A 136947-nucleotide genomic window follows, 5' to 3' on the forward strand; every position below is an offset into this window, starting at 1 on the left:
ACATCCGTGTCATCACATGCCACATCACATGCCACAGTGCCCAATGATCACTCCCACCACATCCGTGTCATCACATGCCACAGTGCTCAATGATCACTCCCACCACATCCGTGTCATCACATGCCACATCACATGCCACAGTGCCCAATGATCACTCCCACCACATCCGTGTCATCACATGCCACATCACATGCCACAGTGCCCAATGATCACTCCCACCACATCCGTGTCATCACATGCCACAGTGCTCAATGATCACTCCCACCACATCCGTGTCATCACATGCCACAGTGCCCACGCGCACTACATCCGTATCATCACATGCCATAGTGCACTAAAAAGATGACAGCTTGGTAAACTCATTCACTGTTACTGCATGCAATAAAAACCCAGTCCCAAAGTAGTGTGCAAATAAGCCACAAATACGCCATAATACAGAATTCAGGCATTATGACATAAGCACCCCCATCACGCCTGTGCAATGTTACAATCCAGTCCCTGGTGCACAGTCCACTATCCTGTGCACTGATGATTCTCTGTTCTTCAGCTTCCAATGTTCATTTTCTTAAGCTGGTCTTTGCTGCTGCACCAGGTCATATTGGGATACGCCTCTATTCTGAAAGCAGGGTCTTTCTAACCCTCCGGTGTTCAGCACATGGTTTCCTATCTGGTCATATGTTTGGCAATTTGCTTGGACAGCCATTGTGGGACATAAGGAGGAGCTTGCAGCACCACAAGGATCAAGATTGTTGTCAACTTATAAAAGGTCATTTTGGTTGGATCTATGTTGGGCCAATCCACTTGCATGGAATAGCTTATGTTTCCTCAGGGTTGACGACTGATTAAAGTGCTTACCACATTCCGTGCACTCGTAAGGCTTCTCCCCAGAATGTATCCTCTGATGTATCCTCCGGTTTGACATTTGAGAAAAACGCTTACCACATTCCTTGCACTCATAGGGCTTCTCACCAGAATGTGTCCTCTGATGTATCCTCAGGTTTGGCATCTGATTAAAGCGCTTACCACATTCCTTGCACTCATAAGGCTTTTCCCCAGAATGAGTCCTCTGATGTATCCTCAGGAGTGATGTCCGAGTAAAGTGTTTACCACATTCCGTGCACTCGTACGGCTTTTCTCCAGAGTGGATCATCTGATGTAGGGCCAAACCATACTTACGAGTGAAACTTTTTTTACACTCCACGCACTCAAAGGAATTCTCATCCATCTGAGGGTCTGATGCCAGCATAAAGCACTTGTCATTTTTTGCGTTCTCAAAAAAACCTGTCCCAGAATGCATCTGCTGATGCATCCGCAGAGCAGAGATGCGACTAAATGTTTTCTTGCACTCTGTGCACTCGTAGGGCTTTTCCCGAGAATGAACAGTCTGATGTTGTCTTAGTTGTGACATGTACTTAAAATCTTTGCCACATTCTGTGCACTTGTAGGGTTTCTCTCCAAAATGGATTCTCAAATGCTTGTGAAGATCTAATTTCAGAGTGAAGCTTTTACCACACTCATTACATTGAAATGGTTTCCACTCCCTATGGAATCTTTGATGTCGCCTAAGGTTTGACAAATTAGTAAAGTGCTTACCACAAACTGTGCACTTGTAAGCCTTCTCTCCAGAATGGATTCTCTGATGTTTGTGTAGATGTGGTTTCTGATGGAAGCTTTTCTCGCACTCTGTACACTGGTATAGCTGATCCCCTTTGTGGGATCTCTTGTGTAGGACTAAAGTTTGCCTGCTAGCGAAACACTTGCCACAGATGCTGCATGCAGAAATATTTGCCTTTGTATGTCCCGTCTTCTGTATCATGAGTTCAGAGTGCTGGATATCGGCAGTTTTGATGTCATGGCAATTCTGGTGCTTTAGTGGGCTAGGTATGTGCATTAAGCCTTGACATTGTGCACCGGTGCAGGATATTTGTCTGCATTGTGAAGATGTTGATTGAATTGTAGATTGAATGGGCTGGCCTTGGCCATGTTCTGCAGGATTTCTTGGGCTATCCCATCTTCTGGGACGCATCGGCAGGTCCCCAGTTTCGGGCACTGTTTTACTTACTGTTGGAAGAAGCAGAAATGTCATCATCTCATGTATGCCATCATACAGCTTAAATAATATTCAACTCAATGCGGCATAGAAACAAGAATTTGATTTGCAGACACGCATTAACACAGTGGGCAGTTCTGTCTCTCTGCCCCACAGAACAAGGGTTGTAAGCGTCAGACATCAGAATATTGAGTGGGTATCCTTTCCGGAAGCAGTGTCTCACTCACTTGGAGCAGGTGCCACTCATATGATGTGAGCCCTGAACCTCAGGTCAGTAAGTTGCAGTCTCACAACTCAGGGCACACGGCTAACTTTATGCTATATATAACACACCATTTCGAAGAGCTATTAATTCCAAAATAAGTTCAAATTAAAACTGGGGCCTGCATAGTAAATATCTTTGAGCTACGCTAGACGTTTCCTTACAGATTGCAGGGACATCAATGGAAGCCGGAATGGCTCGTGTCTATGCTGACATTTTCATGTATCTCATTTTTTAGATGTCGCACCATGGCATGGAGCAGACATTTGAAATCACGTAAAGATACTCAGATGAAATTTTTTGGCATTAGGTCAGGACACAGGAAGATGTTAACAGTATTTTCTGATTGTGTAAACAAAGTTTATCATTGATTTTAGCTACACAACTGTACATTTCTTAGATGTTCAAGTGCAAACAGTGAACCAAATACTTACTACCTCAATATGTGTAAAACCCTTACTACAATAACTTACTGCATGCAGGATGTTTTCATGCAAGATCAACGTTTGCAGGATTTCCTTATAGTCAAATATTAAGAAATAAATCAATTGTGTCAGAACCTTTAGAATTTTTAAAACGAGAACAAATAATGGTCATGAAATTTAAAGACAGATTGTGATGAAAAAAATCATACAAAAGCTGTGTCAATAGTAAATTTTTTCGATATACAAGATTTATTAAGAATCAAAATAATTGAAAAGCGCATCAATTTTGTTTTACGTTTTAACCTATTCTAGTTAAAGTCCAAAAGTTAAAATCGATAATACACAAAAACTGGCAGATTATTCCACATGATGATTTGATGCACATTATTTCCAGAACAACCAGCATTTTCTTCCTGGCACAATCAATGTTTGCGTAATATTTTGAGAAAAGCAATATTTTGGGAAAAACAGAATTTTCGAGCAATCCACTGATTTTCAAAAGAACAAAAGTGGAATTTTGTCACATTTGAATTAGCAACATTGGAATACCTCAAGAAAAAGTGATACTCTTTACCCTCCATTTACTGTGGTGAGTATTTGTTTGGGACACTTTTTAACATGCGATTCCAGTAACATAACTGATATGTTGCTTTCGAGGGGATTGGGTCCTCCGACGTATTCCATATCTATGACAGGTAATCACCACAGCTGTGCTGCTTCGGAAACTTTTCCGGCGTCTGCGTCCTGCGTCGATGACGTCGATGCGCCGACGTCGAGGACCTCCTCCGACCTCCGACGTCATCCGATGTGATAAGTAGGACGCACGACGCCTGTAGCCTCAGTTCCGTTTTTTCCGCGAACGTGTTGCTTCGTGTTTCTCGGTTCTAGGCCTCGACTCTTTGGAGTTCTGTTCTTTCTGGTTCTTCGAACCTGTTCGTTTGTGAATTTCCTTCGGCGATGTCTTCCACTTCGTCTTCAACCCCGCGTCCGGGCTTTAAGAAGTGCGGGGAGTGTGGGTCCAAGATGTCGGTGACTGACTCGCACGACGCCTGCCTCTGGTGCCTCGGGGAGGCCCACGACACGGATGACTGTGTCGACTGCCAGTCGCTCACGTCCAAAGCCTTACGCGAACGTAAGAAGAAGTTGTCGGTAGGTCGGGTGTCCAAGCCCCGGAAGTCGAAGTCGGCGGGGCTTTCGACGGATGATTCGAGGGGTGACTCTCCGCGTCATCGTCGGAAGTCTCGTCGGTCTTCTTCTAGGAGTGGGTCTCGCCACTCCTCGGCCTCTTCGAGGCATTCTCGGAAGCGCCGTCACCGGTCGCCTTCCAGGTCCTCTTCCGAGGATTCTGCACGGCACGTCGGTTACCCCACCAGCCGTGCGACGCCGGAAGAATGGGCTTCCTTCGGGAAGAAAATGTTGGCGATTCTTGAGTCGCAGGGTACTCAGCCGTCCGCGCCCCCGAGTGGGGTCGGCCGTGTGAGGTCGAGAGACGCCGCTCGCAAGAGTGGTCGGCACGAGTCACGGGAGCGGTCCCGTTCGGACAAGGAGGCTCGTTCTCGCCGTACCCGTTCCAGGTCCCGGTCCTCGACGCGTTCGAGACCGTGTGCTCCTGTGAAGTCTTCGAGGAAGACATCGACGTCTGAGGCGTCGAGGGCGTCGACAGGCTTTCTCGAGGCTCCGGCTTCGAGGGCCTCGTCGAAGCCGTCGACGATCAGGTCGTCGAGGGACACGCTTGGAGCTCCGGCTTCGAGGGCTGTGTCGACGCCGCCGATACTGGAGGCGCTGCATCTGACGTCGACGCCGATTTCCTCGACGCCGATCCTCTCGGCGCCGTTGCCGGTTTTCTCGGCGTCGGCGCCGATTCGCTCGACGCCATCAACGCCTTTCGTGTCGGAGGTGCCCCGTGTCACGGGTATGCCCCCTAGGAAGGCTCTGGTTAAGAGCAAGCACTCTCGGGTGCCTTTTCGCCACCTGGAATATATTTCGGAGGCGGATGAGGATTCTGATGGCCTGGTTCCTAGTCAGGTGCCGGATGAAATTGTCTCGGGCCATAGTCAGTTTGACGATTTGAGGCAGTCGCTGCATGATGCCAGTGGACTGGACACCTCTCCGGAGGTGGAATTTTGTAGGCCTGAGCCTGGCTCCCATGCCGATTCCTCGTACCGGCGCCTTATGGCTAGGGTGTCTGAGTATCTGGGATGGTCTGCTCCCCCAGGGGAGTTTGTGCAGGATGATCTGACGGTCATCCTTGATGTTGGTCCCCCAACTGACCCGGTACTGCCGTTCCATATGGCTTTGCAGAGAAGGGTGGCGGCGGCTTGGACTGCTCCGGAGAGTCTCCCGGCGGTGGGCAGATCCTTGTCGCGTAAATACCGTCCAGCCAGTAGCGACCCCTGCTACTTGACCAGGCACCCCACTCCGGAGAGTTTGGTGGTGCAGGCGGCCACGGCCCCTGCAAAGCAGGCGTCGTACCCTACCATCCCTCCTGATAGGGACGACAAACGTTTTGATGGCTGGGCGAAGAAAGTGTTTTCTTCTGGTGGTATGGCGCTTCAGGCGGCCAACTCCATTTGTGCCTTGTCACGTTTCGCGCACACTCTGTGGAACTGTGTTGCGTTAGCGGCTGAACATATTCCCGAAGGGGTTGAACGGGAGGGTTTCCTTGCTATGGTCCAGGATGGTAAGGATGCCATGTGTGAGTCCGTTCAGTCGGGTCTGGACTTGGCTGAATGCGTCAGTAGGTCCATGGCGGCGAGCACCGTGATACGCAGGTTTGCGTGGTTGCGGAAGTCGGGGTTTGCTCCTGATGTGCAGTCCCGGCTCCTCAACATGCCCTTTGATGGTGAACACCTTTTTGGCAGCAAGGCTGACGAGAGCCTTGAGAGGTTGCAGACCTCAAAAGCTGCAGCGAAGTCGTTGGGCGCTGCAGTTCGCCAACCTCCGCCTTTTCGTCCTAGGGGACAGCAGTGGAGGGGTGGTTCCTTTCGCTATTACTCATCCTTCAGTAAAGCGAGAGGAGCTGGCAGTCAAAGAGGCCAACGCAGGGGTACCAGAGGTGGACGACAGGGTACCCGTGGTGCCAAGGCCGCTCGGGCAGTTGCCTCTTTGCCCTCGGGTAACGCCGCAGCCGCTCCTACTCAGTCATGAGGCCATGTCCCATGGTTCGCCGGTTGGGGGAAGGCTGGCGCAGCATCTTGTAGAGTGGCAAGCCATTACTTCAGATGTGTGGGTTCTGGAGATCATAGCCCACGGCTACTGTCTTCCCTTTCGGCACAGGCCTCGCGACAATCCACCGGGGAACCTCTCTTTGAAGTGTCCGGATCCGCTCCTTGCGCAGGAAATTCAAGCCCTGCTGGAGAAAGGCGCTATAGAACTGGTGCCTGTAGCGGAGAGGAACAAGGGATGGTATTCCCCTTATTTTTTGATTTCCAAGAAAGACGGGGGATTGAGACCCATCATGGACTTGCGCGGTTTGAACAAACTCCTCAGGAAGGACAAGTTCAAGATGGTTACTCTCTCTCAAGTCCTCCAAGCCCTTCAGCTTCAGGACTGGTTGGTGTCACTCGACCTCAAGGATGCTTACTTCCATGTGCCGATCCATCCCAAGCACAAGAAGTACCTGAGGTTCGCGGTTGGCGACTCGCACTTTCAGTTTCGGGTCCTGCCGTTCGGATTGACCTCCGCCCCGAGGGTTTTCACCAAGCTCATGGTGGTGGTGGCAGCGCATCTCAGGCAAGGGGGGATTCACGTCTACCCCTACCTGGACGATTGGTTGATCAGGGGGAGCTCTCCCGAGCAAGTCCTGGATCATCTGTCCGTCACCTGCCACTCCCTCCACAGGCTGGGCTTCTCCCTCAATTTAAAGAAGTCCCATTTGACGCCAACGCAGAGGCTCCAGTACATCGGAGCAGTGCTCGACACTTCCCTGGGGCAGTGTTTTCCTCCCCAGGTGAGGGCTCTTCACATTCAGCAGATGGTGCACAAGTTTCAGCATGCCCAGACGCTCCCAGCGTTCGGGTTCTTGAGGTTGCTCGGCCTCATGGCATCCTGCATTCTTCTGGTGCCAGAGGCTCGCCTGCGCATGAGATCCTTGCAGTGGGCACTCAAGATGCAATGGTCGCAGTCCTCCGGCAGGATGTCGGACCCGATTCAGGTGCCGCCCTCGGTCGCCCAGGACCTTCTGTGGTGGGCCGTCGAAGGCAACTTGATGAAGGGGGCTCCATTTTGGCTTCCCTGGCCGGAGGTGACGATCGTGACGGATGCATCCCTCACGGGATGGGGAGCTCATGCCAACGAGCTGACAGTCAGCGGTCGTTGGTCTCCGTCGGAGTCCAGACTCCATATCAATCTGTTGGAGCTGAGGGCCGTCAGGCTAGCCCTGAAGGCTTTTCTGCCGACTGTGCGAGGAAGGAATGTCCTGATCCTGACGGACAACACGGTGGCCATGCACTACCTCAACAAAAAGGGGGGGGCAGGGTCACTTCCTCTGTGCAGGGAGGCGATGCAGCTCGAGTTCTGGGCCATCCAGCAGGAAGTTTCGGTCTCGGCAGTTCATCTGGCCGGAGTCGAAAACGTGACGGCGGACGCTCTGAGCAGGCAGAGCGCGATCTCTCACGAGTGGGAGTTGGCTCAGGAGATTCTCCTGGAGATCTTCGCCCTTTGGGGGACCCCTCAAGTGGATCTCTTCGCCTCCAGTGTCAACCGGAAGTGCGAGAGGTTCTGCTCGCGGGAATTTCCTCCAAAAGGAGCCTTAGGAGACGCGTTCGTGGTGGATTGGTCGTTCCCGCTGCTGTACGCGTTTCCTCCAGTCCCCGTCATCCCGCAAGTGCTGCGGAGGTTGCGGAAGTTCGGTTCCCGGATGATCCTCATTGCTCCGGCGTGGGCTCGGAGGACGTGGTACCCGGACCTTCTCGACTTGTACATCTGCCCTCCACGTCGTCTTCCCTACCGAGACGATCTGCTCTCACGGGAGGGGGGTCTGGTTCTCCATCCAGAGGTCAGAACCCTCAACCTTCACGCTTGGCTTCTGAAAGGTTGAGGTATAGGGATTGGGACCTCCCTGAAGACGTGATGGAGGTGTTGCTTTCGGCCCGAAGGCCAGCAACTAAGTCTCTGTACCGTTGCCGTAAGTTCTGCGACTGGTGCAGAGTTCGGAATGTGGATCCTTTTGCATGTGACATCCCCATGGTTCTGTCCTTTTTGCTTTCTTTGGCCCACAGGGGCTTGCAAGTGGGTACCATTAAAGGTTACCTGGCGGCGCTGTCCATCTTTAAGCGCTCGTCTGATGAGTGTTCTTACTTTAAGATCCCTTTAATTTCACAGTTTCTGAAAGGGCTCACTAATGTGTTCCCTCCGTCTCCTTTCCTGGTGCCCGGTTGGGATTTAAACCTTGTTCTTAGGTTTCTTATGGGTGCTCCGTTTGAGCCTTTACATTCTTGCCCTTTGAGGCTGTTAACTCTGAAAACTGTGTTTTTAGTTGCGGTTACTTCCGCTCGCAGAGTGAGTGAGTTACAGGCACTTTCAGTTAAGCCACCCTTCACTGTTTTCCACAAGGACAGGGTTGTCCTTCGTTTTCGTCCTTCTTTTCTTCCGAAGGTAGTGACGGAATTTAATTTGGCCAAGAAGGTTGTTCTTCCGGCATTCTATCCTCCTCCGCATCCTGGTAAGGAAGAGGAGAGGCTCCATAGGCTTGATCCTAGGAGAGCTTTAAGCTTTTATGTTTCACGCATGTCCCGGGTCAGAGTGGACGATCAACTCTTTATTGGTTACGCTGGTAAGCGTTTGGGGCAAGCTGTGACGAAACAGACTTTGTCCCGCTGGATTATTTTGGCCATCTCGGAGTGTTACCGCTTGGCGGGTAAGGACCCACCGGCTGGCTTGCGGGCCCATTCTACCAGGGGGGTGGCTGCATCTACTGCGCTGCAGAGGGGTGTTCCTATTCGCAACATCTGTGATGCAGCCACCTGGGCTTCAGTACATACATTTGTACGGCATTATTCCCTCGATTCCATCAGAGGGCAGGATCTGGCCTTTGGCAAGGCGGTCCTTTGCTCTGCTATTTGATTGGCTATTCTAAATTTTGTTTATAAATTCTTTCCCTCCTCCTTGCTCTGGTACTGCTTTGGGAGTCTGTCATAGATATGGAATACGTCGGAGGACCCAATCCCCTCGAAGAACAAGTTACTTTCTTACCTGGTAACGTTCTTTCGATGGGATGGTCCGACGACGTATTCCATATCGCTCCCGCCCTGCCTTCCCCGCTGCAGAATTTCTTTTGCGATTGCAGCTTACGTTCCGCAAGGCTTTGTGTCTGACTGGCAGTTGACTTATGTCACACGTTCTGGGGGGAAAAACTACAACTGAGGCTACAGGCGTCGTGCGTCCTACTTATCACATCGGATGACGTCGGAGGAGGTCCTCGACGTCGGCGCATCGACGTCATCGACGCAGGACGCAGACGCCGGAAAGGTTTACGAAGCAGCACAGCTGTGGTGATTACCTATCATAGATATGGAATACGTCGTCGGACCATCCCATCGAAAGAACGTTACCAGGTAAGAAAGTAACTTGTTCTTCTTGCTTTATTACAGGAGGTTCACACCATAAAAGCCTTCGAGGAAAAATGCTGTTACATCTAAAGGATTGTGAAAACCAAAATAAATTGGAACTGTAAGGGAATTCACACTGACAATGAGAGAATGTTCTGATGCAAGAAAGCTAGTCCTGATATCCATTAACACTGGCCTGGCATAACTTTAAAGAATCAATTTTGAATTACATGTTTGCAGTTAGAATGGAGAAGAAAGACTCCAAAGCAGTTTTTTACATGCACGCTGGCTTACTGCAGCTTCAGCATGCATATCTAGTCTCGCAAACGTTGCCAAATGTTTATTCTGGCTCTTACTGACCTCACTTAAAACAAGTGTTGATAGGACAGTCTTATTTGAATAATGAACACACATCTCCTGTCTCTTAAAGGTGGCAGGAGTAATGCTGAGAGACTGGGCATGCCAGGCTCCTCATACAAGCACACTGTTCTAATTGGAAGTAATCATTGCATTGGAGTCTATGGGAGTTGTTGTAAAAGATGCTGGGCTACACAAGGTCGGGATTGTCACAGTGTGCTGTGTTGTCTTTACCTGTGTCTTACCCGCAATGCTGCTATTACAGGTTTACCAAACTAAACCCACTGAGATGAGAGTCACAAGAATGATTTCTTCTACCAAGCACAGCTAATAAAACATTGAAAAAACAATAACATCACTAAAACATGCATTCAATAAACCAATACAATGAAAAAATGCATGTATAGATAAAAGCCTCACAGATCAGTTAAAGTGTCTAGTGCATTAGCAATGTTATCATCAAATACTAATTACTATCACAGAATATCACATACAATGTTAGAATGTGATACAACATACGTATTTGTTGTATTTGAAGTTGAATTACAGAATAGTCTCATATGTATCCTTTCTATTGGCCACCATTGGTCTTAGAAACTCCTGCCTTCTTATCCAAGCTCGGCTTAGAAGATGGGACTCTGCAAAACCTATTGTTCTATTTCTAGACAAAAGGCCAACATAAAGAGCAGACCTGCAGGTTCTAGGAAGAGGCATTTAAGATGATTGTAATCCATTTAACACAGGTAGTCTGTCAAAAAGGATAGAACATGAAATGTATTCAATCTTCTGTGGAAAGGGTAGAGTCTAAACGACTGTCTGATGATTGCATTAACCACCTGGACTTCAATGAGGTGATAGGTAGCATCCTCATTCTAATACCAAATACAATGTTTTTGCAGAAAAAGGCTCCACCCTGTCCAGGTCAAATTAAATATTGCTCTTGGCTTTAGGTTGTTAGGTTTCTTATGGGCAGTTTGTCTAATTCACATTTTACAGCCCAAGCGTAGACAGTTTCATATAGTGTCTTTCTAAAGGAAGGGGGAATAAGATTATGTGCCAAATATTTGATGCGTTTCAACCAACTTAAAAAACCTACCCCAATCTGCCCCCTAAAATCCACTATGGCCTGTTTATATTTAAATAGTGGTGAGTGCTCCGTTACCTTATCAAGGACAATTATTTATTAATCTCCACAGAGCTCAAGAACCGCAGATACCCAAGTTCAGGTTTCAGATGAAAGATTGCAGAACTCAATGGTAAAGAAATGAGCGTCTTCAAACTATAATGTTCCTTTATTCAGAGGACCTTCTATTAGCTACACCACAAGCTTTGGCTTCATACGTTGGCAATACTACAGCCTGTGCCTGATACATTCCCAACTTGCGTTTCTACATTGAACATGTCGACCACTGCACTGACTCCATGTCAGAAGCCAGCCTGCATATGTGACAGAATTTGCATTTCTTGGCACTAACCATCGAGCATGTGTGCAATACTTTTTGCATGCATTGTTGCAGTGCAATCAATTAGAGACATTACGTGGCAATTCATTGGGTTTTCACAATCTCACTTTTTCAATATTGGTACAATTACCACCCCTTTCCCACTAGTCAGCAGGAATCATGTTAGATGGATCAGAAAGGAATGCAGATGGCGGGCTCTTCTTGACAGAGGTCCATAGGTGCATCACCTGGGCCAGGGGCTTTGCCATGTTTCCCAGCAAGGAGATCCTCCTAATATCATCAAGAACAAAATGTAGACACGGCACAGAATTAGAGCAGGGCAACTCGTTACAGCATCAGTACTCGAATTATGGCTTACCTGCCCATCAATGGACCAATATGCACATATCGTGCCCGCTCCGAAATACAAGAAAGTGTGAGCTCCCTCCTTTCAGTATCTCCCGAAAATGGTTCAGAGGATTTTTATTGAAGGCCACCAAGGTTGGCACATTTGTTTTTCCTCTCAAAGGCCTCTTTTCTGAGCAATTAATCCTTTATATTATTTTCTCGAGCCTGAAATGTACTCTTGTTTGCAAGGATAATCTACCTTTAAACCCGTCTAAGGGCTTGTTTAGCTCTTTGTCGACCCACATCAATTGCTTTGAATTATTTGGCTAATTCATGGAATACAATGCCCTCCGGTGTGTTCTACTTAGGCTTATATATGTATTTATTTATTGGTCATTTGTTAGGCGCTTATACAGTTAACAACAACTGTTTCAAAGCACCCACAGGGCAACAGGGTGGGGAAAAGGGAAGGCAGACAACGTCCAACAAGATAAATAATCGAATTAATAGTACAAATAAATAATGAAAATAACTGGGAGGGGAGACAAAACTACTATGCCTTCTGAATGTTCAGAACGTGCAAGTGCAGAGGGGAGGAGTTTAAGGGAAAGGTGCTGAGATGCTCAGTGAGAAGTGCTCGGGGTGAAGTACTAACAAGAGAAGAAAGTAAGTGCAACCTCCGCTGGGGCGGGTGAGTCTAGGTAAGTGCAGTAAATAGACAGCGGCTGGGATGAGAGATGTGGTGGGGTCAGGGCCCCGAGGATACATAAGGGCCCTGCACATCAGTCACCTTAACTTGAAAAGTCAGACATAGGTAAGCAGAACACAAGTCACACACACAAACCTGTAATAGGAACTCACCAGTAACAGTATATTTCAATGAACAAAGACATGCAGTACCTCAACTAAAATTCCTAATTTTAGAAGTAAAGAAACCAAGAAAGGGGGAGACATTTTGCAAACCTTACAACAAAGGGAACTACACTGTATTGACAAAAAGACTGTATTATTTCTGAAAGCATCTAATAGAGGGCTTAATATGAGCTGTGAACAGTTAGAGGATTTAAAACATAGGGTCATTTAGTCCAACATTCCATACATTTTGACAATTTTCATTTAAGAATACCATTAAAAATAACACAATGTATTTTGGATCATAAAAGTTTATATCATCTTCAGGCAAAATCATGGGATTGCAAAAGGTATTTTTCATTGTAAAGGCACGAAACATGGATCTGTACAGTGAGAAGCCAGATATCATACTCGGACCCAAGAAAGTCATGGGGCCTCATTATGAGCTCGCGGGTCCGGAATCCGTTGTTTCCATGACGACTGGGACACTGTTTCCGCGACCGCAAGCTGTGGAATCAATGGCTGATTACCGCTTGTCGGTCACGCGCACCAGAACAACGCGGAAACGGTGTAACCGCCGGCACTTAAACACCCACGGACACGGACATACCACCAAAACCAGCAGTGAATAGCCGTAACCGCCTCCGCCTACACAGACAAGGAATCAACGGATGCGGAAACACTGATCGCGAAAACCGGAAAAAGAATGGCGGCCATTACTTAATGAGTATCGTGTGGGATTTACCAGGTAATGGGCGCTATGGAATAAGGAAATCCAAAGGATAAATTAAGCTAAGGGAGCGTGACTGCCGCGCTTCCGTACAGCAGCAGGAGAAGCCCAACCTACACAAGATTGAAAACGCAAGATGTTTTGGAACGAGTGTGTGCTGTCGCTACTTGGCTATATAAAACAGTATCAAATTCAACCCAGATTGCTGCATAATCTTGTTCTTACTGCAAAGGAAATACCAACAAAAGATATAAGATGCCCCTGTAGGGTGGCTTGTTTAATTACACATGTAGGGGTCTTATTTGTTGCCCCTTTAAAATCCCATTTCGAAGCCAACACGTGTTTCGTCCCGCTAGGGTCCTTTACAAGGCTGGGCCTGTGTAATGCAAAAAGTACAATCAATTTCAGAATATCAAAGATTATGGTGCCCCATACGTTCACAAAGCAGGAAATCCCGTATTTGCTGGGAAAAAATTGAAAAGGGGGGGAACGAGGAAAGGGGGAAAGGAATGGACATAGAGGGGGTATGCATGATAGACCATGGTTGGTTAAGGTCAATGATGATGCCATGTATGCAGCGTACATATTTGAAATATTTGAAAACATATTGAAGATAAAGATAATGACATGGCAATGGCCAACGCCAAGTAAACAGTCATTTCCAATGTTTATCCCCCACAGTGCATTTCAATGTTCAATTAGTAATTCAATGCATATGTCAAAGAGCAGGGAAGGAAGAAAAGAGAAAAAATTAAGATAAAAAATAAAAAAGAAGGGAAAAAGAAAAAGGACATCAAAATCAGAACATTGTATTGCCATATAGCTTCTTAAAAGATTGAGTAAATCTTGTGAACCAGTGCGGTATCATCTGAAATGTGCTCTAGCCCCTTCAGGTGCCTGTCACCAAAACCCGGTGGTAGCCACCCCCAAAGCAGTATCTGTGAGTACATGTTGCATCACATTCCACCTCCAAGCGTGCATTCCGTAATCCGTGCACTGTAGTTCCTCTTGTCCACAAACCTAATGCATGCCAGAGCTAATGTGTTCGTGTATTAACCAAAGTTATATAATGTCTTACAAGTTTTTTCGCACTCTAGCTAGGTAATATTGCCCGATTGATATATGGTTGACCAAAACGTTTTTCCATTCAACAAAAACGCATGTTGCGAGCCAGAGGTATTCAGTCCTCTCCCGAAACTTGTTGATTCCCCAAAAAATCTATCGGGAACAAATTAAACCATGGTGTAAAATAATACCGCCAGTTGGGTTCAAATATCGGTTGTTTGTCAGAGCTAATAAGGTTCATATTTACCCAGAGCTCTTAAACTGTTGTAAAAGTCAAATCAAATGCCATTACGATTGGGGTGTCCCATCTCATAACATCCACATCCGTGCGGATCCACAAAATATTATATTACCCTCTGTGAAAAAAAACTTCAATTAGCATCATAGGTCTAGGTCGCTTGAAGTTGTCGGAAAATAAAGGCTGATTAAAGATAAAGTTGACCTGGAACTTACTCAGTGTGAGTCGAATCCGCAGCTTAAATGCCACAGTGCAGAGTGAACGCTGTGCGTAGTCCTTAGAATCAAATGAACTGCTGGTATACACTGCTGTGCATATCCTGTGACTACCTTTAAAGTCACATGATAGCGTTCACTTCATCGCGTAGGCGCGTTCGCGTCATCACGTGACCGTGTCCAAGTCAATTTGCATCTGGCCCATTAACCCAAAAATAGCTAATGCCACCTTTATGTCGCCTAGTTAAGCCATTACTTAAACCACAATCCACTGCCATCCTCACAGAACACAGGCCACATCACCTCCTTCAGTTGGAAAAACCAACCACCACAATGGCATCCCTTATCCCTGCTACAAGACAGCGCAAGCTGAGGTTCAGTGGGGCAGAGCTCACGGTGCTTGTGGAGCACATTGTAATGTTAAAGGACATTTGTACCGCGCACTATCACCACCGGAGTGGTCCCCTGGCGGCTCTGAAAGAGGGAGGGAGAGGTGGGTTAGTGGGTGATCCCCTGGCGGCTCTGAAAGAGGGAGGGAGAGGTGGGTTAGTGGGTGAAGGCTGGAAAAGTGCAAGATTGCAGTGATGTGCTGTTGGCAGCCTCAGCCCGGTGGTTCTGTCGGCTGGGCCTGGGGTGTATGCGGCCGGTAGTCGTCGTGTGCTGATGTGCGAGTCTATGTGTGTTTTTGTTTTGTTGTTGCAGTGTAGTGAAGTTCATGCGGTTTGTTGTGCTGGAGGTTTGTGGTTGTGTTTGGTTTGGAGTTTGAGAGGTGTATGCAGAGAAGGAAATTGTTAGTGGTATTGGTTAGTTGGTATCTCTACCCTGGATTGACCAGTTGGGCTCGTGTAATCATACACGACGGGGTGCTTGCGCACCCTGTGCCTCAGACGGTACGTGCCTGTTTTGCATTCGAGGCCCCTTGAGCATTTAGCTGTCCCCTCCGTCCGCTCCCTCGATAACTTCGCATGCTCCTCACCCCCACCCACATGACCAGCGCACCTGCTAATGTCCATACTTCAGATTGTGTGGTGATTGGTGGTATCTCGTTCGTTCCACAACCCCGTGGTACCGTGTTGTAGCTGTACGGGCGGTGGGGGATGGTAAGGATTGGCTGGGGTTGTTGCCTCCGTCTCCCTGGGTCTCGCAGGTGGACCCCTGTGTCCAGCGTCAGCCCTACTGGTGCTCAGAGTACTTCTGTCGGTTCTAGGGGCTTGTAAATGTCCTTTCCTGTTGAGTCATTTGTCTTGCTGTTGTTTGGGTTTTAGTCTCTGGTGTTGAAGAGCCAGGTTTTTAGTAATTTTCTGAATTTAAGGTGATCTTTGGTGTTCCTTATTACTTTTGGGATGTTGTTCCAGGTTTTCACGGCTAAGTGGTAGAAGGCGGTGCCTCCAAGTTTTTTCTTGATGTAAGATTTTAGTTCCAGTCGGATTTTGTTGGTTGACCTGAGCGGTCTCGTTGGCTTGTAGATTGTTAATTTCTTTTGTAGGAATTCTGCTCCTTGTCCGCAGATTGCCCTGTGCGTTATGCACGTTGTTTTGAAGGTGATACAGTGTTTTACTGGGAGCCAGTGTAGTGTTTTTAGGGCCGCGGTGATGTGGTCTCTTCTGGATAGTTTGAGGAGTAGTCTGGCTGCTGTGTTTTGGATCCGTTGTAGCTTCTTCAGTAGGTATTCTGGTTTTCCGAGGTAGAGGCTGTTTGCATAGTCGATACTTGACATGATGAGGCCGACGATAGTGAGTGTTTTGTTTGTGAAGGAGAGGAAAGGTAGTATTTTTCTTGCCGTGTGGAGGAGGAAGAAGCATTTCTTGACTGTTGCATTTATTTGCGGTTCTAAGGTTAGGGTGTTGTCCATCAGGACTCCCAGATTTTTTACTACCTTAGATGGTGTGGTTCCCATTTCTGTTGGCCACGGGATGGTGGTTTCCTTCTCTTGTCGGCAGTGCAGACATGCTATTCAGCGCAGACCAGCGGCGCAGCACCCAGCAACGCCGTAAGGAGGTCTGGGCAGAAGCAGCACACAGGTGCACTGCCGTGGGGGTGACCACACGCATCATTAAGGACTGCCACAAAAGGTGGGATGACATACGGCTGCGACTGCGGAATCTCATCGCTGCACACCGCCAGCACAGCACTGACACTGGTGGAGGCCCAGCATTGCCATTAAAACTCCAGTCATGGGAGGAGCGGTGCAGCAGTATCCTGCACCTCGAGGGGATACAGGGCGTCAGCGACGCAGAGGTTGGAGTATGCCCACCTGTTGATGCCGGTAATTGCCCACCCAGGGCAGGAGTGACCCAATGCATCCACCAATGGACCTCCTCCCTCCCCCAGCCAGACCAGGAGTGACCCAATGCCTCCACCAATGACCCAGACGACAAGCAACACACGCTCAAGACATGCCCCCTGGACATGCACACAGTGCGTGACTGAGTACAAGCTGAGACACACACACGTGAGTGCATCACCTGGCAAAAGTGTGTGCATGCAAGTGGGCAGAGATTTTTCATTGTGATGCATGTGATGGACCCATCAAATCCCACCACACAACTAACAGCATTTCCTCTATTCCCTCACAGGCACGTCAAGTGACAGCGACACAGCACAACAGGCAACACCACGTCCACCCGCACGTGATCGACGCAGCTGTCCTGACTGGGATGCCGATGAGAGCACCTCCGGGACACAGGCACCTGCATTAGCAACATCTGGCACGGGTGGCCAACCCCGTACAGCCTGCTGCCACACAAGTAGCACCCATCACCATCGTGGCCACCGAAACCATTGAGCATACAGTTTGCACTGAGGAGGATGCTGCATCCTGTGGTAACAGTGCCCCAGTCGTGCAGCCTGAAGATGCTGGACAGAAGGAGGTGGATGACATGGGTGACCTCTCATCCCTCCACAACCTGCAGTTTAGCCCCTCAGAACTACACAGCCCCATGAGGTCACCGACACCCTCAATGGCTGAGTTGAGTGCACACATGCAGCGCATGGAAGAACAGCAGGCCATCCTTGCACAGCTGGTGGAAAGGCAGTTGGAGGAGGCTAGGCTGCAGCGGGAGGACGTGATGCAGCAGCGGGAGGAGGCGAGGCTGCAGCATGAAAGCACTGCCACATCGGTACGTCGCCTGTACAAGGCCATCGGACGTTTCGCCACAACAAATTTGACCTTGTCACACCATGTCAGGGAGGGCAATAGTATAATGTCCTCCATCGCTGAGTCCATGTTGGTGGCCCAGCAGTCATATTTTAGCTGTGTGCCACCACTGGCGTCCACCAGCACCACCCCCTCAAGTTCCATCACAGGCAGCCCACGGAGGCGCTCTAGTCGGCTGGCTGGCCTCTCTGGCAAGGACGCTAATGCACATAAGCACGGCCGGAAATAGTGTCCAGTAGGGATGACTGTCCACAAGACATTTTGGGATCATTGGGTGTATGGGGGTGGGTACGTTTGGGAGGTGGGGGAGGTCCATTATGGGGTTAGTGTGTTGGGGCCTGGTTGGGGGTGGGTACGTTTGGGAGGTGGGAGAGGTCCATTATGGGGTTAGTGTGTTGGGGCCTGGTTGGGGGTGGGTACATTTGGGAGGTGGGGGAGGTCCATTATCGGGTTAGTGTTTTGGGGCCTGGTTGGGGGTGGATACGTTTGGGAGGTGGGGGAGGTCCATTATGGGGTTAGTGTGTTGGGGCCTGGTTGGGGGTGGGCACGGGTGTACAGATTTCCTATTGATACCACCTTATCTCCTGCTTTGTTAATATTAAATCCCTGTTGAGACTGAAGTGACGAGTGGACATCTGTGATTTGATGTACAGTGACTACATTAAATGCATGCAGTGCTGTTCATGTAGAATCTCTCAAAAGAAACTGCGAATGATTGCATCCCGTGCATGTTGTCCATCTTGTACACCCCTGCCAGGGAGTGCAGCCATCCCATCCCCATCGTGATCATCGTCCTCTTCATCATCATCCTCCGGGTCTGGGCGCAGAGGGACGTTCCTGCGCATGCACAGATTGTGCAGCATGGCGCACACGAGCACTATTTTACCCGTCTTCACTGGCTTCTACAGCAATGATCCCCCGGATCTGCTCAAGCAGCGGAACTTCAGTAAACCGAATGTCCTCTCGATCATGCCACGTGTCCGAACATGTACCCTGTTGTAGGCCTCCTCATGCCTGTTCTTTGGCCTCCGTATGGGCGCCATCATCCATGGTGTCAGAGCATATCCTGCATCACCTACATGGAAGGGGACATGTCAGTGTTTGTGGCATCCATGTCTGGATAAGATGCAGTACATTCATGTACCATTAGTGAATCAATCATATGGGGCATTGTGCTGATCTGACAAGTGGGTGAATCCCATTCCTGGGTCATTGTTGTCCATATTGGCGCTTTGACATTGGTCAACGACTTGCTGTGCATTGAATGATGCCCTTATGCTCTTTTGTGGTTGGTAAGTATGGCATTGTACAGTGATATACACACGCGGCACAGTCTGTAAATGGACACTGTGATAACGTGGATTGATGCACAATGTTGGTTATGCACTCATGTGCATTGTTGGGGCACAGGTGCATTGCATGGGTGGGGGGGACTCGCTCCCTCAGGTCGTGTTTGCTTGTGGTGCTACGACATGTCTTGGGTGTGCATCTCCTTTGGCAGGGTTTGTACGGGCACACTGTGGCCATCTGTATTGTGAAGCGTTGCAATGTGTGGGGTGTGGTGACTGCCCATTGCATAGGTCAGGGGGTCATGCATTGGCAGTTGTAGCAACCCAGACACCCAGGTCATTGCCTTGGCCACCCCCCCCTTGCACAGGGGTCATGCATTGGCAGTTGTAGCAACCCAGACACCCAGGTCATTGCCTTGGCCACCCCCCCCTTGCACAGGGGTCATGCATTGGCAGTTGTAGCAACCCAGACACACAGGTCATTGCCTTGGCCACCCCCCCCTTGCACAGGGGTCATGCATTGGCAGTTGTAGCAACCCAGACACACAGGACATTGCCTTGCCCACCCCCCTTTCACAGGGGCCATGCATTGGCAGTTGTACTCACCCGGAAACCATGTGCTCTGTCCAGCGTAGCGTTCCATGTACCATGGCAATGTCGAATTCTGCAGGACCATTGAGTCATGTGTCGATCCCGGGAAACGTGCACAGCAATGGGTTATCACTTGTCCAGCATCACATACCATTGGTACATTTAGTGAGTGGTATTGTTTCCTATTGCAGTACACCAACTCCATTGCACGCGGTATTGTCAGCTCTATGTGGGTGCAGTCTAATGCACCAATGCAATTTGGCATGCCAGCAATGGCATGGAAGGCCATCTTGGAGGCATAACCTGGGCAGGGGTACGGGGAGGGCAATGTGTTCAGACGCATGGCGCAGCAGGGCATCCAGTACCTGGTCGAGTATCCTTGAAAAACAGGGTTGTGACAGCCCGTGCAGCTCACCGACAGTGTGCTGATACGTTTGTTCCAGTTCATAGGAAATGCAGCACCGAGACCACCTTCAGCAGGTGCGGGATTGCCGCCCGAATGGCAATGTGGCTGCAGATGTCGTCCTCAATCATGGTGACGATGGACATGATTGTTGGACAGTCAAACAGGTATGATGCGTGGATCTGCCCTGGGGTCATGTTCCAGGGTGAGGCCCTGATGCGGGGTATTGCAGGCTGCCTGCGGGGTTATGCCGGCTGCACATTTGGTTTTGGTATGGGTGCCGGGTTTGCTATCTGCGCCGCCTCTGCCTCCTCCTCTGCATTAATGCCACTATGTGCGCTGCTGCCTGAAGTTCAATAGCCCCAGGCCCAATGCTGCTACAGCGGCTGCCTGCATGGTTGTGTCTGGAGTTGGCCTGGGTGTGGGTGTGACCCTTTTGTACGCTCCCAGTGGCCTGCTGGATGCAGCTGGGCTCATTTGGTGCACCTGTGGCCTGATTCAGCTCAGCTGCCACTGTTTACTGCCATCTCCGCGGTGGTGTTCACAGGGTGAACACCCGCAATTTTGGTGGTGGTGTTTCTGTGTCCGTGCTACTCGTAATGCGCATTGTTTCGTGTTGCCGCTAACGGTGGTGTCGATGCGCTGTGTCCGCCGACGCATTTTCCGGGTGCGTTGCCTGGGTGGGAGTGGATTCGGGGTGATGGTGAACGTTGCTGGTCCGGTTTTACCAGCAACGTTAAATCCAGACAGGCAGACTTGTAATGAGGCCCATGGTTTTGGTCAAAGACTTCTATTAAAATAAAAGGGGGTGTCGCTGCTCTAGGAGGTGTTTCCCTTCCTAAAACCCAAACTAAAAGGGTCTGTCAATGTCAGAATGTCGAAAGCAAAGCCGTCCAGTGTCCAAAGTACTATTCTGGCCCTCACACTGGTTAATGAAATTAAAGAGTGATGTCATTGGCCTTGAGTGGTTTGTAAATGTTCAAAAAGGAAAACGCGCACACAAAAGTTCCAGAAGGATAACGTTCCTTATTCCAGAGGGTGGTTCCTTCCCCTGGATTTCTCTTCCTTTGTATAGTCAAAGATATCAGTTCCTTGAGTTTCTCTTGATCCACAACGCAACTGGTACACAAAACAACATGGCTCTTTATCTTGTTAGGATGCCTGGTCCACTCTCCCGCCAGGTTTTCACCCCTCTTTTCTTTGGTTTCATACAGCCTTCTGCTAGTCCCGATAGATCCTTCTCAGGACCCCTTTAGGTGGTGTCTTTCCTATACACTCCAGTTTGTCCTTGCCTGGTGTGTTTCCCTACCAAGGCTTTGTTAAATGCACAAATTTGCAACTACCTGGTATACTTTCCTTCCAGGACTTTCGTTAACACACTTGCAACTGTCTGGTACACTGTCCTGCCAGGACTTTCGTTAACACACTTGCCACTGCCTGGTATACTTTCCTGCCAGGACTTTCGTTAACACACTTGCCACTGCCTGGTACACTGTCCTGCCAGGACTTTCGTTAACACACTTGCCACTGCCTGGTACAGTTTCCTGCCAGGACTTACGTTAACACACTTGCAACTGCCTGGTACACTGTCCTGCCAGGGATTTTCTTACATGTGTATTGCATACACTCAAAATCTTGAAAGACTCTTACTTTTCCCCCGTTTTCACATATTAAAATGTTCATTGGCTCCTTCCCTTTCAAGTACTTAATTTGCTTCCTTTACTATTATAAGCCTTTGGCATGTCTGCCAATATGCCCCGCTATCCCTGCTTCCCTTCCGTGGACTCACCGGCTCTTGCTGGTGTACTTCGTTCGTCTCGCGGCAAGCTGGTGATGGCCGTTCAGTGTTTCTTCCCATCTCGCCGCCTTCGTTCCTTAGCTACTCTGCCTCTTGCGGTTCCTGCTGGGCCCCTCTGCTTGGGGCCAGGCTTTGATAAGGCAAACGCTACCGCTCAATACCTACGAATGTCCGGGAGCCCTGTGTCGGCTTCTGGCATTCCCAAAGCCTGTTCTCTCTCGCGTTCAGCTTTACTCTTTGTCCTCTTTGAGCCATGGCCTCCACAGAACTCCTGGTAGCCCCACGGTCTTTCAGTCCTTACCGAGAGAAGCAGTTTCCTCCCACCAGCAGCACACCTCAGTCAGCTTCTTCTGTGGTTTAAATTGTACAGCCACAGTTATGCACAAGAGCGCATCTGGTGTTCTTGGTCTCTTCCGCTCTGCATTAGTGATTAGTGGGCTCTTCTTCCTCGTCCTGTCATTCTTGTTGTTATGGGAATGGAAGTCTATTCTTGATGTTTTACATATAAAGTTTGGGTAAATGTTTCAGTGGTTTTTAAGGGCAGGTTAGCTCTGAATAACTTGCAGGCGCAGGCTGAGAAGATTTCCTGAGTCTTAGAGGGCAAGTCAGATTTTGATGGCTCACATACACATCTTGTTAGAAGGTCTTCTTCAGTTTCCTTCCTAAATGAATGGGGGGAGGTGTAACAATATGCCATTAAGGCATTGGGTACGAATGGGCATACTCAAGAGAGGAAGGGGAATACCATGGGGGTCATTTTGAGGTGGGCGGTAAGGGATACTGGGCACCGGTAAGGAGACCGGCATTCTTCAGGATGCGTTTCCGCCCAAGAATGGATCTCCTGCTGTAACGAGGAGGTCGGAGTGCAAACACCGTTGGGCTGGCACAATGGTTTCAGGAAGTAGAGGAGATGTAGGGTTATTTATTTATTTGTTTCTAACACTCCATAGCCTACGGGCATTCTGTCGTACATCTGCTCGAGGACGTTGCAGAAAGACAACATAAAGGGGACTCTGGATCAACTAACTATTTGAAAAGTAGTGCAGGATTCCAAATTGAGATTTGATGACCCAGTAGGCAGGAGCTAAAACCATCTCCTGGGTGTCGGGCATCACCCAGTAGGCAGGAGCTAAAACCATCTCCTGGGTGTCGGGCATCACCCAGTGGGCAGGAGCTAAAACCATCTCCTGGGTGTCGGGCATCACCCAGTGGGCAGGAGCTAAAACCATCTCCTGGGTATTGGGCATCACCCAGTGGGCAGGAGCTAAAACCGTCTCCTCGGTGTCAGGCATCACCCAGTAGGCAGGAGCTAAAACCATCTCCTGGGTGTCGGGCATCACCCAGTAGGCAAGAGCTACCAAGAGGGAACCAGGAGCCAGTACCCAGTACGCTTTCACATGAGATGCCCACTTTAAACTTTTTATCCTTGATGTATAATTAATTATGTTAAAAGTGTACTAGGTGTGTCCTACTTAGTTCATGCTGCGTTATGCTGGGATTACTGTAGACACTGCATGTGGCAGTGCTGAGGAATCTTTCTGTTTCGGAAAAATAATAAAATACATTTATAAAAAAAAAAAGGATGTCCCACTTCTTTATTAGCCGTCTCAAATACTCACATTTAATGTCACATGTGCATGTTTGTAAGGCACCAGCTGGTTTAGGGAGCCAAAGGCAGCTTCTGGCAGCTGCTGCTTTCTAGCTAAGCAGGCTTTCCTAACCCAAATAGCTCCCAGCCCCCCTCAATTTCGGACCCTGTAGTGTTTCAGCCATTTCCTTAAGCTTAGAAGTCTTTCTTTCCTGGCGCAATTCCACAGGCAGAGTGTTCCAAGCCTGTGCTGCCTGCACTGGGAAGGATCGACTGTTTCCTCTTGTCCTTTTTACTCTGGGGGCCACAAGGCGTTGAGTGGTGCTGGAGTGAAGGGTTGTACTCGGTTTCAAGTAGAGGGGTGACTCTCCATAGAGGTACTCGTGGGTCAATGTGATCATCTTAAGCAACCTCTCGTTGCAACGGGCAGCCAATGGACTTCCTTCCTTGTGGTTGTTATTTGTTCCCTCCTGGGGATGTCGATGACAATTCTAATTTCCTCATTTTGCATAACTTGTAGATTTGTAATACACTCTCTGTTCTTGCGCGGCTGAGCAGCGCGTGGCAGTAATCGAAACGTGGCATGATAATTGCCCTGATGAGAATCTCCCAGTGTTTGCGTGTTACTAACGGTTTACTCTGCGTTAATACTCTCAAATGGTAATGGGATTTCTTTACTGCACCATCCACGTGTGTCACACCTCCAACGGATGCTTCCATGGATACACCTAGGGCCATTAGTTCATCTGACACCTGAATTCGGCAGCCTTCCGCCTTAAAGTTTACATACTCAGGCCCCCATTTTAGCCCTCGATTGAGAAGGTCCATAGATCATCAGTTCTGTTTTCGCGCTGTTTAAGCACATCCAGCTTGCAGTCATCCAGCTCATGATGGATCCATATATGATGGAGAGTTTTTCTGAGTCTTTTGCGTGGTTCCCGCTCAGCTCCATCAACAGCTGGATGTCGTCAGCGTAGTTGTTGAACTGTATGCCATGTGACTTTCTCTGGCCATTGTATAAGACATTCAACGAAGGAGTGATCAGACCAAATGCTTGGGTTAGTGTCGACCTTCTCTATCGTGATGTTCCGTGAGGTCACCCAGTCAAGGATGTTACCCTCCACAGGAACGTGATAAGGCATCAGCTTTGAGGTACCATGAGGCAAGGAGGTAAGCGATCACAAAATTAAGCATAGCAAAAATGTTGTGCCATCTTGTTTGTCGGGCGGTATTACACTGGAGGGAGGTGGGAGGGCTTGTAGGTTGCAGTGATCTGGGTGTACCATTATTCGCTGTTGTGACCCGAGTAAATTCTATGAAAGGTGCTTTGATGGCTAGAAATTTCTTTTCTGGTATTGGATGTATCCTTTCTGCTGGATAAGGTTTTCTGGAAAATGATGCCACAGAAGAAGCATCTACCTCTGCTACATAGGGCAAATGTGGATTTGGACGTTGGAGTACTAGTGCGGTAGTGAAGGCCTGCTTAAGATGCTCATAGTCAGACTGTGCTAGTTCATTCCACATGAATGCAGTCAAAGGTTCAGTCAATTCAGTAAGGGGTGCTACAATAGTTCAGAAGGAGCAAATGCAACTCTTGTGGAAGTTTGGAATCCTAAAAGGATTGCAGTGCCTCCACAGTAGTTGGTTGAGGCCAGTCTAGCACTGCCCTCACCTTGGCAGTACTCATCAGAACTCCCTTGGCGGTGCAGCAAAAGACTAGGAACTCCATGCTGGAAGCATGAAAGGTAGACTTCTCTAGAAAGGTATAGAGAGCATTCTCTTGAATGTGCTGGAGTACCGAACAAACGTGTTTCATGTTTTGTTCTAGGGACAAAGAAAACACAAGAATGACGTCCATGTAAACCACCTATAATGGTTGTTCATAAAGTGTTTGAATGTGGCAGTTGCATGGCAAAGCCCAAAGGATGTTACTTAATAATGTAAGAGGCCATGCTGAGTGCGGAATGCCATTTTCCAATCCTCCCCTTTACGGACCTATACCAGATTAATGTCGGCAAGAAGTGGAAATCAAATCGGGAAGTATCCACATAGAGGTTCTAGAAAGTCTAATCCCAGAGGTAAAGAATATAACAGACATAGATGGAAAAGCTTGGCAAGCAGTGGACATCAAATCAGGAAGTAGCCACATAGATATTATAGAAAGTTAAGATCGCAGACATAGGGCCTCATTAAGAGTCCGGCGGTAGCCGTGCCGGTAAAACCGGCAGGCTGCTGCCAGACTCGTGCATTTTTCCGCCGCCTGGCTCCACGGAACCACTAAGGGATTACGAACCCAGTGTTCCTGGAAGTCAGACACAGGAAAAATGTTAATCCACAGGACTCAATGTGGATGAGGGAATCAGCGGCGCCGTTAATAATGAAGAAAGTTAGGAAGTTTCCACATAGTTTTTGAAATTCTAGAAAGTCTAACCCCTGTCTAATGTTTGATGATATAATGTGTTTAATTAGTAATAAAGTATCTGAACAACCCTATATCGCCACAAGCATGTGTATTGATTTTATTTATTGGTTATTTATAATGTGGCTTTATAGCCAATGGTGTTTCAAAGTGCATCAAGACAAAGGTGGGGGGTGGGGGGGAACAGGGATGAAGATAACAAAACAAAAGCGTTCTCACTAGGCCTTGAGATATTCGGATCGTGCAAGTTTGTAACATAAAATGCATGGGAGATGGGGAGGGGAATGCAGGGCGATGAGTAAGGAACAATGCTTAAAGACGAGAATGGAACATTAAGTGCAAAGTGACCAGTACAAACACAGCACAAGGCTGTAAATGAAGAAACAATTGTAGACGGTGCATAATTTGGAGAAGCCACACTATGTTGCAGGGGGATACATCATGTATGCAGGTACAGTAGGTAAAATGCAACAATGGAAAGCCTTGCCTCGTGGTGCAGGGGGCTACATCAAGTATGAAGGTACAGTAGGTAAAATACAACAATGGAAGCCCTGAGGTGGAAAGGGCTGTGGAAATAAAGCTGTTTTGCTGTGGCGAGTGGATAGGAAAGGGAGCGGAGACTCTCCATCTATCTATCTTCATTCTAAACCCAGAGAAGCCATAGAAGCCCGTGGAAGAGGGTAGAGGTGCGTGTGCCTTTAAACAACTTGGCTGTCAGCTGACCACCCAGCTGACTTCTTAAGGCCGCCTCCGTGACCCTTGCGTCGTGAAGCCCTGAGGTGGAAAGGGCTGTGGAAGTAAAGCTGTTTTGCTGTGGCGAGTGGAAAGGAAAGGGAGCGGAGACTCTCCATCTATCTATCTTCATTCTAAACCCAGAGAAGCCATAGAAGCCCGTGGAAGAGGGTAGAGGTGCGTGTGCCTTTAAACAACTTGGCTGTCAGCTGACCACCCAGCTGACTTCTTAAGGCCGCCTCCGTGACCCTTGCGTCGTGAAGCCCTGAGGTGGAAAGGGCTGTGGAAGTAAAGCTGTTTTGATGTTTGGCGAGTGGTGAGCGGTGACCTATGGCGTTGACCCTGTCCCCTGTTCTGAGGACTCGAGCTCAGAGGCGGCGAGATGGTGTGGCCGTCACAGACGATCCTGCGGTCGTTCAGCGCCCTCCGCGCCCTCAGAAAGTAAGTCATTATCTCACTTGCACTTCTGAGACAGTCGAGTACAATGAAGCACTTTCTCATGCAGAGGAAGCACAGGTCTCTGAATCTACAGCGATTAATACCTCCCATACACTCCCTCTCTGTGACAATGTGTTTGAAACTGGAAGTCATACTGAAGCCATTCACGTACAAGATGGAACTCACGTGGTGTGCGGCGCGGCTGGCGAGTTCTGTGTGCCGGCTGTCGGTGGCCCCCAGTGTGCGACCGCGGCGGGCGCCGTGTCCGGTGCATCCGATGTCTCTGGGCCGTTGTCTTGCAGTGGCGGTGCTCTCGTCCCGGTGTCTGACGCGAGGTGCGCTTGTCTGACCTGTGCTCCTGGGAGTGACGGCTCTGACGGGGCGGGACTCGGAGCGAGGGTGACTTTGAACTCACATGGCCTGAGCGGCTTGCAACGCGAGGTAGTTTATGGTTTTAGAGAAGAGGGCGCAGCTCCCCCTAGAGGTGAGCACCCCTCTGAGTCTGTTGACAATCAACTTAAAGATCGAAACTTTGCTGGAGCACGGAACGCTGCAGCTCGGTTATCGGATTGTTCTCTCTCCAGCCTACCCTGTGAGGACGTGGGGCTCATTGCAAAGGATACAGATGCAGTGATCACTGCAAGTTCCCCTGTGTGTGTAACCACAAACTTGGAAACAGTGGGCTCGCATGAAGGCAATGTGAATGACCTTAGCTACCAACAAAGCATTTTAAACTCAGGTATGCATGGTTGCGACCACAACTCAAAGAATGGCAATCTGAGTGAGTCGGAGGCAAGCCATTTAATGACTGCAAGAAGAGACTCACTCGGGGTTGTGAACAATGTTCTTCAGAACCTAGTGCTCCTGAACAAAGCGTGTTCAAGCAAGTTGTCTAAAGAGCAGAGGTTTCCTGCAGAAATTAAGGCAAAATCAGCCGTAAAACGTAACAACAGTCAGTTGTTGGGGGAAACGTCTGACATTTGGCCAGAATCTTGTTACAAACGATCACCCGTCAGAGGGGGAATCGAGGCATGAGATATCTGACATCCATCTGACCTCCCAAAAAAGACATGCCACCCTTAACTCGAAAACTAATGGAGTCATTGATGAACCTGATTGCAATGAGCACTCCTCACACAAAGATTCTATGGACTCTTCTCTAATGGAACGCCCGTTTCCTAAAATTTGCCGCGACAAGGAGCCCTATAGTGCCAGACCTTCTGAGTTCCATGCAAATTCATCAAGCGAGGTTTTACCGACTGTGTCATCTTCGACGGAACTACAAGCCCTTCTTATGGCTTCCTCGTCGATCTCTTTGGCCCCGTTTATGAAACTTTATGAGAATATACACGAGGCCACCAAGGATCTAACAACCGTTGTAGCAATGATGAATTCCAAATTAATACAACTGGAAAAAACTTGCGATCGCTCTTATGTTGAACAACACGAGTGCTTTAAAAGACTGGATGCGCCGTTTGTCTTGTTAAGCGAGAGCAGGAAAAGTGACTCATCTGACAAAAGACTGTTTGCAGAAGCGGCCCGTGAGACTCTTGCACTTTGTAAACATGACACTAAAAACGCAGGCAGGCAGTTATCTGAAGGGTGTCCCAGTTCCGATGGTAAGCAACCGAGTGCAAAGTGCAAACCTCAAGCTGAACATGAACATAATAGGTCAGTAAAACAACGGCATCTTCCCACTGATGCTATATCCATCCAAGAACCTCACTGTCCTCAGTCGTCAACATCAACGCACTTTACTTCAGTGGAAGCGGACCCAGTACTGGCAACTGCAAAGGTCTTCGAAGCTCCCCGAGATACAGGATGCAAGGTCGCAGAACTTTCATCGAAGACTGGTCCTTGCTCGTCGGTTATTCCGTTTGTATCGAATGTTGCTGACCTGTCTTTTAACACAGCGTTTGAACGGGCTAGATGTGCGGCCAATAGAATTTGTCATGACCCCCAAATGGCTTCATCCTCAGGTGTTGGTTTTCTAACTGAACCAACTTCAGAAGTTTCAATTACTTCCTCCATTGTGGGCCTACCCAATGTTTTTTCCATCTTCACAGGCGGCCCTAATGCCTCGGAGAAACCCGCGACTTTGCCTTCAAAATCAAAATTTGCTGCAACCAGTAAGAAACCGAAGAACCAAAAGGCAAAGAAAAATAATGCTTCAAATGGAGCACGAAAATTCCTGCGTAACATAAAAATGGTACAGGCAGTTCCTACTGACTTGGTTAAGACCTCTACTGCCCCTGCTTCATCTAACATCCATGCCAAAAATCAACAAAAAAGTGCTCTCTCAATTCCGGTCAAACAGACCCAAACAAAGAGTACCATGCTATCTGAGGAGGACGTGACAGAACTTCTGGACCTGTCAACGTATGATGAACCAGATCCTGTAGAGTTAGAAACTGGCTTACCAACAAGCTCTGAGTTGCCCCTCCGCACTGGATCTCTGCCAAATGTGGCCCCGATTCAATGTAAGGAGAAACCTGGACGATCGACGGCCAATATTGTTTTGGATAATCCTGCAATAATGCAACCATGTAATGTGGAGGTCATTGGTAAAAACCCTGCGACTAATCACAAGTCTCATGAAAGATACTGCGAACTGATTGAAGTATGTGATAACACGACCTCATTGTCTCTGCCAGTAGTCAGTCCTGTGATCATGACTATGGACGAGAAGAGAAAACATTGCATAGCCAACGCTCTAGTCGTTAGACCAGGGAGGCCATTGTTAACGTCAGGACAAACTAACAAAATAGTTAAGGAAAACAAGCCCTACAGGACGCAGATGGGAGGCTTGGAGGCTGATGTCCTGGAAAACAATCGAAGAAAGCTGAAAGAGCTGGTGTTTGATAGACGCCCTCAAACCTTAAACGAAAATGCTTCAAAATCAACGCAGAACAAAAGCGTTACATATAAGATGGCAATTGAGAGCCTTGAACCAATCGAGAATTTGATCTTGAATCGAAGAACGGTTCTTCACCTACTCCACCTCGTACCAAGCTTACGTGCAATTTGCTCTAATGACATAAAAGTCGTGAAGTTTCCAGCAGAAGGAACTAATGACAAGGTGGTGCTCCATTTTGCCTCGAATCTTCTAATTACATCAATATTAGAAGAAAATGTAGCATTGTTTTCACTAGGCTTTGACGTCTATAAATTGAACGCGTCTGATGTACCTTGACCAAATTACAATGAAACCTCCAATAACGTAAAGGAGGCACCTCTGAATGTAGTTACAGCACCTATGCCTTCAAAAGATACGGCAACAATGATTTCAGAAGGGTCGTCTCACTCGATTCACACCAGTAATCAAAATCAAAATCATATTCAATTACAGTGCCCGTCAAGGATACCTCAATCGTCAACGAGTGACGTTAGTGTAAAATCTGACGGCCTAAATGCACAAATAAGAATCACAATCAAAAGAAAGGAACCTTCTGACAAAACCATTAAAGAGTCTCATCAATCCTCAACTTCTGCATCTGGAAATCATGAATGGCATTGGCTAGCAGGGGCCTTAAATGCAAAAAATAGCCAATAATGCCAGGACTCGGTAGCTCCCACGGTCTGTTCCTTAGCCTCCTGGAACACTCGAGGGTTCTCACACTTGTTTAACACACTCTGGTTAGACAATCTCCAAATTGTGTGTTTACAAGAAACTTGGCTAAGTGAGTTACCAGTCACCTTGGACTTTGAGTCTGTAATGAATCCGCCCATAAAATCTAAGCTTGGCCACCCTATGTCTGGCCTTTTAACGATGGTGAGAAGAGCATCAGGTTGGCGTGTTATAAATTCCATCAATCATTCTCCCTATATTCAGGAGACTATCATCGAAAGTTTTGGGGGACAGGATTCGGCGCAGGACAAGATCATAATCTTGAATTTGTATTGGAACGATCTACGGGCAGGTAAAATGGAGTTCATTGATCAGATAACAGGTCTAATTGATCTCCGTATGGAATCATTAGACTTGCCAAAGATACTTCTATGTGGTGATCTAAATATCGATCTACTTAAGGAATCAAACTCAGACCAAAACTTAGTAGCACAGTCTTGGTTAACCAAAACGAGGCTACGCAACTTTCAGATGTTGAATGGCAATACCTGCGGCGATATACCATCCGTTCAAACATGGCATCGTGCGGATTCATCCTCAACAATTGACTACATGTTTGTATCCGAAGCTTTGCATCCTAGGATACAATCGTTGACGATTTGTGAAAAAGCAAATAGCGATCACAATATGTTGCTCATGAAATTTGCAACAGTTAGACCTACTCAAAGGTCAAAATGGGCACATAAACTTGAGGTTGAATCAAATAGAGTTTGTTTAAGACTGGAGGAGAGCGAAGTCAAGGGCGTAATGATCCAGTACTGTCAACTGAGTGCTGACCTTGAATATGATCAACTATTGACACAATTCAGAACTGTAAAAGTGGGCTTAAGAAATCTCAATATGGTCCGTGCCCATCACTTCGATCTCGAGATCCTGATTCAAAAACGAAAGATGTGTGCGGCCATTAGGAGAGCTAAGTCCCTTGACACTGACACTCGCAAGTTGGAAACAAAGGCGTTGAAGCAAAAATATAAGAACTGGCTGAAAATGCATAAACACATTCTAGTGCAAAACGACGCGGAACAGATGCTAGCCACCTTAAAGAATAAAAATTCGAGTGACTTCTGGAGACTCATTAATAACTTTCAAGCTCCTCAAACGGCATTGCAGTCGTGCATGGTCTCGGAAGCAGCTTGGGTTGACCACTTCGAAGCCCTCTACAAAGCAGGAGTCCCTGGCATCACTACATTGGAACCAACTTCGAAACCATGGGATTTGACGTTTCCAAGAGAGGAGATTGTGTCTATAATTAACAAGGCAAAAAATTCTAGAGCTACTGGACCGGATGGTCTTACCAACTTCACGATTAAACAGCAGCCTGAGCTATGGGCATCAATATGCGTAACCCTATTTGACAGAATATGTAAAACCCAGAAGACTCCCAAATCCTGGAAATCCGCTGTTATTGTCCCGATATTCAAGAAAGGGGACAGAACATGCCCAAAAAGTTATCGCCCAGTGGCATTACTGGATACTCTGGGGAAAATCTATGCCACAATGTTACAGCAAAAACTGGTGACCTGGGCAATCGAGTCTAATCATATAGATAAAAGACAATCTGGCTTTGTGAAGCAAGTGGGCTGCTCTTTAAACTTGTTACTCCTGAACCTGATGAAAATGGAAGCGATAAAATCTAAATCGAAGGTATATTTGGCCTTTATCGACTTCTCAAGTGCCTTTGACACCATCGACAGGCCTCGCTTGTAGTCAACAGCTGACTTAATGGCAGCAATTCGAGAATTGCACTCCGAAACCTCTATAAAAATCTGGTTGGATCGATCTGGAAATGTAACTACCCCAATTAAAACCTATAAGGGGGTAAAACAAGGCTGTCCCTTAGCTGCCGCAATATTCAGTCTATTCATCTCAGATATTGGGTCGGCAATTGACTCTGTAAGATCATTTTCCCCGAAGATTGATAAGACCCGTCTAACTTGGCTGTTATACGCCGACGATCTCGTTCTTATGGATCTCACACCTGTTGGCCTACAGAGGAAACTGAATGCGGTTGCCCAATATGTTGCATCTAACCACTTGGTGATAAACACAAAAAAATGTGAAATTTTGGTGTTAAAGAACAGCGGAAGACAAAACAAGTTGAGACACCCAAGATGGCACTTGGGTCGAGACGCCATTCAGATAACTCAGAACGTAAAATATCTCGGAATGCTAATAAATTCATCAATCAACGATGGACCATGGATTATTGAAAATAAAAGGAAATGCAAACAACTGGCCAGTCAAGCAGTCATCATACAGAACAAAATTTGGGAAATTTTCACTAAAACCAGTCCTAGCTTTTTACCATCAAAAGGTAATCCCAGTGTTATTATATGGTGCTGAAAACGCCTTGGGTTGCAGTCATGATACATGGTCATCGCTGGAGCACTGTTTTTGGTCTAAAGTTTTGTCTTTGCCAAGGGGAATTCTGACATCTTGTGTGAGGTATGAACTCTCGCTTATCTCGCTACATGCTAGGGTATGCTGGGCCCTAGTAAGTTTGTTTCGGAAATCTCGTCAGCGTGAGCACATACCACAATTTGACATCTTTCATGACCCATCGCCAGCTAATAATAGCATGGTGTCATTATGGTCTAAAAGATGCAAAGAGATCTTGAGTGATCACGGAATCAGCCTAGATATGCTGCATAATGACCCGAATGCTGCCAAATTGAAAGTCTGGCGCGCGGACTGGGAGCAAACTTGCTCACAACGTGCCACAGCCTCCATGATGAAGGATGCCCCGCTTGAAACAAGGCCATTTAACGTGCTACAACGCTATATCGAGATGTTTCCTGACTCACAGGCTCGAAGAGTGTTCATGATGCTGCGTCTGAACGCATTTAAAACTAACGAGCAGTTGGCGTCATGGAGAACAAGCAAAGTCTCAACCTTAACGTGTAGGCTATGCGCTAAAGATAAGGAAACCCTGAAGCATTTGGTGCTATTTTGCACGGTACTTTGCTCAGAAAGGACAATTTACCTGGGGACTTGGGGCCTAAATTACCCCTCCCGTTGTGCCGACGACTGGTGGGCCTATATGTTTCAAGGATGGGACATGAAACTGATATTACCACTAACTCGATTTCTAATGTTAATTGAAAAACGCCTGAATATATTGTCGGCTGATGAGTAACGACGACAGTGCATTGCCTACTCGTTTGATAACTGGGAGGGGTATCTCTAAGGGACTCCTAAAAGATGGCGTATTCTGATTATGTGTTGTGTTTTGTTTGTAATCATTTTAAAGGTTTGTAAGAAACCGATAAAATTAAAATAAAAAAAATAAAAAAGCCTTGCCTCATAGTGCAGGGGGCTACATCAAGTATGAAGGTACAGTAGGTAAAATGCAACAATGGAAAGCCTTGCCTCATGGTGCAGGGGGCTACATCAAGTATGAAGGTACAGTAGGTAAAATGCAACAATGGAAAGCCTTGCCTCATGGTGCAGGGGGCTACATCAAGTATGAAGGTACAGTAGGTAAAATGCAACAATGGAAAGCCTTGCCTCATGGTGTAAGGGGCTACATCAAGTCGGCAGGTACAGCAGGTGAAATGCAACAACGGAAACCCTCACCCTATGGTGCAGGGGTCTACATCATGTATGCAGGTACAGTAGGTAAAATGCAACAACGGAAAGCCTCACCCTATGGTGCAGGGGGCTACATCAAGTATGCAGGTACAGTAGGTAAAATGCAACAATGGAAAGCCTTGCCTCATGGTGCAGGGGGCTACATCAAGTATGAAGGTACAGTAGGTAAAATGCAACAATGGAAAGCCTTGCCTCATGGTGTAAGGGGCTACATCAAGTCGGCAGGTACAGCAGGTGAAATGCAACAACGGAAAGCCTCACCCTATGGTGCAGGGGTCTACATCATGTATGCAGGTACAGTAGGTAAAATGCAACAATGGAAAGCCTTACCTCATGGTGTAGGGGGGCTACATCAAGTATGCAGGTACAAATAGGTAAAAAGGCAACATTGGACTGTTGCACTTCATGGTGAGGGGGGCTACATCAACTATGAAGGTACTAGTAAGTAGGATGCAGCATAGAAGTAAGTGCGAATCCAGCATGATGTGGGGGGTTACATTGGTCAGTTAATCCAGTGGTTGCAGGAAGGTAATCTGCAAAACACTGCACAGGCTGGGGAAAGTCAAACCAGTGGTTATAGCTCACTGCATGGTATGGGGCAACTTCAGAGTGTAAGGACAACCTTGTTCACAGAAGCAGTAGAGGTGAGTGAGTAGCACGAAGAGTGAGATATGGGCATCCAGCCAGAACGGACTCGTTTGAAAGGTCAAGTGGAGTAGGTCGAAGTGGCAAGGACAGGTGAGCCGGGCAAAGGCAGAATGGTGTACAGTGATCAACAGAAAAGTGGTATGACTATCGCATGGCGCAACAGCATTAGTGTGACATGGGTTCAGGTCAAACTGAGAAATACGGGAAGTATTATATATCTAGCATTGTTTTAAACTACCCTGTGGCGTTGCGCCAAGTGCGTGAATGTTACAGGGAGGTACATTCAGGACAGGAGAAGAAGCGGGTGGCAGATTAGGAGCATAATATAGAGAAATAGTCATGTGTGGTAAGGTCGCTGGAGAGGATGTTCTAATGCGGGCTAACAATGGCAGTCAGTGTGGTATTGGGCACATCACGAGTGCCTTGGGCAGCAACGATCTGTTGGCTTGGGACAGTGGTAGGTGCTAGGACGCTAGAGTGGGAGCATCAGAGTTCTGCTCCAGTACTTGGAAGGCAGAGGTAGACAGCGGTGGCAGGGACCAGTAGGACAAACGGGAAACCCCCCAAAGGCTAGATTAGACAGAGCGGGTGAGATGCCGGCTGGCGTCGGGGTCGCGGGCATGTAGCCATGTGGCCAGGCCAATATGAACAAGCCTCTTACGTACAATAGGAGACAGGTAGGCCGGAGTTGCTCCACCGGTGCTACGTAGGTGGCAAAGGTAGCAGCCGAGTCGGCATCCGAGGACACGCTCCTAAAGGCAGGTACTATGGCATGCTGTTGCAGTAAGAAGGGAACCGTGGTAGTCAATGCAGCGCCCTCCAGATCCATCCGCCATAGTTCTAAACATGACCTTCATCTGTAATTTGTGCTTCAAGAAATGAGGCGAATCACATACTCTACAAAGAGAACTGCATCAGCTCAGGAAAGCTTGACATGTGCTTGAATAATGCCATTGTGTTCAGAATGGAATCCTAGATGAGAAGTAAGGGTTGAATGTCGGTGGCCCGTTTCCTACAAATCTCATAATGTGTTAAAAAAAAAAAACAATGTTTGAAAAAGTAGAAAACTAGCAATGCTTTTGCTGGAGGGACGGAGGCCCGAGTCAATAATAAAACACAAAACACTGATCATGGGCACAAGATACCACGAAAAGTGGTCACCAATGAAATCCCCATCATCATGACATCATCTTGTATCTTCACCCTCGTGGTTAATAATGTTCTTGCAGACTTTGGTTAGAACGCCCCTTTTCACCATTGGCTTCAGGTAATGCTTGATCATTATGAACTGGATTGTGCAGGTGCGCCAACTCCGCTCTGAGAGCTTTCTGCCTTCCCCAGGGCACTGGAGCAAGGCTGGTCTAACTGAGGTCAATGGATCAAGCCGGCCGAAACAATGATCCCTTCTTCTTCCACAATGGGAGTCGTCAGTGGTGGGATATGCTCCCCCCCCCTTAAGAGGATGAGACTGGAAACCGAACCGAGCAGCCAAGGTTACCCATAAGTGACGCCTTGCGTGCTGCCGCAGGACGTGAACACTGACGACATGTTATGGGTTGAGACAAAGGGGGTGTTTAGGCTTTAGGTGAGGATAGTGTGCTGGAGTGTCTGGAAAAGTTTCTCCGAAACATGCCGGATCTGGAGGGGGCAGGGGGTAGAAGGGTTAGTTGCTTGGGAATGGATTAATGGCTAGGTTCTTACCCGTTTGTCCTGCAAGCAAGCTAATAAATCCTTTTGCTTAACTATCTTTGAAAACTAAAACAATTATTTTAGACGTTTATAGTATCTATACGATTTAGCAAAACATGAACGACTTATGAAGGATGTATTAGTGGTGACATTTTTCGTTTGAATAAACATTGTCTAGTACCGTAATTAATTAGTATTGTCAGCAGGACAATTGTATTGCATCCGCAACATCCACATAATGTACACCAATTAGCAATTGGATACAAGAGTACTCTATAATTGATGTTGCATATATGGCAAAATACTAAAGTCGTGTTTCCTTAACAATATTACATTCATAGAATTCGTTTGATACAGCATAGAAAAGTCATTATTAATATTAAATATAATATAACAATTTTTTATCCATCATAGTTTTATAAAAATGAGACGGCACTGTGATGAGTCTGGCAGTGTGATCACTACTTCCATGGGGGGTAACCTCCCTGTACTTACATTAAAGGGGCTACCGTATGCAGTGCACCATGTGACGAATCACTGGATACCGTCACTTCTCCATGAGCTGAAGCCCTTTCCCATGAAGCCAAGGAGGTGAGGCTGCTAGCTGATAGTCCCGCTGGGTGTGGTATAATGCAGGAGGATCTCATGGGAAGGGACTCTCCACCCTAGTAAGAAGGACAACCATCAGAACGTCACACCTGTCCCTGTACATACTCTAACCGCTCCTTGCTCTAGTCACCTGTTTGTAGACAGTAGGCCTACGTACGGTTATAAGGCAGACTACCTTAAGGTTCTGGAAAGTACTGAGACGAAGAAGACCATCAAAGACCTAGGTAATCCAAGTACTGGGACGAGTTGTCCTCGCGGAGTGAAAAAGATGAAACCCGTGAAAGAGAAAAGGGACTTAAACAATGGACCCAGACACTGCTGGCAGCAGTGTATAAAAATCGACAATACTAAACACCTTGTCCTGGGCAGCCGCTGAGTATGGCAGGGGTGCTGTGCACCATTTGATGATCAGGAGGTCTGTAGGAGCAGACCGGTGCCCAGCTGCAACGAGAGGAGGAAGGAAAGCAAAAGGCAGCCAGGAACGTCCTTGCACAGCCGGAGGGAAGACAGGATGCAGGAGAAGCCGAACAGAACGCCCGCCATTCCAGGAAGCCCCAGTGACATTTTGAAGCCCTCAACAAGGTAAAGGACAGCACCGGAGACCCAGAGTGGACGCGGGCGGTTTTCCAAGACGCACATGCAGTTGTCCCTAGGCCCCTCAAGAGAGGGTCCCAGGAATGGCTCTTATGACCCCTATGCAAATGTCGACTCGCAGAATGAAGAATGAAAGGTGTAACTCACTCTTTGGCCAGTCACTGACTGCACCAATGTTTCACAGATATGACAAGAGATATTCTCTCAGACAGCTATCCAATTGATGGTCGACCGGCAAAGCCAGGTATCGATGACGTAATTAGCGGCATCATGACATAGCCGCGTTAGCCATGAAGCAAATCCCATCTTAGATTTAGGGTTCGATTACGCATTTTTCCAACCTGCATATACAGTTTAATAAACTATGATCACTTGTGTCTGTCTTTACCGTTGCCACCATGAGTTGCTTACATCACACAGGCTAACTTGCTCACCTACAAATCTACAAGACACTGCAAGCAAGAACAGCTGACCATCCCTCTCCACAGCCAAATCCAGCCAACCACAGTCCTCTAGCACCCGGGCAGCCTAGTTCGTAAAGCAAGCATGATCGCTGTTCTAGATTGTCCCATCAGCAAACAGGTATACTTGGTACCTTACTCACAAGCATGGTTCCTTCTGATGTGCACAAAGCAAGCTTCCTTCTGTTCCTGGCTAATTAAACCTCAGCCTATTCTTTTGCAGGTCCAAGATCAAAATATCATGAAAAGATCAATGTGCCAATAACAAGCTATCAAACCCAGAACGTACAGCAGTTAACATGATGTGTGATTATTTGTGCAAAGGTTGGCTAAGTGGTTGTCCATACTAGAAACATCTGCATATCTTAGATATTTGCATCTACACTGAGTGAAGAGGAGTTCAGCAGCAAAGACACTGGCACCCCCATCTTGGGATCCCAACAGTCTAAGCCACAGTGCGAGACTTTCAGATATGTGGCCTGCTTCCCCGTTACCTCCTCTCAACCCAGACTGCCAGATGCCTAGTCATACAGGGCTTGTAAAAGCCCCTCACATTGGAAAGATCTTATGAACGGTACTAGACATTGCTAGCAAGGATGGGAGGCTTGAAGCTCACTTGACATTTGCAGCAAGTAAACTTGGTCTGCAGCAAATGGCGAATAGGTCACTGCATGGTTGGCCTTTGGGTGGCAACATTGCACCCATAATGTTGACATGCACCATTTGTCACCACAGGAAGAGTGCTTTTCTCTTTGGCCAAGTATGTAAACTAAGGAACTCGCCCTGCTGGGCTAGTGAAACTTAAGCATCTGCAAGGCCCATCATATGATTCAAAGCTGGTTTGCTGTGGAGCTCAAGCAGTGCCTACCAAAGAACCTCAGTGAAGATAATGACAGCACCCTACAATACACGTCCCTGTATTCTGCATCATGTACTCATCCACGTGTCCCTCTGAAGGCATACATCAAGTGACATGGCCTACAGTAATGACTTGTGCATGGTCGAATTCTTCCCTAGATTGTCCCATCGTAATAGTTTACCAATGTGCAATGCCCTCCGAGTCACCTCCCGTCTACTCTTCTCCCCAAATAAAATGTACAGTCTTACACTACAACTCCCAGCACGCGGCTAGGTCAGGTCTATCAGTTGCTACGAAGCCAGCCTCTCTAGACCCCCACCATCCAAGCACTAATCCATTGTGAGGAGTCTGCTGTTCCAAACGCAGGAGAGGAAGGCGATGTTACCCCACATCTGCATTGGGAATGGGGTGGATTGAAGTGCTTTATTGTGGCGCAATCCCATAGGAAAACGCTCTGTGAATCAGGCCCAAAGAGTAGTGAAAGGGAGCCCGCCATCAATTGCATATAATTCTTGCCGTCTTTCAATACATCGAGCTCTATGGGGCGGAAAACTAGCCCCTCTACAATGGCGAAGGAGATGAAGGCAGGAGGCGAGCAGTGGGCAGCCTGCCTTCTGTAGTAAAAAGCAGGTCAAGGGAGTTGCCAATTGAATTGGTGGGCACCAGAGTAGGCAGAAGAGAGCGAGTGGTTAAGGAGAAGAATGTGAAAGTCAGCGTACAGAGCAGCAGAGAGAGAGGGGAGGATAAAGTCACCAGTGCCAATGAAGTGGTGATCGGGAGGGAGAGCGTCAATTAGATGGGAGAGCTGGCCAAAGAATTGACCTACCGCAGCAGGTGGCCGATAGAGGGAGATAATATGCATGGCACAGGGGTCAGTGATTGTGGAAATAGAGAGAATTAGCAGGAGGGATACACCAGCACCCCTGCCAGTGAGGCAGGGAGAGTGGGTGAAGGTGTAGGCAAGGGTTTCATAAGGAAGAATTGCAGGTTTCAGTAAGGGTAATGACTAAATGATGGCATGGTGCAGCCCATTGAATGAAATAGTCACAGAAGCAGGAAGACTAGCCGCGGAAGTATCAGGTGATTGGAATATGGAAATGGAAATAAAGTAGAGATAAACAAAGCGAGATGATGGGAGACAAGGAATGTTTCGGGACCTTTATGTATTGCGAGCAAGGGACAAATGCTGAACAGTCATCAGCCACTGGCATAGAGCAGCACAGGAGGAGGTAACGAAGGAAAAATAGGCGATATTGATGTTGGGGGTACCAATGATTTAGCAGCAAACTAAGCCTGTAGCCCCAGGCAAGGTGGCTTTGATGGAGACATAAGAAAGTGGCAGGAAGATCACGGTAGAGACAAACTTGCTGCACAGCAAAAAATAAAGTAATGTGCAACACAGTGACGAACGAGGCTTGAACATTGCGACACACTACTTTATGGGACACTTGGAATATGTGCACGCTTGCTTGATGTGTCTCAGAAATGGCTGACAACTGCACGGCAGGAGAGAAAAATCCCCAAAGGACATGGGAGGTGGTGTCAATCTTTTATGCAAAAAGTGGTCGCTACATAAGTGGTAACAGCAGCCAGTGACAATGGTTAGCTTACAAAAGGGATGCACAACATGCAGGCGGTGGGCTGAACGTGGCCCTTCAGGACAGTATTTATGGCCCTCCAAGTCACATGAGTTTAATGATGACGTGCTGCCTAGTAAAAGTCAGTCACTATGTCCGTCATGTTCAGGTATGGGAAGACTGGTATATTTTCTGTCATTATTTCATTCGTATAACACAAATAAATGAAAGTGGTAAAAGCCTAGAAAGGCGATGTATCGTTTTATAGTAAACCTGTTATGAATAAAAAGCCCATCTTAAAAGGCATGTTATGTCACTCAAATCTGCACACCGATGCCCCTCCCACCCGCTCATTCCCTTGGACGCCCTCCCCTGGCCTACGAGGAATAAGGAGATCAGGACTTCAATTGGCAGAATCAGAGTTGCAGACTGACCCAAGGAGCAGGTGAAGGTGGTAACCAGCATGGAGCATGATATTATATGGGTCAACACAACCAGTATCCCAACTACATCAGCTAAGGAAGTGCACCAAAAATTCAGGACTATTCAACACATCAGGATAACAGAAGTTAAGATACGTATAAAAGTATAATCCAAAAGCAGGTGAGGCTGTATCCAATTCCAAAACAAAGCATGCAGAGTAACAATGACTATCGAAAGGATGCCCACAATGAGAATGCGGGATGTAAACCCCAAAACAACCAGGTACTTCGCTCCCAAAGACCAACACATAATCATCCCAACGGCAGGCTGGGTAAGGTCCTGGTAGTGCCAGCTTTTCCTGAACGGATTGCAAAGTTTACCCTGAAGGCTAGTGCATTTATCAAAATAGATATTTCAAATGATTTCGAGAACAAGCCCTTAAATAGGGAGATGTGAGGAATCCCAAGAGGTTGTTGCTTCTTTAGATGGGGGACGCCTCTTTCCACGAGTACAGCGAGGTGAGGCCGCTACTCGATATTCCCCCTGGGGGTGGTGCTCAGCCGGAAGAACTCATAGGGAGGGAGAACCCCATTGAGAGTGGAGACCAGCTTGGGAAAACATTACCCTGTTCCCACTCCCACCTACCCTTTAAACCCATTACCTGAGACTCCCATGTGTTACTGCAATACATCCCAGTTAACTACTAGGACAAGGAAGAGAACGCAAGGAATGATCACCAACGCGACTGACAACACGTGTTCTAGCTTTTGCCAGAACGTGATTGGCCCAGCCTCATTCAAAGGCAGAGAGGCAGCGGGAGAAGAACAAGTTACTTACCAACTGTAACGTTCTTTCGACTGGATGTTCCTCTCGCGTATTCCTCATCTATATTTGTTTCTCGCCAGCTTCGCTGTCATGAACCATCGGACGCATCCTTTCTGGACTTCCTGGTCCCTGACCCATAGGGGCTTGCACTCAGCAGTACTCCCAACATGGCAGCCGAACGCGGAATACGGTTTACCAGTTTCTGCGCCGTACGCATTACGTTCTATAAAGCGGACACTCCCCCGAGGCCCTGCGCGTCTCAACGCTGCCGCTTGCCGTGGCTAGACGTGTGCTGCTGTAGTTCACTCGCTTGTTCCTCCTCCTTCATTCCCCCTCCTTTTGTCCTCCTTGCATCCTGGATCTCCGTGCACTCGTCTTCCGTGTGCACTCTTACTGTTTTCCTGGATTCCCTCTGACTTCCCGGACATCGGAACGTTCCCAGGACTCGGAACGCTGAACGCACGCTGGAAACAGAGGACCTGCACTCAGGGTTATACAAGACCCGAACTCTACGAAAGAAAACTCCATCGAAGAACTCCCACAAACAACAAAGACAGGTGAGAAGGGGGGAAACCTGTGACAGATTGAGTCGCCAACAAACTGATACAGATACGGACATGGAGGCTGCAGTTCAAGACCTCATGCGCGGCATACAAGAGCTAACCACAGAAGTTCAGAATCTCAAAGCTGAGAATGCTGCATTAAAACAACTAGTCCTGTCACGTGATTCCGCGACCAAGGAAAGTGTATTGCTGGGCGGAGTAGTGGATAAATATGATGGCTCCTCCAAGAACCTTCGTGGCTTCCTTGATTCATGTTTAGTGCACTTTACCTTTAAGCCCTACTACTTTTCCACCCCCAGGGCAAAGGTGGGCTTTATGATTTTGCATCTCTCCAGGAATGCATTAACCTGGGCTACGCCCTTAGTTAATTCTGGAGATGTCCTCCTGGATGATTATGATGGGTTCGTCCGGGCTCTAAAGACCATGTTTGACCGCCCAGAACAGGTTTACAGTGCCCAAGAACGTCTATTGGATTTCCACCAAGGGTCCAGGATATGCTTATCTATGTAACACGCTTTAAGCAACTGGCCAAGGAAGCAGATTGGTCCCTGGAGGCCTGTTTCACCCTATTCCAGAGAGGACTAAATGAAGAAATAAAGGACGAGCTAGCCAGGGTAGCTCGCCCAGGTTCCTTCCAGGCCCTTATGATTATGGACCTCTCTTTAAAAATAGACTTTCGAATCCAGGAAAGGAAGGCGGAAAAGAAGAAAACAAAGATGCCTTACCAAAAGACCTCTATAGAATCTCCCTCTGAACTCGAGCCCACGCCTGCCCCGACCACAGACCCTGAACCCATGCAATTGGGGGCCTTCCGCGGACCCATATCCCCGCAAGAAAGATTGCGACGGATTCACACCGGGCTGTGTATGTACTGTGCCTCAGATAAACATCTTGTGAGAGAATGTCCTTTGGCCCCTCCACAGAGTTCGGGAAACGCCAGCTCCCGATCCTAGACGGAGCACAGTTACAGGAGAGAGATGTTTGCTCCACATCTATTCCATCCTTGAACTCTCCTGGACAAAACAACCTTGTGATCTTGCAGGCCTTTCTCTCGCCGTCCAAGAAAGAAACTTAACCCATTCTGGCATTAGTGGATTGTGGAGCCATGGGGATTTTTATAGATCAGGATTGGGTCACTACCCACCACATTCCATATGAAACTCAAGACATCATGCAACCAGTAGAGGCCATCGATGGACGAACTCTCTCTTCAGGACCAATCACCCTGCAAATCAAAGAGATCCAGCTCTCGATAAACCATCATCAAGAGATGATCAAGTTTGACATCATAACGTCTGCCCATTATCCCATGGTACTGGGTATGCCCTGGTTACAGAAGCACAACCCATACATCAACTGGGCAGCATAATCCTTGTTTCTTGGCTCCAAACATTGCAAGTCTCACTGCCTATCCCTGGACTCCTCGCCAAGATCCTCTGAAGGAACGCTGACAGACCAGCAAGGCCCACTCACGGTCTCAAATATTATCCAGGTCCCCAGAGCCTATCAGGACTACACTGATGTGTTTTCAACTGCTTTAGTTCAAGCCCTACCCGCTCACAGACCTGAAGACTGCGCTATCGATACTGAACCCTCGGCAGTGATTCCCTTTGGAAGAATGTTCATCCTATCAGAACCAGAGAAAAGGGCCCTCCGAGAATACTTGGATACCAACCTAGAAAATGGCACCATACGACCATCCAACTCCCCAGCGGGAGCTTTGTTGTTTTTCGTTCCCAAGAAAGATACTAAGGAGCTTAGGCCTTGCCTTGATTATCATGGTCTTAATCAATGCACCCTCAAGGACCGCTATCCATTGCCCTTAATCTCGGATATCCTGGAAGCGGTGAGAGGAGCCGTAATCTTCACAAAATTGGATCTCAGAGGTGCCTACCATCTGATCCATATAAAGGAAGGTGACGATTGGAAAACAGCTTTTAGAACACCCTTTGGTCACTTTGAATACCTGGTCATGCCTTTCGGACTCGCCAATGCCCCAGAGGTCTTCCAACGTTTTATGGACCGTGTGTTCTCCGATATGCTGTTCCTCTTCGTCATAGTTTACCTGGATGACCTACTGATATACTCCAAGGACCATCTCAAGCATGAAGAACATGTCAAGGCAGTCTTACAACGGCTACGTGAACAAACTCCTGGCTAAACCCGAGAAATGCCTTTTTCATGTCTCTACTGTTCACTATCTCAGATTTGTCCTTAGTCCAGAAGGAATTGGAATGGACCACTCAAAAGTAAATTCCATACTATCCTGGCCTGTTCCAACTACTGTGAAACAGATTCAATCCTTCCTGGGGCTTGCCAACTTCTACTGGAAATGTATACTTTCCTTTTCAGAGATAGTTCAACCGATCATTACATTGTTGAAGGATACTCCCTTCCTCTGAACCGCAGCCCAAGACGAAGCATTCCAACGTTTGAAGTCAGAATTTACACAAGGCCCCATCTTGGCTCAACCTGACATTCATTGACCTTTCCTAGTGGAGACTGATGCCTCTAACTACGCCATCGGAGCAGTCTTAAAGCAGGAATTCGAGCACAAGTTGGAACACCCCATCGCTTATCTCTCGCGAACCCTAACTACTAGCGAGACCCATTATTCTGTTCTGGAAAAGGAATTGTTGGCCATCCGCCAAGCCTTCACAGAGTGGCGTCATCTACTCCTGGGAGCTAAACATCCTGTTCAGGTCCGTATGGATCATCGGAATCTCCAAGTCCTACAATCCATGGAATGTAGGAATAGTCATCAAGCCCGTTGGGCTTTCTTCTTTGCCCAGTACCAGTTCCAGATCCATCATGTACCTGGAACACAACATAATTGCTGACGCCTTATCCCGACGTCCCGACTATGAAACTCTGGAAGATCGATCCTTCCCAAAGATGTTTGCCCATACAATTTTCGTAGCTCAAGCAATCACTCTCCTGGAAGACATTCGGATTCAAACCCAGTCCTCTGAGATCTAGAAGGAATTTACTGGGAAGAATCGATGGAATCTTAAAACCAAGAACGGTTATTTGTTCAAGGACAATGGCCTGGTCATTCCCACACAAAGACTGCGACAAAGGATTACAAGCCTCTGTCATGATACCCTTAATTCAGGACATTGTGCAATTACCAACACTCTCCCTTTAATACAAAGACAATTTTGGCAGCCAAAAATGAAAGTTGACGTCCAGCAGTACATCCAATCCTGTGCAGTCTGCAATCAAAACAAGCATGATAACAAGAGGCCGGCGGGTCTTCTACTCCAACCAACGCTACCAACAAGGCCCTTGGAATTTATTGCTACAGACTTTATTGTTGAACTACCACCATCCAGGGGATACACAACTATAACCGGTTACCATTGATTTATTCACTCACATGAGTGAATTGTATAATTGTATAAATTACCATCTTCCTGGAACACATATTCCGACTTCATGGACTCCCTTCCAAGATCATATCAGACAGTGGTCCTCAATACGTATCTCAATTCTGTAAACACGTATACCGTATACTAGGAATCCAACGTGCCCTCTCCTCGGGTGATCATCCACAGACCAACAGAGCTACAGAACGTGTGAACCAAACCCTGGAGCAGTATCTTTGTTGTTTCACCGCCAAGGTTCAGGACGATTGGTCTCTTAATACCTGTGGCTGAATTTGCCTACAACAATTCGGATCACTCTGCTGTCAAGACCAGCCCCTTCTTCTGCAGCCAAGGATTCCACCCTTCGGTTCTACCATCCCTTCTCCCACATCCTACACCAGTTCCTACAGTCGAATCCTGGATTGAAACCCTCATCAATGAACACAAGGAAGCCAAAGAACACCTCGAAAGAGCCCGAGCTAACAACAAGCACTATGCGGACTCCAAAAGAAGACCAGGACCTTCCTATGCAGTGGTTGATATGGTCTGGCTATCCTCAAAACTATTGCCTCGACACCTACGACCTAATGCTCCTCAGTACTATGGCCCTTTTTCCATAAAGGAAATCATTAACCCAGTGGCCTTCCGACTCAAATTACCAGACTCCTGGAAGAGGATCCACCCAGTATTTCACACATCTCTAATGAAACCATATGTCCAGACCTCCCAGTCTGCTCCAAGATCTACCCCTGTGGTTGTCGACGACCAGCTAGAATATGAAAGTGTCCTGAATATGTGACTCCAGGTACAGACGTGGTCAGCTACAGTATCTGGTGGAGTGGAAAGGCTATCCACCCAGTGAACACACCTGGGAACCTATCTCAAACCTAAACGCCCCCAGGCTACTTCAAAGGTACCACCTTATACAAACCCGGAGGAACAGGCCTTCGTAGGAGGCATGCTGTCATGAACCATCGAACGCGTCCTTTCTGGACTTCCTGGTCCCCGACCCATAGGGGCTTGCACTCAGCAGTACTCCCAACATGGCCGCCGAATGCAGAATACTGTTTGCCAGTTTCCGCGCCATACGCATTACGTTCTATAAAGCGGACACGCCCCTGCAGGCCTGCGCGTCTCAACGCTACCGCTTGCCGTGGCTAGACGTGTGCTGCCATAGTTCGCTTGTGTTTTTCCTTTGATTTCTGGTTCCCGGTTCCCCTAAATTCCTCCTCCTTCATTCCCCCTCCTTTTGTCCTCCTTGCATCCTGGATCTCCGTGCACTCATCTTCCATGTGCACTCTTACTGTTTTCCTGGATTTCCTCGGACTTCCCGGACATCAGAACGTTCCCAGGACTCGGAACGCTAAACGCACGCTGGAACTCGAGGACCTGCACTCAGAGTTATACAAGACCCGAACTCTACGAAAGAAAACTCCATCGAAGAACTCCCACAAACAACAAAGACAGGTGAGAAGGGGGGAAACCTGTGACATTCGCTGCTTCCAAAAAGAAAAAAAAAAAGAAAACAAAAAAATAAAATCGGCAGAGGGCACTGTGCACAAGGCTGTGGCATAGATGTCCCTCGACGGTCTCTGTGGCGTGTCAACGTCACCAGCAGTAAAAGTAGCTTGTGCCGCGCCCGTTGGCTTCCGTTCTGTTTTTCATATAAACTATTAAACATTCAGTCGTGCCACAGACTGTAATCTCTTTGTGAACGTAAAGTGTAAACCATGTAAATTGTACAGCGGGGAAGGATGGGAGGGGCGATCCAGTCGAAAGAACGTTATAGTTGGGGAGTAGCTTGTTTTTCAATTGGATTGTGTCCTCCCACGTATTCCTCATCTATGATAGACTCCCATAGCAGTGGTAATTTAGGCGGTGGGAGTACTATTTAGTTATATCATAGATATTAAAAAATCAGAGCCCTTTTTGGGTTCAGTCTGTGAAATATCTCCTCTTCTTTGTCCAAATGAGGAGGAGGGTAGAATGTTGGAAGTGTTAGTTTTTGTGACAAGTGAAAGTCAGAAACTACCTTCGGCAAGAAAGAAGGTTTAACTCCAAGTACCACCTTGTCTTTGTGAAAGGTAGTATACAAAGGTTTAGATGAGAGGGCCTGTAACTCACTAACCCTGCGGGCTGATATTAAAGCCACAAGAAAGTGTTAAGAGCCTTAAAGGACAGGAATGTAGAGGATCAACAGGTATACAAGTCAGGAATTTCAACAAAAGATTTAAATCCCAAGCAGGGACATAAAATGGTGCTAGAGGGTACACGTTGGTGAGCCCCTTCAAAAATTGGATAATCAATGGAATTTTGAAATAGGAAACCTCTTCAGAGGAGCGCTTAAAAATGGAAAGCGCTGCCAGGTATCCCTTTATTGTTAAACTCTGGAGCCCCAGATTGGACAGATGCAGCAGAAAAGATAGCACCATAGGAGTGTCACATTGAAAAGGGTCCACATTCTTATCCTTGCACCAGTTACTGAATTTATTCCAACAACACTGGTACAGGGATTTAGTTGCTGGCCTTCTGGCCGAAAGCAAAATCTCCATTACGTCGTCCGGAAGGTCCCAATACTTATATCTCAACCTCTCAGAAACCATGCGTGAAAGTTGAGTGTCTTGACCTCTGGATGGAGCACCTGACCTTCCTCTTGCGAAAGATCCACTCTTTGTGGAAGACGTATTGGAGGGGAGATGGACATGTCCAGAAGGCCCGGGTACCACGTCCTCTTGGCCCAATCCGGGGCAATTAGGATCATGTGCTTCCCGAACTTTCTAAGCCTCCCAATTATGTGAGGAATCACAAGGACGGGAGGAAACGCGTACAGAAGTGGAAACTCCCAGTCCACCACGAACGCATCTCCAAGAGCTCCTCTTCGAGGCAATTCCCTTGAGCAGTACAGTTCTCACTTCTGGTTGGCACTGGTCGCGAACAGATCCACTTTCGGAGTTCCCGAAAGGGTGAAGATCTTTTGAAGGACTTCCTGAGCTAGTTCCCACTCATGGGAGACTGCTCTGCCTACTCAGATCATCCACCACTGTGTTCTGCTCTCCGGCTAAGTGAACTGCCAACAGAGATTCCTTCCTGTATTGCCTCTCTGCACAGTGGTAGTGACCCTACGCTGCCTCTCCTGTTGCGGTAGTACATGGCCACTGTGTTGTCTGTCATAATCAGGACATTCTTTCCCCGTACAGAGGGCAGGAAGGCCTTCAGCGCTAGTCTGACTGCCCTCAGCTCTAAAAGGTTGATGTGCAGTTTGGACTCCAATGGAGACCGGCGACTGCTGATTGTCAGATCGTTGGTGTGGGCTCCCCACCCTGTGAGTGAGGCGTTTGTTACTACTGCTATCTCCGGCCATGGCTGCCAAGATTCCCCTTTGAGGATGTTGTCGTTGCAAGCCCACCTTAGAAGGTCCTGAGCAACTGTGCTCAGAATTTGCAGAAGATTCAACATATTCCCCGAGAATTGGGACCACTGAGTTCTGAGGACCCATTGCAGGGAAAAATACAGGATGCTATGAGACCGAGCAACCTCAGAAAATCGAAGGCCGGCAGATGCTGGGCATTCTGGAACTTTGTTACCATCTGCAGAATGTGATGAGCTCTCACCTTGGGAGGAGAGGCTTTCCCCGAGGAAGTATCCAGGATTGCTCCGATAAACTGGAGTCTTTCGAATGGTACCATATTGGACTTCTTGTAATTGAGGGAGAAGCCCAGTCTGTGTAGGGAGTGGCAGGTGATTAAGAGATGTTCCTGAGCTTGTATGGGGGAACGCGCCCTGGTCAACCAATCGTCCAGGTAGGGATAGACATGAATCACCCCTCTCCTGAGACTCGCTGCTGTACCCAGAGTCTGCATGTTCTGCAGGATCAGGTTTTTGAAATTCTAACTCTGGTGATATATCAATGCCACTGGCAGAGTGAAGGATGTCACAAAGATCTCTCATTCTTGACTCAGGTCAATCAATTCCTCTGGTACATCCCTAGTACCAAACTGAGAAATATCCTCTGAGGCGCTTTCCTCCTTATCTCGGTAAAGGTGTGTATCTTTTTTCTTCCTCTCGAATTTGCCTTGAAGGAATTTTCGAAGACGTCGATGATGACTTCGATAACGGAGTCGAGGTCTCCTTAGGCTTCGAATTAATCGGCGTTGATGAACTGATCAGTGTCGGAGAATCTCTTGACTGTCGAGGAACCCTCAACATTTTAACATCAGGTCGAGAATGCCGAGTCTCCGCCTTACTACTTGTCTTAACCGAAGTAGTTTCTGACCTTCCTGCTTCGTCCGAAGGAGCGACCAGGGTCTGACTCTTACGAGGCTTGTTTGAGGGGGTCGGCCCGCATTCTCAAAGACCTTCATCATGTGCACTCTAAACTCTTCCCCTTTTCTTTTCTAGGGGAATCGGACCTAGGACATCGTATCACCTCGGTAGAGGTATCTGACGAAGGAGAGGGAGACCTAGGTCTCCTCTTCACCTTCTTGGAAGACGAAGAATGTCTCGACCTACTCCTAGTACGAGACCTCTTCGAGTGCTTGTGCCGATCCAAGTCTTTCAACTCACCAGACTTCCTATGCTTCTTAGGAGAGGCCTTCGAAGCTACCCGCCCCACCCCCAATTTACCTTTTAATTCACAAAGAGCTTTCTCCGTCATCGACTGACAGGAGCCGCAGACACCGGTTCGATGGTACGAACCTAAACACCAAAAGGCAGACACGGTGAGGGTCTGTGATCGATATTGTTCCATCGATACACTTTTTAAACCCTGTCTTAGGAGTGGAAGGGGTTGAAGATGATGACATTTCCCTGAGGAAAATACGAAGTGTGCCGTTAGCTCGATTGCAAAGCTATCGGAACAATAGAACTGAAGCAAACGGGCGCGGCACAAGCTAATTATGCTGCCGGTGATGTTGACACGCTACAGAGAACGTCGAGGGACATCGACACCATGACCTCGTGCACAGCGCTCTCGGCTGAGAAATGTTTTTTCTGAAGCAGCGAAGCTGGCATGATATGAATATCATAGATGAGGACTACGTTGGAGGACACAATCCATTCGAATGGCGTCTTCGTTCTTGGTGTGGCACGACCACGAGAGGCTGCAGGAACGCAGACGCTGGCCAGAGAGAGGAGAACAGTGCGTCCCACAGAGAACCACACTCAAAGAAAGCTTGCCAACCACGAAGCAAAGGTGCGAGAGTGCAGGGAGATGGACGCTGAGCAGCGAAAGCAGCATAGAGAGGTCCGGAAGCTGGAAAGCCCAGGAAGTTGCCAAAAGCACTGGGAGACCCGCAAGCAACCAGAGAGGGACGGCTCAGACCGTATAGGTAACAGGGTGGCTGATCTCAAGGTTGGGGAGACACAGAGGGAGCAGGAGGCAAGGGGAAAGAGACATGAGACATTAAACTGTGAGAATAGCCACGTGAAGGGTGTCTGGGACCCATTTAGTAAACAGCGACTTACATAAAATACGATCTCTGCTTATTGCCCCAACATCCACATACCTGGGCAGGAGAGTAAACCAAGGCTGTGGGGAACAGAGAAAGAGAACTGTGAAAACATACAACTGAAGGGGGTCTGTGACCCACACAGGGTGAACAAACTCCTGGGCATCACAAAAGGGAAATGAAACTTTGTGGATGCACGAAAGTATCAAGGATCTTAGCAGGTGAGTGAACCAAGATTGTGGTCAGGAGAAGAAGAGAGCTGGAACGTAATGAAGTGAAGGGGGTCTGATACCCACAAGGGGGACAAAAACCTCAAAGCATAAATATGAAGCTGGCATATTCAAGGGACCCACAACGACCTTGGCAGGTGAGTAAACCAAGGCTGTGGGTAAAAGAGAAGAGCGAGTACCCTACTTAGCAGGAGACTCAAACAAGTAAAGGGTGCTAAGGAAGGAGCAAACGAGTCTCCTCCACAGAAGGCGGATTAACAGAGGTACAGATACAGTGGAAAGACTCTGGAGAAAGGTACCCAAATCCTTGGGTCTTTGTGCAACTTGTACTTGTTTTCATATGCTAGAAAGACTCTGGGGAATCTTTTGCTTTTAGCGGACAAGATCGGGCTGCAGGTTGGCAGTCAAGAGACATTTTCCCCTTGCACATTATACATAGTTTAGCTTGTGCGGGACAGTATCGGTTTTGGACACAGGACGGCGAACTTTACTTTGGCTATACTGATGCAGGCAGTTTATTAGCTAGTTTTGTTGAGGCTGGGAAACCGACCCCTCTTAGAGGTAGGGTTAGATTTTCCTCCAATTCCCCCCCATTTTTGTTGTTAATCAAAGGTCTTTGCCAGCCAACATGACACCCTTGTGTCCGTCTCACACTCCTAGACCCTGCCAGAGTAAAGAAAAACTAATTGTTACGGTAAATCTGTAAATCTGCTTTTCCCATTTCAGATATGATCCTCCCCCAAGTAATGGGGGACATCTTGAAAGATATTAAATACGAGGGAGCAGATGCTAATATGCAGGGGCACATTGGTCACATTCTATGGTGTTTTAAATGCACTGAGAACCGGAGGACTGAAGGCTTAAAAAGACAACAGTCAAGAGTCAAGTTCCTAGGACTCGCAGGATCAAATGATGGAAAAACATGGACCAACTGCACATCTACCGATGCCAGATGGCACCACCTCTGTGCAGAGACAGTGGTGTTATCACAAGCCTTCTCCCCATTCTTTTCCGAGTTGGCTGCACCATTTGTGTGAATTGTTATAGGCAAATGAGTGGAATTGGACATTGGCATATACAGATGTACCGGCAATACTAAACGCAGTCTTTGTTTGATGTGACAGTTATGATTGGATCATACTGTGAATTAGACCTTCAAATGGATCCTGGTGAGACAATGGCTTTAACCCAAGTTGTGGGGGTCTGACATGGCTGGTAACGACTCGCCAGGCCAAGCCTCGAGGGCATCAGCGAAGGCTGGGAGCTGTTACCGGCCATGTCCACCCCCCAACAGCGGGGGTGAAAGAAATTCGCACCCAAGGGTTTATCTGCGGTGCAGATGGTTTATTTTATTTCCTCGGGAGATTGGCTGCGCATGCATGCAGCCAATCTCCCGAGGGGGGGAAAAAAAAAATAATAATTGGTGCAGGTTGCTACCTTAAATGGCAGCAAACCAGAACTTATGTTGGTTGGATCTAGTCAACAACTATCTAATTTAGCCAAGTGATTGGTTTAAAAGCCTCGGTCGATTTAGACACCAATCTTTAATAGAGCTGGGGGTCTCGAAGGTAGAAGAGAATTCTCCCTCAGAGAGTGAGAGACAGAACGCGGCTGGTGGAGGGTAATAGGAAGAGGCAAGGATGGAATATCAGCAGAGGAGTGAGAGCACGGAAGAGGAAAAGCAGTGATGGAGAAGTGAGGTAGTTGGGGAAGGTAATGAGAAGGGAGAAGGAGCATGTGAGGGAAGGGCGTAATAGGTTGGGGGCAAGAGGTGGGACAAGAGGAGAGGAGCACCTGGAGTGGCACGAGCAGCAGAACATGAATATCAGGAGGTGGTAGGGAAAGAGCATCAGTAGGTGACAGGAGGAGAATATGAGGTAAACGTCAGGTGGAGGTAGGAGAGAGAGGCAGGCTAGTAGAGTGGACGGGGAGGAGAGTAGAAAGTGAGTACGAGGATGAGTACAGAGGGTGGGAGGAGAGAGGCAGAGCAGGAGTGAGGTTGGTGTGTGAGAGAAAAGGAGAGTGGAGCAATCTTGTTTAGAATAACAAGGTCCTTTTCAGAACATCCCATGAGGGAGAAAGATAAATAAGGCCAAGGCGTTTAGGCATTACCTTAGACCAGAATTAGCTCTAGGTAGTAGCGTTTGTATTTCTGTTTCTGAAAGTTCTTTTGAAAGTTCTTTTGTGGAATAGGCACGCCTGGGTTAGGGCTGAGGGAGGCCACAGGAAGTTGGAGACTAGATCAAGGTCCTCCATGGGCCACATCCACCCAAGTAGAGTACATTCATTTTAAGACGTCCTGTTGAAACGTATACTCTTTTTTTCTGTGGACTATGGAGGATGCACTCCCTGCTTGCCCAGCTGGGGCTTGTACTTGGGGTTGCACACTTGCATCTGTTGTATTCTGGGGTTGCTGGGAGCTTTAGATTTTCACTTGTGCCGCTTGAGTTTCTTGCATCACTTGGGCAGTGCGTTCGAAGCTCAGCCTGGCACTTACTATTGGCATCAATGAAATCTTTTTCATTCACATCCTCACCTTCCCCATGATGTTCCTCCCTGCTTGTTGTGTATATATTTTTGTTATTAGAGCTGGGGAGTTAGACCTCCCTATTATGCACTGACCTTTCCTCTGCATCCTGCCACTCTGGTTTGAGCTTAAATAAAAACAATACATACCTGGGGTGGCTTTCATTAAAGGGATCTCTGGTTTTGCACTGCTTTGCTGACAGTCTAAGAAGGAAGCCTCATCTACTGTAAAAGTGTTAGAATCCTTGGATGTTGAGGGCTCATGTGGACCCTCTCCATAGGGATTCAATGGTTCAGGTTTGTGTGGATTCTGACCTCGACCATCACCAACCATTTGTTCCAGGACTTGTTTCTCCTCCTCATCAGGATGCAAAGGTTCAAGCTTGATGCTCTCAACTGTACTCGGTCCATAAGGAAACAGTGCTTCAATCTTGCAGTTCCCATCTGGGCTAAAAGGTTCTAGACTAGAGTTCTCATCCGGAGAAACTACTTCTTGTAAGACTTGGTTCTCCACTTCTCCCTTTTCATCAGGACACCATGGCTGATGCTTCAAGCCCACATTTAAGGGCTGTGCATCAGCAGGTGCTGGCTGTAAATACTTGATCACTGGTTGCCTCTGTGTATCAGTGAACACTGATTGCATTACATGGCTCTGTGGTCCCTGCCCATTCTTTATCAGTGGTTGCAACCCCTGGTTGTGCTGTTGGCCTGGTCCATCAGTACATGCTTGGTGAAGACGTAGGATATCAATGCTTGAGGAATCCCTATGAGTGGCTGGAGAAGATTGAGGAAATGCTGAGGAATCTCTGCCCGTTACTGGACCTACCCTTCCTGCACACTTTCTTAGGAAATCGTGTCCCTTTGTTAGCCAGATTTTCTCCAGGATCCCTGCGATCTTTTCAGGCATTTCCTCCACAGTGTTCTGCAAGTGATCCATTTTTGTGTCAACATGTTGCAGTACGGTTAAAAGCATTGTGTTGGGGCCATCCTCGGCAGGGTGATTTGACTGGAGGCCACTTTGATTGTATGAGAGGACACTGGGTGCTGCCCCGGTAGTGAATGTACTTGCAGAAGAGGTGTTTTTCTTGCCTCCTTCATTGTTGTGGGCCAGGTCACAGAAGGTCCTCTTATACATGGTGTCCGACATTGGTTGCTGCCAAAACTCTCAAACTAGTGTCCCTCTACAGACGTGATATGCTAGCCATCCAGGATTCCTAAGACGAAAGCGAAGGTACGACTCTTGCATTTCTGAATATACAGACGGGAGCAGTGGTAGTATTGCGCTCAGTAGATAAGGACAGCAGTTTTCTTTTTTCTTCATGAATCTTTTCTTCTCCCAGTTTAGATGTTTGGATGCCCAAATTGCAGGCCGCTGCAGAGGGATAAAATTAACAACGTCAATACACCTGGCAATGCTAAGTAAAGTTTCAAAAGACACCTCACATCTCTCCGGACCCCTGTGCTGTATGTTCAAACATTATATTAAACAGTGAATAATTGTTTTTAATGCTTTCATTCACATCATTCTTTGCGCACCTGGATGATGCGAAGCCCGCCATGAGGACTTCCCATTTGGTGCGGCCATTAATTGGTGAGGATTTAATAGGAGAGAGAGTAGGGATGAGGAGTCCATAGATCTGGAGAAGGGACAGAGAAGAGGAGATCAGTGAAGATCTGTCTGGAAGTTGTGCTAACATCATAGGTGTCTGCAATAGGTAGGCCAGGGTTAGGGGCAGGATATCTTTTTTATGCTTTTTTTCTTTCAGACTTTGTGAGAGGATCAGTGATAGTATAACAGTTAGAAAAAGCACAACTCACCAGGCAGCCTAGTAGCTGCGGGAAGCAAGAAACAGATTCACTGGGATAGCAATCCAAGCACACAAGCAATTTGTAGGGCACCTACATTCGAATTTGATACAAGGTACCGAGAACACACACAAATGGAAATATCAGTACATCTTTTTTAAAGGACAGAGGAGATGTTGGTAGAAATGAGTGAGAATAAGTAAGGTCTGGAAGGTAGAGCGATGTAGACACACTGTGGTCATACAGTTAGGGAATAGAGTATAGGCAGTCCCAATGCTCAGTCTTTACTCACTGGGAGTCTGTAGGATGCGGAGAGGTGCGGCCCAAGTTAGTCTTGTTGGAGGCAGTCCCCATGGCGGCCACTCCATGATTTTGTGGCCGAGGAGGGAACCCTCTGTTCCCTCCTAGGCCCTTACAGAGTCAGACAGGAGCATTAAACAAGGGCCTTGATGAGGGTGCTGGCTTTTGCCTGCCGGGTATCAGAATTGGGCCTGTTGCAGGTTAATGACCCAATCAGAGAGGAGGAGGCCGAGTGAGCAGGGCAGGCCCTCTGATGCCTGTAAATGCGGTGGCCATGATTGAGATTTGGAAAAAGGCTGCGGTTTCAGAGGAGCACAAGAAGTGCCTTGTGTTGCTGTGGGCACGAAGATTTGTAAATGGACATGAAACGCTGCCACACACAGAACGAGTGAGGGCATATTAATATGGCATTGTGGGGCTGGGGGTGCGCTCGATGGAAACATTTTAAAAAATGTGCGGACCCCACCAATTACCAATTAGGCCTTACCTCACTCCAAGGTTGTGCATAAACTGCTCCAGCAGCCTCGTGTGAAGGGATCAGGCCACAGAGGATCCTCTATGCTTGTTGTTGGCAGGGAAGTGGGTTTAGTCATTTATTTAGGTAGGTAAATCCCACCTTAGCATAGGGCAATATAGGCCTTACATCATTCTGGCATTTGAGTTAATAAAATCCTTGTTTTAACTTTGAATCTGTCGTCTATGTCTTGCTTCATGAAGCCTTCATAAATGGCGTCAGCAACAGGATGCCGCTCAACCAATACAAGTTGGGGAACCCTAAAATTTGAGAAGCCGAGTACCAGAGCATCAGACCCCTCAATAGCCACCAAGAGCTCTATTGGGTTTGAAATTTGTAGCAGTAGAGATGAGATTATTCCCCCCGGTGAAAGAAGACTGATGCTTACTGATTGGATTCCAATTCCACCCCCTGATACTTGCATCAGACTAGCACCCAAACCGTGGGGTCATCTTTGACTCCACTGTCTACTTTACCCCTCACATCTTGGACCTGGCCAAGAAAGCCCACTTCGAGCTTCCCCTCCTTTGACACATTCTCCCTTTCCTCACCTTTCCCCAGATGCTCAAGGTCTCCGGAGCTCTGGTCCTTTCTAGGCTGGACTACTGCCCCTCCCCATCTCCCTCGCTCATCTTCACTGCACTTGCACGCCAATGTCACAAGGCCTGGTAGGACCACGATTGTTTAATTACTGTTTTTTTGCTCCCGTTATTTACTCCCCCGTTTAGCTCTTAGAAACACCATTCTGTTGTATAGGCACCTAACAAATGCTCAATAAATAAACCCGTGCTAGAATGGAGGTTTGGAATTAATGTATTAGCCGGAGTGACCGACCCAGACTTTGGAGGTGCTGTTAAGGTGTTGTGACAAAATCACGGAAAGATCAATACCAAATCCATTAAGGGGATACAATTGCTCAAGGGTGTTGGAGACAGCAATGTTCCTTAAGGTGGAATCTGGAGACAAGAAAACCGGCAGAGGTACTCAAGGCTTCAGAGAGGCAGATGAGACACCCGATGAAAAGTTAGAACCTGAGACACTTCCAGACCTAGCCTTTGCCGAAAGGAACGATCCCTTGTTGGCTGAAACATTTTTACAAGTCCTATCTGAGCCAGAAAATCGTGAGAAAGAGGGACCCTTTTTCTTTTTGTAACATGGTGTTAGGGAGAATTCTCAGAAATGTGCTAATTCCTCTCTACCTTAGAGACCCCCCCCCCATCAACTTTGCTGCATTTTAGGACTATAATTTGTTTACCTGGAGAGAGCAAGACCCTTTTTCCCCCCACTCTCTCATGTATTTTAATGTTTTTTTGAACTCTTTCTTTTGGTTGTGGAGTGTGACAAACTCCATAGGCATCATCTTTTACATTGTGTCGGTTGCCAGACATTTGGTCGAAAAAAATTGGTCGACCAGTCAAATGGTCGAACCAATTTGATCGAAAACCAAATGGTCGAATTTTTTTATTTTAACCCTTTTTTTTATTTTTTTGGGGGGGTCCCCCCCAACCCCCTTTTTTTCTCTAAAAACCCATTTTTTAACTAAACGAAAACCCGAAAAATAAATATATAAATAAAAAAAAAAATTCGACCATTTGGTTTTCGACCAAATTGCGTCGACCAAATTGCAGTCGACCAGTTTTTTTTCGACTAGTTGTCTGGACACCATTGTGTCACACAGCACCTTCAGTGCAGTGGCACAGGGAAGTCTTCCAGACTTCCCAAAGGTTTAATAGGCTACTGTTTCCCAGAGCAGTGAAGTGAAATGAACTTTACTTACTTTTGTAGCTTTCTAGACCCAGCACACACTATCTTACAATAGGGTGCTGGAGGGGTCACTTAGTATCCCCATTGTCTAGTTTGTCATGTAACATTTTTATGTTACCCTTGTCTCGATGAATGGATGGTAGCAGTGGTTTACTTTTAACTACCATGGTGTGCGTTTACCACGGGCTGCGTTCACAGCTACAGTAAAGTACCCAAGGGTGCCATTTTTTGCCATTTCTTTGTGGAAAGGTCCTGCTTGAGATTTACTCTGTGCGCCAAACCAGGCTTGGTCCCTTTGTTCGTTTTGTCTTTGGCGGGATTCAAGAGTGAAGCACGCATCTGGATCCAGGGTGTCTGGCAGGGGCAGGAAGCGAGGGAGGTGCCCGAACCTCCCTGTGCTTAGTCTCCTAGGAGACAGGAATGCACGATTGGCCGGCTGGCAGTCAGACAAAGACAGCCACCCTGCTGGGCAACTGACAGGTAGGCTGGAATGAATGGGAACAAACTGCATAAAAGGCAAAGCCTTTTGGCTTGGAAGGAAGAGTCGACCACTGGACGAAGGAATCTGAAGAAGAACTTGAAGATGCCTGCTACAACTCCTTGCCCGGTGAAGCCCTGCTGCTGTGCTGAAACTCCAAATGTATCAACTAGAGAAGCCCTGCAAGGACGACTTCTGCCCTTGAGTTGGTGGGACCAATCAACACCAAAGTAAGCGACGTGGACATCCCCTCGGAGCTGGTTTAATTCCCACTGCAGTTGCTGCTGGAACCGAAGAGCCAGGGAGAGGAACACCAGGTTGTGTGTGTTGCTTTTAAGTTGGCTAAAACAGCTTACTTACTTACTTCACAAGCCTAACCAGCTTGTGGCCCTACTTGGATTTCTTCTTTTCTACAAAGACTTCTAAAACATTGTGAAAGACTTACCCACCTGTGAAATGGTTAATGTCTGGAAGGCAGACAAGGAGGGGCTGTCTGATAACATCAGGTGTCACGGCAGTAAAAAGACTACAATGGTGAATAACAGGAGGCGGTGCCTGGGTTTTGATGGTCAGATTAAATATCCAGTAGCAGAAGATACTTCATGTGAAGGTCCTTTGGTCTAAAGTGCCTGTTCGTGTTGCTGTTGCCAGGGAACAGCTGATCGAGACAAGGAGATCCGTTACGAGTGAGCTTATTGAAAGTGAAGTTACTGAATGAGTTCCCTTAACGTTATAAATTGAAATTATCCATGTTACCAAGCCCCTGAAGTTCAGAGTCATTACGTGACTGCATTTGGGAGCAGAGGAGCAGAGACGAAGCCCTGCTCATTAATACAAAGGTTGTCATTTGCAACTGTCAAGCTCTCTATAATATTGACAGGAGAAGAATATGTTCTGCCCTTAAAAGGCCTGGAGTGACTGCCAGCGGCCCAAGTCTTAATTAAGGACGCGGCAACGAAGAGTGCTGAACACAGAAACGGAGCGGCTGAAGGGGGCGTGTTCGCCCGCGTAAGAGCTGGGCTATACTGAGCTATTGACACTGATAGTACTTGCTTCAATGCCACCGCGAGGACATCTGCCAGTAATCAGAAGTACTGCAGCCTAACTGAAAGGACATCTGCCTGTAATCGGAGGTACTGCAGTCTAACAGAAAGGACATCTGATGTTGAGAGAGGGAAAGTGCAGCAAAGCTGAAAGAACTTATGCTAATGATTAAAAGCACTGCATGTAAGGAACAGGCTAACGCGCCCAATGATCTAAAGAAAAAGATTGTGTGACTGAACCTAATTCAGTATACAAACCTTGGTAAATATTACAAGGGTCAGCCTGAAACGTGACTGAGGCTGAAGGAACTAAGAAAGTGAATGCTAGTTGGGACCACTTATAAGAAAAGTGTGACTGAATGAAAGAAACTATAAGAAATAGGACATAAGCAGGTCTTGAAGAGGTAAATCTTAAAGAAATTGGTCTTGCCATCCATCTTGAGAAACGCAAAAGAGTGGAAAGCCAGAGACTGCCTTTGAGGTGAAAGACCACATTGAGAAGCAGCCCAGAACCCACTGTTAGAAGATAGACTAGAAGAACCTGGAGAAGGGAGAACGCCTGGGCCCCGGAGGCTTCCCCTATACATGTCGGGATTGGTGAAATCTTTGTTCTTTCAATAAAAGTTACTGTTTTACCACCTTGAAAAAGTGTGTTGGCCTTTCATTCCCACCCAGAAGAATTGACATCCTACCTCTGAGAAGTGCTTCAGCTCACCTAGACTTTTGCCCAATTGACTTTGGCCGAGCCTGGCTCCCTGAATGGCTCTTCTTCCCTCTGACATTGCGTTTGGTCTTCCTTCCAGGAAGGGGTTAACTAACTTTGCATTGGGGGGGGTTCCAAAGTACTTACCTGCTTTGAGAATATTTGTGAGATCTCTTGTTTTGTCCTAATAACCTTTTCCTTTGACATACTCTTAAGTCTGATTCTAAATGTAAACAGTGGTATATTAATGTCCACAGTGTACTAGTTACTAAAGTCACCCGAAGGTGTAGGAAGTGTGTGTGCCATCCCAAAAGGGTACTTACTGGTTTAGAAATATTAAGAGTGCATTTTGGAGTGCATTTGTGCGTTACTATTATATTGCCAACTTCTGAAGAAGGCTTACTCTAACTGACTGTTAAATTAATAATTGTTTAATAAAGAAATCTTGTGTGCAAGAGTTTATTTGAATACTTGTCACCGTGAATCTCTGTGTAACTCCTCTACAGCTCACATTGACTCCTCTTGAGATAAGCCTGGCAGCTCAATCACGCTACCAACCTGTGTAGTACAGACTTATACCAAAGGTTGGGTTCCCAATGCCAGGAGGTCAGGGTTGCTGTAGCGCACCCAAAGGGTACTGCATACAATCTTGCCTAACTCATGGGTCCTCACTATGGGCCTCATTACGACCCAGGCGGTAAGTTACCGCCTGGGCCGTGACTTTACCACCATGGCGTAAACTACGTTTACGCCATGGTGGTTGGCGGACTTACCGCCCCATTCCGAGGTTGGCGGGGCGGTAAGTCCCCAATCCCCATTTACCCTTCCCCATTCCCATTTTTGCCCCATAGGGCATAATGGGAGTGGGGAAGGCGTTAATTACGCCACCGTAAATTACGGTGGCGTAATTAACTCCATGGTCCCTTAGCGCCATGGATTTTAACACCTGCTAAAAGCAGGTGTTAAATCCGCCATGGCGCTAAGGGACCTCGTACTCAGGCGGTAAGGGTCGGCGCTGTTTACGCCGGCGTAAACCCCTTACCGCCTGAGTCGTAATGAGGCCTTTTGACCCTGGTGTTATGGGGTTAACGGCGCAGGTAGAGCCGCCAGCGCCGTTAACTCCATAACGCCTCATTACGAGGTCCACTCGTGGGACCCGCTCAGGACGGCTGGTTTTACCAGACATCCTTAGCGGGTCCCGCGAACAGCCCAGCATGCTAACAACGGGCCCGTCATTACCGGGCCCGTTGTTAGCATGCTCCCCATTCCCATTGAGCCCTATGGAGGCTTGAATGGGGATGTAGCGGGTCCGCAACCTCCTAGGTCGGAATGGCCTGCTATTTCCCCATTCAGGGAACCTGGACCAGAGTTTGGGGGCACCCATGCCCTTATTAAGGGCATGGCTACCTCCAAACTTGTAATAAGGCCCATGGACTTACATATAGGGGAGACACCACTTCAGAGGATTTGCTAAAAACACAGTTGGTTGTCCCTAAAATTCATAAGCAGGTGGTGCTAGAGATAGCACATTCACATCCGACAGGACATTCACATCTTCACATCTGACAGGAGGCTATCTGGGACAGTCGAAAACTCAGGCCCAAATACATGTTTTATTGGTCAGGAATTCACGCCGATATTAAAAACTTTTCAGGCTTGTAAAATCTGCCAGAAGATTAGCACTTGTATACCACCACGCGTTCCCTTGAATCCATTACCGATAATTGAGATCCCGTTCTCCCGGATTGGTATGGACATTGTAGGACTGCTAGAAACTGTCATACTGGGAAATAAATACATTCAGGTAATTGAGGACTATGCAACATGAAATCCAGAGGCTTTTCCCCTAAGAGCCAAAACCACACAACACATTGTGAAAAACCTTCTCCCCTTCTTCCCACCCCCCTCCCGAGTAGGGTTTCCAAGGGAAATATTAACTGACCAGGGCTCTACTTTCATGAGTAAACTGATGGGGAAAGTTAAAACAACTCTTACATATCACTACACTATGAACATCAGTGCATCATCCACAAACAGACGGCCTTGTAGAGAGATTTAATAAAACCCTAACGACCATAGTACAGATGTTGGTGGAGCAGGATGGTAGGAACTGGGATCAAATGATTCTACTGTCTTGGTTTTCAGTTAGGAAAACCCCTCAGGCCTCCAAAAGGATGTTCCCCCTTTGAACTACTTTACAGGCGGCAACCCTAGGACGTCCTGGATATGTTGGGGAAACTTGGGAGAGAGAAAACCCAATTCCACGATCCCAAAGAGCAACTAGGCTAAAAGAACATGTAACAGCCGTTAAATTCTTGGTACAGGCTCACATGGTTAAAGCATAGGAACAACAGAAGATAAAAAGGGGTTCTTTTAGATCCTTTTCTATAGGTCAAAAGTGCTAGTATTGTTACTCACTTCTAAAAATAAGCTTATATCCAAGTGGCATGGACCATAGGAGGTTCTGGAACAAATGGGTCTATGTAATTATAAAATCTCCCAGCCGGGCCGTCGTCTTAAAACCCAAGTCTAACCATATAAATATGTTAAAAGGATGGAAAGAAAATCCTTTAGAGTCCCAGGTCATTATATTAATTAGTAATATTGCTTTCATCTCCCCAGATCTTAGCCATAACCAAAAAATCTGTATGTCCTTATAAGACAGTTTACGGACGTGTTTAGAGAAGAGCCCAGAAGAGTGAAGGATATTCATTGTAAAGACTGGAGGGGGCGTCTGTTCTTCCGCTCTCTATATGGTAGAGGAGAGGCACACTGGACCCCAGCCAAGATTCTCTATTGTGGTAGCAATGGACGAGCAATCAAGGCCTAGCTTCTCGGGAGGTGATGCAGGCTGGTTCTTAAGTACAATGTAGTCCCCGAACCCGCACAAAGGAATGTCCACACACTGTATTACTGAAAACACAGTCTTTATATAATTAATATTCAAAGGTAGGCACACGATCACAATAACGCCCTTTGTACTCGGAAATCAACAATGATAAATATATACAATTCTAAAGTGGTACCACCAATGTTATCAAATCTCATTAAAGTGCATCAACTGCATGGTTAAAATGTCACACAGATCAATAACAAGGAAACCAGCAATAGAGATAGGAAGGAATGCAAGATGGCCGAAACAATAGGCAGAATACTGGCCCCAACCAATAGGCACAGTTGTGTGGAGACCCCCCCCCCCCCTGGGCAACCTGCAAAACAAAGCTATAGCACAAGCCCAGTCCATATACCGTTCAATAGCCCTATTTCCTCCTAGAATGTTTTACCCCCCTAATATACCTGGTGGAGTAGAGTTCTTCGAAGACGAAGACTGATCCTTCTTGAGTGACTCCCTTTCAAGCAGGAGCCACGGATCGTCGAGAGGCTTCGAAGATGGTGAACTTGTCGACGGCGGTGATGAGAAGTTCAAGGGTGCCGAGACCCCGATGTCGATCCAGGCGGTGCTCGTCAGCGACGTCCTGTGAGGATGAGGTGTGCGGGGCACCTCGGCGATGGATTGTTCAGGACCGCAAAGAGCTTCAGAAGAACTGTGGCCCAGCAAGGGCGTCGAGTCAAAGTCTTTGTGGCCTTCAGGTGGCGGGAAACCCACCGGCGGATTCTCCTCCACGCGTTGGTCATCCTCTACTTTATCCGGCGGGACTAAGCGGCCGACGTTGCAGACAAGGGAATCCTTGGAATCAAATGTTCTTAGGCAAAGGAGCGGGCTGCTCCGGTCGTCGGCAGCACGGCGTCAAGTGGTCCCCACGGCTGGGCAACACAACTTCGACGGGCCTCCAGCGGTTACACAAACCTGCGAACCCTGGTCGACGGCAATAGACTTCGATAGCGGCGAAGTCCGGGTGCTTTGCTTCGTTCTCCTCAGCGGTCCAGTCTCGTGTCGGCAGCCTTTCGAGGGTCTGACTTCCAGGGAGCTTCGGCGAAGGTTAGCGGTGCTCGATGGTCCTTCGGAGCACGGGAAGAGGGCGCCTTACCAGGTCCTCTCTCAGATCATCCTTGACGAGTTCGGCAGCTTTCAGATCAGGTCGAAGCAAATGCAACAGCAAGTCTTCGTCTTCCAGCTGGGCGTCGAGGATCAGCAGTTCCAGTTACTCTTCAAGTGTAGACACAGCTGCTGAACAATTTCCAGTGGTGAGAGGTCCCCAGATATACTATCTTGTCTCTCTTCCACATTGCTCGTCACTCAGCAGCCAATCATACATACAGAAGGGCAATTCATGCAGTCAGTCAGCCAATCAGGCACACAGTGCATCCAGGCAATCCTTCTCCCTCTCAGACACTCACAACAAGGAATGTGGATTGGGACGAGTACCCAGCCATTTAACACTACACACTGCATTCAGGCCAGTTTGGGGCAGAGCTGTCTCAGTCTTTGTCTCTCATCCCAGAAACCAGACAGCCACAAAAAGAAGTGCATATTGGTTACACACTCCATTCACCCAGGTCCCACCCACAGGAGGTACCCACAACATACAGTCACTGGGAAGGCTCCAGTCACTCTGGACTGGACTTCACAACAACACCATATATGGAACTTCCACTCAACAGCCAGTCAGGGGGAAGGGACAGAGTCAGGGCTTCCCAGGACTTTGGGAAAACAAGATAATAGGTAATAGAAAGCAAGTGGCCACAGGGGCCATCTTGTTTTCCATCCGGAATCAACTGATTCCAATGGCAGGGCCTGGGGATCCCCAAAATGGAGGATACTCAGCGCACCTGTCAAAGTCAGCATGGGGCTGCCACCAGCCTATACTCTGCGGGCCACCCACAAGTGCCCAAAAACATACACTAGGGGCACAGGGTTGTACCCCCACCCACGGGTGCCGTAAGGGTATCCCACGGGTCTGTTCACCAAACCAAAAGAGAGCTACACCGCCAGAGGTCCCACATGAACTTCTGCGCAGAAAATATGACAGAACACACAATAAAAAGGCAGTAAAGGACAAGGATACGGATGCCCTGTCCCTCCGATGCATTTCCAGTATCACATTCATCACCATAGTCCCGAAAAGATACCATCATCCAGGAAGTTAAGAACATGCTTGAGGCCAACATCATTGAACCTTCAAATAGACCCTGGTCGTCCTCGTGTTGGAGGCAAAACCCGATGGAAGTTGGAGGTTCTGTTTAGACTTTCGAAAGGTGAATGCCATCTCTGCCTTTGACACTTACCCAATGCCACATATTGACACTCTGATTGACCAGCTCCGTAATGCTGTCTACCTTTCAACAATACATCCCGTAAAAGGGTATTGGCAGGTTCTGTTACATGGACCCGATGAACAGAAAACTGCCTTGCTACTCATATAGGACTGTTTCAGTATAAGGTGCTGCTATTCGGCCTACATTGCCGCCAAGACCTGGAACGCTCTCCCTGCAGACAGAGCGAAAAACTCCCTCCCGATCTTTTGTAGGAAACTGAAGACCTCTTTCCTTGCCCATTAATGTGACCCCTGCGAATCCATGTAAATCTACTGCATTGCTACTGTACAAATACCATATTTCCCACTGTAAATAATGTATTCCTTGTTAATATTGCTTTAATTGTATTGTATTATTAGTAACCAAGATATGTCTTGAACAAGCGCCACGATGTCCCCGGGCTGACGTGCGCGCTACAAATCTGAATAAATAAATAAATGGCGCTCCTGCAAAATTCCAGAGATTAACGGATAAAATCTTGAAAATGTACGTAAGAGTTTTGCAGAGCCTATATAGACGACATTGCGATACATAGCAAGACATGGGAAGATCACTTGTACCACCTTTAGACAGTTATGAGTGTTGAGGAAAGCTGGGCAGACCGCGAACCACAGGAAATTTAAACTAGCCCAATCTGTGGTTAAGTATTTGGGTTTTTGTGGATAATGTGAGAGTCCAACCACAGCAGGAGAAAGTTACAGCTGTTCTCCATACCCCCACACCAAAAGCCAAGAAAGATCTGAGGGCCTTTTGGGGTTGATTACTCCTGCCAGTTCATTCCAAATGTATCCAGTAAAACATCTACATTAACTGATAAATTGAAAAATGCCGAGCCCTAAAAGATCACCCCAAAACATCAGACGGCAAGAGGACGAGATCTGTTACACGACCTTGAAACAACCCCTATGCTAGAGCCCTATTTTGAAAGTAGACTTTACCAAGGAGTTTATACTCAAGACCGATGCTTCCTTAATGGAACTGGGAGCCATTTTATCACAAAATCACGACGGATTGGACAGCCTATATTGACCATCAATCAGAAGTTGTTTCCCAGGGTGAAAAACTACTTAGTCATCAAGTTAGAGGCACTGGCAATCAAATGGGCAACGATAGATCTTAAATACTACGTTAGGTTAGCTGTATTTGTTTAGCGCACGTACGCCCGAAGGCATCATGGTGCTGGTGAGGTGAGGAGGAAATTCCAGGTAGTCCAGTTAGAAAAGCCAGGTCTTCAGCTTCCGACAGAAGGCAAAGTGGTCAGTAGTCTCCCGTAGGGGCAAGGGCAGCTCGTTCCAAGCATTTGCAGCAGCAACTGAAAAAGCATGTGCACCCTTTCGGGATAACCTGAAACGGGGCACCACCACCCGCAGGGCTGCTTGAGATCGAAGAGAGCAAGTAGGCAGGTAGCGGGAGAACATGGCTTGCAGAAATTCTGCTTCCATGCCGTAGAAGGCTCTGTGCACTATGCACAGACATAATCTGGTGGGCGACGGGGAGCCAGTGCAGTTGCCTCAACAGTGGTGTCATATGGGCTCCAAACGGCGGGCGAATAATAGATCTTGCCGCTGCGTTTTGGAGCAACTTCAGGCGACCAGTTAGGTAGCTGGGTAGGGCCAGATACAATGAATTACAATAGTCCAGAACACCAAGGACCAGCCGGATGCGGTTTGAGGACTCAACTGTCTCAAAAATGTGCTTCTGTGCAGGGCTCGTGTCCTTTGAAGGCCGACGGCCCTATGCTCAGGAGAGTGTTTGCAGGCAACAGCCTTGTCCTTAGTTCAGATACTCTCTGGCACTTCCCACCTAAGAAGCTTTCTGGCAGAACCTAGCAGGGCACGCTGTGTGCTGGATGGGTACTAGTTCTGGAGCTGCTGGACGGGTACTCTAAATCCAGTATTTCCCACAGTTCCCTGGGAGATTTTTAGGGGCAGGATCTTGCTTCCCTCTTGGCACTCCGGGCCTTCCTTCACTGGTGGAAAATATAAGGTAGACAGTACCTTCAGCTCTGGTTCAAATGAATCCTTCTTACTCCTTTCAAAGTTTTCAAATGATCTGCTAAGTGAGGGGTTCCACCCTCTTTTAAAGCCAAATGGGGCCCAGTGATTGGTGCAGGCTAAGCCTACCTTAATGAACCAATCATGGGTCCCCACCAACAATCTTCTGTTACGCAAGAGGTCAGGACCAGTGTTCTGCAACAGGACAGACAAGGGAGTGACAACATATACCCAAGTCCCACACATCTCCCTGTCTGTTGTAGATCAAAGTGTCTCTCTGGTTAACTGAGCCCCCTTACTCTTGATTTTAAGCGCATGGTTCCCTTGAAGTTTGTGCTGGGAGCGACACCCTGTCACCCACAAACCACATACTTCACCCTTCTGAAAGGGGTCAGCTCTGCAGGGATTTGCCTATGGTAAACTTTGAACCCAGACATGAATTTCACTGCCTTTCACTCAGAGGGGTGGGAATTAGCTTCAAGTTGACACATTGCATACCAAAGGGGTGTTAGCCCCACCTTTGCTGTTGTCTATTCCGGTAACCAAGCCCTTTCAGGCTTGCCATGATTCTCTCTCATTAGTATGCACTGCCACCAGCTGGAGGACATAGGAAAGCAGGTCCATGGGGCCTTTCATATTTAAATTAGGCTGCCCATGCTAGAGGAACATGTACTTGCCCTCTCCTTGAGATGCTTTGAGGTTCCCGGGACGGTCACATTCCAGCTGAATATGACGTGGAAGATGGTGCATGTAGGCCCAGTGTGACACGTTGTGTGGGACACAGATGACTATGTGTGGAATGGACTCACCCAGTCCTCAGAGGTTGGTCTGCCACCATTCCTTTTCATTATAAAAAAAAAACAGAAAAGAAAAAACAAAAAATAAGGCAAGCACACTCTCCCTGTGAGGATGGTTGAATTCCTCGCAGACAGGCTTCATGTGCATCCTCATGACAGGGGTAAGCATGTCCAGATGGAGGTTACCAAGTGTCGAGTCGGTACGAGAGTCAATTGAAAGGGTGGGAGGAGGAAAGAAGATAAATGAGGAATGGTTGCAAATGCAATGAGTGGCACATGCTTCATCGGCCGAATGATGGAGGAGACTGGCAGAGGCATTGCCAGGGGGCTAGGGGGCTCGGGAGCTCCAGATGGGAGGAGAGAGTGGTCAGACCAAGAGAGAGGCGCAGTTAGAGGGTTGGCTCCTGAGATGAGAGCATCCAAGGTGTGTCTGATAACAGTGAGTTGGGCCTGAGGGAAGAATCACATAGGTCGCGGAGAAGTGGGCGTATCCAGAAAGACAAGATGGATATTACAGACCCCAAAGAAAAGGAGACGTTTGGGGGAGGTCAGCCCATTCAGAGAGGAAAGGGAGGCGGATCCGTGGGGCCTATGGATAGTGGTGAGAGGGAGGGAGAGGGTAGGAGAGACACCCATCCTACAGGCAGGGCATTCAGAGGAAGAGTAGGGTGGGGTGGGAATGATGGAGGCAGCGGGGGGGGGAGGCTGGGGGTGGGGGGTGTAGGTGGTGCTGGTCAGGTGGACTGTGGCCTCTGGGCGCAGCTGCATGCACTGCCCCCCAGCCCCCAGAGTGCGGCGCACCTCCCTGCACAGGCAGGAGAGTGACGGGAATCATCATGCAAGGCGCCGCCGATACCCTGGTCCCCGCTGGGGGGGGGGGGCGGAGGCCGCGCTGCTGAGGGAGACACGGGGTAAAGGGGGCTCAGCTTTCCACTGCGGGCGCGCAAGGCTGGCTGCACGGTCAGAGCCGCCCAGCGCTGATACGGGGGGCGGGGAGGGGGGGTGCTAAATACACCTACCGGGCGCATAGAAGCGCTCCCGAGATGAGCAAGCGCCTGAGAGACCCCGGCGTGGAGGGACCTCCTTCCTCCGCGAGCCTCTTCCGGGGCACGCAGTGCGGCGTGCTGCGCGCAAGAGTCACGAGACTTAACGCGGATGCGTGTACACGTCACGCCGCATTAAAGCCATTTCAGAAACTATCGGCAAACTTTTAAACAGACACACAATGCTGTCAGGTCTCGCAGGGACTTTACAAGTGTTCTTGAGAATGAAATCTCCAGCAACCCCCACCTCCGGAGACGCTCATTTCCGGGCTCCAGCCTCCAGGCGCCGGCGGCAGGTGAGTGAGTGCGGCGCCCCCTCGAGGCTCCCGCGGGGAAGACACACGCCTTCCCCGCAGACACTGGGGAAGGGGGGCAGCAGCCTGTAGACACTGGGACAGCAGCTTGTAGACACTGAGGCAGGGGGGCAGCAGCCTGTAGACACTGGGGCAGCAGCCTGTAGACACTGGGGCGGGGGTCAGCAGCCTGTAGACACTGGGACAGCAGCTTGTAGACACTGAGGCAGGGGGGCAGCAGCCTGTAGACACTGGGGCAGCAGCCTGTAGACACTGGGGGGGGGCAGCCTGCACACAGAGGGGCAGCAGCCTGCTGACGGGGCGGGCAGCAGCCTGTAGACACTGGGGCAGGCGGGGGAGCAGCCTGTAGACACTGGGGGGGGCAGCCTGCATGCAGACAGGGGGGACAACCTGCACACTGGGGCAGGGGGGGCAGCAGCCTGTAGACACTGGGACAGCAGCTTGTAGACACTGGGGCAGGGGGGGCAGCAGCCTGTAGACACTGGGACAGCAGCCTGTAGACACTGAGGCAGGGGGGCAGCAGCCTCTAGACACTGGGACAGCAGCCTGCAGACACTGGGGCAGGGGGGTCAGCAGCCTGTAGACACTGGGACAGCAGCCTGTAGACACTGGGGCAGGGGTGCAGCAGTCTGTAGACACTGGGGCAGCAGCCTGCAGACACTGGGGAAGGGGGGCAGCAGCCTGTAGACACTGAGGCAGGGGGTCAGCAGCCTGCAGACACTGGGGCAGCAGCCTGTAGACACTGAGGCAGGGGGTCAGCAGCCTGCAGACACTGGGGCAGCAGCCTGTAGACACTGAGGCAGGGGGTCAGCAGCCTGCAGACACTGGGGCAGCAGCCTGTAGACACTGGGGCGGGGGTCAGCAGCCTGTAGACACTGGGACAGCAGCTTGTAGACACTGAGGCAGGGGGGCAGCAGCCTGTAGACACTGGGGCAGCAGCCTGTAGACACTGGGGGGGGGCAGCCTGCACACAGAGGGGCAGCAGCCTGCTGACGGGGCGGGCAGCAGCCTGTAGACACTGGGGCAGGCGGGGGAGCAGCCTGTAGACACTGGGGGGGGCAGCCTGCATGCAGACAGGGGGGACAACCTGCACACTGGGGCAGGGGGGGCAGCAGCCTGTAGACACTGGGACAGCAGCTTGTAGACACTGGGGCAGGGGGGGCAGCAGCCTGTAGACACTGGGACAGCAGCCTGTAGACACTGAGGCAGGGGGGCAGCAGCCTCTAGACACTGGGACAGCAGCCTGCAGACACTGGGGCAGGGGGGTCAGCAGCCTGTAGACACTGGGACAGCAGCCTGTAGACACTGGGGCAGGGGTGCAGCAGTCTGTAGACACTGGGGCAGCAGCCTGCAGACACTGGGGAAGGGGGGCAGCAGCCTGTAGACACTGAGGCAGGGGGTCAGCAGCCTGCAGACACTGGGGCAGCAGCCTGTAGACACTGAGGCAGGGGGTCAGCAGCCTGCAGACACTGGGGCAGCAGCCTGTAGACACTGAGGCAGGGGGTCAGCAGCCTGCAGACACTGGGACAGCAGCCTGTAGACACTGAGGCAGGGGGTCAGCAGCCTGCAGACACGGGGGCAGCAGCCTGTAGACACTGAGGCAGGGGGTCAGCAGCCTGCAGACACTGGGGCAGCAGCCTGTAGACACTGAGGCAGGGGGTCAGCAGCCTGCAGACACTGGGGCAGCAGCCTGTAGACACTGAGGCAGGGGGTCAGCAGCCTGCAGACACTGGGACAGCAGCCTGTAGACACTGAGGCAGGGGGTCAGCAGCCTGCAGACACGGGGGCAGCAGCCTGTAGACACTGAGGCAGGGGGTCAGCAGCCTGCAGACACTGGGGCAGCAGCCTGTAGACACTGGGGCAGGGGGGGCCGCAGCCTGCAGACACTGGGGCAGCAGCCTGCAGACACTGGGGCAGGGGGGTCAGCAGCCTGCAGACACTGGGGCAGGGGGGTCAGCAGCCTGCAGACACGGGGGAAGGGGGCCAGCAGCCTGCAGACACGGGGGAAGGGGGTCAGCAGCCTGCAGACACGGGGGAAGAAGGGCAGCAGCCTGCAGACACGGGGGAAGGGGGTCAGCAGCCTGCAGACACGGGGGAAGGGGGGCAGCAGCCTGCAGACACGGGGGAAGGGGGGCAGCAGCCTGCAGACACGGGGGAAGGGGGTCAGCAGCCTGCAGACACTGGGGAAGGGGGGCAGCAGCCTGCAGACACTGAGGCAGGGGGTCAGCAGCCTGCAGACACTGGGGCAGCAGCCTGCAGACACTGGGGCGGGACGGTCAGCAGCCTGCAGACACGGGGGAAGGGGGTCAGCAGCCTGCAGACACGGGGGAAGGGGGGCAGCAGCCTGCAGACACTGGGGCGGGGGGGCAGCCTGCAGACACTGGGGCAGGGGGGCAGCAGCCTGCAGACACTGGGGAAGGGGGGCAGCAGCCTGCAGACACTGGGGCAGGGGGGGCAGCCTGCAGACACTGGGGCAGGGGGGCAGCAGCCTGCAGACACTGGGGAAGGGGGTCAGCAGCCTGCAGACACTGGGGGGCAGCGGGGGAGCAGCCTGCAGAAACTGGGGCAGGGGGGCAGCAGCCTGCAGACACTGGGGTAGGGGGGTCAGCAGCCTGCAGACACTGGGGCAGCAGCCTGCAGACACTGGGGAAGGGGGGCAGCAGCCTGCAGACACTGGGGCAGGGGGGTCAGCAGCCTGCAGACACTGGGGCAGCAGCCTACAGATACTGAGGCGGCAGCCTGCAGACACGGGGGGGGGGGCAGCAGCCTGCAGACACGGGGGAAGGGGGGCAGCAGCCTGCAGACACGGGGGAAGAGGGGGAGCAGCCTGCAGACACGGGGGCGGGGGGGGCAGCCTGCAGACACTGGGGAAGGGGGGCAGCAGCCTGCAGACACTGGGGAAGGGGGGCAGCAGCCTGCAGACACTGGGGCAGGGGGGTCAGCAGCCTGCAGACACTGGGGCAGCAGCCTGCAGACACTGGGGCAGGGGGGTCAGCAGCCTGCAGACACTGGGGAAGGGGGGCAGCAGCCTGCAGACACTGGGGCAGGGGGGTCAGCAGCCTGCAGACACTGGGGCAGCAGCCTGCAGACACTGGGGCAGGGGGGTCAGCAGCCTGCAGACACTGGGGCAGCAGCCTGCAGACACGGGGGAAGGGGGGCAGCAGCCTGCAGACACGGGGGAAGGGGGGGAGCAGCCTGCAGACACTGGGGCAGCGGGGGAGCAGCCTGCAGACACTGGGGCAGGGGGGGCAGCCTGCAGACACTGGGGCAGGGGGGCAGCAGCCTGCAGACACTGGGGAAGGGGGGCAGCAGCCTGCAGACACTGAGGCAGGGGGGTCAGCAGCCTGCAGACACTGGGGCAGCAGCCTGCAGACACTGGGGCAGGGGGGGTCAGCAGCCTGCAGACACTGGGGAAGGGGGTCAGCAGCCTGCAGACACTGGGGCAGGGGGGTCAGCAGCCTGCAGACACTGGGGCAGCAGCCTGCAGACACTGGGGCAGGGGGGGTCAGCAGCCTGCAGACACTGGGGCAGCAGCCTGCAGACACGGGGGAAGGGGGGCAGCAGCCTGCAGACACTGGGGCAGCAGCCTGCAGACACTGGGGAAGGGGGGCAGCAGCCTGCAGACACGGGGGAAGGGGGGCAGCAGCCTGCAGACACGGGGGAAGGGGGGCAGCAGCCTGCAGACACGGGGGAAGGGGGGCAGCAGCCTGCAGACACGGGGGAAGGGGGGCAGCAGCCTGCAGACACGGGGGAAGGGGGGCAGCAGCCTGCAGACACGGGGGAAGGGGGGGCAAGCAGCCTGCAGACACGGGGGAAGGGGGGCAGCAGCCTGCAGACACTGGGGCAGGGGGGTCAGCAGCCTGCAGACACTGGGGCAGCAGCCTGCAGACACTGGGGCAGGGGGGTCAGCAGCCTGCAGACACTGGGGCAGCAGCCTGCAGACACGGGGGAAGGGGGGCAGCAGCCTGCAGACACGGGGGAAGGGGGGCAGCAGCCTGCAGACACGGGGGAAGGGGGGCAGCAGCCTGCAGACACAGGGGGGGCAGCGGGGGAGCAGCCTGCAGACACTGGGGCAGGGGGGGGCAGCCTGCAGACACTGGGGCAGGGGGGCAGCAGCCTGCAGACACTGGGGAAGGGGGGCAGCAGCCTGCAGACACTGGGGCAGTGGGGTCAGCAGCCTGCAGACACTGGGGCAGCAGCCTGCAGACACTGGGGCAGGGGGGTCAGCAGCCTGCAGACACTGGGGCAGCAGCCTGCAGACACGGGGGAAGGGGGGCAGCAGTGTCTGCAGGCTGCTGACCCCCCTGCCCCAGTGTCTGCAGGCTGCTGCCCCAGTGTCTGCAGGCTGCTGACCCCACTGCCCCAGTGTCTGCAGGCTGCTGCCCCCCTGCCCCAGTGTCTGCAGGCTGCTGCCCCAGTGTCTGCAGGCTGCCCCCCCTGCCCCAGTGTCTGCAGACACTGGGGCAGGGGGGAGCAGCTCAGACACTGGGGCAGCAGTCTGCAGACACTGGGGCAGCAGCCTGCAGACACGGGGGAAGGGGGGTCAGCAGCCTGCAGACACTGGGGCAGGGGGGTCAGCAGCCTGCAGACACTGGGGCAGCAGCGTGCAGACACTGGGGCAGGGGGGGCAGCAGCCTGCAGACACTGGGGCAGCAGCCTGCAGACACTGGGGCAGGGGGGTCAGCAGCCTGCAGACACTGGGGCAGCAGCCTGCAGACACGGGGGAAGGGGGGCAGCAGCCTGCAGACACTGGGGCAGCAGCCTGCAGACACTGGGGCAGGGGGGTCAGCAGCCTGCAGACACTGGGGCAGCAGTCTGCAGACACTGGGGCAGCAGCCTGCAGACACTGGGGAAGGGGGGCAGCAGCCTGCAGACACTGGGGAAGGGGGGCAGCAGCCTGCAGACACTGGGGCAGGGGCAGCAGCCTGCAGACACTGGGGCAGCAGCCTGCAGACACTGGGGCAGCAGCCTGCAGACACTGGGGCAGCAGCCTGCAGACACTGGGGCAGGAGGGTCAGCAGACTGCAGACACTGGGGCAGCAGCCTGTAGACACTGAGGCAGGGGGTCAGCAGCCTGCAGACACGGGGGCAGGGGGCAGCAGCCTGCAGACACTGGGGCAGGGGGCAGCAGCCTGCAGACACTGGGGCAGGGGGCAGCAGCCTGCAGACACTGGGGCAGCAGCCTGCAGACACTGGGGCAGCAGCCTGCAGACACTGGGGCAGGGGGAGCAGCCTGCAGACACTGGGGCAGCAGCCTGCAGATACTGGTGAAGGGGGGCAGCAGCCTGCAGACACTGGGGCAGGGGGAGCAGCCTGCAGACACTGGGGCAGGGGGGGCAGCCTGCAGACACTGGGGCAGCAGCCTGCAGACACTGGGGCAGCAGCCTGCAGACACTGGGGCAGCAGCCTGCAGACACTGGGGCAGGGGGGGCAGCAGCCTGCAGACACTGGGGCAGCAGCCTGCAGACACTGGGGCAGGGGGGGGCAGCAGCCTGCAGACACTGGGGCAGGGGGGAGCAGCCTGCAGACACTGGGGCAGGGGGCAGCAGCCTGCAGACACTGGGGCAGCAGCCTGCAGACACTGGGGCAGCAGCCTGCAGACACTGGGGCAGGGGGGAGCAGCCTGCAGACACTGGGGCAGGGGGGAGCAGCCTGCAGACACTGGGGCAGGGGGGAGCAGCCTGCAGACACTGGGGCAGGGGGGGGCAGCCTGCACACAGAGGGGCAGCAGCCTGCTGACGGGGCGGGCAGCAGCCTGTAGACACTGGGGCAGGCGGGGGAGCAGCCTGCGGACACTGAGGTGGCAGCAGCCTGCAGACACTGAGGTGGCAGCAGCCTGTAGACACTGGGGGGGCAGCCTGCATGCAGACAGGGGGGGGGGCAACCTGCACACTGGGACAGCAGCCTGTAGACACTGAGGCAGGGGGGGGCAGCAGCCTGTAGACACTGGGGCAGCAGCCTGTAGACACTGGGGCAGGGGGGGCAGTGGGTGAGCAGCCTGCAGACACTGGGGCAACAGCCTGCAGACACTGGGGCAGGGGGGGCAGCAGCCTGCAGACACTGGGGCAGGGGAGGCAGCAGCCTGCAGACACTGGGGCAGGCGGGGGAGCAGCCTGCGGACACTGGGACAGGGGGAGCAGCAGCCTGTAGACACTGGGGCAGGGAGGGCAGTGGGTGAGCAGCCTGCAGACGCTGGGGCAGCAGCCTGCAGACGCTGGGGCAGCAGCCTGCAGACACTGGGGAAGGGGGGCAGCAGCCTGCAGACACTGGGGCAGGGGGGAGCAGCCTGCAGACACTGGGGCAGGGGGGTCAGCAGCCTGCAGACACTGGGGCAGCAGCCTGCAGACACTGGGGCAGCAGCCTGCAGACACTGGGGCAGGGGGGAGCAGCCTGCAGACACTGGGGAAGGAGGGCAGCAGCCTGCAGACACTGGGGCAAGGGGGAGCAGCCTGCAGACACTGGGGCAGCAGCCTGCAGACACTGGGGCAGGGGGGGCAGCCTGCAGACACTGGGGCAGCAGCCTGCAGACACTGGGGCAGCAGCCTGCAGACACTGGGGCAGCAGCCTGCAGACACTGGGGGAAGGGAGGCAGCAGCCTGCAGACACTGGGGAAGGAGGGCAGCAGCCTGCAGACACTGGGGCAGCAGCCTGCAGACACTGGGGCAGGGGGGGCAGCCTGCAGACACTGGGGCAGGGGGGGCAGCCTGCAGACACTGGGGCAGCAGCCTGCAGACACTGGGGCAGCAGCCTGCAGACACTGGGGCAGGGGGGGCAGCAGCCTGCAGACACTGGGGCAGCAGCCTGCAGACACTGGGGCAGCAGCCTGCAGACACTGGGGCAGGGGGGTCAGCAGCCTGCAGACACTGGGGCAGCAGCCTGCAGACACTGGGGCAGCAGCCTGCAGACACTGGGGCAGCAGCCTGCAGACACTGGGGCAGGGGGGCAGCAGCCTGCAGACACTGGGGCAGCAGCCTACAGACACTGGGGCAGGGAGGGCAGCAGCCTACAGATACTGAGGCGGCAGCCTGCAGACACGGGGGGGGGGGGGCAGCAGCCTGTAAACACTGGGGGGGGGCAACCTGCACACACAGTGGCGGGGGGCAGCAGCCTGCAGACACTGGGGCAGGGGGGGCAGCAGCCTGCAGACACGGGGAGGCAGCGGGTGAGCAGCCTGCAGACACTGGGGCAGCAGCCTGCAGACACTGGGGCAGGGGGGTCAGCAGCCTGCAGACACTGGGGCAGCAGCCTGCAGACACTGGGGCAGGGGGGTCAGCAGCCTGCAGACACTGGGGCAGCAGCCTGCAGACAGGGGGGAAGGGGGGCAGCAGCCTGCAGACACTGGGGAAGGGGGGCAGCAGCCTGCAGACACTGTGGCAGGGGGGAGCAGCCTGCTGACACTGGGGCAGCAGCCTGCAGACACTGGGGCAGGGGGGTCAGCAGCCTGCAGACACTGGGGCAGCAGCCTGCAGACACTGGGGCAGCAGCCTGCAGACACTGGGGCAGGGGGGGCAGCAGGCTGCAGACACTGGGGCAGGGGGGGCAGCAGCCTGCAGACACTGGGGCAGGGGGGAGCAGCCTGCAGACACTGGGGCAGGGGGGAGCAGCCTGCAGACACTGGGGCAGGGGGGAGCAGCCTGCAGACACTGAGGCGGCAGCCTGCAGACACGGGGGCAGCAGCCTGTAGACACTGGGGCAGCAGCCTGCAGACACTGGGGCAGGGGGGTCAGCAGCCTGCAGACACTGGGGCAGCAGCCTGCAGACACTGGGGCAGGGGGGTCAGCAGCCTACAGACACTGGGGCAGCAGCCTGCAGACACGGGGGAAGGGGGGCAGCAGCCTGCAGACACGGGGTAAGGGGGGCAGCAGCCTGCAGACACTGGGGAAGGGGGGCAGCAGCCTGCAGACACTGTGGCAGGGGGGAGCAGCCTGCTGACACTGGGGCAGCAGCCTGCAGACACTGGGGCAGGGGGGTCAGCAGCCTGCAGACACTGGGGCAGCAGCCTGCAGACACTGGGGCAGCAGCCTGCACACACTGGGGCAGCGGGGAGCAGCCTGCAGACACTGGGGCAGCAGCCTGCAGACACGGGGGAAGGGGGGCAGCAGCCTGCAGACACTGGGGAAGGGGGGCAGCAGCCTGCAGACACTGGGGCAGGGGGGAGCAGCCTGCAGACACTGGGGCAGCAGCCTGCAGACACTGGGGCAGGGGGGGGGGCAGCCTGCAGACACTGGGGCAGCAGCCTGCAGACACTGGGCAAGCAGCCTGCAGACACTGGGGCAGGGGGGGCAGCAGCCTGCAGACACTGGGGCAGGGGGGGCAGCAGCCTGCAGACACTGGGGCAGCAGCCTGCAGACACTGGGGCAGGGGGGAGCAGCCTGCAGACACTGGGCCAGCAGCCTGCAGACACTGGGGCCGGGAGGGCAGCAGGCTGCAGACACTGGGGCCGGGGGGGCAGCAGGCTGCAGACACTGGGGCAGGGGGGAGCAGCCTGCAGACACTGGGGCAGGGGGGAGAAGCCTGCAGACACTGGGGCAGGGGGGAGCAGCCTGCAGACACTGAGGCGGCAGCCTGCAGACACAGGGGGGCAGCAGCCTGTAGACACTGGGGGGGGCAGCCTGCACACAGAGGGGCAGCAGCCTGCTGAAGGGGCGGGCAGCAGCCTGTAGACACTGGGGCAGGCGGGGGAGCAGCCTGTAGACACTGGGGGGGCAGCCTGCATGCAGACAGGGGGGACAACCTGCACACTGGGGCAGGGGGGGCAGCAGCCTGTAGACACTGGGGCAGGGGGGGCAGCAGCCTGTAGACACTGGGACAGCAGCCTGTAGACACTGAGGCAGGGGGGCAGCAGCCTGTAGACACTGGGGCAGCAGCCTGCAGACACTGGGACAGGGGGGTCAGCAGCCTGTAGACACTGGGGCAGGGGGGGCAGTGGGTGAGCAGCCTGCAGACACTGGGGCAGGGGGGGAGCAGCCTGCGGACACTGAGGTGGCCGCAGCCTTTAGACACTGGGGGGGCAGCCTGCATGCAGACAGGGGGGGCAACCTGCACACTGGGGCAGGGGGGGCAGCAGCCTGTAGACACTGGGGCAGGGGGGCAGCAGCCTGTAGACACTGAGACAGCAGCCTGCAGACACTGGGACAGGGGGGGCAGCAGCCTGTAGACACTGGGGCGGGGGGGGCAGTGGGTGAGCAGCCTGCAGACACTGGGGCAGCAGCCTGCAGACACTGGGGCAGGGAGGGCAGTAGCCTACAGACACGGGGGGGCAGCAGCCTGTAAACACTGGGGGGGCAACCTGCACACACAGGGGCGGGGGGCGGCAGTCTGTAGACACTGGGGCAGGGGGGCGGCAGCCTGTAGACACTGGGGCAGGGAGCGCGGCAGCCTGTAGACACTGGGGCAGGGAGCGCAGCAGCCTGTAGGCACTGGGGCAGGGGGGCAGCAGCCTGTAGACACTGGGGCAGCAGCCTGTAGACACTGGGGCAGCAGCCTGCAGACACTGGGGCAGCAGCCTGCAGACACTGGGGCAGGGAGGGCAGCAGCCTGCAGATACTGAGGCGGCAGCCTGCAGACACAGGGGGCAGCAGCCTGTAGACACTGGGGCAGGGGGGGCACAGCCTGTAGACACTGGGGCAGGCGGGGGAGCAGCCTGCGGACACTGAGGTGGCAGCCTGCAGACACTGGGGCAGGGAGGGCTGCAGACACTGGGGCAGGGAGGGCAGCAGCCTGCAGACACGGGGGGCAGCAGCCTGTAAACAGTGGGGGGGGGGCAACCTGCACACACAGGGGCAGGGAGGGCAGTAGCCTGTAGACACTGGGGCAGGGGAGGCAGCAGCCTGCAGACACGGAGGCGGCAGCCTGCACACACGGGGGGCAGCAGCCTGCACACACGGGGGGCAGCAGCCTGCACACACGAGGGGCAGCAGCCTGCACACACGAGGGGCAGCAGCCTGCTGACGGGGGGGCAGCAGCCTGTAGACACTGGGGCAGGAGGGGGAGCAGCCTGTAGACACTGGGGGGGGCAGCAGCCTGTAGACACTGGGGGGGCAGCAGCCTGTAGACACTGGGGGGGCAGCAGCCTGTATGCAGCCTGCAGACAGGGGGGGCAGCAGCCTGCAGACACTGCGGCAGGCGGGGCAGCAGCCTGCAGACACTGCGGCAGGCGGGGCAGCAGCCTGCAGACACTGCGGCAGGCGGGGCAGCAGCCTGCAGACACTGCGGCAGGCGGGGCAGCAGCCTGCAGACACTGCAGCAGGGAGGGCAGCAGCCTGCAGACACGGGGGGCAGCAGCCTGTAAACACTGGGGGGGGCAACCTGCACACACAGGGGCAGGGAGGGCAGCAGCCTGCAGACATGGGGGGCAGCAGCCTGTAAACACTGGGGGGGCCGCCTGCACACACAGGGGCAGCAGCTTGCAGACGTGGGGCGCAGCAGCCTGTAGACACTGGGGCAGGGGGGGACAGCAGCCTGTAGACACTGGGGCAGGGGGGCGGCAGCCTGCAGACACACGGGGCAGCAGCCTGTAGACACTGGGGGGGGGCAGCCTACACACACAGGGGGGCAGCAGCCTGCTGACGAGACGGGCAGCAGCCTGTAGACACTGGGGCAGGCGGGGGAGCAGCCTGTAGACACTGGGACAGCAGCCTGTAGACACTGGGGCAGGGGTGCAGCAGTCTGTAGACACTGGGGCAGCAGCCTGCAGACACTGGGACAGGGGGGGGCAGCAGCCTGTAGACACTGGGGCAGGGGGGGCAGTGGGTGAGCAGCCTGCAGACACTGGGGCAGCAGCCTGCAGACACTGGGGCAGGGAGGGCAGCAGCCTACAGATACTGAGGCGGCAGCCTGCAGACACGGGGAGGCAGCAGCCTGTAAACACTGGGGGGCAACCTGCACACACAGGGGTGGCAGCCTGTAGACACTGGGGCAGGGGGGCAGCAGCCTGTAGACACTGGGGCAGGAGGCGCAGCAGTCTGCAGACACTGGGGCGCAGCCTGTAGACACTGGGGCTGGGGGGTCAGCAGCCTGTAGACACTGGGGCAGGGAGGGCAGCAGCCTGCAGATACGGGGGGCAGCAGCCTGTAAACACTGGGGGGACAACCTGCACACACAGGGGCAGGGGGGGCAGCAGCCTGTAGACACTGGGGCGGGGAGGGCAGCAGCCTGCAGACATGGGGGGGCAGCAGCCTGTAAACACTGGGGGGGCCGCCTGCACACACAGGGGCAGCAGCTTGCAGACGTGGGGCGCAGCAGCCTGTAGACACTGGGGCAGGGGGGGACAGCAGCCTGTAGACACTGGGGCAGGGGGGCGGCAGCCTGCAAACACACGGGGCAGCAGCCTGTAGACACTGGGGGGGGCAGCCTACACACACAGGGGGGCAGCAGCCTGCTGACGAGGCGGGCAGCAGCCTGTAGACACTGGGGCAGGCGGGGGAGCAGCCTGTAGACACTGGGACAGCAGCCTGTAGACACTGGGGCAGGGGTGCAGCAGTCTGTAGACACTGGGGCAGCAGCCTGCAGACACTGGGACAGGGGGGGCAGCAGCCTGTAGACACTGGGGCAGGGGGGGCAGTGGGTGAGCAGCCTGCAGACACTGGGGCAGCAGCCTGCAGACACTGGGGCAGGGAGGGCAGCAGCCTACAGATACTGAGGCGGCAGCCTGCAGACACGGGGAGGCAGCAGCCTGTAAACACTGGGGGGCAACCTGCACACACAGGGGTGGCAGCCTGTAGACACTGGGGCAGGGGGGCAGCAGCCTGTAGACACTGGGGCAGGGAGGGCAGCAGCCTGCAGATACGGGGGGCAGCAGCCTGTAAACACTGGGGGGACAACCTGCACACACAGGGGCAGGGGGGGCAGCAGCCTGTAGACACTGGGGCAGGGGGGGCAGCAGCCTGTAGACACTGGGGCAGCAGCCTGCAGACACTGGGGCAGCAGCCTGCAGACACTGGGGCAGGGAGGGCGGCAGCCTGCAGATACTGAGGCGGCAGCCTGCAGACACGGGGGGGGGGCAGCAGCCTGTAGACACTGGGGGGGCAGCCTGCACACACAGGGGCAGCAGCCTGCTGACGGGGCGGGCAGCAGCCTGTAGACACTGGGGCCAGCGGGGGAGCAGCCTGCGGACACTGAGGTGGCAGCAGCCTGTAGTCATTGGGGGGGGGGCAGCCTGCATGCAGACAGGGGTTGCATGCAGCCTGCATGCAGACAGGGGTTGCATGCAGCCTGCAGAAACTGGGGGGCTGCAGCCTGCAGAAACTGGGGCAGGTGGGCAGCAGCCTGTAGACACTGGAGGGGGCAGCCTGCAGACAGGGGGGTTGCAGACGCGGGGCGGCCGCAGCCTGCAGACGCGGGGCGGCCGCAGCCTGCAGGCGCGGGGCAGGGGGGGGGCAGCAGACACGGGGGCAGCCTGCAGACGCGGGGTGAGGAGGGGGCAGCAGACACGGGGGGCAGCCTGCAGACACTGGGGGGGCAGCAGCTTGTAGACACCGGGACAGGGGGGCAGCAGCCTGCAGACACTGAGGGGGCAGCCTGCAGACACTGGGGGGGCAGCAGCTTGTAGACATTGGGCAGGGAGGGCAGCAGCCTGTGGACACTGGGCCAGCAGCCTCTAGACACTGGTGCAGGGGGCCAGCAGCCTGCAGACACACGGCGGGCGGCCAGCAGCCTCTAGACACTGGTGCAGGGGGCCAGCAGCCTGCAGACACACGGCGGGCGGCCAGCAGCCTGTAGACACTGGTGCAGGGGGCCAGCAGCCTGCAGCCACACGGCGGGCGGCCGCAGCCTGCAGCCACACGGCGGGCAGCCGCAGCCTGCAGCCACACGGCGGGCGGCCGCAGCCTGCAGCCACACGGCGGGCGGCCGCAGCAGCCTCCTGCAGGCACGGGGGGAGGCAGCAGCCTGCGGACATGGGGGCAGGGAGGCTGCAGCCTGTGGACATGGAGGCGGCAGCCTGCAGACATGGGCAGGCACGGGGGGCAGCAGCCTGCAGACACTGGGGCGGGAGGGGCAGCAGGCTGCAGACACAGGCAGCAGGCTGCAGATGTGGGAAGCATGCTGACACGGGGCAGCAGCCCGCCATCACGGGGCAAACTATAGACACAGGCCGGCACGGAGCAGCCTATACACACGGGGCGACAGCCTGCAGACACGGGGCAACCTATAGACAAGGGGCAGCAGCCTGCAGACACGGGGCAAACTATAGACACAGGCCAGCAGCCTGTAGACACGGAGCAGCCTATACACACGGGGCGACAGCCTGCAGACACAAGGCAATCTATAGACACGGGGTAGCTGCCTGCAGACACGGGGCAGCAGCCTGCAGACACGGGGGGTGACAGCAGCCTGCAGACACGGGGGGGAGATGGCAGCCTGTAGACATAGGGGCAGCAGCATCCAGACACGGGGGAGACAGCGGCCTGCAGACACGGGGGGAGATGGCAGCCTGTAGACATAGGGGCAGCAGCATCCAGACACTGGGGGAGACAGCGGCCTGCAGACACTGGAGGAGATGGCAGCCTGTTGACGGGGGCGGCCGCAGGCTGTATAGACATGGGGGCGGCCGCAGCCTGCAGACACGGGGGGGGGGGAGCGGCAGCCTGCAGACACGGGGGGGTGGGGAAGCAGCAGCCTGCAGACACGGGGGGGGGGGCGGGTGTGGAAGGAGCCTGCAGACACGGGGGTGGCTGCAGCCTGCAGACACGGGGCGGCCGCAAGGAAGCAGTCTGCAGGCACGGGGGCAGGAGCCTGCAGACACGGGGGCGGAGAGGCAGCAGCCTGTAGACACGGGCAGCAGCCTGCAGACGCGGGGCAGCCTTCAGACATGGGGGGGCGGCTAGGAAGCAGCCTGCAGGCAGGGGGGAGGAACCTGCAGACAGGAGGGCGGGGTGGGGAACAGCCTGCAGACACGGGGGGGTGGCCGCAGCCTGCAGACACGGGGGGTGGCCGCAGCCTGCAGACACAGGGCGGCCGCAAGGAAGCAGCCTGCAGGCACGGGGGCAGGAGCCTGCAGACACGGGCTGGGGAGGCAGCAGCCTGTAGACACGGGCAGCAGCCGGCAGACGCGGGGCAGCATTCAGACATGGGGGGGGGGGCGGCTAGGAAGCAGCCTGCAGACACGAGGGCGGGGAGGCAGCAGCCTGTAGACACAGGGGCAGCAGCCTGCAGACGCGGGGCAGCAGCCTGCAGACGCGGGGCAGCAGCCTGCAGACGCGGGGCAGCAGCCTACAGACACGGGGCAGCAGCCTGCAGACACGGGGCAGCAGACAGGGCAACAGCCTGCAGACATGGGGCAACCTATAGACACAGAGCAGTAGCCTGCAAACATAGGGCAAATATAAACATGGGGCAGCAGCCTGCAGACACGGGGGAGACAGCAGCCTGTAAACATGAGGCGGCAGCCTGCGGAGACGGGGGGAGACAGCAGCCTGCAGACACAGGAAGGAGACAGCAGCCTGTAGTCATGGGGGCAGCAGCCTGCAGACACGGGGGAGGGAGACAGCAGCCTGCAGACAAGGGGGGGCGGCAACCTGCAGACACTGGGCAGCAGCCTGTAGACATGGGGGCAGCCGCAGCCTGCAGACACTGGGCAGCAGCCTGCAGACACGGGGGCGGGGCAGCCCCAGCCTGCAGACACGGGGCGGACACAGCCTGCAGACACGGGGGAGACAGCAGCCTGCAGGCACTGGGGGTGGGGAGGCAGCAGCCTGCAGACACTGGGCAGCAGCCTGTATACATGGGGGCAGCTGCCTGTAAACACTGGGCAGCAGCCTGCAGACACTGGGGGCGGGGAGGGCAGCAGCCTGCAGGCAAGGGGGGCAGCAGCCTGTAGACACAGAGGCAGCCGCCTGCAGACACGGGGCAGCCTGCAGTCACGGGCAAACTATAGACATGGGGCAGCAGCCTGCGGACACGGGGCAGCAGCCTGCAGATGCAGGGTAGCATGCAGACACGGGGGCGCCGGCTGCCTGCAGACACGGGGCAACCTATAGACAAGGGGCAGCAGCCTGCAGACACGGGGCAGCCTGCAGACACAGGGCAACAGCTTGCAGATGCATGGTAGCCTGTAGACACGGGGCAACAGCCTGCAGACACTGGGCAAGCTATAGACACGGGGCAGCTGCCTGTAGACACGGGGCAGCTGCCTGCAAACACGGGGCAGCTGACACGGGGGGTGACAGCAGCCTGCAGGCACGGGGGGTGACAGCAGCCTGCAGGCACGGGGGGTGACAGCAGCCTGCAGGCACGGGGAGTGACAGCAGCCTGCAGGCACGGGGAGTGACAGCAGCCTGCAGGCACGGGGAGTGACAGCAGCCTGCAGGCACGGGGGGTGACAGCAGCCTGCAGACATTGGGGGAGATGGCAGCCTGTAGACATAGGGGCAGCAGCATCCAGACACAGGGGGAGGGAGACAGCGGCCTGCAGACATGGGGGGAGATGGCAGCCTGTAGACATGGGGGCGGTCGCAGCCTGTATAGACATGGGGGCGGCCGCAGACACTGGTCAGCAGCCTGCAGACACGGGGGGTGGGGAAGCAGCAGCCGGGGGGGTGGGGAAGCAGCAGCCTGCAGACACGGGGGTGGGTAAGGAGCCTGCTGACACGGGGGGATGGCCGCAGCCTGCAGACACGGGGCGGCCGCAAGGAAGCAGCCTGCAGACACGGGGGCGGGGAGGCAGCAGCCTGTAGACACGGGCAGCAGCCCGCAGACGCGGGGCAGCCTTCAGACATGGGGGGGGGGGGCGGCTAGGAAGCAGCCTGCAGGCACAGGGGCAGGAGCCTGCAGACACGAGGGCGGGGAGGCAGCAGCCTGTAGACACAGGGGCAGCAGCCTGCAGACGCGGGGCAGCCTGCAGACGCGGGGCAGCCTGCAGACACGGGGCAGCAGCCCGCAGTCACGGGTCAACCTATAGACACGGGGCAGCAGCCTGCAGACACGGGGCAGCAGACAGGGCAACAGCCTGCAGACATGGGGCAACCTATAGACACCGAGCAGTAGCCTGCAAACACAGGGCAACCTATAAACATGGGGCAGCAGCCTGCAGACACGGGGGAGACAGCAGCCTGTAGTCATGGGGGCAGCAGCCTGCAGACACGGGGGGGGGGTAGACAGCAGCCTGCAGACAAGGGGGGGCGGCAACCTGCAGACACTGGGCAGCAGCCTGTAGACATGGGGGCAGCCTGCAGACACTGGGCAGCAGCCTGCAGGCATGGGGGCGGGGCGGCCGCAGCCTGCAGACACGGGGGGAGACAGCAGCCTGCAGGCACTGGGGGTGGGGAGGCAGCAGCCTGCAGACACTGGGCAGCAGCCTGTATACATGGGGGCAGCTGCCTGTAAACACTGGGCAGCAGCCTGCAGACACTGGGGGCGGGGAGAGCAGCAGCCTGCAGGCAAGGGGGGCAGTAGCCTGTAGAAACAGAGGCAGCCGCCTGCAGACACAGGGCAGCCTGCAGTCACGGGGCAACCTATAGACATGGGCCAGTGGCTGCCTGCAGACGCGGGCCAGTGGCTGCCTGCAGACGCGGGGGCGGCTGCAGCTCACTGAGACGGCACTTTAATTCACAATGCCATTTCCACCATTATGTGTCCCATGTAACGCGTCAAATATCACTAGCTACACCGTGTGAAACACACGTCTCTGTTTAGTGTTATGCTGCAAGCGTGTTGTAAATTGCTGGTGTGTTCTTCAAAGTGGGTTCTATGGTTACTGCATGCCTCGCCTCAGACCTACGGATTAATAATACCTGCGCCGGATAATGCCCGCAGAGGCAGCGACTGCTGTGCTGCTGCTGCACAGACCCTGCTCTGGTGCAAGTGACTACATACATAATAATACCTGCGCCGGCTAATGCCCGCAGAGGCAGCGACTGCTGTGCAGCTGCTGCACAGACCCTGCTCTGGTGCAAGTGACTACATATATAATACCTGCGCCGGTTAATGCCCGCAGAGGCAGCGACTGCTGTGCAGCTGCTGCACAGACCCTGCTCTGGTGCAAGTGACTACATATATAATAATACCTGCGCCGGCTAATGCCCGCAGAGGCAGCGACTGCTGTGCAGCTGCTGCACAGACCCTGCTCTGGTGCAAGTGACTACATATATAATAATACCTGCGCAGGCTAATGCCCGCAGAGGCAGCGACTGCTGTGCAGCTGCTGCACAGACCCTGCTCTGGTGCAAGTGACTACATATATAATAATACCTGTGCCGGCTAATGCCTGCAGAGGCAGCGACTGCTGTGCAGCTGCTGCACAGACCCTGCTCTGGTGCAAGTGACTACATATATAATAATACCTGCGCCGGCTAATGCCCGCAGAGGCAGCGACTGCTGTGCAGCTGCTGCACAGACCCTGCTCTGGTTCAAGTGACTACATATATAATACCTGCGCCGGCTAATTCCCGCAGAGGCAGGGACTGCTGTGCAGCTGCTGCACAGACCCTGCTCTGGTGCAAGTGACTACATATATAATAATACCTGCGCCGGCTAATGCTGGCAGACGCAGTGAGCTTTGTTAGGCTTTCTGTGCTAATTACCTTCAACCTTAGCGACCCCCAGCACTTTTGCTGGACTGTAGGACTTGTTTTAATTTTAACACTGGATTGAGACCTTTTTCCCCAGTCCCTCATGTGGCCCCTGTCTTCTTTTTTCACCATTTTCTGTTTGTGAGGTCATTCTTGGGTGTCACTCTGCGCGCTGAGTCCGATTTGAGCCCTTTGTTCATTTTGCCTTTGGCGGGCTTCAGTCCTGAAACCCGGGCTTCAGTCCTGAAACCCGCCTCTGGCTCCAGTGTGTTTGGAAGGGCAGGAAGTGACGGAGGTTTCCGAAACTCCCCTGTCCATTGTCTCTAGGAATGCCCGAATGCAACCAGTCCCGATTGGCTGGTTGGCTGTCCTTGCAGGACAGCCACCCTGCTTTGTGATTGACAGCCTAGGCTGTGCATGAAGGGGAGAAACCTGCTTAAAAGGCGAGGGTTTTGGGACTAGAGGCATGTCGACCACTGCGAGAAACACCCGACGAAGAAACCGCAAACTAAGCTTTCTGCATCCTCCTGGACCTTTGAATTGCCAGTTGAAGCCCTGCTGCTGTACTGAAACTCCTTTTTTAATTTGACAGAGAAGCTCCGGAATGGACGACTTCTCTCCTTGGGTTAGTGGGACCAACTAACTCGGATACTAACTCCACTGGCCCGTCTGGCTGTACTTCTTCGTTGCTGTAAGAACCGAGTGCCAGGGGTTGAGTAATCCGTAGTCGAGAGAAACGTCTGAAATCCGGACCCTCCAGAAGCAGGACGACCAGACCTAGAGCCCCGCACCAGATTGCAGGACCCAAGGAGTGAAGGAAGCCTAACCGGTATCCGAGATCTGCAACTGTGCTGTTTACTAAGCACTGAAACCGCAAAGTGCTGCTGAACCGAAAAGAGCCCATAGCTGCTGACGACCTCCCAAGTACCGCAGCAGGAGCCCTACAGATGTCCTCCCTCTTGTCCCCACGACTGAGGCTCAGGAAAACGGCCTGCATCGGTGTAGCAGGACAGAAGGCAGCTGGAGCACTCTTCTTCAAACCAGAGGTACTGTTTAGACTTGGGGTACATACCTCACTGTCTTGTAGGTGTGTTTTTCTCAGTTGGAAATTGCAGTGACTTACTTTTAGAGTTGATTCCAACTCTATTTTCACAGCTTGTGACCCTACAAGTGTTTTTCTAACAAACTCTCTAACTTTGTGCAAGACCTTATGTTTCTAAAAAGTGCATCAGCTCCATAGACTGTTTCAAATTGACTTTGGCTGTCCTGGCTCCCTGCAGACTCTTCTAGCCCATTGACCTTGATATTGTTTGCCCCTCATAGGTGGTAACTTCGACTGTTACTGCTGGGAAAGGCTTGTCTAGATTTCATTGGAAGATTTTGTTGTCCTCACATATACTGAGAACCTGTTTAACCTTTTTCCTTCCTAAAACCGTTCCTTTCTGCACCCTCAGAATCTCAGTATAAGTAGTGTGATATCTAAATGCCATTACTGTCCTTGTGATTGTGTCCCAGGGTTAAGGAATTGTGTAAGAAGCATATCCAAAGATTATCCACTAACCTGCTCTGAAAAGTAATTTTGAAGTGTATTTACATTGTTACATGAATTGTAGAGAAAAGAACGCTTATTTAAAAATTGATGTTAATTAAATAACTATTTTATAACTGAAACCTTGAGTGTAAGTGTTACTGGACTACTTGTATTTAGAGATTTAATTGGTACAGCTCTACAGCTCGCATGTATGTAGTACGGACCTATACCAAAAGGTGGGTTACCTAATGCCAAGCAGATAAGTGTTGTGTAGTCTCACACAGTGGGACTTCACAATTCGTACCTAACAAGTCAGCATGGAAGTGTATTGATTGTGAGGGTGCTGGGTTCCCGCTTTTGACTGGGATGGCAAAGGATTCTCACCCAGGGGGTGTATGCTGTGTTTAGGCCTCTTTCTTCCACTTTGGCCCAACATAGTCTTAAGCTTTACCCATGCCACAATGGGGATTGTGAGGGTGCTGGTTGCCTGCTTTTGACTTGGATGGCAAAGGATTCTCACCCAGGGGGTGCATGCTATGTTTAGGCTCTGGCTTCCACTTTGGCCCAACATAGTCTCAACCTTTACCCTTGCCACAGTGGGGGGTCATTCAGCATATGTGTAACTCAGAAAAAGTAGAATGACAATCTGTATTGGTCTGCATATCATCCTACAAACTCTGATGTTCTGAAGTAATCAGTAAGCCATCCCCAAATCATCAAGAACAAACCTGTTTCATGGCGATGCTCTTGAATTAATCCGCAGGTCATCCCAGAATCGTCTCCAAATCAGCAGGGCCAAACGTGCAATCTCTTGAAATCATCAGCAAGTCATCCTAAAAGCATCAGGAACCAAGTTTTCTAAGTAAGGATGATGTTAGCATATTCATTAAGTCATCCTTAGCTCATCCCCAAATCGTCATCCACCATTCTGAGACATTTGATCGTGACTTTAACAGCGTGATGACATCTGATGTTGTGGGAATGACGTCTGGTGTAGTTCAATGCTCATCAGATGACCCCAGGATGGTCTCTAAAGTCATCCTTTTACACCAGGGTAAAGAAGATGGAGCACAGACGGCAAGTTTCCATACTGGGTTCACTTTGTGCGTGAGACCATGCTGGATTGCATCAATGTCCCAGGTTGCACCTGGGGACATAATAGCATATGATGCATATCAGCACTTGACATTTCCTTTTGTCTGACAGTTGGTCACAGGTTTGCAAACACATGAGGCAAATTTTAAAAACAAGGGGTGTAGGACCTCCCCCAAAGAACAAAGTGCCCAACTACTGGGTCCATTTTAAGCATGCCTCATGTGCGGGATCACAGTTCCAAAAATACATAATCACTGGGGCTACTTTGGCCATATTAATAACATGCGTAGAGGGCCGCCCTAAGGGGGTGTGCCGAGGTGACCGCCTGTGGCGCCCGGCATTAACCCCCCCCCCCCACCACGCCTTCTCGGGGGAGACTTTCAAGGTCTTCCCTGAGCTGGCGTGGTGGGAGAATGCGCGGCAGGCTGAAAGTAAATGCTCTCCGCCATCGGGAGCGGAGCTCATTTAATAACAATAGGGAGCTAATGCAAAGCATCAGCACATATTGAAAAATGTGGTAACGCAAAGTCGAGCTGCAGACCTGTGTTGCCGCACCATGGTCAATTGGCGTCAACTTGAATACATAAACGGGACAGTGTTCCCACGCCTTTCTTTTCCCCCAAGCGGGAGCATGTACACAAAATATGGTGGCATGTGCTGCTCTTCTCCCCCCGGCAGGAGTTCCTACTAATGAGGCAGCGTGGACCACCAATCTCCCCCAGGCAGGAGTTCCTACTAATGAGGCAACGTGGGCCACCAATCTCCCCCAGGCAGGAGTTCTTACTAATGAGGCAGCGTGGGCCACCAATCTCCCCACGGCAGGAGTTCCTACTAATGAGGCAGCGTGGGCCACCAATCTCCCCCGGGCAGGAGTTCCTACTAATGAGGCAGCGTGGGCCACCAATCTCCCCCGGGCAGAAGTTCCTACTAATGAGGCAGCGTGGGCCATCAATCTCTCCCCCAGGCAGGAGTTCCTACTTATGAGGCAGCATGGGCCACCAATCTCCCCCCCCCCCGTCAGGAGTTCTTACTAATGAGGCAGCGTGGGCCACCAATCTCCCCCGGGCAGGAGTTCCTACTAATGAAGCAGCGTGGGCCATCAATCTCTCCCCCAGGCAGGAGTTCCTACTTATGAGGCAGCATGGGCCACCAATCTCCCCCCCCCCCGTCAGGAGTTCTTACTAATGAGGCAGCGTGGGCCACCAATCTCCCCCAGGCAGGAGTTCCTACTATTGAAGCAGCGTGGGCCACCAATCTCTCCCCCAGGCAGGAGTTCCTACTAATGAGGCAGTGTGTCATGGCCCGAGGGATCCCCGAAGCTGGCCGTTGAAGATGGAAGCACATGGGTTACTATGGAACAAAAATAGAACTTTTCTGTGAAAAACGTGGAAAAAAAGTACAAAATTGCTCGGAGATCAACCCAAGGACTCCCAACACTGAAGCGGGCAGTAAAAATCTGAAGATGGCTGCCAGAGGCTTAGGGAGAGGACTGGCATTGGATGGGGGCAGTATGACCCAGAGGACAGTTATTGGTTTAGAGGAGAAATACAGTTTTAAAGTGAAACAGTTTATTCTTTTACCGAGGATTCCCAGCCTGACGACAGGGAATATTCATAAGCATGTGAATCCATGCCAGACCCCATGCTGGAAACCAAGATAACGTGACATGTTCTCCAATGGGGCACCAGGCCCTGTCTATTTGGCTTGCCAGAGACTAACAAAAGCGACAATGCTCAGCCAACAATTCTGCACATTGAATGAGCATTATAATATGTCATTTATAACATGCCTGTACACAAGTGTTTCTATGTGTGATGAGAGAAGGGAGGGAAGACAGAAGAAGGGCCAGACACACCATTTTACTAGGCCTTGTCATTCAGATCATGCAAGTGTGACAATACAAAGTGCAGGGGGAAGGGAGTGGGGGGGTCCTAGGGAGGGGGAGAGAGAAGTGCAATCGGGCAGCATTGCTCTGAGTAAGTGCAGCAAGGGTGTAGCGGCTCTGGTTAAGTGCAGGAGGCAGGGGACTATAAAGGTTAGTTATAGCCCTTAAGTGGGCAGTAGACCCGGAGGCAGTGTGGGGAAGCCTGATCATGGAGGAGCCTGTTACCCAATGGTCAGCAACCAGTCGTTGCAGCAAACAGGTAGGTCCGCATGGGAGGGAGAGACAAAGCAGAGAAGAAAAGGAAGGTCTTGAGCTGCTTCCGGAACTTCAGGTGTTCCGGCTCAGGTTTGAGGGGCAGGGAGGCCATTCCAGAGGGAGCCACCTGCAGAAACGTCTGACCCTCAGAGTTGGAGGTAGCTAAGTGAAGGGCTCGAGAAGGAAGGTATTTTGGAAGATAGTTGGATGTAGTGTGGGCCCTGGCCAGAGAAGCCTAATCGACGATACAGAGGGTCTTGAACTTGATCCTTGTAGCCACTGGGAGCCAGTGGACGGATTTCAGGGCTGGAGAGATCCGGTCTCTGGGCTTGAGGATTAGTTGTTCTGGATTAGAGTGCATTGAGTCGAGGAAAGCTGATGGAGAACGAGGCTGTTGCAGTAGTCCAGCCTAGAGAGAACCAGGGCCCTGGAGACGGTGAGCTTCTGAGGGAAAGTGGGAAAAGGAAGAATAACTGTGAGGAAGTGCAGCTGGACGTGGGCCTTCTTGGCAAGGTCCGAGATGTGTTGATTCGAAGATGACACCCAAGGTTTCTTTGCCTCACAGGGAGGTGAAGGAAGAGGGACCTAGGAGGGTGGCCAGAGTAAGAGCGAAAGCAGGAGCAGGGGCACCAATGAGATGGATCGCTGTCTTACTGGCATTAAGGCAGAGATCGTTGGAGGTGCACCAATCCTGAATCGCGGATAGACAGTCTGGAATAAGCGAGGGAAGAGAGGAGGCTGAGGGAAGCCTGAAAGAGTGCTGAGTTTCAGCCGCATAACACTGAAAGTTTGGAGGAGAAGGTAGAGATCAGGTGGGCCAAAGGGGCCAAGTAGGCTGTGAGGATAGAGCTCTGGGGAAGAACACATGTGGAGAGAGAGAGAGAGAGAGGTGGTAGAGAGAAAGGACCCCAGTTGGACCTGGGAGGGTTTGTCTAGGAGGAAGGTCAGCCACTCCAGGGCCTGATCCGTGATACCCAGATTCTGATAGAATCGATTGATCAGGGTGGCGTGATTAACTGTGTCAAAAGCAGAGGACAGGTCAAGGAGGATGAGGACAGAAGGAAGGCTGGAGTCAAGATTAGAGAGCAGATCTTCACGGGTGTTCAAGAAAGCAGTTTTCGTGCCTCGGACTGCTCTGAAGCCAGACTGATGGTCATGGAGACAGCTAACAGATTCAGTGTGGAGCATAAGCTGGGAGATGGCCAGCTTTTCCAAGAGTTTGCCCAGGAAAGGAGTGATAGAGATCAGGGAATAGTTTGTTTGAAAGGTAGGATCGACAGAGGGCTTTTTAAGGAGGGGGTGCACAAGGGAGTGCTTGAGAGAAGGAGTGATTGCAGAAATCTGCCAAAGCTGGAGCGAGTGTGTCAATGTGGCCCTTGATGGTTCTGGAGGAGCAGGGGAGCACCTGTTTGGATGATACTTTTATAGATCGGACTGGTCTAGAAACATGAAACAGGTGTTGTCAGAGTGAGATGAGAAAGGAGAGGGAGAGGTGTCCAGAGGGGGGCCGAGAGAGGGAGAGGGAGAGGAAGAGGAGAGCGAGAACTGGATGTCCTGAGTTTTAGTGGTGAAATGAGAAGCCGGAGCCACACAAAGGGTCTTGGGGGTGGGAGGGGGCAGGAGAGGTGGATACTGCCGAAGGATTGGCCAGCTCCTTACAGAGTTCGGCCGTGTTATTAGAGGCCGCAGAGACGTAGGCTTGGATGTGGACTCTCTTCTTGGATAGGACCGAGAGTCGAAGCACTCCACTTCCTCTCAGCCACACTACACTTGTGTTTCAGGGTTGCAAGGTCAGACTCCTACCAAGAGTTGCACTTGGAGGTAGACTTCAGATGGATTCTCATGACCAGGAGAAAGGATGTCCAGAGTGTTAGAGATGGAAAGATGCAGGTTAGAGAGGGTTGTGTCATAGTGTGAGTCAGCTGCAGGAGTAGGAGGAGCAGAGAAAGTAGGGACAGGCATCCACTGACGCTCGCTTAATGCGCCAAATGACCGAGAAGGTAGGTGGCCATGCTGTTGGGGGCTTTGCCTGGGTTTCAGGTGAGAGGAACGCAGTAAGTGGTTGGTCCAACAAAGAAGAGGGGGTTAGAGAGGAGGATGTCTGAGGAGATGAGAACATTCAAAGTGTATCCAACAGAGTGCATCAGACCTGAGGAGGATGAGGAGGAGGATGAGGAGGAGGATGAGGAGGAGGAGGATGAGGAGGAGGAGGAGGATGAGGAGGAGGATGAGGGAGATTGCGTAAGGTGGATGTTGAGTTCTCCAGATGTGGTAGCAGGAAGTGGCATAGTAGCCAGGGAGGCAGTGGAAGGAGATGGCGGAGGAGCCAGAGAGGGGCTAGTAGGAGGAAGGAAGTTGAGACGTGGGAGATGCTCATCAAAAAGTAGGAGATTTGGCTAAGGGCCCTAGACCAGGACGGTGCAGTTCAGATAGACATTTATAATGGCCTTTGGGGAGTGGAAGGAGGCCTAGAGAACCTCCCATCGAGTGCCACCGTTAATGGGAGAGGAAGAGATGGGAGAGAGTGGCGAGACCATATGGGGTGTCCATAGGTCTGGGGAGGTAACGACAAAGAGGTTGTCGGTGAGTCTGTCAGGAGGAAGCACTGATGTGGGTATCAGCGATGGGGAGGCCAGGGTTGGAGACCAGGATATCCATCTTGAACATTTCCCTACCAGACTTGGTGAGAGGGATAGGCTAGGAGATAGAGTAGCAGTTTCAGAAGATGGGAGATATTGAGAGCACCATTGAGGGTGCGAGGAGGCAAGAAGGGAGTGTGAGGGAGGAGAGAAGCACAACCCAAAGCTGCGCAACACAGGAGGCAACAGAGGGGAGGGGAGCACCCAGTAGAGGGGGCTCCCATGTGGCAACAAGCAGGCAATCACAGGAGCAGTGTGGACGGAAGCCGGAGGAGGCGAGGGGGGAGCGTACTGTAAAAACACCCAGATTCGACTTTCCTAAACAGGGAACAGGGGCTAGGTTCAACACAACTGCAGTAAAAAACAAGGATAAAGCAAGTTTTCATGGAGAGACGGTTAAGCAATACAGTACTGGGATGCTTATGGGTGTTGCAGTATGAGCAAAAGAGTAATTAGAGGGGTGGGTCAGTTTAGAGGGATTGCTGAAACCCTGACCCACCGCACTTACTTTGGCAGTCACAGCAGGTTGACAGCTGCAGGCTTCTTGCTTCCCCGGCTGACACCATCTGGAGCTGTCTCTGCGGGAGCTGTCCTTTGCCTCGGGGTCCTTTGCCAAGGGGCCTGCCAGGGCAGTGGGGCTGCCCTGGAGTGGATTTAAGAGGGCCTCACGCCCAATCAGAGCGAGTATGTGAGGGCTCAGGGGGAGGCACAAGGAACCCGGAAGTTTGGGAGGCCCTATAGTGGCCTCAAGGAGAAAGCGCTGAGGTGCGTACAAGTTTACAAACACCCATACGTAAGAGGCAGTTGAAAAATTTCTAAAGGCTTTGGGAGCTCTTACCCCTGTAAATCCAGCAGTGAAGTATTGTCTCATGTTATTGCCTATCCATGACCTCAGAACTAGATCGCCCCAACCCTTGATGTGGTAAGCTCTGTGCTCAAGATAGTATTTTGAAGTGTGAGTATTTTACTCCCTATTTTTGTAAAGTTGGGAACAAAGTGATCAGTTGTTGGGGAGTATTTTCACTCCACGGTTTTATTTTTTAGATTTGCCTATTTTTAGGGAGTAAAACTTGCCGATACACCCCTTATCGGTACGGCTAGGTGGGCTTATTGCTGACACTGCTTTGATTTCTATTGAGATGTTGAAATGTGCTTGGAAACTCACAGGAAAGAAAACTCTGCGCCCATTTCCCTTTTCTCTTCTCCTTTTATAGTTGACTACACTCACTTCTCCCGAAAATATCATGTCTCAATCTTGTAATGGGCTCAAACGTTTTGAGCCTGAGGTTTGTCTGGTGCCAGTGGTATGTTCTGGTGGTGATGGGGCGGAAAGTACCACTGTTAAGAAAGGGTACTGCAGTTCTCGCACATACCTAATAGATTTAAATCTGAGCAATGCAAGAGATGAACAAGAAACAGAGGAGAGTGGACTACAGCTGTTAATGGTTGTCGAGTTTGATACAGCAGGGGCATTAACGGAGACGGGATGTATTTATTGGAACTATTTTTCTAGCACCAGATTTGTTCAATATGTTAATTTTACCCCTCTGCAGGAGCCTGAGGCCTGGACATCCAGAAATCGAAATGGGGAAAAGAAAAGCTAAACTAGGGGCTAAAGTAAAGTGCTTGTCTGAGTCTCCAGGAGCAATGCCACCAACTGGAGCTACTAGCAATGTCCGTACTTCAAAAGCTGTACCTGGAAGATTGCAGTCTCCGGTCTGTGGAGGAGTAAGGGGTGAAGGGGTTGCAAAGCTACCAAAATCAGACACCAAATGTAAAGAGTCCAGCCAAGACTCACAAAGTGCTCGAGACCACGTTCCAACCAGTTCTTGTGCAGGTGCGTTCAATGACTGGGCAGCCGCCAGAAGGAGTTCAGACGCTCAAGGAACAGTTGCGTCGGAGACCCCTACACTAGATGTCCCCAACATGGTCATTTTATCCACTCTGCAGAAGCTGGAAGCAAAAATTGATGACTTGCGGAGTACCGTGGAGGACATTCCTGTTAAAATTACAGAGATTATGAGGCAAATCTTTGTAACAAAAGGTCATGATTGCCTTAAAAACTACAGAACCTCTCTGGAGAGGATAAGTCCAGAAACAGACGGAGACTATAATGGCAATAGATTTCTCCTCAGTCCTCTTCCAGTCAGCGGAGGTGAGCAGAGCATGTGTCTTCAAGCAGTGTTTACTGATGGGCAAGTCCCGGAACAGACGTTCAATATCCAGACTTTGTGTCCAGAGGAAAAGGAGCGAGTGGAGAGTCTAGTCTGTGATCAACCTGGTCCAGGTCAGAACCACACGTTACCGCCCACACTTCCTGATGGACAGGATCCAGATCAGAACTACATGCAGGGTCCACAGGTGCCTTCAGTATCACTGGGATTAAATAACTCTTCGGCAGCTGGAGGGGGCATCATAGAATCATTGACCAGAAGAAATGCAAACCCTGTGGCCTCTCTTTTCAATGCCCCCCAAGGTACGTTTGTTTTGTATGGCTTGCCTAATCCAAATGAGAAAGTAGATTTGAATGTTTACCAGTAATATTCTCTGAAAAAACGTCAGTTAAGGTAGCCAAATTTATGGCAGCGAAACTCCTGAAATTCAGCGCATTGTGTGAAGTCATGACAGTCTTAACTCAGCTCGCTCCCGTTGATAACCCCCATAATACTATGGCCCTGCATAATGCCATTTTGTATGTCATTGTGGATCCCTTCTTTTATAATATGTATGTGCTCATTGGCTTTGCAACGGGAACACGTCTGAGTTAAGCCAATCAAGACTTTGCCCATGGGCTGAATTTCTGGGGTTTTGTTGCTGTACATTTGGGCACCCTAACTAAACTTTAACTAAAGTCAGTGAATTTCAAGGATTTTGTTGCACCGTTGTTTTATTTTGTGCCTTTGGCCGTGCCCACTGTAAATTTACAACATTACCAGGTCACTCGCAACGGTCTACGGCAATGGCCAGTGGTCCTGGCCTTTGACCGTGCCCACTGAATATTTTACAACATTACCAAGCCATGCAGCCGTGCCCACTCTATATTTTATGACACTGCTGGCCTTAACCCATGCCCACTCTATTGTTTAAAACACTACCAGGCCACTAATGATTTTTCACCCCCTACCTCACTGTAGCTGTCCAAACCTTTCCCCCATAAGTGCGCTATAATAACTATATACTACAGATACCCGCTATTATTTGTAGTTAGATGCCCACAGTTATCGGGAACAATGAGCACCCCCTTCTTTGTCAAATATTAAAAGCACTACTGGACCGAATAAGTCCAGCTCACAAAAGGATTGCAAGTCAACGCTTCGTGCCCAAGTTGTTTTGGACCTGGTCCAAATCCATCCAGCGGTTTCCACTGTGCAGGCTTCCCAAAATTGACCTTTTTTGCCTATGGGAAAATTAATGGGGACTAGGCAGAAAGTGCTTTTATTTATTTTTTGCTTTCTTAATATCCTTCTTTGCCAAGATATCCAATGCGGGGAGGCGGCAGGGGAACGCGCATATAAAATTGTGTGCAAAATTGCAGCCAAACTTGTCCGGTTTATAGTGATAATTTCGACAACAAAAATGTCGAAAGTCAAAATATCGGAAAAAAAATGTCAAAAAAAAAATGTCGACTTTTTTTTTTCATTGCATTTTTTTTTTAAATGGGGTGGTTCCCCCCCCCCCCCCACCCCCCTTTTTTAATTTTTTTTTAATTTTTCCCTTTTTTTAACTCCCGAACCCCTAAAATAAATATATAATTTAAAAAAACGAAAGTCGACATTTTTTTTCGACATTTTTTTGTCGACATTTTTTTTTCGAAATTATGACCACCCACCATGTTAGTAGCAATTGATTTTTTCAACGGTACTCGGTGCACACTATAATATATAACACAAATTGTCTACACTTTAATAAATGCAGATGTAAGAAATGTGCAAGTCCAATCATTGAGGACCAGGCATAAATCCTGCTGATGGAAACGCACCGCAGTTATGTTTGCTTTGCCGCAGATACCAGGCAGAAATCCTGCTGATGGAAAAATATCCCAATTCTGTTTGCTTTGCCGTAGATACCAGGCAGAAATCCTGCTGATGGAAACAGACCCCAGTTATGTTTGCTTTGCCGCAGATACCAGGTAGAAATCCTGCTGATGGAAAAATACTCATAGATACTGATCTCTAAAGTGATTGGCACTGACCATGTGATACTGAAAGAAACGCATCCTTTCAAGATAGTAAAGAGGTTATCATGGTTCGGAGCAAGAGATGTGGATTTCCAAGATTGCAAATTTCCTTCAGCGAAATGCCAAAGAAATTCTTTGCAAGCCAGGCAGTATCAAACCATCCGCGGTTGATGTTGGCTTTCAAATGGCATGAAATGTGTGATCTCATGTTGCCCTGGGGAGGGGGGGTTAGAGGTGGCTGGCTGCCATCTCCCAGCCTTGGAAGATGACACTGAAGAAAATATCTGTCAGCACTGCCACCAAAACCAGGGCCCCTACTCGGCACTACCACCAAAAGCACACCAAAACCAGGGCCCCCAGTCAGCACTACCACCAAAAGCACACCAAAACCAGGGCCCCCACTCAGCACTACCACCAAAAGCATGAATCTGTTCTTGCCAAAAACCAAAATCAGGCCCCCACGGTCTCTGAGCCTCATGTCACTTTTCAGAACTAGCTCTCTTCATTCTCACAAAGTCTGTAAAAGCATGAGGATCTTAGGGCTTCCAGTTCCAAACGATCTTGACAATTAGAAGGATAAATCGGAGGCTACGGGCAGGGTGCTTTGACTCATTTGTGCCCGGTGCCAAAGAAGTGGAGTCCGACTGTTTGATGCCTCTTGCAATCGGGGAGATCTGACCTAATAATTCTCTCCAAACATAAGGACTGAGTGCAAAGTATGACCTACGACTATGTCTTACGGTGCTTGAGTCCTGGTATCTTCTTCCTGTGGCACTCAAGAGGCGCCTGGTCTCTCTGTCTTTCCATTTTCTCATTCTGCTGCCTGACTGGCTGCCTGGTTCCTTCAGATTCTTACAGAGCACCAGTCCATCCTCGTCCAGTCTACACCTGCACTTGGTCTCCCATGACCCCTGCAACCTGTACTTCCTTCTGGGTCCCCTGCACTTGTCTGGCCTGACATGCTCCCCCTTACCTCGCACTTACCACGTGGACCTTCCTTGCCCTGCACTCGCTGCATACATCTGGCCTCCCCGGCACACGCTTATCCCACGGGCCCTTCCGCCCTGATCGCCCCCCCTCTCCAATCTCCCCCGCACTTATTCTTACTGCACTTGCATGACCTGAATGGCGCAAGGCCTAGTGGGACCGTTTTTGTCATTCCTGTCCCCTCCTTTGCCCCCCATATCTTGTTGTGCCTTGATACGCATTGTGTAAAGCCCATTATAAATACCATGTAAACATACTTTACGGCTCTTCCTGGTCTGGTTTTCTTCACATCGTTCCTTCTCATATCCCTCTGTTGATGGAGTTTAGGCCTCATCTCTGCTGGGGCTGGGGCTGCTCCTTAGCAGGATTCCCTTTCACATCTTGTTTGGACTTGGTGTGCGCTCATGTCGCCCATATATTTTATACAGTGCTTTATAGACAATTGAATTTAGAAGCTAGCCTTCTCTTCATAGGTTTGCTTTGAAGGGACTCGGTCTTAGTCAATTGTGCACTTCTTGGATTCCGGAATGTTGGCCAAGGTGACAGCAGCTTGAACCTGCAGCTCCTGGTCTCCTCCCTGAAGACATTTTATTATTGATTATGAATAACAAAAAAAAAGATTCAAGAACCAGATAACCCAACCTCTAAGAAACAGAGACAGATATTGGATATGGATGAATACAATCCCAGTAGCCAGGACATCTTTAAACTCCTGAGACAGGTGGCTTTGGACATGATTGAGGTCAAGACTACCTTGTCTGAACTGAATTCAAAAGTTTGTAACATGGATGGCAGAGTGGTGGAATTAGAAAAGAAATCAACGTCTTTGAGCTCTGAGATGGCTGGAAGCTATAGAGCTTACAACAATTTGAGAAAGGACCTTCAGGGTGAGAAAAGTCTGCGCATGGACATGGATCTGAAGCTAAGGGAGAAAAACATCAGGCTGATAGGGGTTGGCGAGAACCCTGACCCCAGGAATGAAAACCTGCTTCTGCTATTACTTGGGATTTTTAAAGACTGTTATGGCATGACCTTCAGAGAGGAAGATTTTGACAATGTCTATCGGGTTGGCAAACTGCCCAGCTCTAGGCCGAGGCATATCATTGGGCCTCATCACGACCCAGGCGGTAAGTTACCGCCTGGGCCGTGACTTTACCACCATGGCGTAAACTAAGTTTACGCCATGGTGGTTGGCAGACTTACCGCCCCATTCGGACCTTGGCGGGGCGGTAAGTCCCCAATCCCCATTTACCCTTCCCCATTCCCATTTTTGCCCCATAGGGCATAATGGGAGTGGGGAAGGCGTTAATTACGCCACCGTAAATTACGGTGGCGTAATTAACTCCATGGTCCCTTAGCGCCATGGATTTTAACACCTGCTAAAAGCAGGTGTTAAATTCGCCATGGCACTAAGGGACCTCGTACTCAGGCGGTAAGGGTCGGCGCTGTTTACGGCGCCGTAAACCCCTTACCGCCTGGGTCGTGATGAGGCCCATTGTGTCTTTTTTTCTGACAAGGAAAAAGGAAAACTTATTACATGCAGCAAGAGGTAAGGGGTCTGTTACATACATGGGGAAATCTTTGTATGTTTATCCAGATTACCCTAAGGAGGTCATGACAGCCAGGAGGAGCTTTAAAGGGGTAAAAGATATGGCCAAGTCCTTACAGGTGAAAGCCTTCCTTAATAGATACAATACTGTGACTGTCTCTTTGCCTGATGGGGGGAAAAAACCACCTCGGATCCAAAAGAAGCTCTTGTGTGGCTGGAGACCCTTAAGGATACTCGTGCTACAATGGCTGATTAATATCCTCATCATCAGTGGCTCGAATTGAATTGTAATTAGTGTGTTTTTATTTTTTGATTCTTAATTATTTTTCTTTTTAACTTGATGGTTACATTGCATCAAAATGGCGCTAGATATGGCATGCAGTTAAACGTATGGAACTGGAATGTTTGCCTTTGAAATGCTGATGCCGGCTCGTGTTACGCGTTTTCACGGAGTTTCTGATATAAAGGACCTTTGTTTCATCCCGGGTCAGCTGATTGCATGTTCACGTCATTACGCTGCGCCGGGTCTCCATCGGAGCTTTGCAACGTATGGTTTGTTTGTTTTCCGGATAGCTCCACCCCTCCAAGGATGGGGGATGGGAGCTCGGGCCTCCTATCAGAGCGACGCATAAAGATCATCCAGGAGGTTTGTGGTGGTGTGCTTCCGGCTCGCTAAATCAGTATGCTGTTGTGTGCTTCGTTCCGGATGGAGACCCGGATGACACAGTACTGTTCATGGCTGGGACGCATTTCAGCGGTGAGTGGTGTGGATTTGAGAATGGATCTGTGTTTACCACCTTCCTTCCAAACAGACGATAACAGACGATAAGGCCCAGGACTTGGTGAAGTGGCAGGAGCGGCAGCTCCGGAGCGGGCACTTGGATTCAGCGAGGTTTGACTGCTGTCACCAGCTCGTGTCCCAGCCCCGCAGCCCCCTCCTTAGTCCAAGTTCTGATTGGAGGACATCTGGACTTGACTTTTAAAGCTGCCAGTCACCCAAGGCTGCTATTTTGACCCGTGTGAGGCTGCATTGGTGTGTGTGGGAGCCGGTGCTTTCTGGATATTGAAGGGTGAACGCACGCTGAGACGCTAGTGCACGAGAGGGCTGCTCATTGGCCATAAGGGTTGTGACGCATGGAGGGACCCTGGTAAAGGCAAAGGCCTTCCTGTCTGAGCAATTCAGTTGGATGCAACTTATGAACTACTGGCATTATGAGGGTACTATTTGGCCACGTTGCTTTCTTGTGCTTCCCCATGGGATTAATATGCATTGACTGATAGTTATCTAGTTAAATGGAATACAGACACATGATGGTGCCCTGCTCACAATGCCATCACTGTCAGAAGGGTAAGTTCTGATGGTGGTTGTGGTGTTGGCAACGAGGTCATGGTGATCAATCAAGCCATCGGAGCACTATGCAAAAGTAAACTGGCATTTGGGCAAGCTTGTAGTATGGGAGGACAGTTAGCGGTGTACCGTTGTGCCCAGGCAGTTTTGTCCTATCTGATAGAAACCAAAGACATAACCTTGTTGCTGGCTGTGCTGCTGAAGTGTATTGTGGAGGATTGCCCACTGGAAGGTTGTGTATCCTCCATGACTGGTCATACCAGACCTCGTATACGTGTGCATTGTTACTTTCGTGGCTTAGAACATTACGTGCATTCTTTTTATAATCTGGTTATGTTCAACCTGCATTTGTGGAGACATTGAGCGCGCCACTTGGTTTACTTCATTGCTCCTGCTCCTCACACATGCCTCAACTGTCTGCATGTCTGGCATGGATTGACTACACTGAAGCAGATGCAGCATAACTGATATGGGGTCTCAGGGATGATTGTCTTAATGGATTCCCTGCTATATGGAGTGAGCCCTGACACTTAAATGACAATTTTTAGGTGATATTTAGTACTCTTCTGAACATGTCATGTGTGCTGAATATATATATTTTTTTTTTTTACTTTAGATTGTCAGTTCATAGTCATTGGGGGGGGTGTTTTGGTCATTCTGATGTTTTGCAATGGCATGTGTCTTTCTAAGCCACACTGGTCTTGAAATGTATACTTGCTGTGCACATAGTTACTGTTGTATGTGTGGCACCTGGGTGCAGATTCCATCGACGTTGGGTCTTGCTCTCAGAGTCTCAGATTCGTACAGTTTATTGCAGTACTACACCCTCTTTGTTGGCCTTTTTTTACTCTTCCACTTTTTATTTGGCGGATGTGTAGTTCTGAACATCCTTGACAGTTCCATGATGTATGTGTGCCAGTGGACATTTGATTAATGTATGCAATGTTTAATCTGTCTGGGTTGGATGGAATTGGGGGTTGGGTTGCTAAGTGATTTATCATTTGATTTGTGGTCATCTGTGTTTCTGGTTGGGGTTGCTTTTTTTATTCTGATATGTGATTGGGGGTGGGGGGTACCGGGTGTTGGTCTGGGGTTTGCTAGTGCTTGTTGACGTTGGATTCATACTTCTGCAGTTGGGGGCGGGGGCGGGTTCTTGACTATTTGGGGAGCAGAATTTTTAAATTTGTTGTTTTTTGTCTTTTTGTTGTTTTTGCAATGTCGCTGGGGAGAGGAGACCTTTTGTCTGTTTCCTCTTGGAATGTGAATGGTCTCAACAATCCTGTCAAATGTCAAGCGATTTTTAACTGTTTGAATGATATGCACTGTGATGTCTATTTCCTTCAGGAGACACATGTTTTGTTGGATGAAGTCAATTTATTGCGCAAACGGTGGATTGGGGAGTTTTATGTCTCATGTTTTTCTTCTAGGAGTAGAGGGGTGGCTGTTTTGATATGAAAAAATGACCCGATTAAAGTCTTACGTTCACGCTCAGATGGTGAGGGCACGGTCATTGCACTTTTGGTGGAGGTTCAGGGGGTACAAACTGTTCTTTGTAATGTTTATGCTCCCTCAGTGGATGACGGCTCCTTTTTTGGAACAGTTGCCCAGATATTGCAAGATTTTGGTTCACAGAATGTGATTCTGGGGGTGGGATTTTAATTTGGTGATGGATGATACCAAGGACCGTAGTGGTCCCTGTGGTAATCGGAGGAGGGACCCGACATATTGTTGTTTCCGCTCTCTTGTGTCTGAATTTGCCTTGGAAGATTGTTGGGGATTGCGTAACTCTGATTTGAGGGAATATACCTATTATTCTGGCTCACATGGTTCACACTCTCGTATTGATATGTTTCTCACGGCTGGCTCAGCAACCTCAAATTTGGCAAGTTGTGAGATTGGTTGTATTGCTGTTACTGACCATGCACCGGTGTTTCTGACGGTGGGTCTGCAGTTTGATACACCCAAGTCATTTTGTTGGAGAATCAACACCTCTATTCTTCAGGACGAGGAGATTGTGGAGAAAATCAGATCTGAGGCTGAACATTTTGTGGTTGAAAACAGAACAGATGGGCTTAGTGTTGGGACAATCTGGGAGGCTTTTAAATGTACAATGCGGGGTTTGATCCTGGGTTTGTCCAGTAGTAGGAGAAAAAATTTGGAGAAGAAGAGTATAGATTTGGAACAATGTATTAAACAATTCTCAAATGCTTTGACGAATGATCCTGCAAACCTGGAAAATAAGGTCACTGAGGAATGTGCAGAGAGAGTTGAATGAGATTTTGAGAGTACGATCTGAGAAAGATCTGTTCAGGTTGAAATGTTCCTATTATGAATATGGCGAGAAATGTGATCGCTGGCTTGCCTACAGATTAAGGCAACAGCAGTCGGAAGGTGCAATCAGTTCCATTGTAACGGCAAATGGTGGGGTGACTTCTGATCCAAAACAGATTAATGAGACATTTAAGGATTATTATGAGAAATTGTACCAGAATTAAGTGGGTGTCGGTGGTGTGGAAAAGTCCTTTTTGGATGGTTTGGATATACCTAGAGTGAATGATTTGGAGAAGGGTGTGTTGGGTGCAAGTGTAACTGTGGATGAAATGAAATTGGCGATCGGGAAACTGAACTCGGGCAAGTCTCCTGGTCCCGACAGTCTGTCTGCTGAATTTTATAAAATCTTACCGGTTTCAGCGGTTAAACTTTTACGAGATATGTATGTGGAGTCTAGTAGGGTGGGAGGAGGTCTGCTTCCTGCTTCTACCAACCATGCCACTATTTCGGTTTTTCTTAAGAAGGGTAAAGATAGCAGTTTGCCTTCAAATTATCGTCCGATCAGTTTGATTAATACGGACAACAAGATATTGGCAAAGTTGTTGGCTATGCGTTTGCAGACTATGCTTGTGAAATTGGTGCACACTGACCAATCAGGTTTCGTTATTGGTCGAAGAACATCTAGTAATGTTAGAAACGTGTTACTGCTGATGACACATGCACAGGATCTGGATGATGATGTGGCCATTTTTTCTTTATACGCAGAGAAACAGTTTGATCGTGTTGATTGGAAGTATCTTTTTTCGGTATTGCGTGCTATGAACCTAGGGGAAGAACTTATTTCACGTGTTGCACTGCTTTATGCTTGTCCAAGGGCCACTGTCAGAACTAATGGACAATCATCAGATTCTTTTGCGCTACAGAGGGGTACAAGACAGGGATGTCCTTTGTCTCCTCTGATCTTTGTTTTGGCCATTAGCGATAACCTTGAGGTGCGATGTGCAGATCCAGGGATTGAACTTTCATGGTGCTGATCAAAAATTGTGGTTTTATGCAGATGATCTGCTATTATTGTTGCGGAATTTGAGTGTCCCTTCTGGCCTTATTGAATGTTTTGGGTACGTTTTATGCAGTGGCAGGGTTTAAGGTCAATTGGTCTAAATCCGAGGTGTTTTGCCGATTTCACGATACTGTGATAAGAATTTGATTACTGGACTTGGATTTCAGTGGTGTGAGAGGAAACTAAAATATCTGGGCATATGGCTGGTCCCGCAGGTGGATGAGATGGTCGTGGTGAACATGAGTGAAGTGTGTGGTGACTTGAAAATGAGCCTGTTGCAGTGGTCGTTACTTCATTTGTCTCTTTGAGGCAAGGTGAATGCTCTTAAGATGAATGCAGCTCTGAAAATGAATTACATTCTAAGTATGCTTCCGGTGAAAGTTGGTCAACACTATTGGAGGAAAATAAATGGTTTGTTGCAGTCCTTTTTGTGGGATAACAAGCCGCCACGGCTCAAGTTATGGAAATTACAGTTACCTGTGGAAAAGGGAGGACTGGGAGTTCCGAACTTTAAGCGTATCATTTAGCTTTTTCCAGTCACTTCATTGTACCCTTTTTGGTAGACTCACCTGATAAATGGGCAATTGCTGAGGCGAGTTTGTTGGGCCCGTATCCTCCTAGGGCGATCCTTACGGCTACGAACACATTGTGTAAGAAATCGCCTTTGACAGTTTTTCTGAGAGAAACATGGAGACATGTACATGAATTGCTAGGATTGGTAGCTATCAGAACCACTCATGCATCCATATGGCTGAATCCGTTGATTTCTGTTGGAGGTAGGTCTTTATTCTGGCCTGACTGGTTTGTGAGTGGTATTTGCTGGATTGATGATGTCTTGGTGATGGTGAGTGGATTGATGAGAGAATTACAGGCAAGATTTAACATTGACCATTTCGGGACTACTGATTTCAGAATATTGAAAAGATGTATAGGTGATGATGTAGAGCAAGGGGGTGAAATGGTGAATCTTTTTCTTAAAGAGAGGGAGCCAGGTGGTTGTTCAATTGCTAGCAGGATTTACAATAGTATTGTGTCTGCTTATGAGGAGAATTCTGGGTTGAGGGATGAGTGGGGGAGGAGGTTGGGGTGTGAGATCTCGCCTGAGATGTGGTCTGAAATGTGTGTGAATGTTAAGCTTTGTGCTATTAATTTGGAGGAACGGTCGAGACAAGTAAAGATACTCAATAGAGTGTTTTGGTGTCCTGAACGCATGTTCAAGCGAGGGATGATTGATTTGGAGGATTGCTGGTGTTGTGGTAATGGATTGGGAAGTCTGGAGCATTTGCTTTGGGAATGTGTGCGTGTGCGGGGATTTTGGCATGATGTTTGTGGTATCTGTTTGCGTGTTTTGAATTTGGATGTAGAGTTGGATTTCATGACGATGATACTGGGGGGAGGTGAGTTGCTAGAGGACCTCTCTGTTTCACGGAAATATGTTTTGCTACGCGGTGCCAGTTTGGGCAAGAAACTGGTTCTGAGGGGCTGGAAGACACGGATTGCACCTGTTGTGGAAGACTGGATTGAGGGGATGTCGGGGCTTGTACTAGTTCTTTGATGGTTATTTGTAATTTATATTCTGTATGCATTTATCTGCTTTGTTTTAATTGAATTAGTTGATTTGCTTGTTTATCTTTGTATAAATGTTATAAATAAAATATTTAAAATAAAAAATACAAAAAATAAAAAATTGTGCACTTCTTATTCTTCATCCTGTCTGTTTTCAGTGACTCTAGGGCTGTGGCGCGTATTTATGTTGGACAGTTCCAATACTCCTCGACCTGTGCACATTGTAGGTTCGTTAGCCCAACATTACTCCTTCTCTCATCTATGATGCTCTTCGCCTGGGCTTTTCCCCGACTTTTAACCCTTTTAAATCTTTCTCTGTGGACAATACACTATGGTACCCATACACCTACATTTCTCTTGTGCGCTCTCTTGCTGTCTTTTCCTCTCTTGCTTTCTTTTCCGCTATTGCTGTCTTTTCCTCTCTCGCTGTTTTTCTTTCTCTTTGTCTCTTTGTGTATTTGTATCTCTCTCCTTTCTCCCTCTTGCGTTTTCCAGCACGAGTTGGCATAGGCTCTATGGTCTGCATGATCCCCCCCCCCCACTCTTCCCCAAACAAATACATTGCCAAACACAAGTCTTTTCGGGTACTGGCTGTTCCTCCCATTATCCGAGACTTCACAATCCTCTGCCACACTATGTAGACATAACGTAACACCCTGTTGCTAGGCTACGCTTCGGCTAGGCTACGCTTCGGCATTCGCTCTGCATGCTCGGTGCAGTATTGCTCCCCCTGCTTCTATGGTCTGTCATTTGTTTGGGGCTCTCTTATTTCCATCTCTCTCTGCTGTGTCAGTACATTATTCTACATTTCTGGCAGTTGTTGAAGAAAAATGGTTAAGCAGTCAGCTTTATTTCTTTGCAATTCAAAAAATACATCAGGTAAGCAGGTCTGACAAAAGAAGGCCACCCCGCCTACACTTTGCACATGTTTTGATGTTTTTCCACCTGCAAATTGTCTGTTGGATACATTTGGGGGTATTGCACATCACATCACATTCTAGTATGTATTTTGCCATTTAAGATGTTGCTATTTTAGGAGAGTCCTGTCTCTTGCTCTTACCTTTCTATCTAACCTAGTTGCCTGTCCTTCCGTCTATTGCCTTGTATACCTGTCTCTCTTGACCACCCCCAAAGTGAGGCTGATCAGAATTGCCACTATCATGAACCACTCCTCCTTGTACTATCTCTCAGAAGCAAAGCCTGGCTCTGGAGGCCTTGTCTAGTTCAGCAGTCCTGATGCCTAGGACATTACTTTCAAACATGGCTACTGGTGTTCCTTCTTAATACCAAACCTAGCATGTCATAGATTGAACATAGAAAACTGAAACCGATTGTAATGAGCTCCTAACACTCGCTGTGAAGCAGCTTTTGATATTTTATTTCTACCGCGCTCGTACACAAGTGTTTCAGAGCGCGACAAGGCAAGGGAAGGCAACAGGGGAGAACAAAACCATGATCTTACTAGGCCCAGTCACATTGAGAACGCCCAAGTGCATGGGAGGGGAAAAAAGCATGGAAAGGGGGAGAAGTGGAAAGGGCGAAGCAAAGGAAAAGCAGATAAATAATAAAGGCAACAGTCCGTGGTAGTGCAGCCAGCAATGGGCAAGTGCTGGGTTTAAGGCAACAGACAGGGTAGGTCTGATAAGTGCAGGAGGAAAAGGGGGGTGGGGTGGGCTGTATGGGTACAGATACAGACCCCAGTGTAAGGGGTGGCCCGGAGGCAGTGCGGGAAGGTGGCAGGGTGAGCAGGTACCTGGGCCCGGAGGACAGAGGGTGGCCAGGTGCACAGTGCCAAGAGAGAACAGATTAGCAGGGGAGAGGGGGAGCGAAGGCAGAAGAAAAGAGGAAGGTCTTGAGGTGCTTCCGTAACCGGAGATGGTTCTCCTCAAGTTTTAGAGTGGCAGGGAGGCTGTTCCAGAGGGAGGCCCCAGCCAAAGACAGTTCTACCCCCAGTTCGTTTCTTTGAAAAACGACTGACCCATCTCTTAGATGGTACATGACACCACAACAAATACACTCTCTCAATGCTAGCTACTCCCCATTGTGCTGGCGAGGCTGCGGGCGCATAGGGGACCTAATTCATATGTGGTGGGCTTGTCCACGGGCACAAGCATATTGGAAAGAAATCCTGAGCCACATAAAGGAAATAATGGGAGTGCCGCTCCCCATGGATGCTACAGTGATACTGCTGGGGGAGGCAGTCGAAGGCAGTTATGCAAATACTGGGAACAGGGCCACGCTCATAACCCACATGTTAAGCGCAGCCAGAATCAACTTGGCACACATGTGGAAAAATAAGCAAGGGCCGGTTGTGGCTATGTGGTGGGTTAAGCTATGGGGTATCATGGCCATGGAGAAGGTGACAGCATTGGCATATATGTGGATGCCTCTTCATGAGTTCACTAAAGACAGAGAACAAATGTACTTTAACCCCAGAATCCTGCGTAGTGTCTCTATCCTAGGATTGAGAGAGCCAGCCATTGACGGCCCTAGGTTGTAATGCACCGAACCACAGGGGAACATGTTTCGTGTGTTACCTCAACCGGTCATTATTGCGGATAATGACATAGGGAAAAGGGGGATGGGAATAATTTGTGTAACTATTATACTCAAGAACCTACTTAAGAAGATAACGAGAACTGTTTGTAAGAGGAATATTCAGAATATTACACTGTTTTCTCATGCATGCACGTAACTAAGGCCCTTGAGATGAAAACACAAAATTAAGTTTGTAAAAAAGAAAATTAAGAAACAACTGACCCCGAGGGAGGTAGAGGAGTGAAGAGCTCGAGAGGGGAGGTATTTGCGGAGGGATAGCTGAAGATATTTTGGACCCAGGCCCCAGAACGCCTTGTGGACAATGCAGAGGGTTTTGAATGTAATCCTTGCACCCACTGGGAGCCAATGGAGGGATGTCGGAGCTGGAGAGGTACGATCCTAGGGCTTGAGGTCAAGGACAAGTCTTGCAGTCCTGGTCTAGATTAGTTGCAGAGGCCGGAGACTAGAGGCAGGTAGATTTAGAAAGCGGCTGTTACAATAGTCCAACCTAGAGAGAACCAGAGCGTGGGAGACAGTGAGCTTCTGGGGGAAGGAGAGGAAAGGCAGAGTACCTCTGAGGAGGTGCAGTAGGAGGTTTGACTTTTTAGAGACATCAGAGATGTGGGCGGAGAAGGAAAATGTGGGGTCAAAGATGACCCTGAGGTTCTTAGCCTCGCAGGTGGGGGTAGGAGGAGGGCCAAGGGGGGCTGGCCAGAGAGTGAGGGGGAAGGATGGTGAAGGTGTGCCGATGAGGAGGATCTCTGTCTTGCTGGCATTCAGACAAAGATCATTGGCGGAACACCAATCTTGAATGGCAGTTAGGCAATCGGAGATGAGAGAGGGAGAGGAGGTGGCCGAGGGCATCCTGAAAATGAGTTGTCGTCAGCGTAGCACTGGAAATTTGAGCAGAAAATGGAAATGCATTGGGAGAGAGTTGCCAGTTATTGGTTGAAAAGCCAGGCCCCTGGGGAACACCACAGGTAGAGAGGAAGATAGATGATAGGAAGGACCCAAGTTGGACGTGGCAGGGTCGATCAGAGAGGAAAGAGGTCAGCCAGGCCATAGCCTGATCAGTGATACCCAGGTTATCACGGAGACGGTTGAGCAGGATGGTATGTTTGACCGTGTCGAAGGCATAAGAGAGATCGAGGAGGATGAGGACAGAGGGAATGTTGGAGAGCAGATCTTCACAGATTTTCAGGAGAGCAGTTTCCGTGCTTATGGCAGGATGTCCTGGGTTTTTGAGATAAAGTGAGAGGCAAGGGCATTGCAAAGAGCCTGGGAGGCAACAAGAGGAGTAGAGACTGCAGCAGGGCTACCCAGCTCCTTGCAGATTTTAAAGAGTTCGGCTGAGTTGTTAGATGCCGCAGAGACACAAGCTTGAATGTGGACTCTCTTCTTGTTGAGGACAGAAAATCGGTATTGCCTTTGTAGCAGGCGACAGGCCAATTTGTCAGAGGATGAACAAGAAGCCCTCCATTTCCCCTCAGTTTCTCGTTTCTAGTACCATAGCCATCCAGCACCTCCTCAGTCTCTTCCTCCTCACACGCCCTTATCCTCCATAAAAACTCCACAGGCCCAATCACACGGGGGACTTTGAATTCTGACACTAGGGCTCTGGCGGTGTTAATCTTCCACAGGGCACGTAAAAAGCTTCAAACTTCCCCTATAGCCATGTCTTGCTCACCCTGGAATCCTGAGTGTTCCAAATAAGGGTAAAGTTACACACTCAGAATACCTCAAAGACGTGTTATAAGTGGTTTCAGAAATTACTCCTTGTTCAGAAACAGATGTATTGTGCTGCAAAGCAAGTCTCTTTTTATTTTCCGGATTCCAGTGTACCGACGTACACAGGAGAGTTACATCCCACATTGGGCTTGTTCTGGTTATGCCACTTTGAATGCCTCAAACTGTTCAAGAGGTTGGCTGTTTTAACAAACCCTACCCAATTTGTAAGCAGACCTTCTCTTACTCTGTAAATGTACAGGGTTCCAATACAAAACCCAATTGCTCACCAGCAATCACTAAGGTTTGTGCTGAGCCTCTATTGTTGTATACAAATACCCCAAAACCACACACTGGGAAGAGAGCCCCAACTCATCCCCAGAGACTTCACCACAAATGTGCTCTGTGTTAGTGGAGTATTTTCCATCTGTCTCTGACTGGCTAACTAAGAAAGAATTATCCAGTGACCCTCTGCTATGTGGGACAGTGATTTCTCCAAAGAAAGTAACTTCAACATTTAGCAAATCTACATTTTCTTTATTTTCATTTTGTGCTTTTACATTTCTGATCAGGTTAAAGTCTTTGTAAAGGTAACTGGGGGACTGCCGGGGGAGGACTGTGACGCCACATAGTGTGCCTTCCTTGTCCAGATGCTTCCTTACACCTTGCATGACCAGGGGTTTTCATCTACAAGCCATAGTCGCTCATGCAGGCGTCCCACAACCCACAGCTCGTGTGTATTGTGCACCAGCTGAGGAGCCGAAATTCCTATTTCGGCAAAACAAAAAGCCATTAAGGAGAAGTTATCGGCGCTGGAATAGTGCTTTTATGCACTGCTCGGGGCCAGTCACTTCCTACAACCGCATACAGTCCAATTGCACCAGCTAACCAAATTCTGCTTTTAGCCCAATTGTGCTGGGAAAGAACCCCGCGACGAGCCTCCTCAGAGTGGGAGGCCGCCATCTTCCCACGGCGGGTAACGGGTAAGTGCGCTACCCTGTGTCACCTGATCCTTCCTCTCCACTCCCTTTTTGCCACATCCTGCACCACCCCCCCCCCTGGCCCCCAGCCCCACCTGCCTTACTTTTTCCTGCCTCGTCCCTTTTCGGTGCCAGGAACACTTGTGTTCCGTTGCGTCCCCGGCAGGCAAATGGCCGCCATGGAAAGGTTGAAGGGACTACCCGTAGTTCCCATCTCCCTGATCCATGACGACCATCGTTTTTGTAGTTTGTTCTCGAATGGAGAAACCTATAACATGCCGTTTCTCAATTCCAGAAAAATATTAGTGGTACTAATGGCAGTAGAACCCTCAGAGGGGCGCATTACCAGGCCAGTAATGAAACCCCACCACCCTCCTCGGAATCTATTGCTTAATTAAACTCCAGATACCCATTGCAGCTGTCCAAAAGCCGTTGCAGTGTTATTGGAAAACAAAACCAACCCTCCCTCAATTTCCAACTCTCAATGCTGCATTCTTGTGTTCATTCCCAATGGTAAAGAAAACATTTGTTAATGTAAACCGAACACAATCTGATTTACGTGTAGGTAACACTTCAGACACTGGGTGCGTGAATAGAAGCCTCGGTTGAAGCGTTGCTAGTCTCCCGTGATGCACTTGGTGGGCTATAGAATTAATTGGTTTTAAGCATAGGAGGTGTTGGGGTGGGGCTGCAATGGGTTACATGTGTTGAAGGGGCCATAAGTGGAGTGTTCGATGGCATCACAGTGCTGTAGCTCAGAGCTGTTCTTCAGCAGAGCTTTGGGTGCAATGGCTATACAAGTAGGTCCTCACACTGATGTGCTTTTAACTTTTCAGAAATGCATTTGCTTTAAACACTTTTCTCTTTTTTGCTATTCAGAATCTTTGTGGGAGGAGCCTGTGTTCATAGAAAGGATGAAAGAAGACCCATCTGTAATACACCAGGGCTTTGACACGGGGGAGCGGATGACAGAGGAGACGCAGCTTTCAGTCACAGACCCCCAGAGCTTAGAACGGAAGGGGTCTGTCCGCGACTCCAGGAACTCTGAGAAGGAAGTAGTCCTAAACTCCCAGGAATTTAGGGAGACGGTATTGTTCAGAGACATTCACTTGGAAGCGAGAAAAGAAAATGCAGTACAAACCCACAAGGATTCAGAAGAAGAGCGGTTTATAAAAATGCATGATGGTTTGGGTGAGGGGCCATCTGTCAGAGTCCACCAAAGAACAGAGGAGCATCCATGCATAAGACTGTCCAGTGGTTTGGAGGACGAGTCCTCTTCCAGAGTCCACCACAGTGGGGATGGGGAGCCAGATGAGGAGTTTGACAAAAGACCGCTAGGTACTTTGGCAGAAACCTGCCCCAGCACAAAGAAAAGGAAGAAGAGGAGGAGGAGGAACGCTCGGCAGCAAGGTGTGCATGCCTCCTTGGAGGAGGAGCAGGTAGTGTCATGCAGTACACCCCGAAAGCGCATGGAGGAGAACCCAAGTGCAACATTCCAAACTGCGCAAACACTCAGATCCCACTCCAAGTCATCCGAGGATGCATTTGTCAAAGATCTCCAGAGCTCGAAGGAAAAGGAGGGACGAACTACAGAAGATGGAAAGTCAACTCGTTGGTGTGTCACTAACTCTGAGGGGCAACAAAATGTTGCAGAGAAGGAGCCATTACTTGGAGATCAGCAGGAAGAAGCAATCGCAGAGATGGAAGAAAAAGCGCCATCAATTGATGATCAGCAGGAGAACGCAGCAAGAGACTGGACGGAGGACGAGGACATGTGTGAAGAGAGAATGGAAAGCACCTTTGCAGGTGAGCATCCATAAAATAAGTTCTAAAATATCCAATAGAAAAGTAATGTCTACCCTGAATTCCTTAAGTGTGTAGACTTTGCTGTGCACCTGCAAGATTACTGATATAGAGTGTGAGGGGTCAGAAATGAGGGCCGGACACAAAGTTGTCATTTTCTCAACATTTGACATGTTTATTAAAAATAAAAGGGGGATGGGATAAAGACCTCTCTGTCCCTATCCTAATCCTAACAAGAGTGCTCCTACCTATCAAACTAAAGCTAGATCTGACCCTCCCACTTCCTAACAAGAGTGCTCCTGCCCATCAAACTAAAGCTAGATCTGACCCTCACACTTCCTAACAACTAAGCTAAAGAAAATTGACCTTGTGTCCAACTATATCTGACCCTCACACTAAAATATACAACCAAGTGTGTAAGGTAAATGTATCTGTTTCCAGTTCCAGTGCAACACAAATGTGCAAAAGTCAAACTTCTAATTCCAGCAGCAAATTACTCCTTGTGTCCAGGGTTTGATTCCCTTACCCTGAATCAATTCAGGAAGACTTTTGAAAGAGTTGTTTTCCAACTTCTATTCAGTTCAATGAAAAATGGATTTCATCCAACACGTCCCTCAAATTGGAAAAGTAAATGTCTCTTCCGTAGAACACCTTTTTTCAAAACAAAGCAACTGTTTCTTTCTGGTTTGGGTTTCAACAAAGGTTCTTCAAATGTACTGAGCAGGTCAGGCCTCTACCAGCCTGATTCAGAACCCCTTTCGTTCCAGGCCCTCTTCGGGGTTCTCGGGTTCTCTACCCCCTTGTGGGATCTTTGCTCTCTCAGCCCCAAAAAGGCTATTTTCTATCTTAGCCTCTCTCAGGCTCTTTGGACTCTCAGCCCTTTTAAATAGTTTCTTTTTTCCCAACCCTGTGTTGGGGTAGTTTGGTTTTTGCCCCGTCTCGGGCAGTCTGTCGCTTCACCCTGCTTAGGCCTTTCTTTCTGTCACTCTGGCTTGGGACATGTGAACTCCTGTCCTGTTGTCGCTCACCCTGTAGTCCGATGGTGTTGCAGCACAAACCCTGTTTGACCTTCTGGTTTCTTACCACGGTTTGGGGTCTTTGCTGGCTTGCCCGTCCTCCTCCCTTTTCCCCCTAGGGTACCACAACCCCTCAGAAACCTACAAGTAGTCGATTCTAGTGAATGTACCATGGGGTGCCGAATAGAAAATGTATCCTATTTCGTTAGGGTGAAAACTCTGTAATAGGTCTCGTAGCCCATAGATCTCTAACATGTCCATCGCCTCAGCCCGGCCACCTTCCACTGGTTCCCTCGCATCAGGGTTGCCTGCCTGCCTGCCTGCCTGCCTGCCTGTCTGTCTGTCCAGCTTCGTATTTGCCCAGAGATTAAAGTCCACCCTCCCCCTTAGTATTACATGCCCTGAGGATTCCTGTATGATCTTCTGTATTGTTCGCTGTAGGAATCGGGGCTGGCCAGTGTTGGGGGAATACAATGTTGCCAGCGTGAAGGTTAGTATATGTGCGGGTCCCACTACCATGAGAGCTCTACCCTCTACATCTGCCCACACCATGGGAATTTCTAGATTCAACCCCTTTCTGATAAGAATCCCCACACCTGCCTTTCTGAGAGGCCCAGAGCCTCAGAGCCCCAGTGTTCCACTCCCATCTTAGAGTGCAGGACCCTGCGTTGCTTCCCTCTTACATACTTGGTCGCTTGAAGAAAGCGCATGTCAAGCCCCGATCTTCTTAACTCCCTACTCACAAGGGACCGCTGTTACAATTTTTAAAATGATTTGTTTACATATCCACAATTCGGTATTCTCTTTACAGGAAAGAGAAAATGGGAATTTAAGTTTTAGGAAACAGCGCATGTAAAGAGGAGACTTTATCTACTGATAAGAACCAATGGCAAAGGTTTATCGTAACAAATGGATGTCTAGAAAATAAACTTCCTAAAGTAGTTCATACTCAATTTAATTAATATAAACAGACATTTAAACAACCAATGCTCCATGGTTTCCTCTTCAGTGGGCTGTTTGCAAAACCCACAAATACAATTTCTTCAATCACTGGCACACCTTAGACCTGCCACTTCAACTGTTGAGCACAGATTTAATCGAAATAACTTAGGAATTATTTAAGATAAGTGTGCAAAACATCCAACATTCTTTCTGAGCTAACCACTTCACTGAACAATTTATATTTCTGAATTGCGTCACTCGTTATGCCCCAATCAAACTCCCAGTATCGCTTTTTCACGTATGTCAGATTTGGCTCCCAGTAAAAGGTAATACACAGTCACATTTACCTATGAAATCTTCATCTTCTTTAGCAGATTTTCCTAGTTTCATCTTATTTAAATCTGCATATATTGTGCTCTGCAGAGACTAACATTTTCAAGTAAATTGTAAGGAGTTGCCAACATATATAAACTTGCAAGGATAATGAGCCCAATTGATATATGATGAGCACTGTTAGAACACCTGGGGGAAGACACACATATCGTTACTCCAAAGCATGCCTTCCAGTTTACGGAATTCCCAGTCAGTGTTTTGTAGTATTTCTCAACCATATTAAACCGGACATGATTGTTTATGGCAGTTCAGAAGTTGGTGGGACACAAAGTGTCCATATTTATGATTTATTATTTTCATTTTGGCAATAAAGATTGAGGTGTTACTCTGTCAGCTTCAACAAATCTCTCCTGTCTGAATTCTTCTTTCCCCATGCCTCTTGCACAGTAGCACACACTAGTACCATTTCGAAAGGCACCTCCTGTCTACCCTCATCTTTCCAAGCATTCCTGCTTGGGTTCTCCCAAGATGTTAATTAGACATGCAGTATTTCTGCTGGCAGCTCTCCCAGGGACTGAGCACTCCTGTTTTGGCTAACTTCCTTTTAAAGCACAGCCTCACTCCACCTGAGGTTGTTTTTGTATTGGATGCAGTGAGGCTTTCGAGGCTGATCTGTCTCTTGGTTGGTCCATGATCCCAGTGTCATGTGGTAGATCAGGTGGCAGCTCTAGCTCGAAGGCCATATGAGACCTGCTTGCCATCTTGGTTTCTCCTATGGTGGTAACCGAGTCAATGATGGCTGTCTGCCTGTGCTGCTTGTATGCTGTTTCCAGAAAAGCCTGCAAATCCGTAGTCTAGATCCATGGATCCGCAAACCTCACCAATGCCTCAAAACTGGAGTTGCAGGCATACATCAGATTGCAGACCCCAAGAGGGGGCACTTGGAACCTTAATGTCTTTGTTCCTAAGATGTTAGGACTTTGACCTCACTACCCCAACTATTGTTAAGCACCTGAAATCGGAACTACTCTAAGCATTCTATCCTCTAGTCAAGCACTATGTTCCTTAATAAAAAAATAAATAAACATGAATACAGATTGGGAATTCATGATTAGACGTGTGACTAACCAATGCTTGCAACTACTAGACAGTGTTTAGGAGGCGCAGTGGAACCATAAGGTTTTACAACTAATTGTGAATAAATGGCACAATATTTTAATAATTGTTGGCTAAAGTAGACACTGAAATGGAATAACTTGAAACTCTAAATTCTTCTTCTCTTGTTTCCTGCAGGCGAACTAAAAAACTCAATCACTGAACTCAACAAAACACTTGATGATTGTCGGAAAGAATTACAACAGAAGAAGGTGAAAAAATGTAGAACCTCTCCTCCAGATTATAAAAACGATTTAGTGTACACCTGGATGGAAGTATACAATATAAAACCAAGAAGAAAAATCAAAGGGAGTGCTACATCTTCAGAAATTTCCAGTTCAGATTCGGAGTCTCACCATCAGGCATTAGGCGAGTCCTGTTCTAAACCTGGACCCTCTGAGGGAATACGGACGAAAGTGAATCTGTTGGAAGCAACCCCTGAGCCATTACCATCCTCTAGAGGCTTTGTTAGGGGATCAAAGAAGACAAAACAAAGCAAAAAGAAAAAAAGGTAGTAGGCTGCCACACGTGAATTGAATTAGAAGTTACCTTTATTTCAACATTTCTGTCCACATATAACTTTACAGCATTAGATGACAAGGTGGAAATATACAAACGTATTCAGATAATGTATTATAACATCGGATCTTAATGAATTGTAAAATAAAGATTTTAGATCTAAAAGTACCTTCAGTCCACAAATACAGACTTCATCCTTTGGGTACTTATATCAGACCCAATCAAAGTCTTAAATGCACCCAACATTAATGCCAAACATAGTTGTACAGCCCAGAGACGAAGGCAGAGGTCTTGTTACCACAGGCCTCAGAATCTGCACTTGCCACTAGCTATTGAGTAATAATGTACTCTTTCAAGTAATATATTGTGTTGTGTGCTTGTGGTGCGGTGTGAGTGGCTTCCATGCCTGGAGTAATAATGTACTCCTTTCAATTAATATATTGTGTTGTGTGCTTGTGGTGGGGTGTGAATGGCTTCCATGCCTGGCTTATAGCTTGCAGCATGACATTTTACACTCTGGGATCATAAATTTAACATACTAAAATATGTTTGCCCCAATTCAATAACATGTACTGCAACATATTGCTTGTGAATGATCTTAGTGTTGAATTTAACAATATTAAAGACAAAGTCATTCCTAAAGTATTGTAAAGGAAGTGGATTATTGAGCTGTATCCTGTGATGGCCGTCTGTTATTGTCCTCAAAGATTCATGAAGATTGATAAAACCCTATGCTAGGCACAAACCATTGACTGCATCTTCTACAGAGAAACATTGCAGATGTTTATAACTTCTGTACAGGGGGTCACAACATATTTTAAAAAGATACTGTTGACTTGTTTTACAAATGTTGCGAGATATGCAGATTATCGCTCAGGACAATCTAATCTTTGGCACGGATGTATGAAGTTAATATAACTCTAGGTGAACGGGTACTCCTGCTAGAAGTAGTAGTTGAGTTGAACAAGAAAGTCTTGCTACAACTTACACCGTGTGCAAAATAACTTTAAAATGTTTTAAGACCCAGACTACAGGCGTATCTATAGGCTCTAGCACAGGCCCTCTTTAGGATAACCTTTTATGTACTATTCTGAAAAATGTGTTTCTGAAGAATTCAAAATGGGCTGCCAAAGTGAAGAACTGGTATTAATACAGTGATGATATTGTTGGGTTTAAATGGAAACCTGCAAGCAATTTGAGGAATAATTCCAATAAATAAATACAATATAAGACACAAACTCGCCTTGAAATCTGGAGCACAGGCGCACACTTTCTGGATGTTCAGGTTAGTGGCGAGATGGGCATTTCAGAGCAGAAAGGAATGAGGTACATTTGGGAATAATGCATTGCATACCACCAGCGGCCCTTATCTTTACACCATGAGGAGTCTTCTGCATAGTCTACATACAGGTGTCAAAAGAATTGTCAAATGAACAAGAAGCCTAAGAATCATACATGGTGATGCGTGTCACATGGGACTGCAAAGAAGATAAACTAAAGGAGTCTGTACGAAAAGTAGAAAGATCAGACCGTTGCCACAAAAAGGCTCCTGACAAAGTAAGATTGTCAACCTGGTGTTTTATAAAGATTTGGATGACAGAGAGTCCACAGCCTTCTGAGGGAGAGGTTCTGGGATTTAAGAGGGGGGGGGTGCAGTTGCTAGGTTACCGGGTAAACGCCCAATGCTGACTTGTTCTGGGACACATAAGGCTATTTAGGGGATGGAGGCATATGTGGCTTCAAGCATACCAAACGAGCCATGACCTTTATACAGTCAACATTGAGATGCCCCCAACTCACTTATGTAACTGCAAAGTGGGGCAAGGTGTCTTGCATCAGAATGTATTGTAGACTCTGTCTACAATATCACCAATGGAGACGGGTGGTATTAATCCTCCTTTATTTTAGGCTAAACAACATTAAAACATGCTCATATGTCATGGGATATTGGGTATCAGCTGAAGATGAGATGGTGAGGAAAATAGGGAGATATGTATATAGTGGGATGGGTAGAGTTGTGGGATGGGGTGAGACATGGAATTGTTTAAGAAGTGTGGTCAGGTCCTTGTTGTTTCAATTGGAATCTGCTTTTAAGCTAATGTTTGTATTCTATTGCAATGGTATTTGCTACTCCATACATTTTGATAAAGCATTGGGCAGTTTGTGAACATGCTAAAAGTACTTAGTGATTTATTTAAATAGCCTCTGGTCGCTACCTTTAAAAGAAGAAAGAGTTTAGAAAATGCACTGGTAAATCTGGGCATTCCCGTGCATCTGACGAAATGGAAACTGGGGCATATTCTTATTTGAACTGGTCTATCTGGAACAATGTCATTAAGGGCATTGTGATCAGCTAGCTAGCCATATAGAGGGGTTTTCTTTAAATGTAAAATCTTATACAACTAGTGATCCCGAGAAGGTGACCTATATATGCTGATATGATGCCCGTCATAAAGACTGGGGTTCTTGATGATATGCTTGCATCGTTGCCAGAAGTAGAGGTTTATTTCATGATGTTCTTGTCACTTGTATTGTTCCTCACATTAATGTTAAATATTTTGGGTGACGATTTCTCCATAGATCCACCTATGTTTCAGGATTTAAATAAGGACATAGTATATAACACCATTCTAAAATGGTCCTGTTGGCGAGAAAGTTAAAATGGAAGAAATAAATGTAAGAATACACTTGTGATACACATTTGAATGACAATAAATAAATGGATCTTTTAGTGTTGCTGGGGGTTTCGGATCGTGGAGCACATTATGATGCTGTGGTTCAGCGTACACCGCGATGAAATAGAAAGCCGACCGTCTCCTCTGCTCTGGCCAATGTGCTGATATACAGGCTATAATGAGGCAGATTATAGATGATGTGCTGAACGTTTTAGATGATTGGGTACTTGTGCACTGGTGCTTTTCTCGGCAGCGTTTGACAGTCGATCATGAAATACTTCTGGATACACTATCACAGAGAATGAGTATTAGGGGGTCAGTACCAAGGTGAATCCTTCATATGTACCAAACCATTGTCAACTGATTTTAATGGACCACGAATGTTCAGACGCTCACCCAGTGGAGTTCTTCAGGGCTCAGTATTTTCACGAATCTGGAGCCACTTGGGTAGATTCTCACAAAATATAATCTATATACCAATACGCTGACGACACACAGCTGTATATCGGGATCTTCCCTGCAATGGATATAGGATGTTTGGGTGGGATATAGGACATTTGGGTAGAAGTCTGCTTGACATCTAGACATGGGTGGCCTCTTACTCCCTAAAATGTAATACTTCGGAAACTCCCTCTCTAATAAGCTAACGGTTTATGATCATGTCCTAATGTGGTTTTATTGGTATGGAATGCTGTCATGACTTCTCCATTTGAATGGGAAATTAAGTAAAATCTTCACTATAATTTGGAATCCCTAATACAAGATTTGCACTAATCGCGTTTTTTAAATTAATTAAATCCTTCAGTCACATCTTCTGTCCACTCTAATTCAGTTTTAGCCACCTAAAACTGGTGGTAAATATGTACTGTAGTCAAAGACCCAGGCCCTGCAAAAATTGCATAGAGCTACACATTGCTGCATTTGTCTCACCGTTTTTGGCTGTACAGTATTAGCTTCTGCTCTTTCTGTCCTATGTATACTACTTCTTGACAATATTGTAATTTTTCTTTGTCTACTTTATACCCTTTCTCTGCGAGTATCGTCATAAGTTTGAAAGTCTTCTGTACATATTTCTTCTGGCTCGCTAAACACTAAAATGTCGTCCACATATTGAATTATGGCACTTTCAAGCTGAACATTTCCCAAGTCCATCTGAAGGGCTCTATTAAAAATTGAAGGGGACTCGCAGTACCCCTGGGGCAAACAAGTATGTTTCAGGCAAATTGTTCTATATGAAAAGGAGTTCCTGCGAGTCTTCATGAAGGGGAATTGAGAAAAACGCATTTTTCAAATCCATAAGAGTAAAATACCAGGGTTTTGACGGAATATTGCACAATATTGTTGCAGGGTTTGAAACTAAAGGAAACTCTGCTTAGACTATATTGTTTAGGGGGCAAAGATCCATGGCTACATGTTGATTTTCTGAAAGGGTACACAGCCGTGTTACAAGGAGAATCTGATGGTAATAGAATGCCTTGTTTCATTAGGTCATATCGTTATCTCCTAATCATCTTCTCTGGACATTGCGTACTCCTTTGCATGTGGTACAATTGCCCCTGGTTTAATCTTAATGTTTACTGCTCCCACTGCTTTCAATAGGCCCACGTCATACAGGCTTGTGGTCCATAAAATACTTGGCACCTTTTTCAAGTCTTCCTGAAAAAACGGCTGTTTCTTTTTTACCTACGCCATTCTCTATGGTATGTCTGTTCGCAACTTTAATCCAATAAGTGAGACTTGGAAAGAATACCTACTCATCATCTGAATAGTCATCCCTAAACGGTTCTTCATCCGTCAGTCTATATCCGTCATTGAGGGCTATGGCAGTTCTCCATCCCCTTCCTTCATTGTCTGGCCCATGAATTCATCACCCTTTCTTCTCTTACTACTGCTGCTTCTAATTCCAAAGGAATAACTTAACCTTCCTCATCGTCCATAGGAATTTCTGGCCTGAACAATGTATCGGGTATCCATAATACTTTACCTGCCAATTTAGGTAACCATGATAATAAAACAGTCACTCCATATAAAAATACTTCCACGTCTAGGGGGACTCTCGTAAGGCTTTCTTTCCTGTAAAGGCTAATATAAATTCCCTCACATTAATATACTGTATCCCCTGGGTTGAACATACTATGCCTTTGTCAGTAAAAGATGTCATCATGTTAAGCTTTGTCATTAAATCACGTCCTAGTTTGTTTTCTGGTGCCTGTTTAGAGTATAACAATGGCATGGACATGTTGTGTTCCCCTACAGAAATGCGTAATTCGTCTGTAAATGGAACTAAATTTGTCACCCAATAAAATCCCTGAGCATTCATGGCAATTCCTGACATTGGATATTTTCCCTCATGGACACAGGAACGAGTCGGTCCAGTGTCTACAAGAAATTCAAACGTATTGCATCCTATCGTCACCTTTATCCTTGGTTCATCTTGGGGGTCTGGTGTTACAAATAGTACTGAGCACCTCAGGTGTCATAAATCTCCCCCCGTCTCACCTGTGATCGGGATCTCCCTTGTTCGGCCGCAGGACTCTGCCTGTGGGTGGTCCGGGTCTTGAATAGGCTCGCCCGAGCCTCGTCAGGTTGCAGAGCGCGTTCAGAGTTCCAGGAAGTTCGTGGTTCCAGGGTGTCCAGGATTAGCGATAAACAAGCAATGTAGGGGGGAAGTCCAGGAACAGGAAAAAAGGCAAGGAAGGAAGTATGAGGATCAAGGAAGCAAAAGTAGACAGCAAACACACGTCTGGTCACTATTGAAGATAGCGTTGAGACGCGCGGACCCGCAGGGGCGTGACCAATTTATAGTACGTGCTACGACGTGAAAGCTAGTGCGTAGCACGGAGCTTGGTACGGCCATGTTGGGAGGAGCAAGGAGTACAAGCCCTTCGTGACAATGACCATGAGGTCCAGAAGGTGCAATTTCGCCGGGTCATGACAGCATGCCCCCTCCGAAGACTAGTTCCTCCAGGCTTGCCTGGGTGAATAAGATGGAATGTTCTGAGCAAACGAGGGGTCTTTAAATTAGAAACTGGTTCCCATGTTCTCTCGCTAGGGGGGTAGCCTTTCCACTCGACCAGATATTGTAATCGACCCCTTCTATACCTGGAATCACATATCCTGGACACCTCATATTCCAACTGGTCATCCACAACAACAGGTGTGTGTTTGAAGGGTTTTCGAGTAGAACTAACATAGGGTTTCAACAGGGAAGTATGGAAGACTGGATGCATCTTCTTCCAGGAATCCGGGAGCTTAAGTCGGAAGGAGACAGGATTGATGATCTCCTTTATAGAAAATGGACCATAATAGCGAGGAGCCAATTTGTTTGGTCGTAGATGTCGAGGTAACAGTTTCGAGGCTAGCCAGACTTGATCGCCAACTGAATAGGAAGGTGATGGTCTTCTTTTAGAGTCTGCATATCTTTTGGTTCGAGTCTGGGCCTGTTCTAACTGATCCTTGGCCTCTCTTTGTAAGTCGATCAGCGTCTGAATCCAAGAGTCAAGGGTAGGTACCGGAGTAGATTCTGGAAGAACTGATGGTAAAACAGACGGATGATAACCTTGACTGCAATAGAAAGGGCTGATCTTGAGAGCTGAATGATCTGAGTTATTGTAGGAGAATTCGGCTAAAGGTATAAGGAGAGACCAATCGTCTTGAACCTTGGTGGCAAAACAACGAAGATATTGTTCCAGGGTTTGATTTACTTGTTCCGTTGCCCCATTGGTTTGTGGATGATAGCCTGAAGAAAGGTCACATTGGATTCCTAGTACACGACAGAGATGTTTCCAGAATTGGGAAATATATTGAGGTCCCCGATCTGAAATAATCTTGGAAGGGAGGCCATGAAGACGAAAAATATGTTCCAGGAAAATTCCAGCAAGTTCTGAGGAAAATGGTAGTTTATACAATGGTGTAAAATGAGCTAGATGAGTGAACAAGTCAATGGTTACCATGATGGTTGTATATCCTCGGGAAGGTGGTAATTCAACAATGAAGTCAGTGGCAATAACTTCCCAGGGTCTGGTTGGCAACGTAGGTTGTAGAGGCAGACCCGCCGGCCTCTGATTATCGTATTTGTTCTGACTACAAATTGCACAATACATGCATAAGCCTGTGTGTATTCTTCTTAACCTTTCCTGCGGGGAAATTGGTCCACGAAAGGCTCCAAGTTGCATGGGTTCAGAATCAGTGCTTGGACTCTTGGCAGATTCTGTCCTTGTAGTATTCTCTGGGGAGTATCTTTGAATTGATACTTTATTCTTTTTCTTTTCGGCCTTTCTTTCTTGGATTCTAAAGTCTATTTGCATAGACAAGTTCAGGAGGGCCTGGAATGAACTAGGACGTGCCACCCTGGCTCGCTCGTCCTTAATCTCTTCATTTAGACCTCTGCGAAACAAAGTAAAACTGGCTTCCAGGGGCAAGTCCGCCTCTTTGGCTAGCTGTTTGAATCTGGTAACATAGGTCAACATGTCTTGGGATCCTTGTTGGAAGTCAAGTAGCTTTTCTTGAGCACTGTGAACCAGCTCTGGTCGTTCGAACATGGTCTTGAGTTCCGCGATGAACCCTTCATAATCATCCAGGAGAGCATCCCCTGAATTGAGTAATGGAGTGGCCCATGTAAGGGCATTACCGGAAAGATTCTATATTATGAAGCCCACCTTAGCCCTAGGAGTTGTGAAATAGTAGGGCTTGAAGGTAAAATGTACCAAACAAGAATCCAGGAATCCATGTAAGGTCTTTGTTGAACCGTCGTATTTATCAACCACTCCTCCCAATAATGCGCTGTCCTTGTTCGCGGAGTCGCGTGACAAGACGAGCTGTTTTAGCGCCGCATTCTCGGCTTTTATATTCTGCATCTCTGTGGAAAGTTCTTGCATTCCGCGCATCAGGTCCTGAATAGCATTCTCCATGGTAGAATCCGTATTGATCGTTGGGCGTCTCAAACTGTCATAAATCTCCCCCGTCTTACCTGTGATCGGGATCTCCCTTGTTCGGCCGCAGGACTCTTCCTGTGGCTGGTTCGGGTCTTGAATAGGCTCGCCCGGGCCTCGTCAGGTTGCAGAGCGCGTTCAGAGTTCCGGGAAGTTCGTGGTTCCAGGGTGTCCAGGATTAGCGATAAACAAGCGATGTAGGGGGGGAAGTCCAGGAACAGGAAAAAAGGCAAGGAAGGAAGTATGAGGATCAAGGAAGCAAAAGTAGAAAGCAAACACACGTCGGGTCACTATTGAAGATAGCGTTGAGACGCGCAGACCCGCAGGGGCGTGACCAATTTATAGTACGTACTACGACGTGAAAGCTAGTGCGTAGCACGGAGCTTGGTACGGCCATGTTGGGAGGAACAAGGAGTACAAGCCCTTCGTGACAATGACCATGAGGTCCAGAAGGGGCAATTTCGCTGGGTCATGACATCAGGTCGTCTTGTGGGCTGTCCTATTGTGGGTATGAATTCATCCCCATGCCTGTGAAAGGATTCGCTCCCACCACAGTCGCACTCCCTAATTTGGGTTTTGCTGCTTGTGTAGCTCCTCTGTCCATTTGGTATTGTGATGCGCCTGTCTGTTGCAGTGGGATGTATTCTATTTGTTGAGTGGGTATTTGCATAGGTGTTTGCTGTTGTTGCCCCTGTAATGACTTTGTCTGCATTGGTGCTTGTTGAAATTGTTGGGGTTGTGACAATTGTCTGTAATGGCACTTGCTGAAACTGCCGTGGTTGTGGCGTATATGCCTGATTCTGTGTGTGATCTTGGGCATAATATCCTTTTGAGTCTGTATTATATTGTGGAGCATATCCTGTCCCCCCTCTTGGAGATTGCCAATTCTGTTGTTGCATGCCTCCTCTGCTTCTACATGTTCTAGCCATATGTCCTATATTTCCACAATTCCTACTTGTTAAAGGCTGTCCGGCATTGGATCCTCCACTTCCTTGAGGGTTTGGAAATCCTCCTCTTCCTCCTCGAGGCCCATTCCCTCTGCCTCTTGGCATAAAATTATACCCATTCTGGTTTTGGGCACTGGTTATATTATTTTGCTGTGGGCACTATACTACTTGTGCCATGCTTCCCTCATTACTTGTCAACACCGCTCCCTCTATGGTGAACTTTGATCATTTCTTCTGCACCAACTTCGCCTCTTCTTGTTTTCTACACTCAGCGTTCTTCTTGTCTTTTTCTTTTAGCATTCTGCAATAATGCACAATTGCCAATTGCATCTCTGGCCGTGGCGTTGCTTCCATTCCCACCCGTTTCTTTAACTGCCTTTGTACTGGCTCTGGCAGCCCTTTACATAATATGTGATAAAATAACGCTTGCATTCTATCCCACGGACCGTGCGTCTACGAACGCCATCTTTCCTGAATATAAGCAATGGGGTCTTCATAGTCCCTCATCTTCCTCGTCATTATCACCCCAATAGCCAATGTATCTGGATATTGTACTCTTAAGTGCTCGCCTTATATCTGCTCTACAATAATTGAATGGCGCTCCATCGTGCATTGTGTTTTTGCAGTTACTTTTGGATACCCTGCTCTTTCCCCAGGATAGCGGATTACAGGCCTTTTATATCACCTATAGCTAACGTAACCCCTGACGTCCTTTTCTCTAATTCTTTGATCCATTTTCCCACACCGGAAGTTGGCAGTTTGCACTTACAATTTCCTTAGCCATCTGGGGCAATGGTATTAATTGTTGTCAACCCCCTCCTTCCTCTAATAGTGGAAACTGTGAAAACCCTGGTCCTTGGCCTACATGGAACGCCAACTGCAGACCTTGTTAAAAATTAATTCCCTGGTGCGTCTGCCACAAATCTCAGCTCGCAAACAGAAAAACAATGTGTTGTAGTTGTGAAGATGGAAATCCTACCTGTCCAGGAAGAGGAGACATATATTTGGGATTGCCAGGACCCTGAAAAGTCACCGCGGATTAGACGTCTTTTCTCAGGTGGAAAAGACGTGCTTGTTGCAGAAGAATCAGATTAACTTGGAATTATTAGCGAGAAGAGAAATGTGCTGAAAATCGTAGTCCACATGTGCCACCAAGAAACATCGAAGATGGGGATCTTTTACATTCGAAGTAAGGAGAGACAATCGAGAAGCAAAGTGAATTCGGAAGGAAGAGGAAAAACCTGACACCAAACGTGCAAAGTGCAATTCCTGAATGCAAAAGAAGGGTTGGTAAATTCATGGGCTCTACTAAACAATTAAGAAAAGACAAAGTGGAAAGAGCAGAAATTATCGTGAATATGGGAAGGAGAGCAATCTAAGGCTGTGTACCCTGGAAGTAGCAAAGGTATTGTGCAGGCAGGAGCCCTATACAGCTGCTGTGCTAACTGGTTACATGGCCACCCTCTGAACCTTACGGGCACCAGTCTCCTTCAAGACCAATAGCCCTGCCTCTGGGCCTCCCACACACTTAGGGACTGTATCTGCAACCCTACAGTCCCCTGCCTCCTTGCATCCCGGCAGCACTTACTTGAGCTTGCCTATTGAACTCTCCTCCCTCCCTCCCCCTGGCACTTCTTCTCTCCCTTTCCCCTTGCACTTGCACGATCTGAATGCCACAAGGCCTAGTAAGATTGTTTGGTCTCCCCTTCCTTGTCTTGTCGCACCAAGAAACACTTTTGTACAGGCGCGTTATAAGTGACTTGTATCATATGTACCCACACTACTTGTTCTCCAGGCAGCATTATCATCGCCTGCTTGTTTTCTTCCGGGCAATGCCCTTAGTCAGCTCACATAGGGCGGGGATACATCCCCTGTACTGTGCGATTGTGCTTGCAGTCATTCAGTATATGGTATTGGTTCTGGCTTTCTTCCTATAGGGTGCTCTAAATCTGACCATTTTATCCCTTTATCTACACTTGATTCTCTTAAATCCATAAGCGCTCTTTTTGCATCCTCTCATTTTGTTTCCTTTCTTCGTCTGACATTATTATGGCCCAAATCGTATGACTATTGTCTTTTTCGGTGTCTTCAAGATCTAACCTACAAAAAGATAATGTTCTATGATCGTCTGTTCTGATGTCATCAAAGCTTCCTCCTGTTTCTTTAAAGGAGGCTCCTTGTTCATCCTCTTGAGTTCTCTCTCCCTCCGTATCCCTCATGTGTCTATATAATTTCCCTATCCTTGTCCCTATGATCTCTCTGTCTTCTTCGCTCCATGCTGGTATGTCTAATAATCCTCGCAACCTTCCACGGGACGGTTGTGACCCTCTTCGGTTCGCTCTTGAATTTCTATGGGTATCATGCTTATACGGCATAGATATTCAATCCCATCTTTAAATACCCTACTTCTACTCATTTCTCCCTCTCTTCTCTTTTATTTCTCTCAATTCGTCTTCCTCTCACCTGCTTTGCAAGCTTCATACTTTCAATCGTTGGGCTTCTGCTTCTTCTCATTTCTCTTCTTCTAGGCTCTCTTTTTATCTTGCTTTCTTCGTTCTTTCCTTCACTTACATTCTTTGTCCCTTTCTTGTTTGTGTAGTCTCTCTTCTTCCTACTCTTCCTCCTTCTCAACTCGCTCTTCACTTTCCCGAACTCCATCAATAACTTTATCATCTAGTTTAAGTGATATTTGTCCTCCTATCCATTTATTCTGTACTATTCTACTTTTAGCTATATCCTTTATTCCTTTTTGTTTCTCTGCCTCTTTCTCTATCTGTTTAGTCTGTGTATCCCTTTTATCATCATGCTGTTTACTCTCATCGCGTGTCTGTATATATTTGCGTTCTCTACTTTTACTCTCTTCCTCTGTCTCTTCACTAGTATAGGCAGGGGGAGGTTTGTATGGTGGATTAACATACACTGCTGCTGCTTTCAATTCCTTTAGAAGGTAAAATCACTTCTCTTTATCCTCTACGTCTTCTTTCTCAGAAGGGGAACGAGGAGCTGAAGGCGTTAGGTCTTCCCCTTTATGCTGACTAAGCATCCACTCCCTATAGACTGGGCCTTAATTCCCATTCTGGTACATTTTCTAAAGCTCTTATACTGGCAATTTGTTCTCTGGCTCCTTTTCTTTGTGTGTGGCATGTGAATATGTCACCGGATTACATAATGCCGTATTTGACAACGAACCTCCTGGAGGCCAGTGCATTAATGTCTTATTTGCCGTGCCCTTAATACATTCAGAATGATACATCCAAATGTTTGCTGTATATCTTGGTAATGTTCTGCATAAATGTGTGAGAGGTGTTTCTTCCATGATAAGTCAATTCAGACTGTCCATACTTGCCCAAATCTTTTCTCTTCCAAGTTTATTAAATATATTGTTTTTATATATTTGAGCAGGCACTATAAATCGGCGCTCGTATTCCAGAAAATCAGAATATTTTCCCTACCTTTATTATTTTTGGAAAGATTCTATTGACTCGGTTCTTCTTGCTCCTTTCTGGTCATTATTTGTTTATAGTTTGGATTTTAATATCTTCAAGATGTCTACTTTAGTTATATTTTGGTTTCGTCTAATTTTGTCTATTTGATTGACGTCAATCCTATGTCCATGAATTGTAAGGGAAAAAAATGTTATCCTTTATACAAACATATTGTACTCCTTACATGTGTGCCCTTTCAAAATATATATATATATATATATATATATATATATATATTCCCCTTACGTACGTCTTCCTTTACGGTCTTAGTAAATGTAACTCCTCTCTTTGTTACTCCCTCTGGGAGTTTGATACACGCTCTTTTAATTGGCTCTGCCTTTTAGGAATCCTTAATACTCCCATATGGCGTTATAGCATGTGACCTTTCTGTCCCTCTCGGGCCCGTAAATTTGAGGTATTAGTATCTCTCTTCCTTTTATAATCCCCAAAATCCAGTTACACTTTCTCTTATATATACAACATACCACAATCCTAGTCCATCCCCCCTCTATATTTGTACCAGCTGCAATGGTCTACTTACATCAGTCACTCCGCTCGAGATCCCCGGTATCGACTCTCCCACAATTGACCAGTTCTTCTTTCGCCCGCAGGGACCAGATAGGAATTTTGTCAAAGGGGACCCAGCCAACCGTATGTTGATCATGTGATTTTTTTTTTACACTGTTATCTGCAAAAATCTCTGCAATTGTCTGGCTCATAGCAGGAGCCATCGAACGTCCGGGAGTCTGGGTCTGGGCTGATTAGACCTGAACCATCCGCACTACTACCAAAATGTGCTCTAGCACCTTGTAGCATCTTTGTGCTAGATGGAATTACCAATAAAATGTCCCAGACCAAACAACCAGACAGACTAAAAAAAGATGGTAAAATACTGCTTATATCTCTATGAAGGAAAGCAGGGTTAACCGTCATTCATCAAATCGATGCATGCAGGATCACAGTCTTCTTGATTAAGCTTAGTTTATATAATGCTAGATGCGTCATCTATGTTGTCATCCTACGTGGCATATTACAAAAAACATATCGAGGGGTGGGAATGGCTTAGGGGATCATGTCTACGTATAGAATGCATGAGTGTTAGTCTGTCATTGGCGGCCCCTTGTCTGTAGGAGACACCCTGAGCTACTTCTACATACGTAGTATGATTACAGCTGAGAATATGGCAGCTGAATAGTAATTTGCAACATTGTATGTAAAAATGCAGCACGTGCATGGAAACGAAACCCAGGTGCTCTGAGACACGTCGGCTCTCCCCTTGTTTTCCCAATTAGCCTAAACTCCCTCATTGGTGGGCCTCATGCAGACCCTCCAGGATTTTGCAGCATGAAATGACACATTTTGCGGCACAAACCTTTATTGATGCTGGCATTTGTGCAGCACAATTTGTACTGACTGGAGGGTGCAAGATTGGTACATTGCAGGAAAGAGGCCGTGCGTAAGGCTACAAGAGAGCCAGGGTGTCATCATATGTATATTTTGCATCAATTTAATAGGAAGAGACCAAGATGTCTCTGGCTTGGCAGAACAGTTTGTTTCGGCTATTTTTTTGGTTTAATGTGCATGCCTATTTAATATTAACGTTATTAATCATTATCTGTAATGCTGAAAATATTCCCCTTCTATGTTCACCAATCCAGCAAACACCTCTCACGTCTCACCAATTCCCCCATCACAACTTGTATTTTTGAACCTCACGCTCAGTCATACGCATACTCGCATGCTCTGTCACATTTTGCGCTCTCCAGTCCCTGCCAAACTCCAAATCAGACTCCCAACTCACACCTTACTCTCCCCAATGCTTCCCGCTTTATACAGTCCTTCATTCCTGCGTGCTACATCTGCATCTTGCATCCTTTCTCCTATTCTATCACACTCTTCCCTCATCCTTTCTCCCAATCTGCAGATTACTGCCTCTTTCAGGCCAACCCCTCTGCTTTTGGCACACTACTTCCCCTGAGCCCACGCTCCTTCCACTTTCTGTACCTCCGCTCTCTCTCTGATTTCTGGCCCACGCCCCACTGCATCCGCTCTGCTCTCTTGCCCACCGCGTACCCCTCTGATCTCCCTTTGCTTTCTTGTCTACCACTCCACAGCTCACCCATCACTCAGCCTCTCTCTCCTTTCTCTCACATATTGTGACAATTTTTTTAATGTTTGAAAACTATAGATTTTGGCCCAGATCCTCAAAAAATGGGGCATCTAAAAAATAGAGCAGAGGATGTGCTGTTTTTAGATAACCCATTTTTGGAAATGAGCAGGCCACCTTATTCGCAAAGGTGACCTGTGCATTTTCACGGGGCTGACCTCTAGCGCAAAAGAAGTTCTGGCCAGCCGCCTTGAATACGTTTCTGTTGGAAGCGCTGTCCCGACAATGGTCTACAGGCTCCCTGTGCATTTCACCGTAAATGGCCTTTAAGGGTCTTGCCATTGTAAAATGCAACCCAAAAACAGATTTATATCCCATTTGGGGAACAGAAATGCAAGTGAGACAGTAGCTGTTGCAAAAGAAATTGAGAAACTGGTCCCCCGAGTATTTAAACAGCAATTTGTATGGGTGTTTTTGCCAAAACGGCAGTTTCTGCATTTTTTATTTTAATTTTATAAACTGCTGTTTTTCACTGCATTTTGCGGGATCGCAAAATCGCCATAAACTGGAGGATCTGCTCATGCAGTGTCCTCTGAAGATTGATCTTGCCAGTCTGCACTGTCCCCGAACATTCAAGGGAGTGTAGGCACACCAGTATCTTAGTTTCAAGTCTAATGAATAGCCCTCATTTGCGAGCACTTCCACATGTTAAGAGACCACTAATTTGTCGATTTCAGTGTATTTAACACAATTTGATTCAATTATACTGGGTGCATTTGCTGCTCTTGGCCTTTAGAGACTTGCTCACTCTATTCCATATGAATGTTACACTCTTAATTGTCCAATACTTGGTATCTGTAAATGTTCTTGTTCCTCCTAATCTTGAGAAATATGTCCTATGCACATGATCTGCTAGTTTGACTCCCTTCGTACTTTGCCTTCAGCTCTCGAAATAGCATCCTTGGTCCCAGGCCAATGTACTCCTTTATTTTGCAAGGGAAAAACAGCCTCTTCATCGTCTTTTCACTTCATGATCGTGGGCTTGTAGTTAAAGGTAGCCCGGTTGACTGACACAAGCCGTCATCCAACTTCTTCTAATGGTCATCCTAAACGTTGAATGTGTACCTCTATAAGCAAGCTTCTATATGTTCTTTCTACCTTGAGTGATGACGTATTTACAGTTATTGACCAGTGAGTCAGTTCATTCTTCTTTGTGTTCAGGATTACTGTATCATTGGGTACATGTTTCTCTTAATACTCACATCCTTAAGTATTTTCATATAGTTTCATCATAGGGTCTTATATCTTCATGACATTCTTTTGCCGTCATCAGACTTTATTTTAATGTACATCCATTCCGTTGATGGCTGCATTTCGACAGCTCGGCAAGGGGTATCCTTCTTGGTGGCATTCTTCCACTATGTCAGCTTGTGGGTACACTCTAAATGATTGTCTAGTGCATATCGTCTCTCACACACTCGACGCGGTACAGGTATATTGCAAGGATTCATGCACGGGTTCCCAATTGTGGCTCTTCGTCTGCATTCCAATGGGATGGTGCTAAGGAGGCGGAGACCAGGGAGAAGCCTGTTCTTTCACTGCACTGAAAGGCAGTGTGGCAATCGGCGCCAGGCCAAATTCCTGCCCGAATGTCCCTTGAACCTGCAGTCACAGCAGGAGGCATTATTTCAATATATAGATCACATTATGACTTAGAAATAATAAATGCATTGCTTGGCGGTAAAGAAACATTGACAGTCAAAATAATCCTCTCTGTAACTCAATGAAACACTTTGAACTGAGAGGTATGTCATACAGGGGCACAAGGAAACCTAAATTTTTTGGGGGGGGGGGCTAACTGGTGAAGGGAGGGCCCACTTCAGAAACTGGGTGGGACTAACTTGGAGGCTCCACCCCCACTGTTCTACCCCCAAGAGTCGTCTGGTGTGAGGAAAAAGTCTAAAATGGTGCATTTTAAAGCGCAATATGCCAGTAAGAATGAAAAATGTTATTGGGTTTGAAGACAACATACACATTTAGTTGCTTTGATCATTTTTATATTCCATGGACAGCAACCTTTGAAAAATATTCTTGAGAAAAAAGTAGGTTGTACACCATGCCACAGTAATAAACAACTAGACTGGCTGCACCAAAATGCCAGTGTAGCCATGTAATAACAGATGCCATGCCTACTTTATTATGGATGCCCATTAAAAAAAATATAAGGTCATGCCACAGCAATAAGTGACTAGCCTTACTGTACCAAAATGCTATTCTAGCCACATAATACATATGCTGAAGAGAAACCAAGTGCACACATAAGCCCCTACCCTCGGATGTGAAAGTGCACATAACGTGGTTATATGTTGGCTTGCAAGTTCAAGGAGGGGGCTGATGTGAACATTTTATGTTGCTGAGGCAGATTGGTGATGGAAGTCTTGAAAGTAGCAGATATAAGGTTTTACTGCATTTGTGAAAGTACATTTTTCTGCATCTGCACAAACACCAGTTGCAGGAAAGGCTTACCTCCTCACCTCTCTGCCGATTACAAGGATGCACATCAGCCCCTTCCAGGGGTGCACCTATGGTACAATTTGGGGGAGGGAGGCTAACCCTTCAAAATTGGTTGAGCCACTAACTTCAGAGAATGTGGAGAAGGGGCAAACTTACTTGTGTGAGGGCATCCAACTTCTTTACACATTCCAATGAGTCTATTCTGGTGAAGCTTTAATGCTAAAAGCAGGTTAACTCTGTCCTTTCCCTCTGAAAACACCCACTAAAGGACTGGTGTGAGAATGAGTAGACTTCTGTGTCCCCACTACCCTTCAGATCACTCCCCTGGCATGCAAGGGCTAACCCCACATCACGATTTCAATTGCCTAAACATTAATGCATACGAATTGTAGGTGCTAACAGAGAAATGTTTTATGTTAGTAATTGCAGCGCCTTTGTTTACAGCGAAGCCCAGGCGCTGTTTAACATATGCGCCCTGTCTGTCCGGCCATGGCTCTGTAGGTCAGCCAGGTTGTGTCAACATAGCCCAAAATTTCTGTGGTGGGCTAGACGCCGACCCGTTCAATTTGTGTTGGGCCACTGATATCTTATACTGGAGGTCACAATGTTTTATTGTCTCTCTGCAAGTTCTTTGAATGTAAGTATGTATTTATTATTTATTCATATGGTGCTTATACACAGGTTAAGTGCTTCAAAGCGCTTCAAGGTGGGAAGATAAAAAGGGAATACAGTAATCATTCTTAGGCCTTGAATATTTGGAATGATCTAAACAGAAAAACTAGCATACTAGGCCTGATGACATTTCTTCTAGTGCAAGTGCATGAAGTGGTACAGTTGAGACCAAGCCTCGGGAGGGTGGGGGGGAACGGTGCAGTGGTGTGGGGGGGGGGGGCCAGGAGCGACTAACTGGACCTAGTACATTTAGGCCATGCATGCGTACAGACAGAGGTGCAGAGACGAGGGGGGTATGCTGAGGGGGGCAACAAAGAGTCTTGTCCAGCAGGGCCATGGGTTAAGTGCAGAGAGTTTGCCCCACTCATGGAGCAGAAAGTGCAGAAATGTTGAACAAAGTGCAGCAGCCCAGAGGCAAGTGCAAAAGACTGGTGGGGGTGCCTGGGACCTGTAGGCTCTGGAGGTGAACCAGGCAACCAGTCAGCAAAAACTGAACAGAGTTAGGGAGGAAAAGGAGGGTGGAGAGTAAAGAAAGGAGGTTAGCAGGGGAGAGGGAGAGGGAAAGAGGAAGGTCTTGAGGAGTTTCCAGAATTTAAGGTGCTCCAGCTCAAAACAGAGAGGGAAGGGGGGCTGTTCCAGTGGGAAGCACTTGCAGAGGATAAAGATCTAACCCCAAATCTCTGTTTGTGAAAGCGGCTCACCCGCCGAAATTCGGAGGACGAGCAGAGTATTCTCTCTAAAGGGAGAGTATTTAGGAAGGGAGCGTTGTAGATAGTGC

The 136947-nt window shown here is 49.6% G+C and overlaps 2 protein-coding genes across 3 annotated transcripts; one reads left to right on the top strand and one right to left on the bottom strand.

The window, feature by feature from the left end:
- Positions 1-354: 354 nt before the first annotated feature.
- LOC138564965 (zinc finger protein ZFP2-like) lies at positions 355-69708 on the bottom strand. The gene is made up of 3 exons (XM_069642945.1): positions 69621-69708; positions 54136-55357; positions 355-2061 (listed from the first exon to the last, which is right to left on the bottom strand). Exons 2-3 carry the CDS (start codon positions 55130-55132, stop codon positions 758-760), a joined length of 2301 nt encoding a protein of 766 aa, XP_069499046.1. The 5' UTR covers positions 55133-55357; positions 69621-69708; the 3' UTR covers positions 355-757.
- A 106-nt stretch (positions 69709-69814) lies between these two features.
- LOC138564982 (uncharacterized) lies at positions 69815-119480 on the top strand. Of its 2 annotated transcripts, none has more exons than XM_069642946.1 (4): positions 69815-69940; positions 96423-97345; positions 113950-114876; positions 118458-119480. In XM_069642946.1, the coding sequence occupies exons 2-4, from the start codon at positions 96454-96456 to the stop codon at positions 118832-118834; spliced, it is 2196 nt and encodes a 731-aa protein (XP_069499047.1). In that variant the 5' UTR covers positions 69815-69940; positions 96423-96453; the 3' UTR covers positions 118835-119480. The 2 variants fall into 2 exon arrangements, with proteins under 2 accessions (XP_069499047.1, XP_069499048.1); XM_069642947.1 differs by lacking the exon at positions 69815-69940 and adding an exon at positions 88073-88510.
- The last annotated feature ends 17467 nt before the right edge of the window (positions 119481-136947 follow it).

The sequence above is a fragment of the Ambystoma mexicanum genome, chromosome 1p, assembly GCF_040938575.1.
Source record: "Ambystoma mexicanum isolate Mex_15411 chromosome 1p, UKY_AmexF1_1, whole genome shotgun sequence".
NCBI lineage: Eukaryota > Metazoa > Chordata > Amphibia > Caudata > Ambystomatidae > Ambystoma > Ambystoma mexicanum.

Bases quoted from the DNA above. Each gene is read 5' to 3' on its own strand.
- LOC138564965 (XM_069642945.1), bottom strand. From the start codon at position 55,132: ATGTCGGACACCATGTATAAGAGGACCTTCTGTGACCTGGCCCACAAC. The intron at 2,062-54,135 runs GTATGTATTGTT...TTCTTCCAACAG, and splicing joins TTTAATGAAAGCCACCCCAG to TAAGTAAAACAGTGCCCGAA.
- LOC138564982 (XM_069642946.1), top strand. From the start codon at position 96,454: ATGGGGAAAAGAAAAGCTAAACTAGGGGCTAAAGTAAAGTGCTTGTCT. The intron at 97,346-113,949 runs GTACGTTTGTTT...TTTGCTATTCAG, and splicing joins TCTTTTCAATGCCCCCCAAG to AATCTTTGTGGGAGGAGCCT. The intron at 114,877-118,457 runs GTGAGCATCCAT...TGTTTCCTGCAG, and splicing joins AATGGAAAGCACCTTTGCAG to GCGAACTAAAAAACTCAATC.